The sequence below is a fragment of the Pseudopodoces humilis genome, chromosome 3, assembly GCF_049639895.1.
Source record: "Pseudopodoces humilis isolate 2021_Gansu_Grassland_sample_001 chromosome 3, ASM4963989v1, whole genome shotgun sequence".
Lineage (NCBI taxonomy): Eukaryota > Metazoa > Chordata > Aves > Passeriformes > Paridae > Pseudopodoces > Pseudopodoces humilis.
This window is the reverse complement of record NC_142202.1, coordinates 89,980,767-90,090,367: the sequence shown is the minus strand read 5'-3', so window position 1 is coordinate 90,090,367 and position 109,601 is coordinate 89,980,767. Positions and strand designations below refer to the sequence as shown.

The 109,601-nt window shown below is 36.4% G+C and overlaps 1 protein-coding gene across 2 annotated transcripts; it reads right to left on the bottom strand.

The window, feature by feature from the left end:
• Positions 1-2,900: 2,900 nt before the first annotated feature.
• On the bottom strand, positions 2,901-78,214 carry HMGCLL1 (3-hydroxy-3-methylglutaryl-CoA lyase like 1). Of its 2 annotated transcripts, XM_005518108.3 has the most exons (9): positions 78,102-78,214; positions 56,504-56,581; positions 55,430-55,537; positions 51,904-51,999; positions 50,543-50,691; positions 36,407-36,470; positions 31,692-31,880; positions 8,400-8,525; positions 2,901-4,350 (listed from the first exon to the last, which is right to left on the bottom strand). In XM_005518108.3, the coding sequence occupies exons 1-9, from the start codon at positions 78,204-78,206 to the stop codon at positions 4,237-4,239; spliced, it is 1,029 nt and encodes a 342-aa protein (XP_005518165.1). In that variant the 5' UTR covers positions 78,207-78,214; the 3' UTR covers positions 2,901-4,236. The 2 variants fall into 2 exon arrangements, with proteins under 2 accessions (XP_005518165.1, XP_087908973.1); XM_088052847.1 differs by lacking the exon at positions 51,904-51,999.
• Between the last annotated feature and the right edge of the window lie 31,387 nt (positions 78,215-109,601).

Here is a 109,601-nt window from a genome sequence, read left to right as displayed (position 1 = left end):
TCTTTGGATAAGTATTATGTACTGATCCCAAACATAAGAATTTTACCTCACAGACTTGAAGTCTTCATTTTGTGACTCCTTAATACAATAATAAAAGTTTTATGAACTCAAATGACACTATTAAGAGAGGAAAATTACCCAAAGCCTCTCTGGACTTATTCACAGCACTAGAATATTTAGTTCTTATTTCATAAGCTCTGGTTATACATGAAAATGAACCATTAAAGTCCTGGTCCAGAGCCAAGTTTCCCTAATACATAGAAGTTTAAACTACAAAGCAAGCTGCTGCTGGAAGACATTAGAACTGTATGGGATCTGTGTCATTGCTGTGTTCTGGAAGGCACTGAAGAATGATTATGCCATACTACTGGAACTGATCAAGTTCCCCTCCAACAAAGCACACCAGTCATGCCTTAACAATGGAATATCTTGACTTATAATTTTTATGACACAGGGATAAGAACACCTGCTCATTGACACCTGGATGTAAGTAGCCAGGACGCTACTTGAGGATGAAGTGACAGCGATGTATTCAGTTGGGACAGTGACAGGGACTAAAAGTGAAGACACCACTAGTGATGGGTCATTCTGAATATAAGCATAAAGGTTTAGGAAGTCAGAAGCACTGGAGAGCCTCATCCCATGTCTTGACATGTTTTTGAAGGGGTATAGTCTCAGCTGTTTTACTATATGCTGAATTCAATGCTGCCTATGTGAGTGGTGCATGCTCATGGCATAGCTATTGGATTAGCCTTTGCTATTAAAAGCAATAGATGCATATTTTGTGAAGCCAGAGATTAGGTGTCAAATGTTCTGCATAGTCAAAATTATGCCAGCACAGGAAGGCAGAGCAGCAGCATTTTACACACCTAAAAAAATGTCAGTAGGCTGATCGTAAGATGTTGCAGGATTCTCAGTCACACTACAAGTAAACAAGGATTTTATAGGGACTGCTCACCTGGACCCACAGACCTAAATTCATCCCAGGTGGCAATTTTGGCACATAAACACTGGGTTGGGGCTTGCTTTCTTTTTTATTCTGGCTCTATGTTTCTTTCTCTCCTGTAACAATCCTGACAAACAATCTATTTGTCTGTGACATCCATCCTGGCTTATGATAACTCACGATGTGGTTGAAGCTGAACATGTGGGTAAAGTACGGGCTCCAGATGTGACTGCTGATCTTTTCCAATGCTCACATCATTACAGAATAACAGACCTGCAATTAAGGCTCTCCACAAGTTTCCAAGTAGTTTCTAAAACAGACCCAATAAAGAACTGAGACATTTTAGGTTGTTCATCCACATGATTTAATAGGTACCCTGTTTCACTGCATAGCAAAAATCAAGAGCCTTAGAATTCCAAACCAGACAGTCCAGATGCTGAGAAGCCTAGGACGCACTGTGCACAGAGGCATAAAAATGGACACCACCTGTTCAGTTCCTCACTTGGATAATTGAAGGTCTCACCACCACCTTCAAGGAAAAAGAACCCTGCCATCTGTTGCAGAGGCACTGACATTATTTCTTGGGATTTTTCTGGTCATAGAAATTTTTTATTCCATTCTACCCAGTGGCACAAATTCATCCAGGTTTACTAGAAAGTCTGTTCTTTTTCAGTTCATAATCACAGGATAAGCTAAGTTGAAAGGGACCCATAAGGATCATCAAGTCCAGCTCCTGGCCCTGCACAGCACCATGCCCAAGAGTCACACTGTATGCCCAAGAGCACTGTCAAAACACTTCTTGAGCTCTGTCAGGCTTGGTGCTGTGACCACTTCCCTGAAGAGCCTGTTCCAGCGCCCAACCACCCTCTGGGTGAGGAACACTTCTCTAATATCCAAACTAAACCTCCTGTTACAGCTTCATGCCATTCCCTCAGGTCCTGTCATGAGTATATATTTAATCTTCCCAGGCTGGGTAGCAAGTTCAGTCTCAGTTCATTTGTTTAGTCTCACATTCAGGTTTGCATCACAACGGCTTTTTTTCCAAGGGCTGACTTCACTTTCAGTCTTTGAGAAGCTCAATATTGTTTATGTCATTTAAACATGCTTGCTCATAGGGTCTTGGATGGAAGAAAATTCATCAGGACCTACAGGAAAACTGCATACTTCAGCTCAAAATGAGCCAATTCTGTGCCTACAGAGAAAACTAAACAGGAAAATTTATTATTAAATGGGAAAGTACTACAGTAAGGTTAGTCACCTTCAGGGGTAAATGGTACATAAATTAGGGAGTCTTTAAGATGTCAATTCTGGCACCATGTTTAGGCTTAACTACTAATTATTAGACAGAGTACAGTCTAAGTACTGCTCACCTTTTCACTGGGTGAATTTTTAAGCCTGTGAATGTTTCAAGACCTGGTTTTATTTAAGTTTGTGTTTTGATATATGAGCTATAGTGGCTTCTAAATAGCAAAGCCTCAGCTGAAACACAGGAAAAAGAAGAAAGCTTTTTTGTGGTGATCCAACCATGCATCCAGGGCAGGTCAAGAAAATCAGGGTGTTCACACCTTCAGAAGTTTTTGAAAGTCTTCTTACTAGACTCTGCAGGAGAGATTTAGTATTTTGGAATTATAGGCAAGATATTTCTTGCCTCATCTGAACACATTTCTTTGTTTATCCTTTGACTTTTATCATGAGAAGAGTGAAACAAAGTACCTTATATTAATTTTGACTATCATTTAGGTCATAAACAGGATAGAGATATTATATCAAATTTATAGTTTTGTGTTGCCTGGAATGCTAAGATTGACTTTCTTAAGCTATGCCAATTCTAAACTACACAACTGGCTAAAAGATCTCAGAAAAAATCACTTTGGTATTTCAAAGGCAAACCGTGCCTCAGCTGTAACTTGTCAGACTTGAGTTTCAGACAAAAAAAATTCAGCCTTTTCTTTTTTAATGTGTTATCTTTCACTTTCTTTCATCTTACCTTTTGACCAGATTTCATATTTTTGAGAAAAATTGAGAATACTGATAAAGAGCACAGTCCAGGGTTTTAGATTTTCATGTCACCAGGTTCAGAAAAAGTATAGTTAAGTACACAGAGAAGTACAGACAGATCCTACACAACCAACCAGTAAGAGTACTGAAGTTTCAGGCTGAAAAACATGACCGTATTTTCATGGCACACCTGAGCATTTATAGATGGGATTAGGCTCTTTGAATGTGTCCATTTGTTCATTATTGATCTAGAAATGACAGTGCAGTTCACTGGCATCTTGTGATACTGTCTTTTAAATGCCTTCTTTTAAGGCATTTAAAAGAACAGTATCATTATCAATAAAGCACAAAAAACAAATTGTAAATGGTCTCCTTTATGTAAGCTAGTCCAGTAAAATACTATTATCCTGAAAAACTGTGACTTCTGAATGAGAATATCAATTCATAGCCTACATAATGAAAAATCTAATTGTTTGATGAAACCTTGGATGAAATGTATCTCCTTTGACACCACTATGAACCTGAATGATGTTGAAAACCTTCCCAATTTTTATTTGCTTCATATAATTAGGTTTTAATAAGGTGACCAAAAAAGGCAACTACAACAAATTTAACATATGTAACAAATAAGGAAATTTGCAGGAGTATTTGAAGCATCTGGCAGAGTGCCACTCACCACAATGTCTTGGAACAAGATAAAGTCATCCATAATTTAACAGATGTTAAAGAAAATTTAAAAGAAGTTCTATTGCAAAAAAATTCTTATGGTGAATTCAGATTTAGCTCCATGTTCATAACACAGTGACTTGACAAATGAAAAGCAAGAATTCATATAAATAAAATACATAATAGAATGGCCACACACAGTGTGAGATCTCATAAACTACTGAAAATATTTGTACTGTTCTGAAAGACATCTTGATTAAAATTTAACTATGTACTCATTGCTTCTACCTGGTTTTCCTGAAAAGAACTAAAAATTCAATTTAAAACATGGTAAAATGTCCTAATGTTTATACATTTTTCTCATCTGTAGAAGTACAAAGTACAGGGTACAGGGTTCTATAATGCAGTCATTTTTTTCTTACTTACAAGTCTGACAATTCCTGACAAGACAGTACAGTACAATAACTCTTCCCATTTAAAAAACAAAACAAAAAAAACCAAAAAAAACCAAAACAAAACTATTTTGCTTCTTTGATTCAATGATTTTCTTGTTTCTTTTCCTGATGCAAATGTCCTTGGTCAAGGAAAATGGAAAATGTAATCAAGCTGCAAAAAGAAAAATCCATTTAATTGATAGTTCCAGTACTGAAGGAAGCTTGTGCAACCTTCGAGTTTGTTTTCTTGCTCAAAGCTGTGCAGATGAAATTTCCAGCTTCCATCACAGCACAAAGATTTACTCCCTAAAAAAGAGGTTAAAAATGTTAATAATAATAAATGCACATGTTGAAAATGCTTAGACTCCAAGTTTTTTGCTCCAGGGTCTAATTTTTTCCAAAGGGCCTGATTCATGTTATAGGTCAGTAATGGAGATCAGTAAAGCTACAGTGATTTACGGATAGTTACAGCTTCTAGTTGTTTGAAAGGTTCTACTACTTTGAGAGTGATTCCTTGTCGCATCAGAAGTGGACCAAATACTGGAGTAATATCTTTCAATCCCAAAATAATCTGGAATAAAGAACTGGAATTACAACTGGAAGTTAGAAGAAAAATATAGTGTCTAAATATGTGTTATACGTATTTATCATTCAACACTATAAAACTTCATGCTTGCAAGTGCCCCACTTGCAGCTCAGGAAAATGGAGGAGACACACTTGTATCAGCAACTGAATCCAGGAGAAATGGGATCCTGTATTCTCTTGAATAATTATAATCTCCTTCTTGAAGGAGTCCATTTCAATTCAAAATTACAATTTACCTTGATAACACAGCTGAGCAAAAACTCACAACTGCTTCATCTGCCCATACTAAAAAACATGCCCTTTGAGCAGCTGTTTTTTAACTACATATCAGTACTGCTTGATTGCTAAAATTTAATCAGATCACTGATTAAAGAGGCAAAACCACTTCATTAAAAGTCTCCTTTATTACTCATGTATAGTAGAAGTTTTAAAATTAGATCATATTTGCGATTTAAGTACTTCCTCCAAAGATTGCAATATAGAAGCCAGAGTAAAGTTCCTGTAGAAAGGATGCAAAAGGAGACTTTGAATGACAAATACACCAAGCAGTCATTCAAAACTGGGAGAAGGGTGTCACTCTTCTTTAAGGAGTACAAGGTGTATTGTACCAAAAATTACACTTTCGTCACACTTCCAAATTGATGCACTAATATTCAGACCAAAACCTGACTTAAACACTTAATCCTTTAACTGGATCTAGCGCTTATTTCCATGTTCTGTGGTAAAATTTGCCTTTTTCATTCTTGGAATTGGCCAAAAATGTTAATGAGAATAGAAATGACTTAGAAGAAAAGTAATAAAAAAATATTTTTAACTTGAAAAAAATGCTAGCACCATCTAAACCACATAATTCAAATCTATCTATCTATCTATCTATCTATCTATCTATCTATCTATCTATCTATCTCATTTTAATACAGTTACAACAAGGTTTATTTCAGCTTATTCTGTTTATCTTTTATAGGTCATTACTTAGATTTAGTTTCTAAAATGCTATCACACATAACATAATCTAAGAAATTTTAATCTATCTGCACTTTCTAACAAGGAAGAAATGAGCAATTTACCCCCAAAGACATACTGGTAGTTAGATTATGAAAGTTGTCAAAATAAACTCTCCAAACTACACAATAGTCAAGTTTTCATCACTGCAACACTGCACCATGTGGTATGTGTTGGTAAGAAACATACTTTCACAGTTCACATTCATTAAATGGAATACATGAATCTCTGCTTTTTATACTGTCTTCCTTAATATAATATTGTGAAAGAGGACTACCATGAGAGAAAAAAACCCAGCATTCATTAGTATGACTCAGAGATAGGAATGGGACAGGAGTAAGTGTTTGTAAGGTTGTCAACAAAATAATGTGTCTTCAGGTAGATACCCAGAATGTATTTCCTAAGTATCCTTGGTAATCACTCAATATATCCAGAATTACTCCTGCACTCCAAGGTATTAATTTCCCCCCCAAAAAATCCAAAGAAAAGTGCCTCTAATAAACTTGGATAGGTGCCTTAAATCACAAAAACTTCTGCCAGAAGGCAAAATCCTTTAATTCTCATTGACTTCAAAATCATGTCACATTTACTCTGCCAAAGATTAATTTCACGGGTCACTTATTGTTTATGTGTTCTGAAGAACAGTATAGAAAAAGCAACAATTATTATTTTGATGTATCTTGTCAATCTGAACTCAATAATTCACAGATATCACAGAATACTCTGAATTGAATGGCTCATACGGAGATCAGACCTGTGACCTTGGTGCTATCAGGACCATGCTCTGACTAACCGAGCTAAAATAATGTATGGTTAAATAACGTCCAACATTGTCTGACACTTAAGGTGAGTTCACTCAACTAACTGAAAACTTTAGTGTATAGTTGAGATGACCATGAGAAACTGCTCCTTGCAAATGGACATTAGCAATTACAATTTAAGTTTTTGCCATTACACAAATATTAATATTAATAATGATTTTACAGAATTGGCAATGGTACCAAAACCAGCCAACATTATAAAGAAAAAAGCTTATATATTATGGTAATGACTTTGAGCATCCAGGTCTCTCATCCAGTAAAACATTTAATGAGCCAGAAAGAATTCAAAAAGCAAAGTCTTGTGTTTTGCTATTGCATAATCTAAAATCTAAAATTAAACAAAACCTGAGTAAAATCACCATTAAACCAAACAAAAGAACTAAGCATTTAATGATGAGATTGTCTTCATGGGATTTGGTATCAACCTTTAGGACAAATTGGGTTCTTGCTTTGCCACCAGATTGTTAAAAGATTAATCAATCTTATCAAGAAGCCTGGGACACTGTATATTTCATATAATCAGACTATTTTTGCTTAATTACTTCCTTTTGCTATGAGTCAGTTGGAAAGGTCAATGAGTATTTCGCCCAAGGAAAGACTATACTAAAAGCCCAAGTCTAAGGTGCGCAGCAATGTAAAGTGAAATGCATTATTTCTCCTCCTTATTACAAAGAATTGTGTTGTTTCAAAAGAATAAACATCTTCTTCATGAAGAAAAGCTACCCCAAAGTGTGTATAAACAGTTCAAAACAGAGTCCACTTGTACATTGGACACTTGTGATTGAACATTTTCTAAATAAGTGTCTGACATCTACCCTGAACTTCCTAAAAAGCAAATGAGAGCAGAAAAATGCTTACAGTGAACTCTGTAAGGCACTGAATATGCTTTAACATTGCCCAGGGGATGTGCAACTCAGAAACAAGTTCTGTAATCCTTTCACATCAAGGAACTCCACTGGCATGTACACCACACGGAACTGCAGCCTACAAACATGTGATAAGTTCCAATAAGCTCCTCAGTAATTCAAATCTTCCTATTCCTGATATCAGGCATTTAGATTTCTTTCTGCAGTAGTTTAAATGGAAACCACTCCCTTCGTAGTTTTCGCAGTTCTTTATTTGTTCTCCTTGGAACTTGGCTCTCCAAGTCTATGTGTAAATTAAACATAAAGTTACTGCAATGTCTGAGTTAGCATGGACTCATTATGCCACATATCAAGAAAAATGGGGGCCGACAGGAAGACCAATGAGCACATTTATTGAAGAAGGCAGTAATTGAGTCCTAGGAATACAGAATAATTAACATGCCAACCAAGCCAGGGATACTAAATGTGTGCTCTTAAGGTGTGGATGTTCACTGGTAAGGTTCATTAAAGTGCAGCTCAGTGCATAAAAGCTGCTCTTCCCTCTCCTCCAAGAACAGGGCTGGTAATAAAAATGATTGTGAAGCCTCTTAGCCAGTAACAGTTTCTGTACAATTTTGAAATATATTAAGTGGAGACTTGAGAAATAACGATGTCCTGTGCTTAGGTGCCAAACATCACAAATTTTTTCAACTCTGAAGTCAGAAAAATTGACAACAAATTAATAAACACTATGAGCCAAATCCAAAACTAAGACAAAAGCTGAGCTCTGCTCAGCCTTTCCACTATTGAGATGATCAGCCCTTATAAGCAATGTCTACAGTAATTATTTTTTTTGTGGTTACTGAGGCAGAGCAATGACACAAAGCAGCTGCTACTAAGTTACTCATAGCTCCAGGTAGGAAGAAGTGGACTATTCAAATTATGTTAAATACACAAACCATTTCTAGTCTAAATTGATAATGAAGACAACATAATTCCTGTTATGTGTCAAGCCATATTAATGCATTGAGTTTGCAAAAACTACTATGGGCTCAGAATTTTTTTCCTTAGAGTCTTAAGTAGAAAATAAATATATCTTACAGTGTTGATCCCCAGACCATTCAGCATGTATATCACATCCTCTGTGGCTACATTTCCAGTAGCACCTTTTGCATAGGGACAACCACCAAGTCCTGCAACAGATGAATCCACTACAGCAACTCCCATCTGGAAAATGAAAACACAAAAATGAAGCATCAGCACAGAGTATAATTTATAATTTTTCATAAATGGCAGGTCATATGTATTAGTTACCATGCATAAAATATGCATTTCTCCACAAATGGATGTGTTCCTTGGAGAAAATTCCTAATAATACCTTTAATCCTGACATCTTTATAAGGTAAGACTTTTCAAACACAGGATATGGAACAAAGAACTAATGGTCCATTACATGTGATTTTGGCAAATAAGATGATTGTTGTTTTATAGACAGAGGTTTGAGTCTTTTATCTCTTTATCTTTCAACTTGGTGTTTTTAAATAAACTGCATCTAGTATGAAAGGTTTTCATGCAAAAAAAAAAAACAATCAGTGGAAGTTCTCAAAAGATCTATATAGGTTCTGAGCTTGGAATCTTTAAGAGAATACTTAGTGCACTGTGTTAAGCTTTTTCATTTAAACTGGAATTAAATACTTGAAAAAACACTCAGCTGTGGTAAATTCATAATTGTTTGCTTTTTATTTTCTTCCTGCTGCATTCAAATGTCTTCTCTCTTCTGATCCACTCACCATATTTTTATGATAAAAAGTAGTAAACTGGTTACCAACTCCACCCAGGAGATAATACATTTCCTATGAGATAAAGTCTTCCCTAGGAGACTAATAATGGAGGAGACAAAAAATTGAGCCAGTGACTTCTACTGATATGTGTGTAGTGAGCTTTTGCTCTTCTTTCTATGACTTGACTTTAAAATAAAGCCGAAACTGGAAAGCAATATTTTTCTATTACATCATGTTAGGTATGTGATTCGGGACACTGGGTCTCCCTTGTCAGAGAAGGCTCTTCAGTCTTTTCCTTGCCTCTGGAAGCATTGAGGCTCTACAGAAAATCAGAAGCAGGCAAGGGAGTTAGGCAGAAAAATTATTAGGTCTTCAAAGACACTAGCTCCTCTCTGCCTTATGCACACTAGAGGGTTCCCTTCCCCAAAGGAATAATTTAGAGAGACACACACCAAAACTGTAAGACAGGTCAGGCAGACTGAACTTCAGAACAGGATCTCTTGTGCAGAGATAAATTTTCAAAACCCTGACTTTAGGTATGGAGAGATTCAGAGGTTAAACCATGCCTGTTACAAACATATGCACATCAGGGAGTTTGGCTTAGAGGCCTGACTGCACAGATTGCTGATCTCCCTTCTGAGAAACCTACCTGTCCTTGCAGGCTGGCCTGGGAGCCTGAGCTTCTCCTTCGCAGGCATGTACACAAGTAGCTGGCAAGGAAGGGAAACGATACATTGTGCATGTTGCAGTTGCTAAGACCCCTTCCTAAATATACCTACTAGTTGGTTTTTAAGTTCTGAAATAAATTACTCTAACATTTTTGGGTATTTTGCATTTGCTTCTGGTTTTAACAGTGTGTTCCATAGTTTTATCATAGGCCTTACGGGTTCTTTGAACTTTCAGAATCTGGAAAGCAATAATAAAGAATTAAGTGTTGTCCCAGGTCCTATTCTTGGACAGAAAATATTATCTTGATCTAAGTAGCTACTCAAAGCCTGTAATGAAAACCTCAAAGGAATCGAGGTGCATAACTGTGACAGGCAAGAGACTATTTAATATTGCTCACAAAATGAGAGTCTCTAAAAAGAGATACTGCACTTTAAAGTACAGTAATCTGTGACTTATGGAGTGAATCACCAAGTGTATATTTCACATTTCTGTCTCTTGTCACACTCTTTGTTTGTGTAAGCTACCAGTCAGAAAATGTGTTATATGACACATCTGTGTCCAGTACTTGGAGGATATGGATTCATGACCACTGGAAATTCTGTCTTTTTGCACTAGCTGCCATGATTCTTACATTTACTCTAGAAGTCATTGTGCCAAGCTCCACAGTGGCAGCTTTCACCTCACAAGTGTCTCTGCAGAGACACACATAAGGCTTCTTATTGGAATGATTTGGAGTATGGTGAAGATCTGCAGAAAAGAGTATCTAGTATGTGGATGTACAGGTTGATACAACATGATCCCACTACTATGCCTGCTCTCTTAGTCTGATTTTAAGATTTCCATTAGAAATTATTGTTTCAGAGATGAAAAGATAAAATAAAGTGTCTTTCGTGGAGGTTTTCCCAATCTGGAAGGTTATATCGTAACTGCTAGAGCATTCTTCTTCATGTTATCATTTTCAGTAACTTTTACATGGGGATAAACAATAGGCAAATAATGTGGTGAGGTACATCATGGCTGTTAAATTTCCAAGGAATATCAGCAGACTCAGAAACAGCTTCATTAGCATATAAACAGTCACTTTCTAATCCCAGAAAATTATCTCAATAAATTCTTGCCCTTTTTCACAAATGGGAATAAAAAATATCAACTAAATAGTATTTTGTAAAAAACAGCCAAAAATGTCAGTAGCCTGCTCCAGTCCTTCACAGGATACTCACTGTAAGCAAAACCAAGAAAAATATCCTCCAGCATTAAAAGGGCATGTTTTCTAAAGGCATTGAATATATATACACATATTAATTCTTAATATCCTTGTACATACACTAGTGATGCCACCTTAATTCTGAATTTGCAATGCAAATCTCACAGCAGTGGGGTACGTTGTTTATAATTGTTCATTGAAAGCGAATATCACAGCGACTTGAAGGTAACATGAAACATCTATCTTTGTCTAACCACATCCTTGTATTCTTAGGCAGCCTTGTCTGAGTTACTGAAAGTACCTTCACTGGAAGCCAGAGTAAGCTCAGACAATTATCTTACCATAGATGCAAGAGCATATAAAACTGATGCCTTTTGTTGGCTAAGCAATGGGAGCAGTAATTTCCATATGACAGACAGTGATAATTGCTCTGTATTTTAAATCATTGACTATTTTGGCTAAATATAAAAAAAGGAGGAAGTCTAATAGTGCCTTTACATCGGTAGCATCCTTGGGGGGGATGGTTTTAACCCTAGTACAGGACACTTAATCCATTACTTCCAAGAAACAGTGTATAAACATGAAGTCTCTAAAATTGTATATCTATCAGGATGTATTTACTATCTGAAAATTAAGCCAGTGGTAGACAAGATATAAACATGGCATATATAATATAGCAACCCTGACTGACCTCCAAATTTGACAGTTCTTCAAACCAGTGGTCTTAATATGCAGTGAGCAGGTGCCTCTCCTTTAAGATAATGTCTTTTAAAGTTCTCTTCATAAGGCTTTTGATAGGATACCTACTGAAATGTACTTCTATTTCAGCAACAGGGTCAGCTGCATGTCTGCTCTTGCATTTTGTACAGACAGTTATAATATGTTTGTTGACTCAAGCACAGAATCACTCCAGTTCATCTTCAGTGTGGCCCCATTCAAAAAATTCCTTAAATAATCCATACTCTAAGCTCCAATCTAACAGTGCTAAAAACAGATGTTGGAAAACATCCCTCAGCAGTGCTACTAACTAATTTGGAGGTTGATATTACAGCCTAGCCTGTCCAAGCACAGAGTCTGAAATAGCACCTAATAAATAACTCCTCTGCACATTTGAGCAGCTATGAAGCTGTTTTGCTTTTGCAGCCATTAAAAGCACAAGGAGCTCTAAAGTAAAACCTAAAAATTGACAAAATATGTAAAACAAGGTCTTTTCCTTCATCATATCATACATATTTGTCAGACTTTTACAGGAGATAATGAGTTTCAATCCTTTTAGCAATCCACGCTTGCAGAAAATTCAGTCAATCTGACATTTAAAAAGTCCAGTCTCACTGTCACTTCCTGACAGGCACTAAATTGTGCTGACATTCATGAGAAGTTGTACTGCAGCTCTTTCATAGGATATGTCCTAGATGACCACTCACTGAGCTGCTTACATATGGATATGTGTGAGGGTGAACAATGGATTGGCTTCTAGGACAACTATAGTACTTCGATATTTTTTGACACTTTTTGATAATCACAAAATTTCTGACAGTGGTTCCTGAACACCTTCCAAACCTTAGCTTTGGCTAGCTTTAGGTTACTCTCTAGAGAAGGGAGAGGACTTTTTTGCTCCTGTCCCATGCTAACTTCCTAATTCCCCAATGAGAAAGCAAGGAATTAAATTCATCACCTTTGTCAAAGAGCCAGTTTTAACAGGAAACCATTATTTCCAGTGAATAATAAATGCTTCATGTTTCTCAGTTTGCTTTACTAGCTCCCCATAACTTCTTGTTGGGACAGTCAGTCTCCTTCCTTACTGATCTTTAAACCTGGTTTGTTTGGCAGAAGTTTAACTTTGCATCTCTCTTAAAAATGGCAAGGTCAGCATCAGTAACTCCAGGAAAGTATGTGGTATAAATCAGAAGCTATAAATCAGTTGTTTCATAAATTAGGCTTATTCTAAACTTTGAGATTTTGAAAGCATAATATCAAGGAAACAAGGTACACATTAATCAGGAAAATATTTGTGCCACGAAGTCAGGGGGCCACAGCACTGTGAAGTTCAGTACTCAATGTCTTAAAGATAGGTGCATGTAGATATGGCAAAGAATTGCTGAGTTAGTTCAGCATTTGTTCAATGAAGGGAGGAGGCAGGGAGGAAGAAGTAGGATATGTCAGGTTAAAGGCTGCCCACACAAAAGGCAGTAAGAGACTAATTCTATTTAATCCTGCAGCCTGGTCAGTGCCCAGCTAGCACTCTGGTGTGGTTCTGCCGTATTACTGTGTCCCTCTGGCATCAGTCTGCTACCCACTACTACAGGGTATGCCACTAGCAGAAATACCCTCTCCTGTACAGAGACAGAGAGGTAACCTCAGAAACAGAAATAACTATGCCAGCAATGCTTTGAAAGGTTCAGTGGCTACAAATCTCTTCTCTAATTTACATTGTCAAGTTGTCTAAAATCAAAGCTTGTCATTCTTCTGTATTTCAATAAAATAAATGTATGCAAATAAATATTATTTTGTTATTTAAGAAATTAAAACATTTTCTATGTATAAGGCAATAAAATGGGATAACATCTCTCTGTGGAAATCCCTGAAAGTTATCTGCATTTCCTTCCTGCTTCTTTTTTTCTCTGCTTTTGCTAAAAGTTAACACATCACAAAACTGCCTTTCAGAGTTACCACCATCCCTACTGACCACAGGGTGTCACTGTTAGATTAAAATCTCTAATTTCCCAGTTCATGTCGTTTGAAATTAATACATTCATGGGGGAAAAAAATCCTTTTCTTCCAAAACATATTGAGATGCAAGCAATTTGTGGGCAGACGTGCCACATAAAATAGGTTAATACTGCATTCTTTTAACTTATTGTACACATCTTTTCATATTGCTACTGACACATTTCTTATAAGCAAAGCTGGCAATGACATCTAGAGTTAAAGTTCCCTAACACTTTCCATCATAAGGCCCCACTTTCAGTTGTTTATTACTTTGTCAGTCTTTAACTGCTGGAACTTATATTTTCCATGCCTTGTCTCTGCCTCAGACTGGATTGTTTTGAAAGTTTTAGTGAAAAATGGGCTTGGTCACTTCCGGGAACAAGTTTTGGGGTAGAAAAACACTCTGTTATGTTAATATCCAATAAGTTTTACATGAGTTTCTTGGAGATATTTTTGTAGCTTTGCACTCTCAAGTTTGGCACAGATGGGATACTGATCTTAAGAGGTCCCAGTCTGGACTTAGTTACAAGCTTCCACCTTATTTCCACCTTATTGTCAGGAAATGGGTCAGTTCGGGAGTTAAAATGTCCAGGGGTCATGAGAGCAGCAGCTGACCATAATTTTTTCTTAAGCTCAACAAAGAATTGTGAAGCAATTTCTCTCAGACTGAGTTGGAAAATCTGTATCTGACTGACAATGCATCACCTGCACAAAACGCCTGAGCAGTGAGGTCTGTGTTGCAGATCTGGTTCTTCAGAAAACATTCATGGATGTTTAGGGGGAATCAATTCCATTCAACATGAGACTGATTTTGAGATGGAATCCTAATAAAAATCCTATGTCATGGCACGATGAATGAAGCAGCTGTTCACAAATCATTATTCTTATTGCCTATGCAGGCTTATTGTGCTCCTTTTAGGGAATATGTGCACTCTTTTATTTAAAAACACTGCTGGTATGGGTCTGTATTCAAATCGAGCTCTCCCTTGCTAAGGACCACAAAGCTGCAGGGGGAGCAGGAGGCACGCAAAGGTCTTGTTGGAACCCATGAAGATGCAATGATCATCAAAACAGTAAGTGACTTTCCAGTCTCCCTTCCTTCCCTCCCTAGGCAAGCCAGGGCATTGCCAGATGCTACTGCTGACTCTAAGTAAGTAGCTACTGCCCCGGATGCTCTTCAGCAGAATTTGCTGCTCTCAAGCAAACCCGTGATGGGTTAATAATTTATCTGCTTACTATGTCATTAAATAATCTGATCTATAACCAAAAGGTATTTTTTCTATAGATAAAGGTTTGGACACAGTCAGAAGAGCAATGAAATGGGTAAGAGCAATGAGAAGATAATAATCTGGGGATCTGGAGGGAAAGGGGGAACTAGACAGAAAAGGCAAAGAGAAGCTTTGGGGTAGGCAGGGATAGAATTGTCTAATCCAGAGATGCAGCAGCTGTGCCAGGTTGCCTGTGCCCTACATGTCATCAGGTAACGAGGTTTTTCTCATATTCTACATGCCACTGTAAATGAATACACTGGAAAATAAAGAGAGCTTTGAATGGACAGGGGAGATAAACGATTACTTAACTCCATGGTAAAGTAATTGAGGGTAGCTTTGGGAGTGGAAAATTTAGCTGTGACTAAAGAATGTTTGGAGCTGCTGACTGTTAAGGTCCAGTGAAGAAAGAAAAAAAAAATTCCACTTACTTCCAGGGATGGCTCACAGAGGACAAGCTGAGTAGACACTAAAATAGAATGGCTGAATTATCATAATATGGCACATCAGCTGAGAATGAGTTGAATAAAGGACAGAACAGGTAAAATTCAATGTTTGAGATGAAGGCTGCAGACAGGGAATTTCTCTGTGAGCCACAATACTGAAAAGGGCAGAGGACTACTATGAAGAATCAGGGAAAGGCACTGATTTGAAAGGTCTAGTATTTGAAGTACACATGGCAAATGTGGAACATGTGAATCTATCAATGAAAATGACAAATCTGACCCAAGCAGGACAGTATCTGAAAAGCCCCCTTTTTCCTACATTAAGGGAGCACATAATAAATTTAATCTATTTTATGTATCCCTTTTACTGTATCTGCACCTTAGAAAGAAACTACAAATTCTTCCAACCTTGTTTTTTTTTGTCCTTGCTAGCTTCTGCCAACTCCTAACCCTTCTAGTTACTAGAAGACCAATTTGTGTTGAGTCACTCTTCAGCTTAAGCTGGATGACCAAATACCAAATGGTTCCTGGAGGTGTAATTTCCCTCACTTCTTACAACCAGAACACTTGCAGCATTATGCACTAAGTGGCAATGAACACTACCTTGTAGTAATGTGAGCAGATGAAACAGATGGATGGCAGAAAACATCTATTGTTTTAAAATAAATCTGCAGCAATGACAGCATTTATAAAAACACAGGGAAAGTAGAGCAGAACTATTTTCATTCCACAGTAGCATTATTGTATATCAACATCAGGTTATCTAAAGGAAAAAATAACACCATTTAAAATGCCATCTGACTTCAATTCAGCCTGAGCCTTCCTGCATCATTACAATTTTTCAGATTATTTTAGAATGTACTCCAAAAATATGTAGAATTTTGAATCCTAGTTTGGTCTTTACATAACCCATAGTATCTTTTATATTTTATATTAATATACATAATAGATGCTTTGTACTTGGAATACATAATATATTTTATAGCAGTTATTTTCTAAGGTGAGAGATACCTTTTCTCATTTCTGGAGATAAATCTCACAACACAAATGAACAATTGTGCATCCTACTCAAGCTGAATAGATATGTATCTCCATCATTCCCTATCATTATCACTATCACTATATCACACATACCTTATCACCTATATTAGATTTAGAGTCAACCAAAAATAATTTGTACAGCTAATGCTGTTAAATAAAACCTGCACTTTTTATTCAGACTTAACTACTATTTCAAATCTCTCTTAATTCTATTTTCAGAATCCCTTGAGTAAAACAATACCTTATTCTACTTTAGTATGTAGGATATATGGCGGTCCAGAGAATCTGTCCACCAGTATTCATTGACAAACCACACTCAGCATAAAGAAAAGTGTATTTCCAAGATGTATGGTAAACTAACCTTAGAAAAAAACCCTCCTGGCATTCCTTACATCTTCTGGATTGCACAGGTGCACATCCATCTTCTCCCATATATGGAAAATAAGAACTGCATCCTCATTCAAATGCTTTTAACTTATTTACAGCTAGACTGGAGATAATATTTATCATCACAAAGTATAAAGCCAAACATCCTTTTTCTTCAGGAGCACCAAAGATTAACAGATTAGAATGTTTTCCACATGTCCACTTTACTGTCAAGAGAATATTAAAGAAGTTTTCCAGCTTCCGCAGCTCAGCCAGATGTCAATGGATCCCACAGTGAAGCAAAATTGGCAGAATAGCCTTCTCATGACCCCGGCATTGTTTTATCAAGGATCAGTTTAAAAGTATAAAGGGCCATTTCTTGCTGAGATCTGTAATGTTTTTCAGCCCTTTTCCCCTGCAATTACACAAAAGTGCTGACTTTGTTGAACTACTGATATGCAGTAGTATTTCTTATGACTTCTCTCACACTGTGCTGTAATTGCTGTTTATGTTGGCACAAGAAAAGTACCACGTCTTGTTTCCACTGTACATTTCCGGACTCTGGTTTCAGTAACATCAGTGTACGATATTGTACTGGGCATATGTCTTGTTGTGTAAACATTAACTGGTAATTTACCCTGTCAATCTCCACAGTATGGCTTCTAATTACCAGTGGTTGAGGGGCTTCAGATGGACATTTTACAAAATATTTACAGCAGCTATCCTGCTTTTTTTTTTTTTTTTCCTTCACTGGTATTTGTGTTTTGAAAATCATTGCAAGATAAAAAATACAACTCCATCAAATGCCATAAAGCAAAATGCAAAGCCAAATGCATCCATTCTTGAGCACCTCATTCTCTACAGTAATTAAAGACTAATTTCCCAATTAGTTAAGCAAAAATCATGGTAATATTACAGTAAACAAGATAGTATAGTAAAGTACCAGGTATTTCTGATTGCTTGCAATTTGATTATTCCTTTTATTTTCTTTTTTTAACATGAAAAAGAAATTACTTCTATTGGCATTTTTTTTCTTAAAATTCATTCTTGCTAAATAGCCTGTGAACTTGCAAATGGCTGTGCACATCCTTATTTGATTCAAGACTCAGACAAATGCACTTAACAAATGGGGCCACTACGGTCTTGCTGGAAAATCTACTGCAAAGATTTAGAACCAAGGAACAATCTCCCTTTAAGAGCTACGGAATATATGTTTTAGTCATTCTTCTGTATAATTTCAAGGAAGTAGCACTTTATATTTTGTGCAAAAATACAGTGTCTTGAGTGGAATTCCAGGATGGGATTATACAGTAATAAGTACAGTAGCATGGGCAAAGAAGATGCAATCAAATAAGGCATTTTTTGGCCACCATAGGCAGAGAGAATTTTTATTTCAAATAAAATTTTCATCAAGTTTTTCATTATAATGCAAGAAAATCTTTTTTATAAGTGTGATAGTTTCTTACCTTCTACTGTCCCATTATATTTGGATCAACTTTATAATGTTCATCACATTACAGTACCTTAGCATATTATATTGACTCTCCTTCAAATACATTGATTAATTAAGCAGTAGCATTAAGGTGGGTGGGGAGCCACAAAATGTAAAATGTCTTGAAAATATTTTTCTCTTGTTTTGATGGAAGTTCCCTTTTATAAAAAGACATTTGTAATAGTCTATCCAATATATCTGCCAGCAGTAAAGCCAGAACACTTCTTTTGTTTAAAAGACATTCAACTTAGCATCTTATATTTTGCTATAGATGCATGTTACATTGCTCTGCTAAATCTACTTTTATTTTGTTTATTTGGCTTATTCTTTAGAGGAAAAAATACTCCATCAAGTCAAAAATTATTTTCTATTGTTGCAACTCTTAGGGCAAGCAAAATTTAACTGCTATGAACATTGATTACAGAAAAAAAATCTTTCTTTCCAGAAGTGTTTACTTTATGCATTTGAATAGAATCTGTTAAGCAAATCACATCATTTGCCTCTGGCAATCTTACCACATATCATTTGCGCTAGAAACAAAGAAGAAAAAAGTGAACAAGAAAACATGCAAGCTGGCAAAATTATGGCATATATAACACTACCATTCATTTATGTTTAAAAATTGTAAAAAAGTTTTTATTTCTGAATGCCTGGCTGTTTCAATTAATAACGCAGTATTTCAAAAGAAAAAAAAAAGACAAATGATTTAACTCAGGAGACTGTTTCTGTGTTGCTTCTGCACAGCACAGAAAGAAAAAATTATTGTCATACTTTAAGTACTACATCAGCTTTGATTTCTGTCTTAGCTGAAGAGTCATCTTCAACTTATTCCACTTATGCAAATTCTCACTTGCTCTCCCAAGCTACAAAGATACACCCAACACTCATTTGGATGAGGTCAGAACTCCAGCCTTCTGGTCACAATTATCTACAGAATTTTTGCAGTTTCATTTACCTTAGAAAACACCCTAAGATCTTGTTTAAAGCAACCTGATGCCCCTCAGAATAGGAAGTAACTCTCCTTCCTTCATTGTTTGCTAGATGATAATAAAATTCCTTCTGAGGAGCTGTAAATATGCAAGAATGGCCAGAGCTTTAGTTCCACCCCCTCAGCACAGCTGTCTGTAGAGCTGCCCAAAAAGGAAGGAAACATCATCCTGTAAACACTACACTTCCCTACTGGAGACTCTGGGATTTGTCATTTCCCAAGTCTGTTCCAGCCATGGCAAACTCCTCTGATCCTTGCTTAGGTCTGAAATTCAGATTCTATGCAATGTCCTTTTTTTCACGCAAAAGCTAGAATACACACACTCACAAATAATGAAAGGTCATGAAAACAATAATTTCCAAGAGGGAACCACTGCAATGATTCTGTCCTTTTTTTTTATAGTTGCTAATAAACTTTAAGAAAAACTACTTTAGGGTAAAAAGGAAGAAGGAGTCATTCCCATCAAGCAGAAAAATAAACATGTCTAAAAGCCATTTATCTTCTTCTAGCTGATGCATACAAATTAAAGTTCCATATGATTATAGGGAGAACTTCTGAAAACAATTCAAGTAACACTTATAGAAATAATTTATTTTCAAAAAAGAATGTAAATTAAGTGAGGAATTAAACTCTGAAAAAAAAGTTATTTTAAGGGTACTTAAATTTTAATTGTTTCTTAACCAAATTTTTGAAATTTTTCTTTTACAATTATTTCTTTAATTATTTTGAAATACACTATTTTATTTCTTTCACTGCTCTACACACTTTTTTAGTCCAGCATATAAACTCAAATCCCCAGTGGCATCAGCAGCACACTCAAAACTGATCAGAACCTCTGAAATCCCATCTCCAGAGACATCCTTAGATGTTATTATGGAATGCCATTTGTGGAATGCCACAAATGTTACTAGGAATGACAGTAAAAATCTCTCTTTTGTGCAGCTAATGCACAGGAAGTTGTGTTCTTTTGTGGCTATATATATATGACCAAAAACCAAAATGGCATCAGGACTGGAATTCAGTTGTCCACTGTGTGTAACTCTTGCAGAATCCTTGGCACAGCTTCGTCCTGGGGCAGACAGAGCTCCACCAAGCAATTTCAGGCACAGTCTGGGAACTAGCACCCTTTAGGGACCATCCATAGTTGTCAGTCTGGATTTTTGGAGGGTAAGAGTTTGGTTTTCAGGATGCAAGCTTTACGTAGCAATTGGCCTTAGTGCCACAGAGGCAAGGAGTGCTGAGCATGGCAACCCTTTAAAGGAGAGATTGAGCAACTGTAGGAATGCAAACCCTATTAAGACATACAACTTAATCTCTAAAATTATCATGGCAGCTGATGAGCTACCAATTGAGGAAGAAATGCATGTTGTAGCAGGGGTGCTGTGAAGGGAGAATGGGATGGGCCTGCAAGGATGGGTTCTGAGATGAGCCCGTTATGTAGGATTGCATTTGTGGAAATCCCATTTCATTTGTTGTGGAAGTTGGAAGATGTGGGAGACACGAGCAAGACACAATAAAACTAAAAGGGATAAGTAACAACTGTGGAGAACTAGCCTTTCTGTGGATGAGAGAGTGCTTATATAATGCTGAATAAGGAACAAGATACAATCTCCAGACCAATGAAAATTCTTTATTTTTCAGTCATCTAGACAATCAAGACTTTAATTTTTTAGGAACTAAATCAAACACTATTTTAAAGCAACAGTTATCAGTTCAATTTCTGATTGCTACAGGCAGTCATCTCATTAAACCTACAGCCAGTCACTATGGATCATGCAAAAAAACACCTCAAAATACTACCTTTTATGCATGCAATCCAAGGCACAATACAAATATGCATGGGGAATTTGATACCAGTGTGCCCTCACCATACTTTCTATGCATGCTAAAGATCAGTGATTTCATGTTTTTAATGCTGTATTTTCACAGCTTCCAAAAGTACTAAATATTTATTTTAAATGTGACTTAGCATTTTGAAAACTATTTTATACTAATTTGTTCTATAAACACCTGAAACCCCTTTTTTTTAAAAGCCTTCTTACATTTCCAGCATTTGGAAGTAATTTGTTTCTAGTCCAAAAAAATGAATGTCTGTCTCTAACAGAAAGAGCTGGATTGCTGCCCAATCCACTTCAGAACTGGATGATGCTGACTCTTAGCCATTTAAATAGTCAAGTTAAACAAGCCACAGTTGGAATGATAAAAGGAGGTCTGTAAAGAGACTATTGCTCTGGCTATGTGGACTTAAAACTATCGAACAATGACTAGGAAAATAGTGAAAGAGAAAAAAATTAACATAAATACCAAGGAAAACATTTGGGTTAGGTGAATGCAGGAGCACGGTATCTGTTCACATAGTTCTCGCCTCTTGCCAGTGAGCTGCTAGCAGGATATTTACTCTGCTTAAGCACTGATGGAGGCAAAGAATGGCAAAAAGGCATTACAAAGGACAACAAAGTGAAGGGGGATGCCAACACTAACAGGCTGTGTGGAGTGTTATCCTAAAAAGCAGCTATAATCTATTCGTTTTGTATCTAAATTGTATTCTATGCTATTTTGTGTGAGCCTTGTTTGCAAGCGCACTACTTTGCAAGTTTCTTACAATCTGGAAAAAGATGAAAAATACAGAATTGTCTTCTCATATCTGATTAATACTAGTTCCTTTCCCTTTTGCAAGCTGTAGTTCCAGATATGACAACTAAAGATGCAGCAGAACAGAATGTGATGAAGACCAGAGAACCATTTAAAGTAAATTCTCTGAATCTCCTTATTTTTGCATAGGAAGAGGTGCATTTACAACAGCACAAATATGAACGGTAATAAAAACAATATTAGAAATGCATTTTAGGTACTGATCAACTGAATCCATATGGCCTTAATGTTTCTAGATTTAATGACTCAGAAAATGATCATGAAGCTTAAACTGGAATGTACCACTGACACTGCAGAATTTAATGTATAAACAAATGTCACTTACAGGATGGAGATCTCAGAAATTAAAGCATTTAAGATGTGATTAGGCAAGGTACAATAAAACAGCATTCCAAGAAAAAAAAAGTAGAAGCATGCAAGGAGGACATAAGCACAGAAAAAGAATATTTGGGCCAAATTTATTTTTTTAATGAATGCACAGCTTCAATACTATTTGTATAGAAATGATCTTTGCTTTTAAGACAGAAAACTAAAACCACTTCAGATTTTTTGTACAGCTGCTGCAATGATTTTCCATTCATATTCCATTTAGTGATAAGTATGTATGAATTTGCAGAAATATAAAGAGGCATAGATTTGCATGTGAAAATCAAATGTTTAAAAATATTTTAGAAGACAATTGAGGTTTGATTAAGCCATAGGAAAGTCATGTCTACTGTTCCAAGTCAGCTCTAGTGAGGTAATTTGAAGATGAGAATAATCTATACCTGATGAATGCTCTCTTTTTTTAGTATCCTGAAACAGACTTAGACTTGAGGTTTGTTGGTTCAGTAACTAGGTCTGAAAGCTTCCTAAATCAAATCAACATATTACAGGCAGCTAAAACAATGTACATTTCTATTACTCAGTAATCCTTTATAGCATGCTAAATTTCATTTCAAATAAAACAAAAAAAATTTTCATTTTTCATTTTCAAATAAAAAACAAAACCCACAAGACCACACATACAGGTTATACTATTGGTATATGCATATAAACAAATCTTTGCCTCAGGAACTCTCACTGCTATTTCAATACACAATAACAAATATATTCCCCTTCCTATCCAAAAATGTTCAAACAATAAGAACCTTGAAACAAAGTCTACCATTTAGATTTTTTTCCCAATTATGCTGTAACATTTGTAATTATAGCAATGATTAATTTATTTGTTGATTCTCAGGCTACCAAGTTTTTCTTAAGCATAAGGATGGGGATCAACAACCTTAATTTCCTCAGAAATTGCATACTGTGCACATTCTACAAAAGCAGTAGAACAATAAAAATAAAGTAGCTAAATCTTTTGTACTAATCTAAGAAAAGAGCAGGAGTGGTGCTGCCTGGTCATTTGCTTAATTCCTTATTTTGCTGATATTACAGGCAAAAACATAATACCAGTACCAAAAAAAAAAGACAAAAAAAATACAAAAAAAAGAAGACAAAATACTAGAAAACATCAGACGGATTTTGAGCATGAGCACTTATGTTTTCATTTTCTTCCTATATGCAGGTCTGATTTATCCATTTGTGCAGTACGTTTTTTCACTTACAATAGTAACTAGCTGACTGTTCACAGTAGCAATATTATTTGATCAAATGAAAGTTTTTTCTACTTTCTCAGACACCCTTTTTTAAAGTTTTCTTCAGAAGAAAATGAGCACTTTGCAGCCTGGTACCTTTGCATAATTCACCATTTCCCCCCTAACTTATCTGCTTTCAAATAGAGTTTTATTCACCTGTCTCCTTAGCTTTCAATCTCAAACAATTCTACTCATGTGCTTTTCTAATATCACATACTTCTTTGTCTCCAACATCAGCTTTTTTAATTGCTAGATTTAGCTAAGTGCTATGTCATTTCCACAGTGAAGGGGGAATAAAAGGAAACAGAAACCAAAAGGAAAATTGATATTTTCTAAAGAATTTTATTTTACTGCCAACATTTCACCTAGCTTGCTAACAAATAATCCAAAAGTAGTGTTTATACTTTCAATCCCAGAAAATACCTAGGAAGTGCCCAGGATAATTTAATTCTTAAAAAAAATCCAAAAGCAGAAATCTGGGAATAGCCTTATTCAAAAGAAGAGGCATGTTGTAAAAAAGTTTCTTGTTTTACCTAAAATTTTGTGTGTTCCCATTTCTTATGTTTGATCTCAAATACTTCCTTTTGCCTGTTCTAGAATATTACACAGATTTCCACTTACGAATTGTGCTAGCTATCCTGTTTCTCACAGTGGAAATTTAAAATTTGAAAAAAAAGAATTTCTACAAGTTAGAACAATTGCCCCTAACATGAGCATTACAGTCAGTATTGCAAATTATTTATTTAAGCAGGAAAACCTAGGACCCACAAGCCAATACATTCACAACTCAGCTTATGGGTGCTTTCCAACATAAAGAAGTTCCTTTTCATAATTTCATTTGTTTCATGCCATTTAGCTAACTTTCCACTTATTACATGCCTCCACACTTTAATATTAACTTCCAGTGCAGAACACTGTAAATTGTTTTCTAAAAATTCAAAGCATATGATGGCCATTGAACATCCTTTGTCTTCTTTGGCAGTGATTTCCTCAATGAATTCCAGCAAAATACTGAAGCATGACCAGCCCTTCCTGAATTCTGTAAAGCTATTCTCAGTCAAGCTGAATTTTTTTGTAATGTTTCCCTATCTGAACCTTGAAATTAGTTTCTGGAGATCTCTGTTAAGTCTTCTGCAGTTTCCTGGCAAATATTTGTAAACAGCAGATGACAGCAAACTTGTGAGGCCTGCTGAAGCCTTTCCATTTCTGTGCTTTCCTCAAAAGGAGGAATGCAAATATATTAAAATTTTTTCAATAGCCCCATATATGTGCATGCTTCATATGGCAAGTCTCTCCTATGCTCACATTGTGCTTCATAACCTCTTCAGAGTGTCAGGTTGAAATAAAAGAAATGCAGAATAAAAGAAATGCAAGGTTACAGGGTTCAGATAATTTGATTAGGCATATATGTATTTTGACCATTTGCTCAGTCATATACCTTAAGTTTTTTAATCTAAAAAAGCACAAAACTAGAAATCTATTCTATTTTTAAATTTCAATTTCAAAAATTAAGTTTTAAATCTTAATAAAACTATCGGTACTTGTCTGATGATATTCCTTTGTTTTTTTCCTAGCATCCTAGCACTTCACAAAGTAAAACAGAAAAGCCTTATTTCTGTTTTACAAATAAAATAAATTAAAAAAAACAAAAAAAAGCCATGAGTACAGTGACATGTCGAAATTAGGAAACGACAAGCCAAGGTGTATGTTATGGTTCCTGTCCACTGTACCTCCTTAATTCCATACAGTACCTCCCTGTTAGCTTAGAAAAACAATCTGTAAGACAGTTGAAATTTTAAGTGAACTGTCATGATTATTTTTTGCTCTGTTAAAATTTAGTTCAGATATAAATAATTTAATTGCCAGGTAGTAAGTGCCCCAGCATACTGCTGAAAAAAACCCAAAATACTAGTATCATTTAATCCATAATTGAAGCAAGAATTTTGGCAGGTCAATACTTACAAGTTCATTTTATCAGTTACTACAAAACTCCCCAAAACCAGTATTTTTTGATGTGTGTAGCAGCAGACAAATCTGTCTGGACTGGCTTCCTTAGTTAAAAAGTTCATATTCACTGTTACAGGAGAAATTCCTAGCACAATGAGAACATGCAAGGCTTCATACTTTTTCACAGTGACTTATCTATCTTCTCTGCATTAAAACACAAGTGTGAATTCATTGTACTGTACTATAGCTCTGGATGATTGTGCTTTTCAGGGAAATAAAAAGACAGTGTTGCTCACAAATGAAGAATGATAAGGTATTGTTTTGGAGTGGTTTTTTCCTTTCTTTTTCATACATAAAGTACATAAAGCTCGCGAAAACTAAACTAAAGGTATTGTGCTTACAATTTTTTACAACATAGTTTCGTAAAACTGTACTTGAAGAAAATTATCCCATTGCTTCTTTTTAAATCAAGAGATTAACTGGTGACTGTATACATGTTTGTATGCATAATTCAGTAAAAAGGCAATAAATCATCAACAGAAACCCTGAAACAATTTATCTGGAACTCCTATACACATGCATTTGCCTTTTTCCCATTCAATCTTCCACCGGTTCTATCCATATATTCATGCCATTTTACCATCATTTTGTTTTATCATTCCTCTATTCTATTCAGGTACCTTGCTTGGCTTCTAGCTGTAACTACCAGCATTCACTGGGATAAGCTAGGACGAGCCCTCATCCTTGTATATATCTACTAAAATATGCCAGACAAATCCAAGGTGAAAGAACTGACTGCAGGATAAAAATGCTAAGTGGATTTCCTAGTACAGAAGTGTTTCTTACATACGATTTATTTATTTGGAAATTCATCACTACAGGCATTACAGGTATATTCTTTTATATCAGTCACAGAAATGCATATCTGAAAACTTGAGAGGAAAATGCCAGTGAACATTATCTGGCACCTGAGAGAGGCGTTTAAGTGCTGTCAGACTCCAACACCCATTTCTCAGGCTTTTCATTTTTATACCAACAGAGCTGCATGTGGAGAACTGTTAGGACTTTATGTACACTCAGACAGCAGGAAATGCTTTCTGAATTTAACTAAGTAGGAATATCTTGCCTCTGCAAGACAAAGCCTCCAGCTGAGCTCCAAGATCAAAGCACATGAGACCTGCCAACTCTCAGCACACATTACACTACCTACCATTAAAAGCAAAGCTCAAGTTATTGGTTGCCAGTCCCTTCGTTAAAGACTTGCAGTGGTGGCAACATCACCAGAAAACAAAGCCAAGAAGTTGAGTCAGAGATTCAACATTGGAATCAGGTCTGGACACAATAACCAGGATCAGACAAGATCAGCCAGGTCTGAGGGTAAGCCAGTAAGTCAAGCTGGCAGGTGAGGATGAGAATGAGAATCAGGGAGGTACGAGATGACACAAGTGCAATGGCAATGCTGCTGCAGAGTAGCTCAGGCAAGGGCCAAGCACTAGAGCTTCAGGTTTAAAGCCACTGCCAGATGAGGGAGAGGAAGACTGCACTGAAGATACTCAGTGCAGCTCCTGGACAAGAGATCTCAGCAGCACCTGAAAGGGGCCACAACAGCTTGTGACTTCAAGCAAGCTCAACAGCTATTAAAAACCAAATCCTGTATTTGAAAATTAAAAAAAAGGACAAGATGAACAGCTACATCTAGGAGATAGTTTTGTGTAAAAATTCATCTCATCTAATGTTTTGCATGGAAATTCATGTAAATCACAGAAGAAGGAATTTTAAACACAAGGTTTTTTTAGTCACTTAACTTAGGCTCTACCATTTCATGCTGCTGGCTGTTGTGAACTCTATTCCTGTAAAAAATGATCCTTGTAAATTAATAAACCATGAACTTGAGCACCTACATTCAGATTCCTTTCCTGCTTCTGGCAGTTAAAACAGCCAGGCCAATACTGAGTGGTTTTGAGTGAACTTATATTTTACTATATAAATAAACTGGATGCACAAAAATATTCAGTTTAGTTAGGATCTCCAGCATGCACCAAGAGACTAGAATAAATTTAATTAAGTGATGCAGGGAAAAGGTCAGCAGTCAGCCATTCTTACTTGGATTTACTTTTCTCTTAAGTTTATTTAATCTTTAAAATTCTACAATCTTGAAGAAATTCATAAAACATTAAATATTTTAAGCTCTCTAAAAGAGGATATATTATAATGTTTGTAATAAAAATCTGTACTCTCAAATCTGGATTTTGCAGTCTGAACCTTGAAAGTTTAATTAAAGGCTTGCTAAATTTTGTTTCTGGTACTAAAGTGGGGATTCTTTTTTTCAAAATTCCTGTTCTAGAAAAAGAAAGAACTAATAAAATGAAGTTACATTTTGTAATCAATTGCATTCATCTCATTGTGTCCAATAAGGTGAACATGATTAAACAAGGTGATAAAAATCCTTGGTCTTTCTAAGTCATTACAGTTTTATACTTGTTTTCCTTAAGTTAGAATTTCATCCTCATAGTGCAGGGATCAGTTCATTTTAATGAATTAGCATAGCAATTTGAGTGTGATAATATTCTATTGGACTATCATGTGATTGTTTCCTTTATTCAGGTATCACAGCCAGACAAATATCCTCTTTCCCTCATACTCTTTCTCATGTTTGAATATATGTTATAAAGACAGACAAATCTATTTCTAACAACTACACAAGTTTTACAGGAAAAGAGTTCTTTAACACTTCCATTAAACACTTTTCCTTCCATACCTATTCTGTACACACAATGGGAGTCAATTGTCAATGAAACTCAAATCTCCTTAGATCAATGACCTACCTTACCAGGGCCTCTCCAGAAAGAAGTTCCCCAACCCATGTTTTTACCCTTCCTTGGAGGTCTGTAACAATCTCCCATAAATGTTTTACTATTTCTGTTAGCTACACTATGTGTTTGTCACATTTGCTAACCCACACATGTAATTTTACTTAAAATACCATAACCTCTAACTACATCTCCACATCATTTCCCATCTTCTGAATTGTCTCTTTGGTAAATTCTATACTCTGGTAGTTTTATATTAAGCCATGTAACCAAGAGCCAGGCATGTATCTACTTTAAATGTTTACTGGTTTGTTTTGAAGCATCACTTCATGTTCCTCACATTTTCATATAGATTCTTTTCATAAATAAAGTAAATTTCCTTTCTATCTGTATTATTCGCTTCAGCAGTTAAAAAAATTACTTATGCTTTAAAAGTTGGCTAATCACTCTCCCATCTTTCACTACCTATCCCTTTGCTAAAACAACACATATAAAACTGAATACTAAAATTGCAACTACTGCCCTGCTAATTTCTTATACAGATACGGCCTGTCAGTTCTAGATGACTTTGGATCAGCCCCAAATGAAAGAAAATATTCTGGGTAGCATAATCCTGCATGAAACAATGTGATCTGTATAAAAAATCACTTACTGAATCACCAGCAACTCTTTCCACTCCTAGGAGATCTCCCATTGAAGCAATGCCTGAATTAGTGCAGAGTGATTTGTGGCTTTCCAGCTGTCATTCATTAATTCTTAGGAAATACAATATACAATGCAACAGCACTCAGCCTGGGGTTGTTCAGTGATGTCTTAGGAAGAGTGTAATTTGTCTGCTGAATGTTCTTTAAACTTGTTTTCAAGCAATAACTGTAGCCTATTATTTCTACGACCCCCCAAACACATTTCACTCTTGCTGAAATATTGTGTCGGTCACGCAGACCCATAAAGGGGGAAGGAAAAGAGATTGTGTCTAGGAGTTTGGTTTAGGAAACAGCAGCTGAGTTGAAGACAAGGGTTTTTATTCCAGTGCTCTGCCATTCCTGTATCTCTGGCAGAAAGGAGAGCACAGGCAAACCTGACAGCAAGGACTAGAAGTGACCTGGGCACTTTGATCCACTGGCTTTAGCACTTCACCACACAGCCAACCTGCAACTAAGAAGGAGTCCCTGTTTTAGAAGGAATATTGCTTTAGAAGGAGTTATAATCCACTGCTAGCTGCCTTGGTTTTTTGACCAGAGACAAGAGAGGATGCTGGGAGGTGCAGGATCTGTTTGAAGATCCAAAAGCCTGGGGACCTTCTTTTAAGTGAGCCAAGGAGATGCTTGCACAAAGCCAGTCACAGAGACTGTGTAATGCCTGCTTCATCAAGGACTTTTGGCAAACTCTATGACAAGTTCAGCTCAGCCAAAACCACTGCACCTTTAGACGTGTACTGTAAGAGACCTTAACAACAGAGGGAAGTTTTCTGGTGGGTCTCAGGCACCCCTGCCTTCCCAGAAATCTGAGAAAGTTGCATAGGAATTTCTTTTTAAATCTTTTTCTCTCTTGAATTTGCAAGTTAATTATCCTAAGCTGCACATTGGGTACCTAAGAGGCTTTTTTTTCTTCCTTCAGCTCTTACACAGCTGGTTTAAGAACTAAATAAAAACATAGGAACAAGAGGTAAACATGAGACAAGAATCACTTACAACAAATACTGGAGTTAACAAAGCATAGCCATTGTTCAGTGTTTAGCAGGCACCATGACAGCAATTATTTTAAGGAAGGATTTAAAAAACAATGCTTCAAGTATTTTTATGGCCAACTCCTCCCATGCTCAGGGGTTTCATGCTTTTAGCTATTGCATCTGCAACTGAAGCTAACTGTGAAATTAGCAATTTATTTATCCCATGGTACATACACACACATTTGCAAGAGTATAAGTGAGTAAGGGTGAAAACTGAATGCTGTGAGTAAAAGTTAGAACCTTTCTTACCAGATTTTGTCATTCCCTGTTTAATAGAATACCTGTGGATTCCCATATTGAAATTTTCCTTGTTCTGTCTTGTGGTGTAATATCACTAATACTGTTAACACAATTGTATCTAAATAACATAGTATGAGCTCTGCCCAAATAACAAGTCAGACAAAGGAAACTTTGACCTTCAAAAGCACTGACTGAATTGCAAGGAAACAGAAGATGCCATTAAGTATAAAATAGAACAATAAAGGCCTACAACTTGTAAATAACTTCTGATTCTGTAATGCTTAGTAAAAGTAAGTTTCCTTAGGAAGGCATATGCATATTAATATATTTCCCAGGATTATATCTTCACAAAAACTACCTTAGAACTTGCAGTCTGTTTTCTGCATTGTGTCCAATTCTGAAAAATACATTAACATAAGGGAAAAAACCTCTTACGGAAATTAACTCTGATTATTTAGGCACAGATTTGAAAACTGATTAAATAGGATATAAAGTTGTTGTTAATCTTACTTGGAAGGCATAACTGATAAACAAAAAAAGAATAATGAAGGCATATGAATAGTGATAAAATTATCTAGACTATTCTGTGTACATAACTACCATTATTTTATATTTATCCTTCTGAAATCAATATGTAATTATATATTATTCCATTTTATTTTCAGATACATCTATAAAGCAGAAATTTTAGTTTAGTGGAAAACAAACATACACAGCTGTTCATAAGAAAACTGGAACGTGAGATACTAGAAAAAAATTATTTAATGTCCCTCCTTCATCTAATGTCAATTAAATATAATAATCATCACTGTTTCTTATTGATTTTGTATGGAATTGACAGTAATTAATTATGGATGCTAACTGTGAAACAGGGAGCAAGGTGCTTGTAGAAATTGCAGGCCACATGGCTTTCTCAGTCTTGCCTGAGAAAGTGGCCTGGGAAATCATGGGGAGGAATTAAAATAATCCTCAGAGACAGAAAACAGCCTTGCAGGTGCTGTTTGTCTGTTCCTTGTTTTCTTGCAAGAGAAGGTCGAGGGGTAGTGTACCCCACTGACCAATGACGGTAATGTGTTAGTTTACTAGCCAATAAGAGTTTCTTTTCTGTACTTTCACGTATTGGTCTATAAAAAAGACCTGAGGTAATAAACCGAGAGAAGTTCTCCTGATCGACTCCCAAGAGAGTCTGTGTCGTTCTTCTCGCCGTTCCTAACAGAGCGACAATTAATAGATAAGGTTTAACATTTACTGGTAAAAGCAACAGCAATAATACCAGTAGACAATCTGATGTGTGAGTAATACTTTGCTGAAGTTTAGTGAGTGCCTTTTTACTCTTATACTGATTTCTTTAATGGCAGAATTTTTTTAAATTGCACATTGCATTAAAATAAACATACTATTATTGTATATATAAAATAAGAAACCAAGTCACCTGTATGGCTGTGAGGATATTGGCTAACGCCTGGCCATACGTGTCATGACAGTGAACAGCAAGAGCACTCAAAGGAATTTCCTTCATAACAGCTTCCAGCATTTTTTTCATACTTCCAGGTGTCCCCACACCAATTGTATCTCCCAGAGAGATTTCATAACAGCCCATACTGTACAGCCGCTTAGATACCTGATTAGAAACAGAAAAACACCAAGAGGTCAAGATAAAAGAGTATAAAATGAGGTCAAGAACATACATTATAGAGGACATACTTCTGTACAGGTTTTAGGTTTTGACCTAGTGAGGTGGATCAATCTATCAGACACTCTATATTAATTCTTGAAAACTGCCATCAAAGAAGAACATTCCACAGATCCTCTTATTTTAAAATTACAGTTCTGCTACATTCTGTACATGGAATTGCTGACCAAGTAAAATCCATCAAAAGCTTGCTTTCTGACTTTCCCACAGAATCCAGATTTTAACATTATGAATTAAGTTTCTGTCAAGCTCTTTCCTAACATTTTCTTCTCTCTGGGGACTTCCTAGCTGTTTGGTTTTCTCCATGTACTTTTCAGCTTACAAGCTGTGCAGGATAAAGACTTGTCCTTTTGTTTGCATATTACATGAAGCCAGCAAAAATAATAAATAAATAACAAAAATCCTGATTTTTCTCTTAGCACTTAAAAAATCCAATGGAAACTGAAATTTTAACATGCTGCAGTCAACATTAATTTTTCAATATTAATTTTTCTTGTTTTTCATGAAATCAAACATTGAAATACTAACAAAGTAAAACTGCAACTTAATTAACATTCTAGTCCTTAAGTTTTAAAAAAATTCTTAATATCAAACAAAACTATTACAAGTAGGTCTTATTTATGTAAGCAGAGCCCTAAATATTTCTGGAATTATATATTTGAGGAGTTCTTTGCATGAGTAAAAACTGAGGTCTGGCTCCATAATTTTTGCATGGAGAGAAACACATTCAGAAGCACAAAATCATGTTTTCACTGAAAATATTGCTTCAGGAGTTGAATGCAGGATCATTCCATCTTATTTTTGTTGGATTTATTTGGAATGACTCCACCTTATTTTCAGCTGCTCAGTACATTTGTCCCCTTCAGAATTCCCCACTGCGTATGAAAGATCCCAAAAGACCACTCCACTGGAACGGAATCCCAGTTTAGAAACTAACTGTTTAGAAACGAAAAAGTACAACCCTGTTCCAGAAAGACATCTTATGTCACACTGGAGTCTGCTGTTAAAACAATTCCAGGACTTCATCGGTGGGATTGCTGCAAGTATGTCTGAGGAAGTGGACAAAGTGCTGCACCAGCAGTCTCGGAAGTGCTGGATTAATATTGCTGTTCACTTAATTCAAACAGCTGAAAAAGAACTTCAAATGGTCTGAATCATCCTGCTTAAGGCTTGGAAGTGTTATGACTATTGCAAATGTGGTAAAACTGTGCTTTAAACTCAGATTACCTGATTCATACACACATAAATTCAACATACATTTTAAGAAAGGGACATTCACTGGAATGCAAAGGATTCAGCTCACAGAAATTTTGATGCCATATATTTTGATGATATTTTTATATCATCAAAATATAGCAGGCATTTAAACTAGACTACTTTTGTAAAGAAAAAAAAAAGGATCATCTGCAGTTAGTGGTGAATTACATTCAGTTTAACTCCAAACCTTAGTGTTTCTTTAAGATCAGGGCAAAGAAATGTACTGCATTTTTTCCCCTGTTCTTTTTAATGCATGATTCAAAGTTTTTCTAGATGAGCATCTTAGTCATAACTTAAAGTCATAAGCTATATAAACTGCAAGAAATCATACTGCATTTACTTTTTTCATGCTCAGTCCTTAGGCCTTTCAGCTTCCTGAATGCAGAGTTCTGAAAGATGGAAGAAGAGAGTGTGAAGCTGTTAACAAGATGAGCATCATCACTGATGTGTCATGATCTAAACTTAACATGATCCTTGAAAAGAGATATATATTTAATTTAAAGAAGAATAAGTATGCTTGGAAGCTGAATGGGAGTTTTTTGTACTGAATTTTCTATTCTACCATAGTAAAAGGCAGCTTCTTAGTTATAGTTTTATAAGTTTTCAATGTGGATTTTTGGGAGGAGAGTGTGGGAGAACACACTGTTTTTTCTATGTAATCAGGATGTGATTATGAGCTTGCAGCTTTGTTGATTAAACAAGGTTGTGCTCTGCAGCATTGAGCAGTTTTGCTATGCATGAGTCTTGTGCTACTCCCCTTGGGAACCTTGTCCCCTCGACACCAAGTATTGATCAAAATGGGAACTGGGGAAGCAGCACTGCAACATCTTAAGCACGTGAACAGTCCTACTCCTGGAAACAATATCTAAAACTATACTCTTATATTCAATATGAAAGCTGATAATCCAGTTATAGATTTATTTGTGTAGATCTATTTATACAGATTATTATTAATCTATATATATAGATTTATTTATATAAATCTATTTAATGCAACAAACAATCTAAAAAACCTGCAGTTCTTGTGCTGTAAGGGAAACTTTATTGATGCAACAATATTCAAACAAGAGTAGATACATTTTCTATAATTTGATCAGAATGTGTCCTGGATAATATTTAATCTACTTAATTCACTGCTTTAGGTTAAAAGGAAGCCAAGGTAAGAAATAAGCAGGCAGAAAGATAAAAACAGCCAAGGATATGATGGAATTATATGATAATGGATTATACAACTGGCTTCAAGGATGTTATACAGTGTTTCCAACAACTTTCAAGCTTTATATGCCTAAAGTTGAACTGCAAAATGATAAATGGTTAAGCAGTGACTCAAACCACAAAATGACAAATGGTTAAACAGTGACTTCCATTCAAGAATCAGTAGAGTAATAAGACTAGGCAATTTATTTTAGGATATGAAAACGGTTTGCTTGTTTGTTTATTTTAAAGAACCATACAAATATACCTGTTAAATTCTACAAGTCTGAAGGCATCTGAATTTTGCACTCACTAGATTACTATGTGTAGTTATGTATCTAGTATGCTAGAAATTAATGTAGTCTGTGACAATCTGTAATAATACATGTAGTTTAAAATAATCCACCTCTTCTAACTGCTTTTGCTTCAGTTAAAAAAATCTTTTGTTTAAAAAAATATAAAAATGGCCACTGTTACTGGCTGCAGTAGAAACTGCCTAAATCTTTCAATCATAGCTGCTGATTGCACAGAGAGTCAAAATGCTCACATCCCAATAAGATGATGACCAGAGCAGCAGCACTCTGAAGTTCAGCAACTCAGCCAGAAATTCTGATAATGCTGATTCTGTGCATGTATTTACATAAAATACACTAGATGCTTCTATATACACAGCAGAATTTGCTGAATCAGGGATGGAATTAATAAATTTAATGCAGTAGCTTTTATTCATGAACATATACACAGTGGTATACAGGTATGCAAGAATACATTAGGATGAATATAGAGAATAAAATAGCTGTGTGAGTAAAATTTTGCAGGTCTGGAACATTAAACAGCAATCCCAGCGGTATACTGAGAAGGATCTCTTCTGTGCAAGGAGAGTCAGTAAAAAACAAGCAACACATGGAAAGAAGCCTGTTGGGGAACATGGTAAGCAGTATGTCATCACTGCTCTAACTAAAGCTGTGTCATTTCTATCCCTCACTTCATATTAAAGCAATAAATTTAGAAATACTGGGCACCTTCCAAATTAGCTTTTCTGTTTTCTTTTTTTTTTTTTTTTTTCTGAAAGACTCTGAGTATGTGTGGATGGTGTGGGAGAAGTATTATCACAAATTTCATCTGGAGTGTATACTAGAAGAAGATGCAGGAGAACAGGATCTGGAGAACAGGACTTGAAAACCACCCACACAGATAAATATCAGATAAATGTTGACTAGCTGCTAGTGCTACAAATTAAAAAATAATGGTTTGGATATTCTGCTAGATCAACAAAAATAGGTGATTAAGTGTAACAGAGAAGACAAGTTTGTCTCTAGGTGGAAGGCCAACATGTCCTGCCTTAAGCCTCTTGGAATTTTTACTCCACTTTCTTTTTTACCTCTCCATTTAAGCTTTGATGCCCTCTTTGCCCTCCTGAAAAATTTTATACTTGTGTTTCACTCATTTCTCTTCTGGAAAAAAGGCTGGACTAAGAGAACTTCCTTATCCTTTATTCTAAATGGGAAAAAAAGGGACAGGGAAGAAAGATGCAACTTATTCCATCATGGCACTAGAGCAATTTAAGAAATTATATTGGGGATGAGTTTTGGTTCATGTGTCGATCACATGACCCTCACCTGAAGCACTGTGTGTTTATTCCAGCATGAAATGGATTTAAAAGCAAGAAACTGTGCTGGAAACCCTCTTGTACAACTGTCCACTGAATATGTGCTTGAGTCTATTTCCTTAAGTAATTTCTTACTTTCTTTCTAGATGAAATAGTGCATGCTTTTTCTCATGACTGATAGCAATCAAAATATACTATTTTTCTCACATTTAACTGTATATGGTTAAGTGAAGTTATGCACCAAGTTTTAGCATTAGCTAGGATTTTTGCTTGTTTTCCTTGAAATTTATCCATTAAAGACCTTTTTTATGATTAGGTAGAGAAAATTAATTATAGACATTTTAATATGTATTTTTGGTTCATTAAAAAAAACAAGCCAGAAATTCACTCTTACTTCTGCCACTTTATCTGGTACAACATTTCCTTCATATGGGCATCCCAAGGCACAGGACACATACCTGTAACAAAAAGAACACAAAATGTTCTGGTTTATATACATCTGTATTCAGCTATGTTACATCAAAAAAATATGTTAAATATAATTTTGAACATATAAACCAGTCAATGTAGAATAAAGATTTGAATGAAAGTTAAAGTTACATCATATGTAAACAGAAGGTTTATCAATTCTCCTTTCAGATCATGGAATAGCGATGCATAGCTTTAATTATGCTCAGTATGTCACGAATTGTAAAAGACTGGCAATTCGGTCAAGTTTACAATGTTGTAGGAGATTCGGTTTTTATCGGTATTTCCTTCTGAAGTTGCAAGAGCCAGCTCAAACTTCGCCTTGCCTTGCTTTCCCAAAGTATTCAGAAGAAGATGTCACTTTCTTCCTTGTACTACCTACCCAGATCATAGTGAGCAACCATGGACACAGACTACTTCCAACAACCCCATCATCTCATCAGAACTGTGGTGAATGAGGAAGCTTTCACTCTGTCTCTCTGTTCTGGCATTTCTGTCCCAGTGCCCCATAAGAAGTATAGCTCCATTGCAAGCTGTAATTTAGGTATGCCTTGGGACAAGAAGAAACTGAGAAGCCAAACTGTGTCCCTCAGCAGCTATGGGATCCACAAAGAATAAAAACTGAAAGCCACAACCAAACTTCCGTTGTTCAGCCCAAATGTTCTATTAGCATAGAATTCAGTTTAAATTTCCTCTTTTTAATGATAATTAAGAGCCATGAAATTCTAATTAAACTTCTAACTGTGTATCTTAAATTGATCAGGAATATGGTTAAACTAACCAGAAACATCCAGTCAAAATCGAAAGTGTGACTGTAAAAGGATTTACAACAGATTCAGAGGCCTGCAGAGCCCCAGTCCCAGTGGGAGGTTGCTCAACTGCTTAAAAAGAGAACAAGAGCCTTCATCGATCTCCCATCATTCCCTTTCACTCAACACTGAAGAATATAATGTAAAATTATACACTGTATAATGCAAAAGGGATTGAACAGATGCCAGTTTGTACGTAGTCAAGGTCCGTGGGGTAAAGGATGTATTGTTTCTTTGCAGTTGAAGGAGAAACTGATTGATAGAATGTGAAATTAGGATCAGTAACATGCAAAAACAAATTGTGAAAAAAAATTCCACATTTTAATGCATAGTGTATATTTCATCCCTTATATGAAAGCATGGTGCTGGCTCACTAGAATTAATGGTAAGAATGAAGCAAACCTTAAATCTAAAAAGAGCTTGATGAGCTCTGACAAAGAAATGGAAATGAATTTGGTTTCCACAAAAGTGGTTGGGTCCATTACATCCTGCTCATAATTCTAATCCAGATGCCTACTAGGCATGATTTCAATGTCATTATGAAAACCAGGTTTTTGAAACTTGGCCACAGAATTCATTAACTATCAGCCCCAATTTAGATGTCACTGTTTAAATTCTAAAGTTCTGTATTTTCATATCTACATTAAAGATAAAAATGTAGCTACTGTTAACAGTTGAACACTGTCCCGATTTTCAGTGACACATAACTCAAAAGCAATGAAGGATAATTTCCTTAATTTTTATTATGCATACAGTTTTTCAAATGAAACTAAGCATGAAGGATTTCAGACCCAAAGGATTCCTTTTTACATAATACTACAGCGCCTTGAGCTAGTGACTGCATACACCTACTGAAATTATTTTCAATATCAGACACAGTACGTTTTGCAAAGTGATTAAGAACAGTACAAAGTAAATGCAAAACATATAATAAGTGTGTGAACATGTTCCCTTTACTTACATATCTTAACAGGTTCCTAAAAGCTACATAGATCAAGAAGACAAGTATTTGGTAGTGATAATGTGGCATGAATGACATCTGGAATGGAGTAGGACAAACAAAAGTAAAAGCCGGCCAAAAGGTATCTAGAGAACAACAGAATACTCCCAGTGGTTCACACCAGAGAGCAGTAACTTGCCTGAGCTCACATAATTCAGCTGGGCCTGCTGGGGTATGAAAGTATGTGGTGACCTGAGGAATCTGCCTACTACAATACACAAATCTGTTTGAGATTATGAACTCTCTGCATACTTACACCATTGTGACTTAACTGACATTTTAAACAAGGAAAGTATGGTAGACGTAATCTATCTGGGCATCTGATATTCAATATTAAACTGGAGAAAATAGGGATTACTGAAAGAATTTGACAGGAAAAGAACTTTCTTCCAGAGAGACAACGAAGTCCTGTAGAGAATGAAAAAAACAAATTTTCAGTAGAGTTCATCAAGAATGAGCTTGGCAGAATTTTTTCTAATATTTTCATTTAATGAGTTGGAATAAAAAGTAGAGATGTGGTGATAACATTCAATTTGAAAGCAAAATACTTAAAATGTAGCTATAAAAGAGTAAAGTGCACTCCAGACATGTATCAGGATAAGCATTTTTAATAGAGGACATAAAATAGCAGACAGAATCACAAAATAAGCTGAGCTGGAAGAGACTCACAAAGATCACCAAGTCCAGCTCCTGGACCCTGCACAGCACCATCCCCAAGAGTCACCTCATGTGCCTGAGAACATTGTCCAAATGCTTCTCAAACTCTGTCAGGCTTGGTGCTGTGATCACCTCCCTGGGGAGCCTGTTCCAGTGCCCAACCACCCTCTGGGTGAGGAACCTTCTCCTGATATCCAACCTAAACCTCCCCTGACTCAACTCCATGTCATTTCCTTGAGTCCTGTCACTGTCACCACAGAGAAGAGATCAGTGCCTGCCCCTCCTCCTCCCCTCACAAGAAGCTGTAACTGCAGTGAGGTCTCCCTTCAGTGTCCTCCAGGCTGAACAGACCAAGTGCCCTCAGCTGCTCCTCATACAGCTTCCCCTCCAGGCCCTTCACCATCTTTGTTTCCCTTCTTTGAATGCTCACAAATATCTTTTTTATATTGTGGCACCCAGACCTGCCTTCAGCACTCGAGGTGAGGCTGCCCCAGTGCAGAGCAGAGCAGGACAATCCCCTCCCTTGTCCAGCTGGCCATGCTGGGCCTGATGTCCCCAGAACAGGGCTAGCCCTGCTTGGGCTGCCATGGCACTGCTGGCTCATATTCAACTTGCCATCAACCAGGACCTCCAGGTCTCTTTCTGGGGCACTGCTTTCCAGCATCTCACTCCCCAGGCTGTCCATACATCCAGGGTTGCCCCATCCCAGGTGCAGAACCTGGCACAATCCCTTCATATGGCTGGTGATCGCCCAGCCCTCTAACTTGTCAATGTCTCTCTGCAGGGCTTCCCTGCTTTCAAGGGAGCTGACAGTTCCTCACAGTTTTGTATCATTTGCAAACTTGCTTAGTATACCTTCCAGTCCTATGTCCAAGTCATTTATGAAGATGTTGCAGAACACAGGGCCTAAGATGAAGCCCTGTAGAATTCTTGTTGAAAAGGTCTTGCTGTATTCTTATAGGAAGTTGCAGAAAACTACATGCAAGCTGGAACATATGCAGGCAAGCACTGAGTACTGCTAGTGGGGGAACACAGAGCACGTGAAAGGAGGAAACATGCATGTCTGTGTGAAAGAGCAAAGATAATCATGTGCCTGGTCTGAGTACTTGCCAGTATATCTAGAATTAAGGCAGTGCTGAATGGAAGGCTTTGTAATTGCACTTGTGTGTTTATAAACCATTAAGTGAATGTGTGAGGAAATAGGTTTCAACACAAAGCTATTTATTTGTTATCTATAAATTTGGCTGTTATAGTTTTCTTTAATATTTGGGAACAAAAGAACCCATAGGGCATTAAAATGCAATCAAATCAGAGCCCCAGGACCTCCACCCACATTAGTCCAACATGGGAAACAACTTTGAAGGGCATTCTGCAGAACTACTTGGAAAGAAGAAAATTACCAAGACAGAGCCACAGAGAGCAATAGAAGACACAAGTTAAAGGAATAGTCTGGTCAACTGCAGACAAATCAAGAAGAATGAGGATAGACTACTGTTTCCGAGATCTTGTCATCAGGGAGTTTGGTGAGAGCTGTTGCAGTTGCAAGCAAGGAACAGAAGCCAAAGTGTAGGAGTTATAGGAGGGAATCACAGAAGAGGGTCTCCAGACAGTAATTATAAACAGCGCCTTCAATGAGCTTAGGAATGAAGAAGAGATAGGCGATGAGATATGATATGAAGAACCAAGTAGGGTCAAAGGTGCAATTTTTAAGAGGCAAATGCTTGCTTATATTGCAAGTGGAAAAGAGCCAGAGGACAGCGAGAGGTTAAGAAAGAGAGTAAGGGAGGGAAGAAGTAAGAGGAAGAACAGAACATGAGGTCGCTGGGGCAAGTGGAGGGGGTACAGATGGAAAGTAGACAAGAAACTTCTGCTGCTCTGACAGTGGAGGAGAAAGGACAGAAGGAAGAGAATATGGTATCTATTTTTCTTAGGAGTAAAAGCAAGATCCTATGTGAAGAAAAGCAGCAGAGGAAAAAGAAGAGTTTGAGCAATAAATTACAGAGGCAATTGGGATTTAATTTGTGAATTCAATTAAGTTGGAGAATACAGCTGTTTTCTAAAAAGATAGCAGGACTGAAAGAAAAAAATATACCATAATGAAAAAACTGTCCCAGTCTCAGAATATTCACCAGAGACACTCCACAGTATGAGAGCAGAAGCAAATATCTGAGAGTGCACAAAGTGAAATCTGGAATGAAGTGTTTAATTCCAAGTATGTGCTTAAATCTTTGCTGAATAAAGGCCAGACATAGCTTAACTACATCTTCAGCACACAAAAAAAGAAAACAGCCTATGAAGCTGTGGAAAGACTTGCAAGTGAACACATTGATACAGCTGCTTTAGCAACTCACAGGTATACACTGTTTTGCTCACTCAATCAGAATCTTTCCCTTTAAAAAAAGTGATAAAAAGTTTTCTACTTTTTTCACCTTGCAAAGTTTACCCAGTCTCTTGTCTGTCTGCAGGTTTCACTGCAGATGAGTATCAGTCTTCTACTGAATTGTTCCCTATGCACATAAAACAAAAACAACAACAACAACAACAACAACAAAAAAACCTCACATCAACTTTACTGTGTAATATTTTGCACAAAAATGCTGAACAGTCTCTGGGGATGGGGAGGGAGAAGGAAGAGGAAGAGAGTTTTCAATTTCTTCCAGTATGCCAAAACCAAATTTCAGTGTTCCACAAATGGAATAGACAGTACAAGGTCCCCATGATCAAGGTCACTAGGAATGGTGATAATTACATCAGTCCAGCGCCTGTGAAGTGAAGGATATAAAACCACAAACAGGGTAAATGAGCAAACATTTCTTAACTTAAACACACTTAATTTAAGTGTGTTAAAAGGAAAATGAATCCAAGCAGAAACTGAACTCCATGTTGTAATCAGCCCTTTGTCAACTTATTTCAGCAGGAGCCCCAGAGCCAGATCCACAGCTGCTACCACAGCTGGAAGCATGAAGCCTCCTGAGAAGCCAGTTGCAGACTCAGATGCTGCTGTTTCCTGTTTATTATTATAGTGTAAGTTTGCATATAATTTACCATGTTCACTGCAGATGTATTTATTTTTATTGGATGTTTGTGCTAAAATGTACATGCCTATCATTCATAATATTAAGGCTGATCTATTCTGTCTCTTTGCAAAGAAAACCATTTGTTAAAAGCAGAATCATTACTGTAGGGAGAGAGAAAACACAAAGAATAGAGGAGAGAGAGAGAAAGGAGAATCTTCCAGAAATAGATTCTCTAAGCCAAGTCCAAAATGTGTAAATAGGGCCGGGATCTTTTAGTGCCCAGTTACAAGTAATACATATCCTTTTCTCAGTGAATACTACAGAAAAAAATATTTGTTAATATCTTTTAATGCCAAAAAAACGCTGTTAAATTGTGAACTGTTCCAGAAAATAGTTACTTGTCTAAAAATATAAACAAACTTTTACAATAATGAAGGTCCACTTAACCATTTAACTTTCAATAACTCTCTCAGGTTTACCTATGGAGCTATCAGTAACATACTAGCAAACACATCACATTGTTACCTTATCATTTCATACTAACATTTCACATCTGATTTACACCACCCTGTAAGAAGACATGGGGATTATTTTCACGTCCCACAGGGATTACTCTTTTTTTTTTTTCTTTTTAAAGCAGCTCTTCTGGCCTGCCAATACTATTTTCTCTCTGCCGGTACAAAAACAATGGGTAAAAGTTGGAATAACTTTATTCCTCAGGAAAACCTTCACATACTGTAATCATCCAGTACAACAGAGTCACTACAATGACTCCAAGATCCTTTTCTTTAACTGTTCCCAGTACAAAGAAATTCACTAAGTCCCCACATCCCAGCAATCTCTGGATTCTTAAACTTCTCCAGTGCACTGATTGCAGCTGGCTTAACACTGCATAACACTGTAGATTTCTTTATCATTCACATACAAAAACATGTTTCTCCCAAGTCTATTAAATGCTCATCTACATTTTATTCTTTCCATAACCCCAAATATAGGCTCACTTATAGTGACATGAAGGTGTTAGACTGGTTTTACTATCTCGAAAAGTAGTAACAGTATAAATCACAATATTCTCAAAATAATTCTGAGTATGCTAAACTACAGTATGCTAAAATGGGCAATCTAAAGCAATGTGAAAAAATGTGTATTTGAGCCCTAAGTATTCCAGAATATCAGAAAATATGAGTTCTGAGTTTCTGTCTGTATTTGTAAGACACACACAGCTTCAAACTGTACGTATTTGTGCAAAACTGAATTGTTGAGTTTATCTTATGGTATTTCTAATTATATATAAAAGATTCACTACTGTAAGGCCAACCAAATATCCCAACTTAAAGTAATTTAGGATGGACTGTAATAAAAGAAGAAAAAAAGAACATCATTGAACTGAATTATAAAGATCTGATTATCTTGATAATCAGGAGTTTTAGATAATCTGGATGTGTCTTTATAAACAAAACAGGCATCGCTATTAGTTTCTGAAACCAAATAAAAGGTGATAGTAATAATAATAATAATAATAATAATAATAATAATAACAAGAACACAACATAGTTTGTTATCTATTTGTTATGGAAAAAATATTGCTATCTTTCAAGTATATCAACCAGTATTTGAATTCTGTACAAAGACAGACGCAAGCCAAATAGTGATACATTTCAAAATGCTTTTATGTACTATGAACTGCACCATAAAACCCATTCTTAAGAGGCACAGGACATAAACAAAGAAATTACATATAGCAGCTCAGAATTAATGTGTGATTACATGTGCTTCAATTTATGAAGCAGCAGCTTTGTAAGGAAATGTCCCTAGAGGTATTCTACAGCAATCACTTGTGGCTGTTTTTTTAACACTGAGCCTCTAAACATTTGCATATACATTCACATTTGAACAAATGGCCCTAAAAGAGATATTCATATGAAAATTTTTCAGGTCTGGGACATAAATACAGTTTTTAATTGTTGGCCATGGAGAAGTGGTTCTTTTAGTAGAGGAAGAAAATTACAACCTTTCAGGCTTATATCCCTGGTTCATTTTTTATTAGGAATAAGGCGGTCCTATATAGTATTGAATGTTTCAGAGGGATATAGTCTGATTGTATGTCATGGTCAGAGGACCCAGAGCACCATTTTTGGAAAAGAAAAAAAAAATACCAGTCCTTACTTCCTTTACTGTTCTATTGTACTAAATGCAATTAATTCCTGTGTCTTTTTAAATTTTGGAATACATTAACTTAGAAGAATCTAGATTAATGGAACACATTAACTTGGAAGAAACCAGCTTATTCAGAATTTACTCAACATTTTCTTCATATATACATTCATGATACACAAGTTAAAGGACAATCCAAGTGACTACTTCCAATTACCATTTCTCACAATTTTTATCAATCCTGGCTGTTAAGACTTAGTTTTTAATCACTGAATAAGCTGTGATATTTTCAATAGTACCTGAATTATGCATTGGAAGTTGCAAATATAAAACTAGCACTATTTTGTGTCACTTTACATGTAAAACACACACAGTAGTAATTAGCTGACCACACAGTTCATAACTGATTTGGCTCAGTGTCTTCACAGAGTGTGTCCCAGATGTTATTGTAAAGTTTTTATGCATGTAATAAAAAAACTCCCAAAAAAACCCAAAGCCCCAAAGAAAAACCAACATAACCCTACCCCTTTATGATGCTAATAAATGGTCTAACTTCTAAGACCATATGCAACATTTCAATTCTTCATAAACATTTGAACTGATTTAGTAAACATTTAGAAAACTGTGGACTGCACTACAGATTTTAAATGTGACAGCTGACAACATAAATTTTCTGGATGATGATGGAGTCAATGTTAGTGCAGCTGTAGTAACAGTAAGACGTGAAAACTTAAAGTTTAGTTTCAACTATTTGAGTGCATTTTTCATAAGATTCAAGGACTGCCAATGATTTATGTTCACTACATCAATTGTAAATTGCCAGAAAAATTAGGAAATACAATTTGAACCCCTTAAAATTATTTTCGGAAGTATTTTTCAACTGCTCAAATATGGAGTTAGGGCAAGGTATAAAATTATCCATTTCCTGCAAATAAATAACGCTTTAAACAATAATAATGCTTTATAAAGGAAACAATCTCTGTATTGAAATGAACACAAATCCAGTTTATGCATATTATTATTTTTATTACTTTAGTAATTCTAGCAAAATATTTAGCCTACAAAATTTATATTATAATTTAAAATGTGTGGTCCTGGGAGCTTGCTTGAGGAAGGGCTGCAGGTTTTGGCTATGGTTCTTTAAATCAGCCAATGTCTAAAAGGGTGATTAAAAACTAAATCCACAGAGTAAAAATCTTTCTCTGTACAGTCAACAGCTTCATATTGTGACACCTTGCAGCACAAAGCCTATTAATACATTTCTTCTATTTCTTGTAATTTACACAAGTTACAAGGTCCTAATCCTTTGCCTATGCAGAGGTAGGACAGGATTAATTTGTTCTTTCTCCTGATATCAGAGATAGTCATCCACAGCCTAGGCTTAGACAGGCCACCTATAGAATGACCAACACTGGACGGACCAAACTCCTTTGCAGCCAAAAGGATGGATCATCCAGAGAGTGTTTCATCTTTTCCTATGGCAGGTACTTTTAAAAAGCACATACAATAAACCACAGCAAGAAGGTTGCCTAATTCTCTCTAGTAACTACTAGAAAATTTAGGATGACAAGCTCAGGCTTGTGTGGTCATGATCATGTTACAACAATAGTGAAAAAAACAATATATAATTATTTTCAGTAAATAACAGCCACACAACAAAAAAACTGAAACAGTTGAGTAACAATCAGTCAGACCATGAGCACCTATTCAGATACTGAATATCAAAAAAAAACTTACCACAAACCCTTGACTGCATCAGCTTCTAAAAAATATTGCATGGAATCAGGATACCAGAATGCCATTTAGTGTATCTGTCACTAAAAGCAGCTTCTGCAGCAGCAGCTAAATAGGGGATCATATATCACAGACTTTAATAGCGAATTCTTTTTTGATTGTTTTATTTCCAGGAAAAAGTCACCCAGATTGCACTGAGTACTTCTATGAAATCTCAGTTTAAGTTTTATTTTCTGATTATCTTTTCATTTTTTCTCTTTGAGGAAGAGAAACACTTCTCTGAGTGTTTGATCTCATTAAATACAATGAAAAACTCCAGAAGTCTTTCAAATGAACTGCAATATTTGGGAGCTAATAAAGTATTTTCTCTCAAGTACTAATGAATTCCCTATAGTAGTGCAGACTTTTCTACCAGAGAAAATCATAGTTTAGTTTTCCAGGATCAAGTCTGAAATGTCAGACTGCTTCTATAACCTCCCCGCCACAAGCATCTGAAATGTTGTAAACAGATTTACTTCCTGGATTTGGCATTCAAAACTGATGCTTCTTCTTTACTGTTATTTTTTCATTTCTTAACTAATTAGAAGTTTTAAGTCCACCTTCTAGACCTTTATTCTACTGCTGGGAGATCAACTATTAAAAAAGAATAATGTGAATTTTGAATCCTCTCCATATTCAGGCTTCTGCTATTTTTTTTCTGGTCTTCAGAATTCTACTCAAGAAAATACACCAGAGATTTAAAGAAAGTAGTGAAGTATATGGACACTAAACAATCCCTTTTGGTTATTATTTCTGAGCAATCATTCTGTCTCAATGCTTCCCACAGACTCCTGTAACTCTGCAACTCATGAGGACTGCACCTGAATGAGTATGAACAGGGAGGGACATCAGTCAAAATATCACAATACTTTGTAATTATTCTCTTTAAAATGTATTTGTCTAGAGTCTGATCCACGTACTATTTTATTTCTCATTAATTACTATTTTGACTCCTCAAAATCTTCCTGGTCTGGATTTTTTAAAAGTGTACTTAAAATCCAAATTTATGGGGTTAACCAGTTCTCTTTTATCTCCTAACTTATTATAGTGTTCAAACCCTTCTTTCCAATATTTTCATATACTGAAATTGAGGTTCAGTGGATACCAAGAATTATTGCCTCAGAAAGGGTTTTTTCTTATTAAATAAGGCTCCAAATTCTGCAATTTAGATTCTCAGCAGGTTTTTAGCAGATTGGCTACTTTATTATTGAGTTGTATTAGATCACCCTTGGAAAAATACCAGCAGCTCTCTCTTAAACATTTCAATTTGTTAAAGTGTAACATTCCTTCATCATCTTACCTCTTGTGCCTCAATCTCTATTTTTTAGGGGATAAATTAATTCTCAAACGAATATAATGTGATGAAGATACTCGTAACATTCACATAAATGTAGCTTCAATATACATATCCTCTCTATTTGGATCCTTTACTTCATTAGAATCCCACAAATTGAATTATTATGTTAATGGCTATTTAATTCTGAATGATTCACTTTTCCTAGCCCTGTAAGCCTAAGGAAGAAAGCTATAGCTGGAGTGCACTTACATAATTTCCATTCACAGATCTGAATCTGCTCACTTTGTAGCTTATCTGATATTAAGCAGTTCTCTGTTGAAGTGTTCTGTAACATACAGTGCTTGGCATGACAGACTCAATAAAGTTTTCCAGTATGTACTGTATGAAGTTTATCTTATGTTTGCATATTGCACTGAAATTAGAGATATCTGTACTGGATACACAAAATAAGTGCTTTCAAAATATTATCTCATTGTATATTCCCTGAGTTCAATTATCTCTTTTCTCTTCATCTCTGTAGCGTTTTGTTTGCATCACCACCTGGTTCTTGATATTCTTCCCTTTTATCTCTTTGTTCTGTTTTCATTCTTTATATTTTTTTTTCTGTACTGTTCTACAGTTTTTTGTTGTTTGTTTGTTTGTTTGTTTTTCTCTTCTTCTCTGTGAAGAAAAATAAAAGCCACACGGTTTGTCAGATAGTAGAAAATAAATGTTTGGGAATGTTGTAGAATCCTGTCATGGAAACAGTTACTTCCATCACATCAGCATATCAGTGCCACAATAATTGCTTCTGGTATGTTACAAATGCAGTACACGTAATCTGTCGGGGGGAAAAGCACCAAGCTGCCACTTTTTTAAACATGTGAAATATAGTGCACGGAAGACAAGTTAATATTTTAAGCAGAAAGCCAATCTACAGTAACCCACAGGGGCTTCTTCATCACCTACAATTTACATCTTATGGACAAGCTGAAAAGTCCCTTTTTTGACATCCTCTATAATAATCAAAAAACTTTGACAATACATAGGCTTTGAGGATTTCCTGGATGGTTGGTTGCCTACATTGTACCATTTAGTTGAATTTTATTAGTTAAATGCAAGAATATGAAATAGAAAGTATCTCCTGACATGCCTAGACATCTGATAAAAACAGAAAACAGAAGTTTAGTGTAAAAATGTTTGCAAGTGGATAAGGTTTGTTGCTATACACTTGCTGTTTGGCCTGAATTGACTGCCTACTCCTTTAGTCACACCTGTCTGAGACCTAAAGTTCAGACATCCCTGAGCTTAATCCTCCTGGAGAACTCAAATTGCTAGTTATGTTCTCAGATCAGAATTTAGTTTCAGAAAAAATGTGATAAACAGTGGTGGTAGAGAGATTTTAAGTAACAGGCCTCTTACACGAGAAGTTGCTCAGAGAGGCAAATCATGACTTTACTGGCAGATTAGCAACTGGAAAAAGTATTTAAACTCTCTTCACTGTAACTGTTACTATTTCTTAATACAGCAAATGTCCTTACTTCTCTATTTGGTGATTTTCCTCCTGAAATACACCCAGGCTAAAGAAAAACAACCCAAGCATTTATGAACAATCCTTGGTTAGCTCTTGTGTGTGTGTGAAAATCATGGAAGCACAGTATGGTTTGGGTTGAAAGGGACCTTAAAGATCATCTAGTTTCAACACCTCTGAAATGGGCAGGAACACCTCCATCCAATAGATCAGGTTGCTCAGAGCTACATCCAACTGGCCCTGAACAACACCTCCAGGGATGGAGCATCCACAACATCTCTGGGAAAACCTGTGCCAGTGCCTCATCACCCTCACAGTAAAGAATGTCTTCCTAGTGTTTAATTGAAACCTACTCTTTCATCTTGAAGCTTTTCCCTCTTGTCCTATCATTACAGTTCCTGGTGAAGAGTCCCCCTCTAGCTTCCCTGCAGACCTCTTCAGATACTGGAAAGTTGCTATGAGGTCTCCACAAAACCTCTTCTCCAGGCTGAACAGAGTCAGCTTTCTCAGCCTGACCTTGAACCATGCTTCAGTACCTCTGCTGGACTTGCTCCAACAGTTCTATCTTGTCCTTCTTGTGCCAGGGGAACAGGATGCTATGCAGCACTCTAGGTGGCATCTCATCAGAGCAGAGTGGAGGGGCAGAATCTCCTCCCTCACCCTGCTGGCCATGCTGCTTTTGATACAGCCCAGGACACAATTGGTTTTCAGGGCTGTGAGCACAAACTGCTAGGCTCAGGTTTTTTGCCAATCATCATCCACAAATCCTCGGGTTGGACAAGATGGTCTCCAGAGTCTTCTCTCAATCTAAACCATACTGCTGTTCTGTGATCCTCTGGGGCAGAGGTATAACCAGAAATCAGATTTCCTGTTCTTAAGGCAAATGCCCAAACAACGACACACTGCTGTGGAAAAAAAAGCGTGCAGTAGCATTACCTCATCACTATTTCTGGAAAAAAGGGAGAAACCAGTATTTATTTGCAGACTGATTTTAAAGTACTTAGTCTCTGAGGTATCTACCTCTACCTATTTTTAAGCCCAGGTATTTTCTGAGCATGATGTAATTTAAACTACTAGCAATCCTAGTAGATTAGGATTAAGCAGATTCTAATCCTAGTAGATTAGATTAGATTCTCTGCTGAATTTCCCCTTGAATCTATATGAGCCCTTCTACATCACAAGGACCTTCACAAATAACCATAAGGACCTTCCCAATTACTCTTAGGTAAGTAGTTCTTACCTGTGATGCAAAAGAAAATGGAAATGAAAATCTATACTGTTCAAAGGTGAGTACCATTCAGGATAATTTTAAATTAAAAAATAAATGCTGGACAATTCTTGAACTTTCATGAACTAGAGACTCAAAAAATTCAATGTCTGGGTTTTCAAAATAATTTATACATAGAAAAAGTCTTTTCTTTGGAGTAAATTTGTTTTCTCACTTTTATACCTTGATGCTGCAATGTATGTAGTGATATATTATGAATTCTACAATAAAATAAAAATTTGTAGGGCATTTTATTAAGGTACCAGAGTTACGAATTCTCAACAGCACAAAAGAAATTTTATTGTCATCTGTGATAGTAAAAATTAATTAGAATAATGAACTTTCATAAACACAGCCTTCATTTTTCAACTTCCACAGCAAAAGAGTCACCATCAGTAGCTAAAAATGCAAAAATAACTAAGCATATTCAATCTTAAAAATAAAAATCACAGAAAAGATGATTATTACAATTCATCTAAATTGTAAAAATTTGGTGATAAACTTTTCTACTGGTACCAAATAGCCCCTGTAACAATGACTCCAGTCACTCTGTATTACTTCAGAATCTGTATATTTACCCACGCACTGGAATATTCATATTCCTTGCAGATTTAGTGACTTCTTCAAACCTTTCCATGCTTTCTTCAATTGAACAATTAATATTCATTTTGTTAAAAGATTCAGACGCTGCACCAAATACTGAGACTTCTGTAGCTCCTGCTGCAATCTAAAAAATACATTTAAAGAAAACAGAATCATAACGCTGTATTAAAGTATTAGATTAGGCATTTAATTCTGTATAGCATTCTAAAATTTTAAAGTACATTAAGCATATCATCCATATCTAAAATCTAACTTTAATTCCAATTTTTTTTTAAGCTAGAGCATACAGATAGATCGAATAAAATTTTGTGATCACTCACTATGGAATATTTTCTGCCTCTTCTTAGCAATTAGTTAAACGTGTTTAAATTATGAATGACAAAGGTAATAATATGTAAGAAATCACATGAATCACCTATACAAATAACAATGATTGATATCTACATTCATCTTTTCAGAAAAGGAAAAGATCATACAACAACTCTCACACTGTCTGTTCCTCCTGAATACCAGGAAGTCATTCTTGGGAAAGCTCTCTGTGTGCATGTGCCTAGAGCAGCAACAATAACCAACAGGGATTTTCTTGTTAGAGCCAACTCTAGGATCAAGGGCTCCATTGGTCTTGGTGTCACAGTCAATAAGGATAATATGGAAAATGTGTACATGAGAGTCTGCTGAGAGAAGTCTCAGAGCAAACACCAGTCTAGAAAATGTGTAAATGTGGTGACTTCACTGAACAGGCAATTAGCCTGAGCTTGTATTCAGTACCTCAGTAAATCAACTAACATGAGGCAAACTAGAAGGCTGAAAGCCAGCTGATAGAAGAAAACATTTAAGCTTAGGAGAATAGTCAACTAACTCCCACTCTCCAGTCAGAATAACACTCTTCAATGAAAACATATGAAGTTTTTGCATTTACTCTCTGCAGGGTAATGTCTAAAATTCAGCAACAGAGACAATTCAGAGACAAATATTCTTTCAAACAGAGGGAAAAAAACATCAGCAAGGAAGAATGCAGGAATAATCTACAACTATTGTTTCATTGTTTTCCCTTCATTATATCACTAAATACAGGACAGAGATAAAGCACAATTAATTAAACTCATACAGGCTACCATAGAGGCAAAGTTGTAGCACTATAATCTGTCTGTCAATACTTAAGTCAGCTATGCACAGGTTTCTGTTTTAACAGATATCTCATTACAGGAACTGAATTTTTCAGTGAAAAAAACCTACAGCTTACTTCTAACATTAAAAAGCTAGTTTCTGGTACTGAACAGAAAGTATCTGCAACATAAAAGAGGTAAATATGGACAACTCTTATGAAGGCACTTACAGCAGAATGAAAACCTTGAAGATTAGGTGTAAGAACGGGATACTGTACTCCAGGATGCCGCTCAATACCACTCATTACTTCTTTGTGATCTGCCATCTAAAATAATTTGTATTGATCAACAGTTATTTTCTGATTTTACATAGCTAAATAGAAATTTACTCAGACTGTGGTTGTGCCTTCATTACTTGTATAGTTCATACAAAAGGTCTAACAATATAGGGGTTAAACTGACTTTATACAAATACTCTTTTTTAATTTCTTAATTTCTGACTATTTGTTTTGTGATCTTTTTAGATCTATATGATTATAGAACTGCTATACTAGGGCTAAGACTTCTACAGTGTTCCTTTGTTTGTATTTGTAAAAATATAATGTGCATCATAAATGGACAGACATGATCATGCTGTTCATAAAGTGTTACAGCAACCTGTATTTTGCTTCACTGGACTTAATAGGTGAAATTAACAGAATAGCTGAGATTTAAAAATCATAGAAATCTTGAAAACTTCAGCACTGATAAATGCAACTTTACAATGTTAAGCATAACTGAACTTGAATTACTCAATACTGTAATCAGAACATTTGAAGACTAAACATGTCTATTCTTAAGAATAAAGCAAAATCCAGTTGTCCACATAGTGCAATGTTTTAATATATTCAGAAGTTTCTTTCTAAAGAATAAAATACTTCTTTATTATAGCAAAAATCAGAGTACTTGTTTTCCTTAGTCTCCCCTCACAAAATAAAATCTGCCTTTTTAAGATACTCTTACATTTTTCTCATACATTCAAGATTAAATATACTCCCTGTACTGTATGAAGAAGATGAATTAAACACTTACTCATTTAATAAAAGGCAGATTCTTTAGATAAGCACATTTTCTTTAAAGAAGTGGGTTAAAACCGAATTTTTTCTATGGTGTGCATACCTGAAAACAATACAATTAATAAAACATATCCCTCTTATTTAATGTCTTAAAGATTCTGAGTTTTAAAAAAAGAATAGTGCATTTTAAATGCTTTTTAAATGAGTTCTCATAGAAGCAATCTCTCAAGCAAACACTATTATGTTGGATTTCTGTTTCTTTCCACACTGGTGAAAAGTATTTTGAGAAGTACCATGTGAAAATATACATGAACTACAGAGTTTTTATTACTCCTTACTTTCAGCAGATACGTTATTGATAGCTATGTAGTACCACAATTCTAAATACATGATATTAAATTATAAAACATTATTAGCTAAGAATACTAATTATAACCTGGAATCTTCCTGTCACTGGCTTCCTTCTATGAAAATGAATGGATTAAAAATATCAGAAAAATCCATGTATTCATCTTCAAATATAAACCCAACATGTATCTATAAGGAAGTGGATACATGGTGCAAGAAGTGTTTTAAAGCAAGACACAACTTGTTTCTTATCAGGAAACAAGTGATAGCACAAAACTTTTTGTATTTGCTACTATGTGAATTAAATTGGTCTGATAACATCACAAAAATCTCTGTTAGTATTTTAGGAACAATTTTTCATTCCTCAATTTAATATAAGTAATAGCTACATTTCTCAGGGCAAAAAAGAATGTCTGAAACCAAATGATAAATTAAATGGTGAATGCTGGAATTAAATTCACTCTCCACAATTATAGCCTGTCTTAAAATATACTGGAAAACCAAAATGATACTTTTTCAACCAGTATAAACCTGCCAAATCCAAATAATACTATATGTATTGAATCTGTCCCATTGTTATTTTTCCTGTAAGTAAAATCCCAACTTTGCACATATTGCATGTTATAAGATTTTAAATTGTAATAATATATTTCTTTTCCCAATTTCTTAAAAAATAAGCTTCCTAATAGTAGATATTTATACTTTTTAGCTGTTTATGTTATAGGCGTGGGATCCTGTTTTATATGGCACCTTGCTACTGCTAAACTTTTTCTTTTAGATTTTTCAGTAAAAAAAAAATCTTTGCCAAAAACAACAGTGGATGGGAAACCATAAAATACCATTTTAAATACGAAAATGGTATAAAATACTAAAACCAGAAATAAGTGAATGAGTGATCTAAACCCTCATAGTAAATTCTATTCCCATGACCTATGAAAAAAAGAAAGAGCAAAGAAAAAGTCAAGAGTGCACTCTCTGTCAAAGCAACACAATCTTATCTTTTAAATAAAAATAAAAAAAAAACCTCTAATAAATAAATAAATAATAAAAAACACTAATTAAGCTATTAAAACAAAGTATTCAGACATGGATTTAAGACAAGAAGGGATTGCTCATTTTCTTCTAATCTGACAAACCTGTGATAATTTTGGTCCTTGTAAAGGCTCACAGGAGAAGGAAATAATTAAGAAAGGAAGAAATACACCTTTGCTTCAGACTTGTTATTCTAACATTTAAAAAACTATATTATTCTCTGTTGCAGTAACTCGCAAAGTGTGATGGCACTTAGAAAAACTTAACCTTTTCCAGTTTAGCAGACAAGATATCATTGCCCCTGTACTGACGCCAAAGAAATTCTGCATTGTCACTCTTCTGTTGGCCTTTACTATTATCTTTCTTCTAGACTCTTCCCTGGTGACCCTGAGAGCACTTAAATAAAGCAAAGGAGTCCCTCAGAGTGTTGTACAATTTGCTTTGCTAACTCATGAAGAAGCATGGCTGTACTATGCTTTTCTCGGAGAAAAGCCTAGAATACAGTCCAGGTCCAGAATCTATTCTCAGTTTAAAATGTAAAAAAAACTTTATCTGCATTTTGTCAGATGTGCAACATGCAACAGACATTGTCAAAATGGAAGTATTTTCTCAAATCAATTAACTTCTTGTTTTAATTTTTAAGTAACTTCTATGCTCCTTGTCCAATATAAAGTATTCAAATGCTCCTGTACAAACAAGTGTGCAGTTTCTTGAAGAATAGTTTAAATTACATATACAAGAATTTCCTTATTTGCAGAAAATAATTAATTTGCAATTAATTATTCTAACACAAACAGGTGCTAAATATCAAACTTCAGAACTAAGCCTGAATTTGCAGTGTTAAATCTCAAATGGAAACATGGCAATCTAATGCCAATGCAGTTCTGCTGCCAATTCAAGAAAGGCTAGGTTTCTGCTGCATTCTAGCAAATGTAAAAATTAATTCTAGAAAAATAATAAGCAAATTATTACAATCTTACAAAAAATTAAGTGTAGTTGCTGCTAGAGTGGTAGAACTCCAAAATAAGTAATGTGCCTTACTACTACATATACAGAAGTCCCAAATTTAGATCTTCCAATCACATTTCCAAATGTGGAAAACTGTATTTCATTTAGAGTAAAAGAAAATAACGTATAGTAATTGTTTTTTTTTACATGAATGACTACTAGTTTTAGAAGAGTAGCAAAGAAGTAGGAACAACATTAAATTATATTAATGTTGTCCCACCATTCCAAATCTCTATTTTCAAATTAATGTTACATAAATAAATGGAATGTCACTTAAACTGAAATAGTTCTGAATGAAGCTGATTTTGCATACCTGAGGCACCCATTTGGATGAAACAAAACTGGTCACTTCTATTGCAGGCAGGCCTGTTTTGGAAAGCTGGTTGATGAACTCAATTTTTGTATCAGTTGGGACTATCATCTACAGAGATGAAGATACACTTTAGCAAAGTATTTCATGCATAAGAAACTTTTGTAAAACAAATGTTTCCAGTACATAATCAACACTTTTTTAAAAATAATTAACTAGACTTACACATTTTACCATAATTACCATTTCCTTAAAGAAGGAAGTATAAGGAAGGTACTAGGCAGTATACAATGATCTTACTCCATTTTCTGTCCATCACAAAAGGAAGCACTTCTGTGTAATTTGTTATAGACCTGTCCTCGTTATTTCTTATTAACTAAACACCAAACTAGCAAGAACTGACAAAGGAAATACTAACAGTGTGACCAGCAAAAAATGGGAAAAAAGTTGCACAGCTGAGGCAGAGTAACTCTTATTCTGCTAATACCACTAGTATCTCTGATATCAGTAACGATATATGTGATCTTATCCTCCCATTTGTGGAAATAGATGACAGTTTCTACACATGTACCCATAATCTCTTTCAGTCTTCTTCCATGCTTCCCTACCAAGCAATTTCCCTTCCCCTCCCTTCAGGCAAATAATGCTATCAAAAGAGCAATATTTTTTTTCCCCTGTCTCTCCAGCAAGAAGCATGACAAAACCTATTTCACTATTCCTTCTACATAACACTTGAAGCAGAAACACAAGTTACAAAGACAGCCAGTGTTTCATAGTTACCAATTATGGCACTGACAGAATGTTACTGACTGACAAGACAAATTCCAGTAAAAAGAAATGTTGAGTAACAGAAAGGCTAGATAGCCAAGTATAGAAAGAAATTATATGATCTGAAAGCTGGGTAAATAGGAATACACTTTCATTCTAATATAAAGGAAAGTTATCAATATGAAAATAGATATATTTACCATTATAAAATTAAAGAAACATAATTAGCAGGATGGACATGTTCTACACAATGAAAATAATGCTAACATCCAAGTCAAAGCACACACAAAATAGAAAGAGAAAAGTTACCTTTTCATTTTGTAAACCATCCCTCGGCCCAACTTCTACAATCTTTATGTACTCAGGCAGACCAGATGCTTGAGGTTCCTGAAATAAAAATCAATACTGAAATAAAAACCCATTAAGGTCACCAAGATCAAAAGGTACAGCTTGTACTTGTCCTTTTATATGTTTCAGGGTATAAAGTTACATTATCAACATTAAGTTTGCTCAGCGCATTTAAAAATCTGTGAGAGTATGTTCCACACCTTGACCTAAGGAATAAAAGTTAAAAACAGGAGTTAGTGAATGTTCCATTGCTCCTTTTTGGTCACAAAATTTTATTAAAAATGTATATAGAACCTTAAATGAACATTGAGTTTTACAGAGAGAAATATTTCCATTTCAAAAATCTTTCCAATGAACAATCCAGTCCTCCAAACTTATAACTGAATGTTCTCAATTTAACTAAACAGGTACTTCTCTGTAAACGTTTGCAAGACTTGGCTATAAATCTGAAAAGAACATAGCAGTCAAGAAATGTTAAAGAGATTATTAATGAAAAATTAAAGTTATTTCTCTGACTGAAAATGAAGGTTTTAAAAAAGGATTTAAAGGAGAACAAGGAAAGCCTCTAGTACAAAAGAAGAATTTTTCAGGTGTAGAGCAGCTATGGAAAGGCAAGAGGCCGACAGAGACAAGAGGGAAGGAAGGCAGCAGTAAGGTCAAAGGGCTAAGGAGAGTATGGGGAACTGGAGGGGGAGGAAGGAGAAATTAGAACAGGAAAGCAGGTGAAGGGAAATGAAACTTCCTTTTTTATTATTTAGCTGCTCTGTGATTGAATCAAGTTGACAGGTGCGGCAGTTAATGTAAACTGGACCTATAAATCCTGAAACAGTTCAGAGCAGTTGGCTGGATTAAACCCCAAAAGCTGTGTACCCTTAAAAACACACCCCATGGCTAATTTGGGGCATGCTGCCCATGCTCAGGAGTGGACAGGAGAGACACAGGCAGCCTTGCCAGAAGCTCTGGAAATTTGCTGTTTTCTGTATTGCACTGAGGACAGAAGCCAAACCAGTTCTCCATTCCAGTGTTGAAAGCCTGAGCTGGGATTAGCATGAGCTACCTGCAGGACAGCTGCTCCACTGAACCCACCACCTCTCCTGGGATTTTAACACCACTGGAAGGGTGACACTGTCAGCTCAGGGAGACAGCTCCTGGCCGTGGGAGTAACAGCTCCTCCAGACCGGAGACGCTCCGTAAATACAGCCACTAATCTCACAACATCCACAGCCAAAGGAAAACCCCATATTTTACTCCTCCCTGACTAGTATCATCAGGGTTGTTCTAACCACACAGCAGCTAATTTCTCCTCACTAATGGAAAATGAGCATGCCTATGAGCACCCTTGGTTTCTCCCTGCATTCTTGGTGCCTGTGGGCAGTTCTCTGCAGGACTTGCCAAAATACAATAAATGTATTTCAGACCATTTAATGTGTATTTATCTGAGCCCGGTAAAAAGAATGGGAAACAGCTGTATAGCATCTATTTGATCACATGGAACATCTGGTAAGTTGAAACTCTGTCAGGCCCTGCTAAGCCCACACTCACTGACAGTATAAACCTACTTAAATGTGAAGGTAAAACCTTCACATCTGCTGCATATTGTTCCTCTTAAGTTATTTTCACAAATATGGCACTGCTTCAGCACTAAGGGCATAAATCTGGGTTATTTCATGATTATCAGATCCTTCTTGTTGCAAGACAAATGCCACAGCTGCACTATGAGTGAAGCTGTGACTGGAAAATAAAAAGAGAGCTAAGATAGATTATGTGAACCAAAGCATAATTTAGAGCATGGAAAATGTCCATAAACTTTGAGAAAAAAAGTGTTCATTTTCTAGACCAAATCTTGTAAATCCTGTTTAGTGCCTACTGTGGCAAAATTTTGTGGATGTGAAGAGCTGTACTTGTCTTTTCAGAACAGTTCACACAGACACATCAGGTGATGTCTGCAGCCCTTGGAGTTCATAGGGGTCAAAAGTTTGGAGGGCATATTGCAGAAAGGCATTCAAGTATTGGTTTTATTTTCTGTCTGTGATACTAGATAAACAATCTCTCTGGAACCATAGTCCAGGCCTCTCAGCCCCTGATTTTCTCTATAGCCTTCCTGTTCACCAGTCAGTCTCAACTTCAGTTCACTGTTCACCAAGTGAGAACAACACTGAGAACCACATAGGGAATGATTCCCACATACTGGAAACTCAAGGCAATACTATAGACAAATTTGTATACCCTTCAAGCTGATGAACTTACAACAGCTTAGAGTAAACTTGGCTCTGAGTCCAGAAGAGTCTTGTTTTGCATTGAATTTAATCTAATTTTATTTATGGTACCTTGATTGCTCCTATCTTCAATGTTACTCAGTTTCTCCTGTGTGGCATCCAATGTTGTACTGAAAATGTCTCCTGTCCTTCTGTTATCAGCAGATATTACCACCTTGATACTTTCTTGTGAAAACTTTTGGACTAACATCATTACCTTATTTTAGTACAAACATATATTATCTCAAAAAAAATAGATTAGAAGAAAGATGTTTTAAAAAATCATGGAGAAACTCCACCAGCAATGTCTTTCCAGTCTAATAAATCTGCTTTCAATATTATCTCCTATTTCCTCCTCAGCCAGTTTCTTATTCATCTCACAAATTCTGTTCTGATCATCCTTCTCACCAGCATAACTAATAATTTCTCTTGTGCTTCATTCCTAAAGCTCAGATAAGAAGCAAGTCAAAGACAGGCAGAACACTTAGGTTCAAATCCCGGTGTACTACTTATACATTTTACAGTCCATTGCTGCTGGATAGAACTCAGAAAAAAATTGGAGACTTATTATAAAAGTATGTGTACCATCTTCTGCTAAAGTGACTAGCAGTTTTCTATGATGTGGCCCAAGTTGAATCCAAGGAGTAAAGGAATCTCACCTGTCCTGTGAATAATCTGTAACTCTTGGGACATTCTTCCAAGAGAGAAAGAAATAAGTACTTGACAAAGCTGTTGGGAAGAAAGAGGAGACTCCACTTTCTAGGAAGTTTTCTGATCATAGTTGCACACTTGCAGAATATCTGGACATTACTTAAATAACATCTGAAGAAATCACCTGAGTCACGAGTCACATTCTGTGCCAGGCTCAATGCCATCTGCACTCACTAGTCAAGCTCCAAATGTACAGAACACACTGAAGTCTGTAAGAACTTAGGCAGAGTTTAAACACTTATCTGTTTACTACCTGGATGGCATCAGTCCATTGAATTGAAGGACTCATTTCCCCAAACTCTAACTGGAGCATTTCAAATGTACAGCACACCCTTGGGTAAAAGGGATGATTTTCTGAACCAGCGAGACCAACTTAGAGAATTTCAACTCCTTTAAGTATGGTATTAAATGCCCCACAGATAATAATTAGAAAATAGAAACAGAAAAATGAAAACAAATTTCTATATTTTCAATGAATGAGAAATTGTGAACTTTGCAGAAATACACAAGTACCAATTTTAGTACAACTAAACATTCCAGGTATACAATTTTGTTTCAGAAAAAATATTTACTAACTTGAACTATATGAACTGTTTTTATGTAACAATATATGAAAAGTAGTAATGGCAAATACTTAGGGGTGACTGCTCTCTGTTAAAAAAGTACCATGTTTAAAATATCAAAAAGGAAATAGTTGACATAAAAGACTAAGAGCCTGGAAAATTTTTTTTTCCATGTATCAAGTCTTGCCAAGGGAGCACAAAAAGCATATAAAACCACAAAAAAAAAACCTGCCTCCCTCAAAACAGAATGCAGCCAAAGAGTATTTTTAAAAGAAATAGAAAAAGGAAAACCAAACCATTTAGCTTGAGACATTGAATGCCAAATTTCTCCATGGAAACATTTTCTCCCAACTATAAATAGCTGCAATTCAGGTTCATTATAGAAAACCCTAGTAACTTTTAATTAAAGCAGTAAAATCTCCCTAATGTAACAATAAATGTAAACAAATTAAATAAACACACCTTTTAAGCTCTGTCACTATTTCATTACTTCTACTAAAGGTGCTGAGATTCCTTCAGCTTTCTGATTTTTATTCCATGAAGGTCATTCATAAGGACAGACACAGCAATAGCAAATATTCCCTAGAGCTTCTCAAAAGTAACTGAAAAACATAAAAAAGAAGGATCTGGAGGTTCAAGTCTTTTCAATCCTTCTAACCAAGCAAGATAAAGTTCTGCTTTCCTTTTCCACAAGGTGGTGTTCTGGCACAGAGGACAACTGAACAAAGGTAGGTCCATCTTGTACAAAGAACAACTCAGGAAAACAGTTTTCAACAAGAATCAGCAGAGAGGTGGCATCAAACTCCATAATGCATATCTGCAGTGACATGGAAAAATACCCAAAAAACCAGGAGAAGGCTCTATGATAAATAATATGATTGCTGGAAGGAGAACAAAGAAAACTGGTCAATCTTCTGAACACATAGATGTCTCTAAACTTTACAAGACCTAGAGGAAATAAACGGGAAGAAATTAAAATCCTTGTTGACATAGTTCACACTACTAGAAGGCAGATATAAAACATATTCATTCCCATCTTAACTAGATAAAAAATGGAGAAGATTCAAAAAACAGTGGGATGCACCTGAGGAATATCCCTCAGTAAAGATAAACTGAGCATTCTTTAACTGCTGCTGTATGCTGCTGACGTGACCACTCAGTGAAGAATAGCCATGAATGGACCATGACTAGCAAAAACACTCAACCTCAGATAATCTTTCTTCAAATGAAGTTTTCTTATGATATCACTTTATATGCATGACCTGAATATTAACACAGACATACCCCAAAAATTCCATTGACATACCAGATGTGTTTCAATAACAGCAATACATAAGATAACACTTAGGACCCTCCATATTGTTTCTGATGCTAAGTAAAAAAATGAAATGGCAAAATTGATCCTGGGCTATAAACTAGATGTCATAGATAAAACAGTAGCCTGGCATTTAATGAGTAGAAATATTGGGACTTCTTACTCCAAAAAATAATTCAGTCAACAGAGACATGTCCAAAATATAAAAAGCAAGTAAATCATCACAGAATATAATTAGTTAAGAGCAGAGATAACTTATCTGAAATAAACCAAATAATTGTTGAGGTCAGAAGGCCTGTTTGAGCTCATGAAAGAGTAGTGATTTACATATATCAAGAGATTGTCTGAATTGACAGAGAATTCACTGTAGGGATTGCTATGGTAAAGTATTGGTCCTAAGATTCTTGATGTCATTTACGTTAATTATTAAAATCCAATATAATCTGATAGTACACTACTTATTGTTGCAGAGTTGTTTGCATTCTTACAAATGTAAGAAATATGATTTTAAACAGAAAGAAATTTAACTGAGCTACAAGAATTATGCTTATGCTGCTGGAGTGGCCAGTTGTTTGCTCTAATCCTGCTGACAAAGAGGACTTTAATGGTAAAGGCAAAGGTGATAAATTACAAATAATATTAACTAATAAACAAATAAAGAAAAAAAACTATTACTTCTATTAAGAAAATAGAAATTAAGACTTGGAAAAAAAATCTGACAAGTATTCTGATGAGCTGGCAAATCAAAAGGTAGCAAATTACATTAATAATGAATGCCCAAAAGACTGAAGAAAAATGTTGCCATATTAAGAATACTATTCTTATACAAAACTACAACATTCAAGTCACACTCAACTGCACTACTCATGAACACAACTACAAGTTTTAAAAAGCAATAGAATAGGTCTTCTAAAGCTACAGCAGACAAGGTATTCAGATCAAGATTAAGAAACCGCACCTCACTGCTGTTGTCTACATAGACCTACCTGGAGTCATTCTGGATGACTTCAAGAGTTCTGGCCTCTAAGTACTGCTCAGAAAGGGAAGGGTCCCACTTTGTCCATTTAATGCAGGTCTCATTTCAAATCTGTCAAGATGCCTTTAAACTGGCAGGCACTTGAAATGGCACTAGAACATGTTTGACAACTAACTGAGCATCTAAATGGTCCCCCCATGCACGTTTATGAAGGCAGAACAGATGTCTAAATTGCCATTTCCACTGAAGAAGCTCCAATATGGCTGATGGAGATAAAAAATAAGTCAGGTCATCCTAAGGTTCACACCTAGTGGCTGATGATCTCAATTGCCAGGTATGTTTAACTGCTAGGAGACTGAATGACACTCCAGAAGGGCACAAGTGTCTTGTGCATTTTTCAATCCATAGAATATCACTACACCAGAAAGACGTCTCATGTATTGTTTCAAATGGCATTAGGCACCTAAGCTTCGGCAATTGAGTCCTGTCCCATGACTGCAATGGCTATCACAGGAACTTCAGATAGAACTGTACATAGCTACTTATGTCTTAATTCAGGTGCTGTAATCTCAAGGAAACATTTCCTTCATATGAACTAGGTATCATCTATAGATGATTTCAAGAGAAATCAGAGGAACTTCTTTGAGTTCCTCATTCCTTCAGTAGGGAATATATTCTTTCCATCATTCTAAATCAAGTTTTCAGTCTTCCTTGCTGACATAATTCCCAATCCATCCTGCTGCTGATTTCACCTTTGCCATTAAATTCTCCCTCACTGAAAAACTCAAAGGCATATAAATATGTAGAAGAAAGGATGAAACTTCACTGTTCGCAGCAGACAATCCAAAATATACTCTATGTAACTGTCACCTTAAACATCAACAATTTTCCAGGTACATGAAAGGCATCATATAGCACGTGGATACTTAGGTAGCATCAGGCCAATAAAGATACTAAGTCATTTCAGACCATCTCTTTGGAGCAATTGGTATGATCTCCATTCTTCTGCCCAAACAACACCTTAGAAGCAAATCAGACCAATTTAATTCTTGCCTTCTTGTTTTCCCGTGACTCCTCTGTAAACAGAGAATTCACAGTGATCCAAACCTAGACCCATGGACCAAGTTTGCAGTTTGACCCTGGATCTCTCTCATCACTATGGACCTGCCTGAGGGGTACAGGGTTGCATGGCCAACTCTGCTTACCTCCACTGGACAGAAGCCAGACCATGACCCAATGACCTGCACTCCCAGCTGTAACCTTGGACTTCCTTTAGCATCACAAACTCGCCCAAATGACCTGGACTTGTGCTTGAACCCTCTCTAGGCCCACCCTCTAGGATACAACCTCTAGGCCTACCCTTCACATCCTACTTAGCTCCCATGGAATGCCTGGAGACCTGCCTGTTACCACCCTCAGGTCCCTCCCTTAGGGAGCTGCTGGCCCTCACCTCTCCCTGACAGAGGAATTTCTTATTCTAGAGTTCCTTGTAATATCTGAACCTTGTTCCTTAACATCCAGTTCAGATATATACTCCTTGAGTATTTCTGTACCCCAAGTCAAACAGGCTGGGATTAGAATGCAGCCTATTTCTCCCTTTCTTTGCCCCTTTCTATCAGTTGCATCTGAAACAAAAGTGTAGTAGTTGTTAATACCTAGCACCCTAAGGATAAGCTTTGTTGATGGAGGCCAGAAATACCACACTTTTCAATTTAGAGTAGCAGCACTCATAAAATACATCTGAACATTAGTGTTTTGTGTATTAGCTCTTTCTGATTTATCTCCTTATCCACTGGAGGATACAGCTATCAGATGTTATGACAGTAAACCCAAATAATAATGTTTTATTCAAGCAATGAACAAGGGTTTGACATGAAAAAATACAATGAAATCCAATAGTAAAAGAGCTCTGTCTGATACACAAACAGAACCATGTTTATAAAAGAGAAAACTTTGGTATAATATGCAATTGTGGTAAATCACCTATAACACAGACAATTACCACACAGGTACTAAGTTTGCAAACCAATTTCATAGCACTTCCCTGACATTCTAAGCAGAATGCAGTGAGATGTAGCAAAACAAGTAAGGAACTTGTTTTTTCTATAGGAAAAGAACACTTCTTTCAGACAAACACAAAATAGCACATTTTCTAAAGAGCTACAGAGTTAATAAATCAATATAATCTCTGTCTGCAGGAGTCTGAGAGAGAGGAATGGAGGAATTCCTCACTTTCTAGACTATTTCCTTTATATTTGATCAGAAGAAATCAACTGTCACATATTTTGGTGAAACACCTGCAGATTACTTTCTATGATTTGTAGTTTACTATTTTGCTTACAGTGGATGTACTTAACGGATGGGAAACCAGAACCTGCAGCTGCCCCCAGTACACAATTTACCTCATATGACCAACTGAAGTAAACTCAGCTTGAAATATGAACACATAAACTGAAAGCCTGGAACTGTTTGGTTAATTTAAAGGGCAGTCATACATCTGAATACTGTTTGGAGGTGTCTACTTTCATTTTTTAAAAAGCATAAGAATAAAATATAACAATAATACATTTTAAAATGTATAAGAGGGTGAAAGCTGTTTTCTGTCATACTTTTCATATCACATAAAAGACTAAACTCATGCTCCTTCTTAGGCTATTACTCATTTTTGCCTTCCATGAGGAAGTGCATAGTTCAGAAGTAGTAGTAAACAAGCTTAAAGAATCTTCACTGCTTTTTTACCATGTCGCGTGTTTGGAATGCATTCTGAAACTACTACTCTTAGTCAAACTAATTACATGGGTTACCATAGTGATCTTGTAACAATATTATTCTGTATTTCTTTATGACCTTCTCAGTTTCTTAATAACCTAGATATTCTTCTGGATCTCTAGATTACTTGAAGACAACACAAAATATAAGAGTGTTTCTTCCAAAACTGACAAGTTACACTGAACTACTACACCAGGCAAGTGTTTTTCTGAGTAGCAGGATATAAAGCCATGATTTGTTAGACCATATTCTTTAGCTTTACTCCTGATTAAATCCTTCCTTTCTAACTTTTCATGTATCGCTTTCAAACTCCAAAACCCAACAAAGCATAGATATGGTGAAATGATAGCACACAACTTAACTGGTAGTGTTATCTCAGGGATACAGTAAAGGCTATGATGAATAGAAAATCAATAAAACAGTATTTCCCACTTTATATAATAGTCATGAGCAAAATCTATTAATATACACATTTATGAAGAAATACGTAAGTTTTACATAAAATACAATTATTGGTAGTATTTGAAATAATATAAGTAAATATGGGGAAATATAAGCATATAATTATTAACATTTAAGATTTATTATGAATTTAGACATTTCACTGTTATTTTCACAACTCAATAGAAACAAAGCCAGTGAAAATATACTGGAAAATATCTATGAAGCAATTTTGATGTGAAGATAGTTACAGACCCCCAGAAGTTTTTCCCTTTATTAAGCAAAGGGAAGAAATATGAATTATATACATTGAATTTTATACACTGAATTATATATATTACATATTTAAAATTGTGATCATCAAAATCATGACAGTCCATGCTACATTCTAACAACGTGGCCAAGGGCAACTCGTCAGTATAGAGTCACACAGACATCTCGTGTAGTCATGGCTTAAAATTTACCAAACACAAGCTCCAGTGGGTCAGAAAATCCCACAAGCCTATGGCAGGTTAACAAAACTGCTGTTTTGAAAGCTCTTCAAAGAAAGAAATCTCAGGAACTGGAGACTGAGTGTCTAACAGAAGCAGCCACTAGTTCTAAGAGTAACTGGAAACTATGTCCAATGCTCTGCTATGGTGTTGGATGCTCTTAAAAAAAATGAAGTAGCATAACAGGATGAACAGAAAGATAAAAACAAGCCCAAAGATTGTACACTACCTCTGAAAACAAAGAAATACCTTCTTTAATATTAAAGTCTATATTTTACAAAAATTCATTCATAACCTGACAACAAAAACGACAGGCTACATTTGTCAAATAACAGTCTTCTGGATGAGATTGAACTTTCTGAATTATCACTGACAACTCGATACCTTCTAAAAACCATTTGTTGCTGTTTTCAACAAATGTAGAGTGCGTTTGTATACCCATTCTGAAGATCTGAATACCCAAATTACAGCAAACAGTTCTGCAACCTAAGAAAGCACATAGCTGTTCTGAAGTCACAGACAATTTTTGGCAACTTGAAAAATAATGATCAAGGAATCAATTAGTAGCATCAGGTGGTAGCAGAGGCATACACAATCACAGTAAGACTTGTGTTACAAGGAAACCAATAATAAATGGTACTAGATACCTCTATTATTAACAGGAGGCCAACACAGCCACTCACTTCAGCAAAAATTAAAAATGTATTTTCAGGACATGGTGTATACATTACTTTTTTCTATTTCCCTAAATGCTTCCCTTGGCTAACAAGCAGCATTTCTCCATTAACCAAGCTGATTTACAGCCAACTCACTTTCATCCATATCCCTATCTTGGTCAAAGCCTGGAAAAGCAATTATACTCTGCCATCTGGGCTGGATTAAAATGATACAGAGAACAGAGATCAACAGCACACTGATGACACTGGAGCCAAAACCTCCCACACTTTCCTCTACTATTATTTATGGTAATAGTATTATGGTGTGTACAGTGTTTTACAGGCAAGACTAAAGACAGAATTCTAGAACGCAGAAAGAGTGGTGTTTTTCCACACACACTGAAAAAGCAGAGGCATGATCATCATTACAAATCCAACATGTGCAAGTAATTGGCTCTTTAAAATACTTTGGGATATCAGTGAGGGGAAAAATGAATATACTGACAATTCAGCCCATCCACCCTGTCAGGTAAGTGTCTCTAAATAACTCATTGTCAATAAAAGTGAGTTATGCATAGTTCTTTAAGAATTAAAATTAAAAGCCAAAAGTAAATCAACTATTCTTCATTACTATTGCAATCAAAATCATCTTCTGTGTCCAAATACTGGGCCTAAAAGATCAAGTAAATCATGAGTTCAACTACAGGTGGCCCACCACTATGTTCTCCATAGCTCTTTTTCCAAAAGACACTGATTAAAATGACAGTATTTTAATGGCTATTTATTTCATCACTATTGGCAACTCATCCTGCAGGAGAATTTGAAATTTATAAAGCTCTTTAGAAAAATAACATCTGTAAAGTGTTACCATAATAATTTCCCAATAATGGTAAGGAAATTATAACTTGAACACTACACCATTCTTGATGTTATAAAAATCTTCATATAAAAATCTGTTATAAAAAACTTTCACAATGAAATTAGTCAAATGTGAGCATATTTAAAGAATATAATTTTCTTCCTATTTAGCTGAAAATAGTTAAAGACATTAAAATTGTCCTTATATGAAATATTAAAAATGTATAGATATAAGGTGCTAGTTTTAAAATAAACATTTAAAATAAATTATCACATTCTATAAGCTTACTAAAATATACTCATGTAATAAGGATATGTCACAGCATCTTCTGAACTGGTTAAATTTCTAATTTATTACAGTAAATAGTAATGTAATAGTAATTTTAGCACATTCTAATCCATGCAAACCTGAGAACAGTGAAATGGAACAAGTGGAAGAAAATATAATGGTACTGGAGGAACTATGACAAACTCAAATTGGTAACATCACTTCAGACAGTTTGAGAAGATTAAGGGTTGTCACAACAAAATGAATCATGGTATTTCCTGATTTTTTATTGCTTTCCCTTCTAGACTTTCAGGAAGTTTGGGGTTTTTTAAGCATCCATATTCTGAATAATAAAGTGATGAGAAAGAAATGTATGTTATTGTTAAATGGGTAATAAGACCAGTGTTAATGAAGGACAAAAAAAAAAGATATCTAATAGTACTACCAATTGCTGTATTTTCATTTTACTGTGACACATAATCTTAACTGAAGGATTTTTCCGAACACTGACAAAAGATAATGCTACATGGACTAAATGGCAATGCAGCCATACCACTTTTTAAGTTCAAAACATCCTGAAATGTTCTTAATGATAGGACTCAACTGGACTTTAAAACACCTGAACTTAAGTATCTACAAGTTATGTCTACAGGTGTCCTAGGTATTCCTGTACAGCCAACATAAATATTAGCATAAACTGTCTTAAGGTTCCCTAAACACAGCATGCAGGACATAGGACCTGTGGCTTTTTGGAAGCTGGAAATAAAGGAGGATATTATGGGGCATCTTAAATGGTGTCATCAATGAAGAATGGCCAACTGAATTAAGCCTCTTCTCAGCACAGTCAGAAATGGCCAAAGGTATATTCAACCACTCAGCTAACAGTAGGGGCACAAGTCAGATGGCTAATTACAGGCACCTTTGTGCATTTGGGATGCATCTGACTTGACCTCTAGCCATTGTGCCAGAGAGCACAGGTCTCCTGTAAATCCTGTTCGATACCTGCCAACCCTATAAGCTATCTCAGCTACCTTAGGGCATCTCACATCTAGTGCTTAGGAAACTGAATCAAGTCATGAATATCAAAAAATGGCAAGGAGACAAGAGAAAATTCTCAATCACCAGTTAATTCCTCTCTGCATAGCCAACAGCAAACTGACTCAGTAGCTTGATTTTCCATCATCTTCATTCATCCCATTCTGGCAAAAGTGATGTGCCAAGGCCAATGAACTGGCCTATACTCTGCCTTCTTACTCCCCAGTCGAGTATTCATGTATGCTGCTTTACTTTCTATGAAGCTAGTATGTAGTTCAATTCAAATTATGTTTCCAGGGTTTTAAAAATTCAGCTGTGATCAGCTGCAGATTCTGTTAAATCTCTTCCCTAATCCCAGTGTTCCACATGATACACCTTCATCACTTACCTTGTTCCTCCATTTCTCACATACTAACACCTATATTTAATCTCATCTTAACTACTTGCATTAAAAGTAAGCCCTAAAGCCACATACAGTTCCTTTCCAGATGCTGCTGTTGAATTATTTCCCTATGGGTTTCACCTAACATTCCGGCAATGTCCTCTGGCGCTTCAGTCCACACATCTCATCCATTCAAAGCCTTTAAATGTGTTTTTCCAAGAAACTCATAAACTAACACCTTTATTCCCATACAAAACAGCTAACATCTGTGGACAAAAAAACCCCACTCAAAGAAAGAAGAAATGTCTACACAGCACAGTTTTTTCACCAGTGCACCTTTTAGCAGTTTTTGCATGTAATAAATCTGTGTTTTTGTCACAAGAGCTGCTGAGAATGACTTTCATAAGAATATTTAATCCAAATAAATTCATGTGTAATGCCACAATTGGAGTAATTTTCATTCATTTACACTAAACAGTAAAACAAATCTCCATTTAACAAGGGAATTATCTAAAAATAGTATCAGCTACAACAACACTGCAACAGTAAGCACAGTTTCCTTCTGATCACCTGCAGCAACTTTTGCAACATTAGAATTTTGTCCCAAACATTAATCAAAATCTTCACCATTGATATGATGCCTAAACCAGTAAAACGTAGAAAAGCAAAGCTGTAATAATCTGTAATAAACTCAAGTTTGAAAGGCAACCCTTAGAACTGTCCCTGGAAGTATTTTTTTGAAATGTAGACCATGCATTTAGCAGTTTTCTGGCATCTCTGAAGTGATTGGTTAAAAGAACAGATAATAAAATATGCATCTGATTAATAATCTCTTTATGTAATAATTTTTTTATTATTCATTGCATGTTATGACCCTATCAACATATTACAAAACAGAAAAAATCCTTCATTTCTATTGAACTGCTTAATTTTAAAACACATGCACCGTTTTGGCACTTCTACCGTTAAAAGGGTTATAGAAACATATGTTAACACAGCAGTAATAAAATATTTCCCTTTTGCTGAAAACCAAAGATGCTGAATTTTTTTACAGGTATTTAACACAGTATGAAATTCTGATTTTAATCATGCTCTTATCTCAAAAATTTCAGATCAACCAATAGAGCAACATCTCTCAGAATTTCAATATCCTGATGAGTTTCCCTAAGAGACAGAAGATAGATGGATTAGATAGAACCTTTTCCTACAAATTTCTGCCTGATTTTTATTCCCATTCTTAAAATTATTATTTTGTGCTGTTTTAGCATTTTCTGAGGTTCTATTAATTGATGAGCCTTACTGAGTGCATAGTACATGACATGTATGTCAAGGTCCACATTTGCATTATCATGAGCACCGGCAAACTTTTAAGGCAGCACATTTTTCCCAGCAAGTTCACAATACCACACAACATCATCTCTTTCATACTTCATTTATCTTTTTAAATATACATTTGGGAAAAGAAGGATGATACAGAAAAATATTATACCTTTGTTAAATGAGAGATTATGCCTTTGTTAAATGAACAAAAGAGCTAAACAATACAAGCGAATACAATAGCCTGAAGTACTAACTACTTTTCTGAAGCCCTCCACAGTTTCCTTAAAGATACCTTCTTTCATACTTGACACATGAAAGATTCTCAATAGCCTTCAGTTCCTAAAATTTCTGAGAATCATCACTTTGTTTAAACACCTCAAAAGTTTATGTAGGGAAAGCAGTACAGGTGACAAGAACTCAGTTTTATCTCTGGACTGTACCTACAGTGCACCAGTTTCTTACTGCATGACATTCACATACAAACTGAAGTTCAAACATACTTCCATAAACATGTGAGTCTTTCAATCCAGGTGCTGCAAGAGTTGAAGCTACCTTTTTCCTGAGAAATACCAAAAAAATAGTCCTATCATTAAATGTAGAGAAAATAGGTATAACTTCATCCTACGTACCCAGAATTCCACCCTTAAGCATTCTAGGTATTCAGCATTCCTTCTAAATGAAAAAAACCCTAAGGTGACATACAAGCCACTCCACTGACAACAGTTACTACTATTTATTAGTAACCACATCAGGCAGTTCAAAACCTGAAAATTTGATTAATCAGGAATAGTAAATATTTTGCTTTATGATAACTTCTATGTCTAACCAGCTGGTACAGTATTCTTCTAAGGTGAGATTTCCTTACCAAAACTTAAATACAGAAGATCCACAAATTGTAAATAAGATCCTTATTAAAAGATACTTTCATTTATTTTAGTAGGAATTAAATTTGGATGTGACTGATCTTTGGCAATTCACTTATCTTCACTCTCAGGTAAAGCAATGAGAACAGAATTATCTCAAGATGCATGAATTTTAAAATGATGATTTGACATGGGGGGTGTCTTAAATCAATCCTCCTCCTTGAGCTGGCATGCGAGGAAATGGACATCATTGTGCCCATATTTAGGCTTTGAAGGAGATGGAGGTGAGTAAAGTCAAAAATGGGATCTCACCAAAAAACAGATATGGGGTCTGAGTAAAAACTTCCTGTGCACTTTTTAGTTCCTAAATTTGCAAAGCAAATACTTTACAGTATTTCCACCTTTATTATTAAATTTTAAACTCCCTTAATAATCCCAGTATAGCAGAGCTATTTATCAACTAAAAAGCTCCTGTTATTTGTCCAGTATTTACAGGCCAATGACTGAATGTCAATGACTGCTGTAGGTTTGACCTACACCTTATTATCAGCTTCTTAACTTCTAACATGCTGTTTAGCACCCCCAACAAACCAGCTGCTCAGCTTTTTCCAACTGTCTCTCTTCAGTGTTCTGGAGATGTTATTCAGCATATAAAATACCTGACTGAAAATGTTGGCATGAGTCTAGTGACTGCATCTTGACTTCAAAGAACATTTTACAAAGACCTCAGCATTGCACTCTCCCTACTCCAGTTAAATTCAGTGTGAGGGCATTTTATTTACCTTCAGTGTCAGTATGTATTATATGTCATTCATAATTTCAAAATTCAACAAGGAAAAGCAGCATGTTGATACAAACTTAATATATATTGATATATCTCTTCTACTTTATTCTTCTATTTATTTTATTTTTATAATAACTTCGTATGCTTTACATCTTATGAACACTAAGAAAATAAATGTTCCTTGGAATATGCAGCAAAGCAAAAAACAAAAGTCCCATTCTTAGGACATTCTTGTATTCACTGAGGAAAAAAATCCATTTACTGGGTTCTGTATTGACAGGGCCTCTGCATGTAGAATAATACGGAAGGGCTGGAAGAATGTAGGACTGGAAAGCTGGAATTTTGTAGTATCTTAGCAATCAATTATTTGGTCTTAGGTTATATGAAAGACAACATAAGATCAGGATGAAAACACAGAATGAGGTAATAACAGTGGGCAAAGGAAAGAGGGAAAAATATCTTTGTCCAATGAAATTAACATATTTTTTCTATAAAGATTTAATTAATTATCTTTGAATAATGCCATCCTTTGAAAGAGTTAAGAAACAAAAACTGCAACATAGTCCAGGAAATCTACCTTGTTTTTTCTCTACTTATATGCAAATTTCATCAGATAACAACAACAACAGAAAAAAAAAACCAAAAAAACCAAAACGAAAACAATAAAAACCAACAACAAGGGTGCAAAAAATAATGTATTGTAATTGTCATATTATATTAATAAATTTTCAATATTGTTATCATCAATTCTTGTAGTACTTCTTAACTAGATAAATTAAATTAAAAAATGAAAATAGCCTAAATAGTTCTTTGATGAGAGCCTGCAAGTGTTAATTTATTCCTGGAATACATAATTAAATGGAGATAAAAAGAACATGAAATACAGTATGTCTCAAATCAGCTCCTCTGAGGTGTACCTAAAAGACTCAAATAAAAGAGATTTGCTGTCTCCTCCCAGGCTGCATAATACCATATGCCTCATTTTTCATGCTGTAATTTGAATCAAGAATCAAACGTAAGTGAGTAAGACATATATAATTGTCACATGGACTGTGGGTTTTGTTATTCTTGAGTTAGTTTAAAAATAAATGAGAGGTTTCTAGCACATGCTTAAAACATGACAATCTGTTACAAAATCTAAACTAGCAAATTAAAACTCCAAAAGTAAGACACTTGTGTGCATCTCTTGATCCAAGAGTGTCATGCAGTGAGGAGATGAGGGAGTCTTAGTCTGTGCATTTTCAGTCTGGATATTTAGGCATATAACATATAAATCATTGCAGTCAAGGCTCTGAAACAGAAGTTACCTGTCTAAATTAGAGGACCCAAGTTTTTGCTCATTATTTTACATATTTAGCACCTAGCATTTCTGCTACCTGCTAAATAACCTCTCCAGTTATAGAACTTTCCAATGGTAATATCCTGAACAATTCTGGATAATGATTCTGGATATTTTATTCCATATGACAGCCTTTCTGTGACAGAAATCATACAACATAACATAGCACACATTAGAATCGCTTAGATTACACTTCCAAGAGGCACAGCTACATCCAGCAGAATAAGAGACTAGAGTCTTATTTTTGACTTATTTTTATTTGTTGTTGGTGTAGGTAGCCCTCATCAATCCATATGACTCCTAATACATTCTTATTTTACTATACCCATTAGTACACCTAGGTAGTAGTACATAAATGCAAGGGTTTAAGAAAAAGATGCTTATAATTTAGCTATGTTTAACCACTACCCTCTTGCAGAGTAGGATTCTCCAGGTTAAAGTGGTAGATGAATACTCACGCTAAAGTTGACAATCTGACCTTAACAAAGTATTGTAAGCCATGCAATATAATTTAAAAAAACTGGACATGGAATTGTCTCTATTTTAAAACATTTAAATATCTAGTCCTCTATTCTTTATTATATAATCTTTAAAAGATCTTAAAAACCAAATCATTTTCACTACTGTGGAAACCACATCATATAATCCTTTTAGGAAACCTAAATCATATCCTCATTACTGTGATTACAAAGCTCCTAAAGAATTCCACCAATGGATAATTGCCTTTTAAATTTCTACTTTATATTTATTATATGGACTGAGTATAAGTTTGTGTTTGTGGGTTGCAACGTTATCCTTTATTTTAAGCAGCTCTTCCCACCCTGCACATCCTCCAGGTCTTAACACTTGATACCAAAAAAGCCCAAGTCATTTTACATTTCACCACCCTTTTCCCAATCATTCCAGTGGTGCAAAACCTAACTTATCCCTTAGCTAGAATTCAATTTCTTGAACATGACTAGCCAAAATTGAACAGATAACTGTTCCTTTGCAATGTCATCAACATCTCCCTGTTTGACTGGAAATACTTGATCTACTCTATTTGAGGACCTAACTTGATTTTTTTTTTAACAGCTATATTGGCAGCTCATAGTCATCCTTTGATTTGTGAGGCTTCCAAAGCTCTTCTTCAATCTCTTCTGACAATAAAATCAAAGTTTCTAGTTTGGCTCATACGTCTCAAAGCACCTAATTATTCTGTATCCTTGAATTTCATCCCAGTCTTTTACACTTCTTTAGCCATCCAGCTCTTCCATGCTGTGTCCTCAGCATATTCCTATTGCAAGAAAATTCCATTCTAGCCTACATGAAAATAGAACATTAAGTCTGTAGGATGAGAGTAATGTCAGTTACTCTCAGACCATCTCTTCTCCAGCAAGAAGGTACCTGCTAAACCAGAGGACACCAGCTGCAGAAAAACACCTTCCCTGCTGCTCAGCCTGAGCATTTCACAAAACAGACCATAAAGTACATTACATTACACACTCTGGTCAAATCCTGTGAGTCACCATCAGTAATGACCTTGATTGCTGCAGAAATATCCCCAATATTGCAATATCTACAGCCACCTCTTTTCTCCATAGATGCAAACACATTTTACAGTTCTGATATAAATCCATGTCTTTAACAAATTCTCGTATGACTGTAGCTCTTATTTAGTAAAAATAAATCAGACCTTTAATATTCAGTTAATCAGGCCTGTTAATAAAAACCATATACACTGGGGCAATGCTAAGCAAATGAAGCTGTATTCCTTGTGTGAATCACTACAGAAGCGTTCTGAAGCAAACGGTTAAGAAATTAAGAAAATGGAGAAAGATGAACACACTGCAACAGGAATGTGGTGTCTCATTGACTAGTCAGGTGTTCAGTAATTTTTTTACGCAATACAGACTGGTCTAAATAAGACTGAAATAGGTATTAGTAACTTCTACAAATAGGTAGTAGAAAATTCTCTTTACTGTCTATTTAGTCATCTAGCCAAATTACCTATTACTTTTCATCTCTCCTTTTTAATAACTTTACTACTCAAGCAAGTTTCTCTTTCAAAGACAAATATTGTTCTAAAAATACCACAAAAATGGCTGGCTAAATGAAACAGAAAAAAAAAAGGGAAAACAAAAACTAAGACATCCCACTACCCACTTTAGAACCCATTATTTCACCTTCAGTACAGCTTCAAGTGGTTAAACCTGGACAGGACTACAAATTAGTAAGCACAGTACATAACTAAATTTTTATATATTTGGGGTTTTTAGACAAAATAGAATGATTTTTTTTTTACAAGAGCCCTGGCAGCAACATTTACATTTTACTTGGTAGTTAAAGAAAAATCCTGAGGAACTCCTGAAAATATTTCCAGCAAGTAAATAAACTCTTTATTTTTATCAGCCATGAAAGCATTATTTCTGGGAAACTGCTCTTGCACCTAAACTCCCTTTCCTATTTTATTTCTTAGTGTACCCTCATAAATGTCATTATAGTGCTGCTGCCATAACTATCTTGCATACACTGGTCATAAAAAAAAAGGACCAACAAACATTTTTACAACCATTATTTGAGCCAGTATAGTTTCTAGATCAAGTAACAAGAAACACTTTTTTTCTTGAAAAGGATTGGTATGGAATGCACTCCTACATAAGGAAAACCTTTGTGGGTTGTTTAAGAATCCACGTGAGAAAAATGGAAATTTGAACAGATTCATGTAAAATCACAGCAAGGTAATGCAGAAGCAAATGTTAAAACAAACAGTGACCAACTCTGGATTTAATTAGTGCACTGTGCAGCTCACACCCACATCTATGTGCACAGAGAGGATGTTTGCTGTTACTTCTCATGTTTGCTGTTTACAGATGAAGATATCTTTCTGTATCCTCAGAGGAAGAAAAATGGTGATGAAAATGAAAGAAGAGCACTGCAAAAATTAAGTTAAATGATCCATTACAATAAAGAAAACCTTTTTTCTTTTAATTTATTTTCTAAGAAGATGTTAATGATAGTTTTTGACTGCTAATCCACTCTATTGCAAAAGCCTTTTCAAATGCTTCATCTGATAGGGGGGGAGAGAGAGAGACTGACACAATCAAGTGGTATTTTGAAGGAAACTTTTTAAAAATGTTCAGATCTTTTGAGAGGAAATGATGCAGCAAAATGTAGCAAGGGCACATGAACGGGATTATAGTGCTTTGCTTCAGCCCTAATATATAAAGGTCCATTAATTCTATTTTACTTCTTTACCATAAAAAAATATTTTCCACTTTAAAAAAAAAAAAAAGTTTATTTTTTCCCCAAAATTTAATGCTACTGGATAGACACTATTCCCAGGGAAATATGATAGCTGGAAGCTGTATGGGCCTTACCTATACAAAGCCCTATGCTCACGACATTGCTTTGGGTATTCAATATATGCATTTTTTGAGATATGAGGCTCAGACCAGAAGCAAAATTAAAATGCTGCCACTCAGAACATTTTTCATCATCTCTACCTCTGAAGATACATTGTTACCTAGTAATTAAATTTCACTTTCTAAGAGTGGAGAAAAATGGAAGATGATCCCACTGCCTATCTGAAAACAGAAGATGCAACAAACAAGAGGTATTCAAAAAAAAAATATAAATTTATTTAAATGTAGTTTAAACGATTTTGTTCTAGGCTTTGCTTATGTTTTTAAATGTTTGAAGCACTGACTGCTGAAGCTGGACTCAATGACTATTCGAAGAGGGTATGCGGGTAAACTTTCCTTCACTTCTTCCTCTACAAAGAATGTTTAGGACAGTCATGGCCTACGGTGTTGACCTGGCAACCTGCCTGGGCGCCTCATGTGTCCCTGCAGCCGCTGTCCTCACCTGCTCACAGCCCGAGGGCGAGCAGCCCTCCGTGACAGTGCTCCGGCTCTGCCCCCGCACCCCTGCGGCTGCAGGGACTCCTCCCTGGACAGCAAACGCGCCCGCCGCACTCGCCCGAGCAATACCAGCTGTGTGAGTAAGGGCGGCGCCGTGGCCCCGCCCAAACGCGTGTCACCCTGCCATTTTATGTTTTCCACACAGTGTACGATCACGCGTGGCGAGGACCACTGCTGGGTGGTTTGCCACTGCCTCTCCACTGTCTGTGTGTGAACACCCACCTGCGTTCGCACTGCCTGGAACACGGTGTAACACCGGCCGCGTGCTGAAGCACTGCCCAGGCACAGCCCAGCGGGGCGGGGCGAGCGATAAGGGACTCCCCTCTTTCTCCTCCCCTCCCCCGCTGCTCCAGCCAGGACGGGGGAGGGGACAGAGAGAGAGAGACAGGAGAGAGCCGGGCGCTGCCAGGGGGCAAGGGCAGCAGCGGAACGGGGGACGAGCCGGGGCGGCGAGGGGGCGGCGAGGGGGCGGCGAGGGGGCGGCGAGGGGGCGGCGAGGGGGCGGCGAGGGGGCGGCGGGGGGGCGGCGAGGGGGCGGCGGGGGGCCGGCGGCCCCCCGTCCTCCCCCTGGTGGCGGCCGTGCTCCGTGGGGCCGGCCCCGTCCCATCCCTTGACCCGCGCCGGGCGGTACCTGCGCGGGGTGCGCGGCCGCGGGCGGCTCCGCGATCCACAGCTGCTCCTTGAGGAGGTGCTGGTAGCTGAGGCAGTGCTTCAGCGCGGACGGCACCGTGCCCATGGCTCGCCCGGCAGCCGCCGCCGCAGGGTGGGCGCAGCCTCCCGGCCCGCGCGCGAGCAGCCCCGCGATTGGCGGAGCGCGAGCGCCGCCGCGTCCCCTCCCGCGCGGCTGCGGCGGGCGCCGCCTCACACCCGCCGGCCCCGGGGCTCGCCTCTTAGCTCTCCTCGCCTGCTCCTCTCGCCTCCTGCCCCCTTCTCGCCTCCTGCCCCCTTGGCCTTCTGCCTGTCCTCGCCTCCTGCCCCTGTCGTCGTCCCGGCTGAGGAGCCGCGGCCGTGGGTGGCCGCGCTCGCTGCGGGCTCGGCGGGCGCCGCAGCAGCCTGCAGTCGCGGGGTGTGCGTGCGGGAGAAGCCGCTGAGGAGAGCCGGGAGGGCAGAGCGTGGGGACCGCCAGCCGTCGTGCTCCACGTCCCCCCTGGCGCCCGACACGCCCCCGGGACACCGGGCCCAGCCTGACCTGGCAAGGCTTTGGGCAGCAGGGGGGAAAAAGAGGAGCAGGGAGAAGGGTCAGGGCTGCTTCCAGACCAAGCCTACGTGTCCTGTTCGGCGTCCCGGAGCTGGGCAAACGATGCAAGATAAGCATTGTCGTGCTCGCTCGGGCGTCCAGGTGACACGAGGCTTCGTGCTCACACTGGCATTTCTGCTTTCCGTTTAGGTAGCAAAAACTTAGAGCATAGCAAATAGAGTACTGTTCACGTTTCAACAGCTTTCTCCACAGCAGCAAGTTACATTTTGTCTGTTCCCTTTCATTGTGTCTGCCAACTTTCCAAACTCCTCTCAAGCACAAATTGTTTCTGGATCATTCCTTTTCTGGGGTATCAGGGATATTTGGTTAAATTTATTAACCTTTCCATCGATCATTTGCTGCAAAAGATTATCACGTTTACCAAGTCTCTGTTTCAGTTTTTCACAAATAGACATGATGCTCTCAAAGCTCCATATTTCTTTTGCAGGTTTGCATTTCATCTTTGTTGTGCTGTACATCTAAAAGTTTTTTTTCCACAGCCATTGTAAATCAAAACTGGATGCTGATTGATTGGCTGGGAAGCTTTTGTTTTTCAAGGATAATAATGGCTTTTCAGAAATAAGATATTTAAAATACAATGTAAAAAATTAAAAATATTACTGGTGTTCATCTTTGCAATTTCAAATCTGGCCACTGAAAAGTGCCAGGAGGTTTTTTTACTGACTACTGTCTGATGCAGTTAGTATCTTTTCTGCCTTTTTTCCAGTAAAATATTTGTGAATTCAACATTATTTTATTTTCACAGTTCAAAATTCCACTAAGCTTCCATTAAATGCTTGCTCTAGGTACTTGCTTTGGTCTTGTAACCTCTATAGTTAGGGATAAAATATAGAGATGCTGGCAAAAAAATCATGCCTTTGTTTTTTGTGTCTCAGTGAGAGAAAGTTTATCAATGATGTGGCATATGTGAAGGGAAAGACTTTGTTAAGATAAAGTTAATTTCTTTATTATAATAAAATTAAATAGTTAATTAAAATTAATAATTTCATTTTCACTTTTCTGTACATTTCATAGACAACTGAAAAAAGGATAAAAACTGCAATCACAAGCAAGAGTATGTGAATAAAGTGTACCTCTCCTACCTCCCCTGTTCTCTAGTTACTCCAGTTCCAAAGTCAAATTTCATATGACCTTTAATCATCTGTCTTACAAATACCTCTGAAATTAGCTGCATTGTAATGCTTTTCAGGTAGCTTATATGTCAAACTGCTATTTTCTCCACATTAAATCCCTTCTAATTAATGGTATTGTTTTTTGTCTGTTACTGTTTTGTTTTTGTAGGGTCTAAAACCTTGGTGTGCTCTTCCAGCCTACATCCAGTGTAAATGTTTACTGTCACAAACATGCTTCAAGACTCAGAGTGCTACCACGTATGCTGAAAAAGAATATCTTTATCTGAAATCCCGGTGTTGTTGGGCAGAGAAGGAAAATACAACATAGACATTGAAAGTAATTCTAAACTGAGTTCTCATGCAACAGTTTCTCATTGTTTCTTTTCTGTTCCACCTCTCATTCTCCCTGCAATCAGAATTTGTTTTTCACCCTTGCCGATTTTGCACTGAATTTTTCAACTGGTCCTTCTAAATGCAAGGAGTTGTTTCAAAAACAAGAGACATATAAATAAAACACATTCATCTGAAACATACATGTTTCTTGGGAGAAGGGTGTGATAACTTTTTCTATTGAAAAGGGCCCTGTGTGTTAAAACCCTCAGAGCTAAAATGGATTGTTGTTGCTGAACATGAGTCATATTGGACAGCACAGAGAGAAAGAAGCTCCAAGAGGATTGTGTCTTAGGCACACAGAATCATCTTGATACTCTGCTTGCACAGGCTACAAAACTTACTCCACCCCACTTTATGAGTTAGCATGAAGGCAGACACCCTCGTCCTGCGATAGTACCAGTATATTTCTTTAAAAATTGAAGGGTTTGCAGGGTCATGTAAAGAGCAATGGATAAGGGGCTGGCCGATCTTTCTGTAACAGCAAGTGGGCCTCTCGTGGTCTGGACTTTTATGTGCCCTGTGCTGCTCCTTATTTTATTTCTGCGTATCTTTTGTTCAACAACAGCATTTTGCAGCCACTTCAGTTTACTAGAACACATGGAAGGGCTCAGATGTGTTTAGTGCTGTATAAGGATAGTGAGTAGAAATTGTGCACAACTGGCTTTTGGCTTTCCATCTGTCTCTTAAAACTGTTTATCATTGTGATACTCCTCCGAATTTATCATTGTCATTGGCTCGCACTGTGTTCTGGTCAAAGGTTTTAAAACGTTTGTTAAAAGGAATGCTTTTCACTAAAATAAATAATATCTCATAGAAGTCATGCCACCATGCCAACCAGATGGTGAGAACAGGCATATTTGTGTAATATGCAGAGTAACTCCAAACACTATCACAAGAGATGTTTCTGTACTCCTTATTGTTCCCATGCAGTTACACAGGTAGTTGGCAGTCAGATCATTAGTGGAAACATAAAGCTGTTGGATTTCCTGCAGTGTGACACAGAACCTTGGCCAAGAAAGGCATGGTAAAAATAGGTTGATCGTTTATAAGCATCTAAAAGAAAATAAGAAAGTTGTTTAAAGAGTGATTTGATGACAGCAAGAAGGACAGAATCAGAAGCAAGGGAGCTATTCATACTGATGATAATCATAAGTGCCAAACTGGCAAGCAGCCAAAGTGCCTACTAGGCAGGGATCAAAGACACATATGGTGAGTCTCAAACAACAAGTAAGCCATAGAATTCTGGCAAGCATTGCAGAAATAATATGCTCCAGCCCTGACAAAGATGAGGGCTAAAAAAAAAAAAACAATGGGGCTACCAATACTGGATCATACCTCAGGGAAAGCAAAGCTTTCATCGTTTCAGTTTTATTGGAGAAAAATGTAGATAACTTCTCACATATGGTAGGTCTGGTTGATCTAAATTGATGGGAAGTGTAACACAATGTTAAAAAAAATCCTTTACAGTTGTGGCATTAAATCAGTATTCCATTAGCTGCAGCATCATTCGGAGACAGCATTCTTCAGAGAGTTAGTAATAGATTTACTTTGCCAAAATAAAACTATATCCCAGGTGATAGACACCTGGCATTTGAAACACACACAATCAAGAAGAAAGTCCAAGTTCATGTCTTGTCAGATGTTGGAGCCTGTTCTTTTCTATTCTTTCACTAATTTGGTCAGATGGCAGGGTTTATGACAATTAGAGCACAATGTAAAACAAGCAGACACAAAAAGGGGCACATTTTAACTTTATTCTCACGCTACTATGCAGCATCAAATAGGAAAAGAAGGAAATTCTGTGAGTTTAGACCTGCTTTCATAGTTGTACACCCATACACAGAGTCATTATAAAGGGGATGTGTCATAGGCTGTGTTATTTTTCATTTTTAAAGTGTGCTGGCTTTTACACTGGCAAGAATGGTACTCGGCAGCCCTTTGGGTCTTTGGGTGGTCTCCAAAGAACCAGCACTACATAGCTACATAAAATTGTGATGAGGCATATCAAGGACGGCAGAGAATTGTAGCAGAAAGTGCTTATTTATGGCTAACCTTTTCCATTTGAGATATTTCCATAACTGACAGAAATGCTGCTGAACCGAATGTGTTCCTTGTCTGACTCCATCATTTAGACTGGAATTTCTTTGTCTCAGTGACCCGACCTACCACTCGACAGTATCAGGAGAAGCTATGAGCCAGTTCCTGAATGGATTTTCAAGGTGCTATTATAATATTTAAGAAAATATTTCCTTTTCAGAGCAAGTGTTTTTCCTACTGTTATATAGACTTTGTTTACATCTCTTTTTTTCACATCAATGTACTTAGTATCTGCATCTCCACCAAGCCTCCTCTGCCAATAAATACTGCCATGATTTCTTATAGGGATTATAAGGTGCAATATGCAGTAACCTCTGGTTTCCTTCCTCTCTTTATGTTATTAAGAGACGACAAAATAGTACTGATTGTTACTGAAGCCAGTTTTCTTGTTTTTCAAAAAAGTAACTCTTTTACATCATGTAGGATAAAGAGAAACTATAAATTACTCATAGGAGTAATGTTTATTGGATAAAGAAATGCTGTGACAGCTTTTATGCTATATCCATTGCTTCTCAAATAGAGAGCAATTATCAGAGTTTAGTCAAAACAGAACAAAATAACCACCTGAAAATTGTACCTCTACTGCATTCTGGGAGTAGTGCTTTCCAAACAGGAAAAAAGAGTTAAAGACCTGAACCTTTTCTGTTCTCTTAGGGAAAAATTATTCTGATTTATTTTAAATATATATTTTAGTATCAAATGAGCCATCTTCTACAAACCATATGCAATTTCTCCAATTCAAACTTGTCCAGCAAGTGTAAATGAATTAGGCATTATCTAATAAAGCACAAGTGTATGTATGTGCTATGAACCCAAAAGCTAAATTTACATGTTCTTTTTTAATTTTATTCTTCTAATTACTAAGTTAGCACACAAAACATATTTTGTATACATACCAGAAATAAGTGTTTGAGGGTTTTCTGAGACATTTGCCATATATCTGTACTTTTAAAATTACCTGCAGTGTGTCCATATTGCTATACATCTGTGATTAAATTTTTCCAGAGCAATAGCAACAGTTTAAAGTCTGACACTAGAATTTTTCTGTTTCTTCTGTCACCAACATTATTCAACTTAGGACAAAAAAGCCCAACAATGGAGAAATTTTCTGGTGCAGTATAAACTTGATTATAAAGCAGAGTTATTACTTAAGAGACAAAGCAAAGTTTGTGTTTGCACATAAAGGATGTGTTTGCACATAAAGGATGTGCTTGCCAAGGTAGTTTCCTCATGTTTAATATGGCAGTTTCATGTTTTTCAATTTACTTCATATAATTTTGTTGAAACAATGTGCAATTAAAATGTATATCCACAGTAACTGAAAGCAGTTTTTAAATTATCAACACAACAAAAACTTTTGAACAAAATACCAGTAAATAATGAAAAATAAATTAGAGTAGCATATAATGTAGGATAAAAACAAATATCACATGTGCCATAATGCAAAGTAATCTGAGATCATCAAGTAGATGTGTGCATCATTTTTTTCTCCATTTCTGTTTGTATTTAACTTCAGAGTCAGATTGAAGTTTTTAGCTGAGTGCTATGGTCTAAAATCCTCTTTAGTAGTATGCATAAGTAGGACATAGAATTGCGTTTTTTGGCTTCAACAGTAAAGACTGAACCAGGCAAATGAATACTGTAACTCTAGAAGAAAGACTGACATCGGAATTACTGGAATGGTATTGACATTCAGAGATTTCCTTTTTAGCAGAATGGTAGCATCAGCACTATAAAGTAAAAAAAAAAAAAAGTGAAAAAATTTGGAAAAAGACAGGTTTTTTACATCTTGTTTTGCTATCTTCATCAATAATACAAGATTTAGTCACATAAAAATTGATGTGCACTCCTTCCTGTTGCATTTGCAACAAAAAGCACATGCTTGAATCCACAGCATTTCTAACAAAAACTTATCTGTAAACTTCATCTGGACAGAAAAAACCTACAATACCTTTAAATTAAAATGCTAATGTCATATTGTGAAGCAGAATAGTCTTACTTTTGTTATGTATAGGACTCACAGTGTTGCTTAAGCAATATTCTGTGAAACAGAACAGTGTTCTTTTTCATAATAAGAATGCTATTTGCAGTAAGAACCATTCCATGCTAGCCTTAATTATTTCTTTCCCCAATTAAAAACACAATTCACCTCCAAAGCAGATGTTTGTATATAAGGATGAGATTTGTTTCACATACGACATCTGGGATTTTTAAGCTTTATGTGTCAGCTCATAGAATTATCTGAGAATCATAAAATTGCTTAGGTTTGGAAAGACTTTTAGAATCATTGAGTTCAGCCATTAACCCAGGACTGCCAAGTCTATCACTAAAACATATCCCTAAGCATCATAATTACTTGACAACACAAGAACTATAACTTTTTTAGGAAAATGCATCATTTTCTTATGTTTTTGATTGCAAATAATGACTTTTAGAACTGTTAGTGTGGTCATAGTACAACAGGGTGCTAGTTTTGGCTGGGATGGAATTAATTATTTTCATCACAGCACAGTATGGTGCTGTGTTTTGGATTTGTGATGTAAGCAGTGTTGATAAGACACCCATGTTTTATTATTTTATTCCTGATCATTATCAAAGCCTTCTCTGTTTCTCCCAGTTGTAGACTGGGGGAGGGCAAGAAGTTGGGACACAGCTGGGACAGCCAGCCCCGAAGTGATCAACATATTAATAAAAGATGAGGAAGGAGGAAACAGGGTTATGGCATTTATCTTCCTAAGTTGTATGTGATGCTTTGCTTTGCTGAAAATGGCACAACACCTGCCTGCCAGTGGGAAGTGCTGAGTCAATTCCTTATTTTGCCTTGCTTGAATGCACAGCTTGGCTTTCCCTATTAAACTGTCTTTATCTCAACTCACAAGTTTTCTCACCCTTGTGCTTTTGTTTCTTTGCCCCATCTCACTATGGGGAAATCAATGAGTGTAGGGCAGAACTGCATACCAGGGTTAACTCACAATAAACCGATCCAATCTGCATGAGACTTCCCGCAGAGGAAAAAAATAGACATGGACAGCATTTGTCAAACCTGCTATTTAAGGCACTTAAATTAGTCGGTGCAGCATTTATAAGCCTCTAGAGAGATTTAAGCTGCCTAAGCTGAATTTTTTCCAGAGTAAGTGGAGGGATCTAGGTGTCCACATCACCCTCAGGAAGTGTTTGCTCTAGTTTGGCTACAGACTTGCTTTTCCAGTGTGATGAAGGAAACTTCCGCGTTTTCTAAGCAGAGCAACATCTGCATATGTTGAATGGGTAGGCTCTGAATTTTGGCCAGTAGGAAACATCAGCACAGAGGAATAGCTAGAAAGTTCCTGGTTGAGTTTGAGAAGCCTTCAGAGTATTGGACCTACACTTCACATTTACTAGGAGAGATTCCTAAATGCCAAACCAAATATTGACAGTGCATCACTGTATAGCCAGGAATTTGAGTGGTAAGGAATCAAAAACAATGTATAGAATGTTTCATTAAGTTCTGTAGTAATACATTAGTGTTACTGTTCTGACTTTTCTTTAACCTTTACATTTCATGGGTCCTAGTGCAGAAAGATTCTTTAAGATCTATAGTTTTCCATGAGGTCAACAGGTAAACAGACTTTTGGACTTAAAACTACTGTGTTTGGGGTTTATTTTTGGTTTCGGCTTTGTTTTGTGATTTTTTTGGTTTGGTTGTTTGGGGTTTTTATTGGTAAAATTTTTTGTTCCCTTTCTGTTCATGCAGAGCTTCAATTAAAATTTTTGAAGTGTTCTGTGTCATGTTAAGGAACATCATTTGACACAATGCCTCAATTATAAATTATATATCAGATTTGTTATTCTGAGCTCAGGGAGAGTGCTAACAGAGATTGGAGGTAGTATGAGTTTCTATAATTCTCTTTCAGCGGGTCTGTTGAGATGTATGAGCAAAGGAGAACAGGTCACCATGGGTGCCAGAAGACCCAGTGCAGACAGGAGAGACAGCATTGCAGCCGCAGAGGCAGTAGGACTGCTCCTGTGCTTGACAGCCAGGAAGGGGAGCTTTAACTTTCTTTCACAATTGGTCCCAGAGAGACTTTGGCTCTTCAGGCTCATTAGCATCCATTTCCTCATCCTTCCCATAGTCTTGTCACCACATATTTTCATGAGACAATGACCCTGTATTCCCATTGTAAACACAGTGGTGTTTACCCATGTTACATCTGGACCTGATGTAGTGACCACTCTATTTAAGTTGCCAAAACTTTTCTGTTACAAAAGTATGTACAACTGTTTCTAAAAGGACAGAGATCTCCATGTCTTGTAGCAAGCATTTGATGTTTAGCAGTGGAATAGCCTGGAGTCAGGAACATGTCTTCTGTTGTCTCAGTGAAAATCACTTTAATTTCTAAGATGTTAAGAAATGTCATTTTCTAGCTATGATTTACTCTTTTATGTTTACCAAAGACTAACAGCTAAGCAGTTTAATATTCCAGTTGCTCTGAGCAGATTTTGCTCTTGCATGTTACTCCAGCATGGGAAACAATACTGAACCTACATCTGGAGCCCACATAACACAATTCCTGCTACTGCTCCACAACAAACACTCTCAAAGAGTAAAACTTAGTGAGACACTAAAGAGGAGTTCTGGAATGAAGATAAAGTTTCATGCTTTTGGGCTTCAGACAATCTCTTAAGTATCAGGGTTTAGGATGAGACCTCCTTAATAGAGAAATAATCCAACATCTGCCTACTGTAGGGGGGTTTTGCACCTTTATGTAAGACATCTGGTGCTGGCTACCATCACGGACAGGATGCTGTGCTTCAGAGATTACACATTTGATACATATGTTTTTTATAGTATGGATAGAAAGTTTATAGAATGCTAATTCAGAAAATGCAAGTTCTAAAAGAATTTGGTTGTACCTGTAGACTATTTTATTTCTACTAAAACAATGATTTCCAGCCAGAGATCATTCAGGTAATGTGTATAAGATGCTAATGATGAACATATGAAAATGTAGCCATACTTGTGTGCTGGCCTTGAGATTGACTGTATCCAGACATAAAACATGTTTCCTATGCCAGTTTATCAAAAGAGAATAGAAATATGGTTAGAGAAAGGTAGTCAGAAAAAATACCAACTTTTAAAATCCTGTTATTGACAAAATAATATAAAATATAGCCAGCCCTGTTCCTTTTAGACAGAAGCATCTAGGAAAATATGATAGACAGAGTAAAGGATTTCTTGCTGTTCTCTGTTTATCTGTGAGTAGATTTTAGGAGTTAACGTGTTAATTATGAAGAAGTTGCATTGTATGCAATTGTTACAAACATTTTAACAAAACCAAGAAAGATTTTTATTTGTCATAGTTAGATATCTGAATAAATCATTGCTATGGCATTTGAATAGTGATATGGTGCAAAGGGAGTTTGTTCAGCCATTCTTAGAGGGAAGAGAAATCAAAGCCAGCTCTAGCAGCAGCAGAGTAGGGGGGGATATCTGAAGCTGGAGGTAAAATACTAACCAAGGCATAAATTTCTACTTCAAGAGATAAATTTGATGAAGGTTACACCCAGAAAACAATTGTATAGAAAAAGCAAAAATAGTTGAAATGTCTTTTTTTCTGGAAAATATGCAGCAATCATCTAAATTAATGAGTACTGCCTGATGAATAATTCACCACCATTATTCTAATTAATCCTCTAGTCTGTCCAAACAGATTTGGGATCATTCTGTAAAAACATAAATGGCCTGTTACATTATATTCAAAGTGTGCTTTATCTGAAATATACAGACATGAATTATTGTCCAGCTGGTACTATATACACACATGGAATAAAATAATTCATTAAGGAATTAAAGAAATACAATTTTTTATTGGATGTTAAAGGTCTTTATGAACAACACCAGTGATTTGGGCTTTCCAAAGTATGAATCAAAGTGAGAGTGAATGAAGCCCACAATCTATTAGATGCACATTCAGGATTAGCTGAGCATAAAATAAGTGGCCTATTATTCTACATATTCCAACAAAAAATGGAGACTTGGACAAAAACATATTTGAAAGAAATCTTTATAAAAACAATAATATGCCTTGCTTAAATAGGTTGTGTCACTAGTCTGAGAGAAAAAATTGAGGGGAGATATAACTGACAACATATTTCTTAGGAATAATATCTGAAAACAGTGATTCGGTTTTTAAAAACAAACTGCAAATTATATCTCCATACCATTAAGAAAACAAGTGATTCTTTTGATTCCTAATACATCATCATGACAAATCAGGAAATTACGACTTTTTAACCAAGGTTAAAATTGAATGTGTCAGATTTTCCCTTAAAACTTCAAAACAAGGATGTATCGCATGCCAGGCAGAACACTTTAAACTCATTACAATGTTCTTATTACAGTACAAATTTAGACAATTCTTAACTTGTAGGGATTGTTTTCTTTGTCTAAGATATCTTGGAAGCTAAGAGCTCATCAGAATTCTAAGAAGGACTACTGCCTATATGCAAGAAAAGATAGCTACAAAAGAAAGTTTAAAAATATAATAATTATTTATCCAGTGGACGTTAGCTGGAATTAGAGACTTCTACTTAGAAACATATTTAAATTACTGTCTGATTTCTTATAGTAACCAATGGATTCCAGATCCTGAGGCAGTTTATTTCTTAGTGAGACCTTACAGCTGTTGTTAACTGTACCTTAAAGAAAAGGTATCTTAATTCATACATCTGATGTAAACAAAACACATCATATGCACCAATATACAATGTTACATTTTTAATATGGATACTAATCTGGTCCTAATTTTAAAGACTTGATTGCTCCCTTTTATGTGACCATGAGGAAGCCCTTCCATCTGTAGCACTACAAAACATAAGACTATATACAATAGCTGAATAGACAATAACCATGATAACATGAGCAACACATGCTCAGTTGTGACTTCACCTAGCAACACAGTGAGGGATGATGTCAGAAGTCCATAAAGTTGATGGATCTGTGGCTGTGATAAAATCAACTCTCTCCTGAAAATGCTGCCTAGCAGTAAAGGATATCCAGGCAGCAGGGGATACCTGAGTTCATACAAGATATGAATCAAGACTTTGATAGTGAGTCATCTTCTGGGGGGTGGCTAATTAAATGGAGCATTCTATTTTTGGTCACTCAGTATTCTGCAGAAGGAAAAAAGCTCACTAGCAGCTGGTCATTGGGCTGGTAATTCTTAGCCATTACTGGTACACTGGTCTGTACAGATACATACCCTCAAAGTCTCTTATACTGCCCTGTGCTGCCAAAATACAAGTGCAATGCAGAAGGAGTAATCTTGGCCTCAGAAGAAGGATTTGCCCCTAGGCAAAGAGAAAAAGGAGAAAAAAGGAGAAAACACACTTTTTTTTCCCCTTGAAAAATAAGAAATCCTGAAATCCTGCATAGTGATGAGATAGTTGGCCTTTGTACAGGAGTTACATCTAGGGTCTGGAGGAAGACAAGTGGCCACAGGTTCACTTTTGCTCTAGTCTTGCACTACCCCAATGAATATTCACAGATTCACAGAATCAATTAGGTTGGAAATGACCTTTGAGATCATCAAGTCCAACCTATGACCAAAACACCACCTTGTCGACTAGACTGTGACACTGAGTGCAACATCCAGTGTTTCCTTCAACACCTCCAGGGGTGGTGACTCCACACCTCTCTGGGCAGCCCATTGCAATGCCCAATTATGCTTTCTGTGAAAAACTTCCTAATGTCCAGCCTAAACCTCCCCCGGTGCAGCTTAAGACTGTGTCCTCTTGTACTGTCACTGGTTGTCTGGGAGAAGAGACCAAACCTCAGCTGGCTATAGCCTCCTTTCAGGCAGTTGTAGAGAGTAATGAGGTCTTCCCTGAGCCTCTTTTTATGAACAACCCCAGCTCCCTCAGGTGCTTCTCATAGGACTTGTGTTCCAGACCTTTCATCATCTAGTTGCACTTCTCTGGACATGCTTCAGCAGCTTAACATCCTTCCTAAATTGAGGAGCCCAGAAGTGGACACAAGTATTCGAGGTGTACCCTTATCAGTGCCAAGCAGAGAGAAAGGACCACTTTCCTAGACCTGATGGCCATGTTATTCCTGATACAGGCCAGTATGTCACTGGCCTTCCGGCACACACAGTCTCATTTTCAGTCTGCTATCGATCAATACCTCCATGTCCCTTTCTATCTATTGTCCAGCCAGTCTGTCCCTAGGCTGTAGCGCTGCAGGGAGTTGTTATGGCCAAAGTGTAGGACTCAGAACTTGTTCTTGTTAAACCTCATATTGATGGATTTGGCCCATCTATCCATGCTGTCCAGATCCCTCCCAGAGCCCTCTTACCCTCCAGCAGACTGACATTCCCCCCAGCTTGGTGTCATCTGCATATTTGCTAGTACTATTCATAACAGATGCAAAGCACACCTTTTTATGAAGCCCACTATACTGTCACCCCTATTTCCTTACTTATCCCTTCTTAAGAGCACTCATATAATTTAACACAGAAATTTTGTACATGAAAGTTCTTCTGCCACACGAGTCTCAAATATATCTTAGGATAACATCTGTGAAACTCTATGTGCCTGGGATTTTACACTGCTGTCTCTTCCTGCAGTGTTTGATTACTTCATATATAGAATCAGTAACAGCAATTACTTTGGGGGGGGGGGGGGGAAACTCCCTTTGGACTAGTTTGTTCTTGAGAGGCAAGATTATAGTTGCTAATTTTTGTTTATATGTATATATTCTCAAATACTAACACTAGAAGCAGTGTTGTGACTGTGATGGATATGCACAAGAAGTTTTTGGTCAAATGCAATATCTTTAGTAGTATTCATCAATATTTTTAGAAAAAAACAGATGATCTCTTGGGCACATTAAGCCATCCCAGTCCATCAATTTCTAGCTACAGGGTTAAGGAAGTTGACTAGTTGACAGATTCAGTGTTTTTATGAGCAAATGACAAGTCAGGGTTACAAATATTGTTTTGCAGCACCAAGTTTCTTCACAGAAGGATTTTGTTAATGGAATAAAAAGTTTCATGTTATAAAAAAAAAATCTGTTTTGTCTAGTCTTACCAGATTAACTGGTAAAACAAACACAAAACTTAGTTCCTCTGGAACATGATCCTGTAAATTTCTGTGTGTTGCTGTTAATTTAATGCTTTGTATGTACTTTTACAGCTGGATTCATGAGCTAAAGCTGTTAAATTTAATTTCTACCAAGCTAAATAGCTTATGGTCTAGTTTTATTATTATTCATATTTCTGAACCTTAAGCAATAAGACATTGCCTGCAGGGATGTTTTAAACCAACACATGACCAATCTGCCCCACAACAGCATGAGCAAAGGAGTGGCAATATATCCACAGCAGATCCCCTGTGACTTTTTCTCATTATTCCTGCAGTCAAAATAGTATAATTTTAAAATTAGTATAATAATAGAGAATAAAGATTGGTGACTAACCTGATGAACTGTTTAAAAAAATTAGTAAAGTAAAACAAGACTGAAAGATAAAGTGGACTGGAAAAGGTCTTCTTGGTATCATTCTTCACCTTTGACACACTCACCTGCTGTGAAAGTAAAGGACATTTCCCACTGAGATGTTTTAGACCCTGATCTGCAAGTCACAGAGTAAGGAAACCATTCTGAGGTGGGCCTTACTCTTCAACTGGAATTTATTTCAAATCATTCTGGAATTCTGTGGACCTACACTGGTTTTTATACCAATATTAATCTTAGTGATAAAGCATATTTTTTCAAATGAAGCACCAGTCTTTATTAAAACAATCATTCTCTTTTATATTTAAAGTCTACTTAAGTGTTTTTCAGCAAAATACAAGTTATGCATATTTTTTTCATGAAAAAATGAGTCAGACTGCAGTTGTGTTATTTGATGTATAAGTTATGCTCTAAATTACAACTTTCAATTTGACCCATTTTGTTTAGGGGAAAGCCTCTGTATGAATGAAACCTACCTCATGTCAGATGAATGTGTCAGACACTTGCCTCCCAAATTTGATAGCTCAGCAAAATTGACAGGCTTATGTCTGTGATAATCCTGGTGTGGCCAATCAGAAGCAAAGTGGAACAGGAAAACAGTACTAGGGATGGTTGCTTAGCATTTCTGCAATATATTTGTTTTTACCAAAGTGCAGCTGGTGGTGCAACATTGTAAACTGGCCTCTTACTGTAAAGCAAAAGCAACAAACCTGAAAACAAGAAGCCACCAAAACATGTGAACAGTACAAAATTGATACCTAGTCTGAAAAGTGTATGTTTAATGTTAACATAATGAAATACAACTTTATGACTGTGTTGCTTAAGAACTCTCTTTTGTGAGGTGCTGAGCACTCTTAACTTAAGACATATAATATCTTATAATGAGGAGCTGTGCAAGGCAAAAAGAAAGACATTTCAATATGTCATCAGGTCTAATAACCCAAAATGACAGTGGTTGAGTGCATATATTCTATATACCAACTTTATATGAAAGCTATTAAAACTTAAAAGCATCAAGTCCATAACACCTCCAGTGTCTGAGCAGATTCATTATAATTATTTTGTTCTATATAATAAGGCTGTTACACTAGGAAAGCATTAGCTACTGTGTTTAATGTAAAATTTAGAAATCCAAATAAATATAGCAATTTTTACATAGGAAAGATACCTATTGATCCCAATTTGATTTTATAAGCATGTGAGTTAGACCATGGTACATAATGCATATCAATAATGTATGTTAAGTTTAAAGAAATAGTTCCTTCTCGATATGTGCGAAAATGTACTAGATTAGGATTTCCAATAATGTATTTCCTAGGGAGAAAATTTGCACATGTAAATGCATGCACATACACACCACACAAACACGAGGGAGATGTTATTGAGACATGAGCTTGCACATCATTCACTTAGATTTCTGCCAATATTCACATATTGATGTATCTACATCTAAATTATACACAGTACTTGTTTACCCACAAAAGCACCACCAGATATAACCAGTGAACCATCCATCATAAACTCTTGCAAAGACCAGTTTCCCTTATGGCTTCTTCACAATTAGTTCAGCAGTGGCTCAGGTTCATAAACATGGATGCCTGATACCTTTAAGCACTGTAGTTAACATGTAATTTTTGTGAGGACAACAGACAAAATTAGAGGATACTTTGAATGGGGTTGACAGACATATGGGACTGTGACTGCTGCCTTTCTAGAAGGGCTGTGCATCTGCCGCAGTTGCCTAACAAGTGGTTTAAGACTAAGAGTAGCAGTTTTGGGTCCTCTGAATTTTAAGCTCATACTCTGTCACAAAAGCTTCTGGTTTTATTTTCTAATGAACAAAACAGAAAGGAAAGAAAGGGCATCCATATATATCACTCCATCTTACTTATTCAGCTGAATATTTTGCATAATTCAGCAAAGTCAAACAGCTTTTCTGTTTCATCAGTCCTTTTGATTTCATGTCTCCCATGTGGCCATGGGGAGTGTCAAAATCTGTAATATAATCCCAGAAAGATTTGTTCTTCTCATTCTGGAAATCATCCCCAGTGTTTTTGTTCAGCCAGAATTAATGATTTTTTTCATTTGCAATTATATGTTTTGGGCTTGAAAAAATTGCATATTGCCACAGTGAGAACTGATTTTGTTGGGTGCCAGCAGTGTCAAAAAGCCCCAAAAACTTAATTTTCCAAATTAAAAAAGATAAACCATAAAAAATATTAAACCTGTATTTTGATATTTTCCCTCTTTTTATATTTTGAAGGGGTATTTTACTTTTATTATTTTCACAAAAATCTAAAACACTGAATTTATCCATAACTCCAAAAGCCCAGATTTGAATTACAGCATATCAGCAGGCAGTTCAGAAAACTGGCCTCTTTAAACATTTCAGAATAGCTGGAAATATCATCTGCCAAAAGCACATAGAACACCTCTTAAACAGATGCAGATCAGTGTGCTACAGAGGACTCTGAATTCAAGTGCTCTTTAAAACAGTTATCCACCCTTAACTACAAGCTGAAATGAAAACCAAAAGACATTCATGAGACTGAAACAGCTTGGACTTCCTCAAGCTGTGTGCTGAAGAAAACGCTGGACTGTAAAAAGTCATGAGCTGAGCTTCCATTGACCTTTGCTCTGCCCTCTTAACCGTGAAGAGTGCAGTGCTTCAGGACTGTAGATAACTGTAGTCATGCTTCAAGAAGAGATATTCCAGATTCAGGATACCTGCTAATGTGCACATAAGTACCAGAGAGGGTAAAAAATCAAATCCTCAAAGGTAACATATTTCTACTGGGTAATTAAGCAAAATAAAGTGGTTTAAGAATATCACTTCTATTTGATAACAAAATTTTAAATTAATTTTTTTTCTAACTCTATGCTAGTTCCCTTTTTTATTCCGGATGTTCTCCTGTGTTGGTTTAATGGACATATTACAGAAGCTGAAAGATGGAAAACCACCCTCATTTTTGTAGTCCAGATTATTTTCTATAGGTTGAAAGCACAATCTTGAAAGCAGTCCTGTTTTGCCAGATCTCATAATGGAAGGAAAAGGAATAGCATGGTCCATTTCTAACTCCTTTTCCTTCCTTCTTTGCCCTTTTCTAGTCACCAGTTGCAAGAAATTTTTGTATGGCCTCCCCAGGCTTATACCCTGTGGAATTCTTTTACTTCCTACTGAGTTTCACCAGCTACAGCAGAAGCAAATTTGTTACCATAATCTCAAGGGAACTACCTAAGTTATGTCTTGGACTTACAACATAACTAAAGATTTACGGAAAATCCAGAAAAAAGTATCAAATACTACTCCCTCCTAACTCTATTATTGATCTTACCTGGTGCAAGATGGAGTCTCATTGATATATATAAATTTATGTTGTGTATGTGAAAGACTTAAAACTTAAAGTTTATTCGTTCCTGTGATCACTGCAAATAAAAAGCCAATTATCTGGTGGCGTTTTGATTCAAAAGCATCATTTACTTTTTTTTTTTTTAAACAACTGTTTTTCACAGCTCAAGTTGTTAAGAACTGCACCAAATTCTTCCTATAACTGTTGATTTCCAGCTGTTGAGATTTGCACTCTGCCCACACCTGTGAATCTCTGCAAAGCGCCTGTAAGCAAGGTGTGGGACCAGGAGGCCTTCAACTCTTCCTATTGAAGAAAGAGAGCAGAAAGGATAGCTGGTAAAATAATTAAGTCAAAAGAGAAAAACTTTCAACAGGTAAGAAATACAAGTCAGAGAACAAGAGAGAAAAATGCTCCTCAGGAGCGTCACAGAAGGGTTCACTTATTCCCACTGACATGAAATGAAGGTAAGAGAGAATGACAGAGTGGGAAATAGGTGATTAGCATTTCAGAGCACCTAGGAAACAAGAATCCCACTGGAAGGGACATGAGCCACAAATATGATCCTTACATTTATTTTTCAAGGGTAAAGAAGAACTGTTATGGAGTACTCCAGGGAATACACTAAAGAGAAAATACAAGTAGCAAGTTGTAACTGGGAGAGAGAGATGTTTTCTCTACATGGGACAAGCACCTACATAGAGCTTAGTCCTGTGAATTCACATTCCTTTTGAGTAGCTCTGTTGAAATCAGTGGACTCATTCCAGATCAAGGAAAGATGTAGACTCCAGTGGGCTTTCAGTTTTCACTTAGGTGTGAATATAGAGGGTAAGGGGGTGTTGTCAGGGCTGGGGACAGTTCTTTGTTTTGGAATCAGGAAGGTCCTGAAAATTTAATGTTTTGAATTGTGGAATGATAAGAGTGTCTTTCTCAAAAAGAAACCATTCATGATATGTATCTCATGTCAGAACATCAGTGAAACTGGGTTTAATCTCCTACTAAGTTAGCAGTGGGAGATATTTTTTTTTTTTTTAGTAGAAGGCAGAGCTTTTAAAACCTACATGGAATCTAGAGGTTTGCCTATGTTTTCCGTAAAAATACTTTGAAGAGAAGATGGAGGTATCTCTTTTCCACCCTTCCCCAGTGCTACACCTTCCATAAATTATGTCACTATATTTGTGAAAGGCTTTCTTCAAGGTTAGAGTGGGAAGAGGTGAAGCAACTATAGGTGAAAGAAAAGTCAGCACTCAAAGGGAGTGATAACGGTGTCTGCTTTTAACATTCCTCAGCATCCTCTCTTTCCTTGAACTCAGGCCCCTCAGTACTTATTATAGAAAAGTTGCTCTCTTCCTGTAAGCTGTGTGTAAGAGTTTGATTGCTTCACCATATTGAAGGCAAAATACATACTTTGAAGAAAGCACAGTTCATATTTTAAGGTATTTCATCACTCAAGACCACAGCTGGCCAATACCAAAAGAACGATCAAGAAACTAAGGACTGTCAACAAAGAATAGTCCTCTACATCAGAGAATCAGACACATTTGCACTCAATTAACACTTTGCTTAAAAATAGACAAAGATAAGCCCTAAAGAGTGTGGTGCCCACCAACCCCATCTTTATATATACAATAGCAATGCATAGCAGCAGTGATCATCATGCCTTACCACTCCATTTGCTATAACAACAAAAACATCCACTATCAATTCTTTATCATGTTGGATATATTTGGAGATATTATCATAAAGCTGTGTCTGAGATATGGTCAAAGGGATGATAATCTAGTTTGTTTTAAAAGTGAAAATTGTATAATCTTATTCTTTTCTACTTAAATTCCTTACTAAGTGCTGATTAAGAACAAGCCCCTGTCATGTATGGGTGGGAAAGATGGTTTTATGTCACTTTCACTGTTTTTGAGGTTCAGCAGAAACTATTTTGACTGTTGTTGAAATTAGCTCTGCTTCAAAATGACACAAAACTGTGCATAGAGCCAAAGATACAGGACTCAGTGGAGTGCAGAAATGCTGTGGACTATCACCTCTTCAGGGAGATCCCACTTCTTTTTTTTATGGCTAGAAGTCAGTTGGTACATAGTTTTTCATTCCTTCTCCATCCCCATGACATGGGGATTTAGGCACACAAGAAAATTCAAATCTGCATAGATCAGCTAATCCAGCAGCTGTTTTGCAGTACCTGAGAAGTGCAAACCAGAGAGAATTAGGTTAAGAAGAAAATTTATATTATAGCAGGTCACAATTCAGTAAGGCATTCATCCTCACCTCAGATATTTCCATCTGCAAAGCAGTATCTGTAGAAGGCATACAACATTTGCAGAGCACTCAACAAAAGAGTAAACTCTTTGTCATTTTCCATTGCAGCTTTCTAATGAAGGAAAGCACTTGTAGAACAGCAGTAATAACTTTCCTTTTACAGAAGTACAGTTCACTTGAGATGGTTCCCACATGGAGAAGAAATGCCTCAGGTTTTTTTTTAGCATTTACTTGGCAGTTGGGACCTATTTATTACTTCATATACTTGGATGTAATGGCAGTTAACACACAGTTATGATGGGGAAGTGATGTAGGATTCTAAAAGATGCAAATTGCAGTACATATTAAACTTTAGTTTGCTGCCAATCTCAAGTTCTCCAGCTTTTTTAGGACTGGAGTGCCCTTCCAGAAGTGTGGTGGACATGAGCTATATTAGCTGTTGGTCAAACCCAGTGCTGCTAGATAGCTCACAGGGGGAATAATGTCAATGTGTTCTATTCTCTTTGCACTTTCCTGATGCTGTGGAGAAGACATGCATAAATAATTGCAGTTTTTATGAAAGTTCACACATACAATACCTGGCTTCCATGGCCAACTTAGGGTTAGGTGATTTTCAACATTTGCTTTTGCAGCAATATGTTCTCTAAATCCTAATAATTTTACTGATCACAGTGAAAGTAGTGGAAAATGTGACAACTAATTATAAGATTCAGTGCATGATTAAGACACCTGAATTTATATGCAAAATAATATATGAAAAATATATATCTACATGCAAATGTTTCTCCTTGTGCTAGGCACACGAGCTCCAGTGGCAGCCAAGGAAATCTTAGCCAGTGCAGTCCTTAGAGATGGAAAAGCCATTCCCAGCTCCAGGCACAAAGAGTTAAATCACTCTCTAGACTGTGCTGATTAGATAACTGCTATCACACCAGCTTAAATGCCCTTATTGGGATTCAGTTGCCTAAATTCAACATCCTGCTTAAAAAATTTGAGATGTCATAGTCCCCTGAATACCCATCTAGAGGAATAGTCTCCTGCAGGCCATGTGACATCTGTCAAACACGCCACAGATGTCTTGGACATCCCTGAGCACCTCAAATTCAAATGCTGTAAATAGGAGATCAGCTTCATGCCTTAAAAGTTTGGGATACTTAATTACAGATTAAAGAGATACCTCTCTCTCTTGATGTTTCAGTTTGAAAACTGAGAGCAGATTTTTTCTTCAAAGGAAACCAGAACAATCAAATACCTGCTATTTAGTCCATAGTCCAGTGGTAGCAATCCACATCCTGCCTGGGCAGAGTTGAGCACTTGTGTTTGACTGCAGAAGTTCCCTAGCCATCACCATAATTTTTCCAGGGTTAATATGAATCAGCAGGCTGTGGAGTTACTGACTTAATCACAGCCACTGACTAGAAAACATTTAATCAGGCAGTGGAAAACATTAATTAAGCAGGAGAAACTGACAGCTTGTATTCCCTGAAACCTCTGAAGCCTGGCAGTTTAGAAACACTGTTGGATTCAGACCCTTTCAGCCAAAGGATGGAACTGAAACCGTGTTTCTCAACAGTGGTAGGTGCATTGCGCACTATGGAATTCAAAATTAAATCTCTGTTCTCTCTTCACCTTAAGACTGAATTGTCTGTGTGTGTGCTGAGAAATAAAATTTGTGTTACTAGAATGACTCTGAAATCACACGTTTAAATCCATAGGAATTTTATATGCTGCATAGTTGAGTAAGGAGTCAGAAAATCTGTGCTTTAGAGTTAAGCTGGTAAAGAGACATTTAGGTATATAAACTCTTCTTTAATGTCCATTAGCCCAGTTCTTAAGTAACTGGATGATTTGTCAAGAAGGTAATTGTCTGTTCATTAAAAAAAGTTGATTTAAAATGTTCAAAATTTTAAAAATCTTTTAACCTCAAGTTAGAAGTGAGTTATCACATGTTTTGTATATAAATCTGTTGTGAATTAACATTTAATTTTTCTGTCTTGTTTTCTACCTTAAATCATTATACTGCCTAAGGAAAAAGAAACAACAAACACAAAAACAAAAGGAAGCATATCATTATTTTATTATTTAGTACTGAAGCATAAAAATGTAAGAAAATGTCACTGAGAGCTTGCTGCGCTGAAGTCAGCTAATCACTGCAGAAATAAACAGATTGGAAATATAAAGGAATCTGAAAAATAATTATGGCTATTTTTAGATAATGGCCTCCTTCCACTCCTTGAATGATGATACAATAACCTTCAGGATGGGAACTTATAAGGAACTTGGACTGAGTTCCACATGGCATGTATAATCTCAAGAAAGGACAGTTCACAGAAAAATGCATCTGAAATTTTTCTTTTGCCTTTTAGTATTATCTGCTGGGAAATGGTATAATGATTTCTTTCTCTTTTTAATTACATTTTTCTTGCTTGTCCCTTTAGAATATTAGTAGTTTTTCAGAATGAGGACAGCAATCAGGAATGCACTGGCAGTCTAATAGTGATAAAGCACATGAAGTCTAAGAGTTGCCTAAGAGTTTACATTTATGCTACTGAAGGGTTTCTCGGTTTTCAAACAATACTAGTGAGCCTGGTGAGTTAAGTTTTACATATTTAAACAAGAAACATTCTGTGCTCAAGGGAAAAAACAAGAATACAGTCTGAACTGTACTATACTTAGGTTCAAATGATGAGCATCTTTCAGAAAGAGAAAAAAAGGTCTGTTAGCAGTCTTAGGCAAGAATGGATTAATTTTTATCTTAATCTGGTTTATAGAAAAGCATTTCCTCCTCTTTGATGTGGTACATGCTAAGTGAAAACATCATGCTCTACCCATCAGAATCATGCAAGTGGTCACTCTTTCTTTTGCACTGATGTTACAAAAGGAGATAGCCTGCATGGCTGGAAGGTATCCATGATATTAAACAGTTCATGGGGCTGTGAAGTGCTGAGAGCAATCATGCAGAGCAACAGGCCACAGGAATGCAAATCATCCACAAAGCCAAAAGTGGAGCTAGCAGGTGGCCCTTCCTATTCATCTGATGTCAACACACTGTTCAGATCAAGCCCTTTTAACATCTGGGTAGGCCCACTATTGCTTTTAATTAAATATAATACAGCCATTCAATGTTCTCGCATCCATGAAAACCACGCAGTAAAAAGTGTATCTTCTGCACACTGAGGGTCACTCTAGTTATATAAATAAATAGTACCATTTAAGTTAGATTGTGAGGTAGTTTAAATTTCATATACTTTCCATATACTGCTCAGTTAGAGCCTCTTTGACATTTCAGTGACTGACCATATTTCCATGGAAAATGTTCCTGCTCCTTCAGTGGATTTAGAAGGGGGGAAAAAAAGCCTTGTAATTAACTTTTTCTACCTTTGAAACATTTCCACTGTAAAAGATTTTGAACAGAAACATTTGTTCTCAAAATTAGTTTACAGAGAGAATTTAACTATGTTAACATATAAGCCATGGAAACTGTCATAATATCTAATTAAATTATTACTGACATTCCAATCAGTAGCAAAAAAACATCTGTAACTGTAATTCTACTACAGAGAAAGTATAATTAAATCTATTCAGTAATGGGTAGCAAGCTATTGCAGAAGTATACTGCAATGCTTTAGAAAACTGGAATGCTTCAAATATCTTTTACAAGTATAATAAACCTTTTTTTTAAGTGGGAACATGAATATTCTTCTGAAGACCCTTTATTAGGATTTAATTTCAATGCATTTATGATTACATTAGTTCTTCTGTTTGAAAAAGACTGGAAAAAATGCCATCATTCAGAGCCCAGGATAGAGAAGCCTGTAAGTGTGTTTTCGTTCTATCTCTATGGAGAGCAAACGGTAACAGCATGCTTCATTTTGATTTCAGGAGATAAGCAAAATAAAGCACACAGTGGAGTGTTTTCTTGAACAGAAACATTTTCCAGAACTGGAGCCAGAAATGTGTGACAAAGCTGAAGAGCATTATTGTAAAAAATTAGGAAAATAGATGACTTGGGAGGAAAGTAATGGGATGTGAAGCATTTAATGTAAGGTCGCAAGGTCAACTGTTGGTAATGGACTGAGAGGTTTTATGTGAATGATGGCTGCAGGGTAACTCTGTGTACAAAGAGAGATGGATGTCCAGCCCCTAATAGGCAGATGTGGTCACCCCAGAACTCCATCACAGTTACCTTTTTCTCTTTCTCCAATCAGAAAAGGCTGTATCCAACTGGAGTCTCAGTCTATGATGCCCTTTCCCAACTGCACTGAGGTAGGCTGACATTTGAAAAGAAGCTTTGCCTAAATTGATCTACTTTCTAATTATGCACATAACATGGATATTTCTCTCCCTCCTCTAAAGCTGAAGTTCTTACTGAACAACAGTTTCTCAGGAAGAGACAATAAAACCAGCACCACATCAAAATTCTGTTTCAGCCACTCTTTATGTCAGAGGTTGAATTATATGCCGTAATGTTTTTCTAGTTCCTTGGACATACTATCCATCCATAAATTCCATTTCATTAATTCAGACACTCAATAGCATAGATTACAAATCAACAATGTCTACTTTTCATTCATTATTCTGATGTAACAGCCCATATGTCTACTAACAACCATAATATATACAAGAAAATGGCACCTCAGTAGCATTTTCACAGTGAACATCAGGTTTCAGCTGCATAATCTCTGTTGTTTTGCAGAAGATTATATACCAAAAAGCCCATTAAATGCTTTCAGAATTTATGACTATATAACTTTTCCCAATGTTAAGTTAGTCTAACTGTAAGCAAAAATATGTGGTACAAATATGCCGCTGTCACTGTCCAAATAAGAAGTTTATTGGCCTGTTGGAGTAAAGGAGGTTTACAGAGTGCTGCTCTTACTGAGGTCATTGGCAAAACTTCCACTGACTCCATCCACCTGTCACAGAGTTAGGTGTGAGGGAATGAGATTTTCTTTCTCTTTGATGGACTATGGAGTTGAGTTGGGTTGGGCAGGGTTGGGTTGCATTGTGTTGGGTTGTGTTAAGAGTGGCTGCCTGCACTGAAGAGAGGGGAGGAGAAGAGCAACTGCTGCCCAGGGCCTTGACATTTCTGAAATGCTTCAGGGCAGGAGGCACCATACTGAGTAGAGATCTACCTGTTCAGCTGATTGCTCTTGAAGAAGAAATATGTAATAACAATGCCAGTTACTCCATTCTGATCACCTGGAAGCTGATATTAGGCAACAAGAACTGACAGATTTACTGACTACATAGTTAAGGAGCAGCTATATGTGGTTGTGCAGTTCAGACACCTAGCATTGCAGCATTTTAATGTATAAACAGAAAAAGGACACTACTTAATTTTGATAATTGCATAGAATTTCTAATTTTTTCCATTCTGAAAACATATGTTTCATATATTATTATTTCTTCGTATAAATAAATATATATATATATAAATATATATATATTAATATATATTAAGGGAATTTAAATATATACTTAATGAAAGACCTTATCAGATGACTGTCTTTTTAACAATTCTTTTTTTTTTACCCAGATATGCTTTCTGTAGTTTGCAATCTCTTCAGCAAAGACAGAAACACCATCTGAAGTAATCAAAAGGAAATAAGTGTCTCTCTCTAAGTATAGCTCAGCAAAATTTTGAAATCTCAGAAAGACAACAGAAAAAAAAAAAGATTTTTTTTTGCCTAAGTTTATCAACCAGTTTGGCAACTATACTTATTCAGAATGTTATGTCTTGTAGTGAACTGTAGTGGTTTTGAAAACAAATCATTAGAATAATTTTCACAAGCCTTAGAGTTAATTTTAAAGCCCAACTAAAATACTTCTCCTACCAATCTATATCTTAAAAGTCCTAAAGTCACATTAAAAAACTGGTATTTTGGAAGCCCTCTTTAGAGTGCTGATATTCTGCCCTGCTCCCCCCCCTTTCCCCCCACCCCGCCCTTAAGAAGGTTCAGGACTTTTCTTGGAAAGATTGGTCTTTCTTCGGTACTTCAATAAAATATGTAGGCTTTCAGATTCATTATATTGAAGCCTCTTTTTTAAATTAATTTTAATTTGGAAGTAATTATGTTTTGGAGGTGTTATCTCTGTTAAATACTTTCTGAACTGTTGTACATCTGTCAAATCTATTTTGCAAATATGATACTCTTCAGAGGAATTCTGAGGCATTCATACAGAATTCAGCTAGATTAAGTGCTGTAATGAAAATCCTGCCCAAGTGTATTTTATACTACAGTAAGTACTTCAGAATTCAGTTATACCTACAGGAAGATATTCTATGTCTGACTGCCTGGGAATGCCAAAGATACACAGTGTTTTGGCAGAATGACTACAACTCTGCTAACTAAGTTAATGACTTTGAAGAGGAAATTGGTTGAAAATATTACATACAGACTGAATTTCTTCCTCTGGTTTACCAAACAATGCATTTACTTGATAGAAGTGTGAACAAGAAGGTTTGTATCTTTGCTATCTCTATACAAGCTTGTCCACTACAGCTATATGATTGGAAATGTAGCTGAAGAAAAATAAGAAAAAGAATATGACAGTCAGAGCAAGTACTTGGTAAGAGCTAGGCTAAGATCCTCCTGCAGTACAAGCAAAAAAGAAGGGAAAAGGGAAAGAAATTGCTGGACAGAAGAATGGGTTGCCTCAGTATTTCATTCTGAGTATGTTTTCAGAAGTAGCAATCTTAAAGTTTTGCTGTGTTTGATTAGCACTGAATAAGAAAAATAAGTAACATTTCTGTTTGCATTTCTTGTCATTTACATCATTCACTCCTAAGCAGAATTCATTGATAGTCTCACCCCCTTTTAGCTGTAGTGAGTTCTTTTGATGATATCTTGATGTACATTCAAGAGCATTTCAGTTTTACTGGTTCATTGACTACTTGAAGACTTCATATTCAAACAAATTCAATTTTACCATCAGTTTAAACTAAATTTTGTTGTTTTATTTAGATGTCAGATTTATGAGCCATTTAGGACTGTTCTGGTTTTAATTACTTTTTTATTATCTTTATTCTTGTATTATAATTTTGCAAATCAGTTTTTTTAATCAAAATAATGTTACTGTTAGTATTAAATGTATTGCTGCTGTGCATATAAAGAACAAAATATACAAAATCTGACTGAGAATGTAATTCCTGTTAAATAGTATTATCATTTAATTTATAATTTTGCACCTCTTAATCTTTATCAGCTATACTATTCATAACTTACTGACCCACCCATCCTTTTGTCTTTATTAAGAGCAAACTAACACATTCCTTTCTTATCTTTCTGGCATCTTGATACAGTGAAACATTTTAAACTTTTAAAAGTTTTACAATGTGTTATATGATAGTTCCCACCTAGAATTGCCCATGTCTTATCTTTAAAAGAGTTTAGAAAACTCTGTGTGTTTAGCAGATATCCAAAATGAATTTACAGACAATCTCAGAATAGCACACCTACAGATTCCTTAATCTGTGGTTTTCAATAATACAGGGCAAGGATTTTAGGGGGAGTAGGTATTTAAAAGATCAGTGGTGTTAGAAGTAAAAGATACACTTAGAAACACAGAACCTGGCTGTTCTGAAATGCAGGCAGCAAACTTCAAATTAATTACAGACTGATTTTAACACTTCTGAATTAATTATATTGTCCAGATTATTTGAATAAAGGAGGATGTCAACAACAGGAAAACTTACAAAGTTTGTGTTCCTTAAAGAGCTAAGAGACATGTTTGGGAACTCTGTTCTCTGAAGGATTGTATTCAGATGAATGTAGCTGAAATAGAATATTGAACATTCTATTCTATATATTACAGTGAACAACTTCTGTTCTAAGATACCCCCAACATTCCTTGCTAAAAGCAAGCCAATGGCAATGTCAGGCAGATAATTGAAGAAACCTTTCTAGTATATTCAGGATACCAAAATATCAGATATAAGGGGGAAAAAGAAATTTGGAAAGAAGTACAAGTGAATATACAGAGATGAGTTTCTCCCCAGTTGATCCTCTGCATGCAACAACCTATTTGCGATTTGAACTGCAGTACATTGTAATGTGCACTTGGTTTGACTGATATTCTCTTGCTTGGGCACATTCTGAGAAGAGTATGTCACTGTGGCTTAACTATATCTGATTTGCAGGTGACAGTTTTAGGAAATGGAATTCATAACACTGAGTCAAGACTCTGAATTCCCTATAGAATAAATTGAGAAAGACAGCCTCCTTGGGAAGGTGTGGATAACATTAGCTTACGTGAGTGTGAGGGACACAGCCAAAGGAGAGTGCTCAGACTTCTGACCCTCACACATACTTCACCTGCTCTTTAATATGGATTCAGATGTTGAAACTGCTGTTCTAAAGCATTACATTTGGTTTTTTTATGCAAATTGTTGGCCTGTTCTTCAAATAAGAAGTGACAGTAGAACTACCACCATCCAGAAGTATTCTGATGCCTATGGTATACACCCAAGGTCCCACCTTAACTTCAGGTGATTTGGATCCTCTTCTTCTTCAGAAGATGAAACCATTTAGTGACTGTTTTGCTGAAGGTGCATCACAGGACTACCAAGAACACAAATTGTGGAACTTAAAGGAACTATGTTTCTTAAAATAAGGGTGAAGAGACACTGGAATATATTGCCTAGAGAAGCGGTGGATGTCCCATCCCTGGAAGTGTTCAAGACCAAACTGGATGGGAATTTGAGCAAGCCAGATGTCCCTGCCCATGACAGGGGGTTTAGAACTAGATAATTTTTAAGGTTCTCTCCAACTGAAACAATTCTGTGATTGTACAAGTGCTGTGTACATAAGACCAAGAACATGCTTGCATTTTTCATCTATATGCTGTACATGCATAGAAAAAAATAAAGAACATCATCTTGATAGCAAAGACTAAAACAGATAATTTATTAGATTATACTGATAGATTTGGCTAGAGAAATATTTTTTATATCAGTGTTCTGATGCTAATTATTTATTCAATGAACTTGACAAATATAACCATCATTATTTTCACTTCATGAAGAGCTGTGTTATAACAGAATACAAGAATCACTGAGTACACTCCACTTAATTCTATTGACATGACTAAAATCAGAAAATGTGAGCTCATGTCAGACAAAGTTCTATTAATTTTCAGATTATTAATATCTTTTGGCTTGTCAATGTTAATTTTATGGAAAACAGTTTTGTTTAATTACAGTTCTGTAAAGATTTTCAAATAAAAATGAGTAACTACATCAATTTTCATATTTACATTAAGATAAAAATATCTGTAGTGTTCCGAAATGAATCTGGCAATAAATTGTTATGCTTTGACTGAAGAATTCAGTGTTTGGCTTCAAGATCTTCTTAGCACTTCTCTCATCTAGGCTCCTACGAAGTCTTCAAAATATGCAGAATGATACATGGTGTTCTGTTTAATCACTGAGCATATGAATTGATGGGAGTTTTTTAGATGGGAAAAGGGGCTCTGAAGTGTATTTTTTATGGTCTACACTTCTTTACTCATGTTTAAGCAAACACAGACGAGCCCAACATTGTATGTTCTCTTAGTGAAATAGTATTACAATCAAGCTGATATTCTCATTTATATAAGCATGGGCCCTTTTTTTCCTGTTTGGAATCTTCTTGACTAACATAACCCATCTGTGACAGCTGCTGTTGATAAAAGCTTTTTAAAAGCTGCTCTACTTGAAAACATCATGTGCTGTTTTAGGGGTTCTTTTATTCCTTTCACAACACTAAAAATTATTAGAAATGATTGATTGGCTTTTTAATCTGGTATTTCCAGTATCTAAGTGATTTGGTTCATTATCCATAGAAGACAATTCTAGTAAGAGGGAGCAATCAAACTGAGGAGTTTTTCAGCAATTGATTGGAATTTTATATTAGACAACTAATAGATAGTTAATTGAAAAAAAAAAAACAAAACAGTTAAAGAAAATTTTTCAAAGCAGAGTAATAAAAAATTACACGTTGGGAAACAGAGAAAAATGTGATTAAGACTTGTAAAAAAAATCTGATTGTGTTTTATACCAATGCAAACTATAAAGTATTTTCTATATTTATGTTTTATTAAATAATAAATAAAATCAAATATTTAGAATATGTACTAAGAGGGTGGAAATGCCTTTTGGTCTGGAAATTCCTAAATTATGAGTATCTGAATAAACTGTTAGATTACTATGCTTTTATGTATGAAGAAGGTCTGGGTTTTTCATTTTAAAGGAAATTTAAGGAATAAATAAATAAATAAATAAATAAAGATAAAAGAGAAACCTGATATAACAGCTCTTTGATCTCCCACTAAAGCAGACAAAGTTTCTTCCACTTGAACAAATGAAGTAACTTGATATCACACTTGGATGGGTCTTCTTCTTTGTTGATTATCACTGGAAGGGATAGGTCACATTGCTAGCATTTGCTGATAGTGGCATGATAGTGGGGACAAGTGTTGGGCTCTGGATGGAGAAGAGCTGCCTTTGGTGAGTAAGGACTGCCTGCTGTGATGTACCCCTTCTGGTCCTTCTGAGCCGCTTTGATTTTGTCCTCTTCACCAATCAGTCTGAAAATACGATTACTGAATATCTGAGTTTTGCTATAAATACCCTTATTTTTTTCTTCCACGAAAAATATTTGACCTGAAGGGATTTGCATACCCTATCAGTGTGCCTTTCTGGTCAGGCAAGTAGCTAATTGGGCTACTGAGTGCTGAGAAACATCAAAGGAATGGCTACAATGCACAGGCAGACTTGGAAGAGTAGTGAATTCAGTACATCATAGAGAAACAGCTCAGTGCAGTAATTGTAGCATGTCACAAATAAAAATTTTTAAGTGCATATATATTGCACATATTTGGGGACACTAGATTGGGTGTTACATAGTATGGATGCAACCAAGTTATCAGGTGTCAGAGCTAGAGGGTGGCTCCTGGCCCTTTTTGCTGAATGTTGGTCACAAGCATAATGCAGAGCTATCAAATGGCATAATGCATTGTGAGGCAGGTCCTAAGGACTTGGAGGATTGTTGTCTGCCTCTTGAGTTCTGGCAGCAGTAGAATCTGGAGCCCTGTCAATCAAGAGACACTAGAGTGCAGCTTACAACCAGTTGACGTTCCTTCAGGTGGCTGCAGCAACAGCAAACAAAGCTGCAGTTACAGGGCAAGTTGCAATTTTTGATGTGTTCACTTAAATCTCAGCCACATTATCAGTGAAAGAGTATTCACCTAGATTAGCAGCTGCCAATATGCCAGCAACTGAGTTGGCAGACACTTCTGCTGCTGTGAAGGCATCGGTTCTCACCAGAGAACTGTGTTTTTTAATGTGGCAAAAGTACTGCTTGTAAAGCAAAGTATTGGTGATCTTAACTTTCAGGAAACTGCTGAAGGGGCTTGCCTGATAACTTCAAATAAATATGCACTTGCCCCTTACAAACTTCTGAATCGGAGGTTGGCTGTTGACTTGAAATATGTAGGATCAAATAGTTCAATTTCGGCAACGGGAAATTAGATTTTGTACTGGAAAGTGCCAGGCAACTTTAAATAAACAGAGCTGCCAGCCCTGCTGGTAATAAAAAATTGTGCATACACAAATGCATACACATGGACTTCCTCAGAAACCTCATTTGTGCCCATGTGTCTGCTCCTGGACAGACTCAGCAGAGCTGGCCAGAGGCAGACAGGAAGAGAGTTACAAGAGCAAGAATAAACAATCTGAAGTCAGCCAGAAAATGAAGCTCCCACCTCTGCAGATGTTGCTCGTATGTCGAGGTTGTGCAGCGTGTATGAGTGACAAGCTTGAGAGCTATGAGTTCTTAGAATGTCTTCCAGGTCATATGTGTGCAGAAATGACCAAAGGGGAGGAGCAAAGCTGTTCAGTTCTGCCAATAATGAGGGTGGCACCATTCCCTTCTCATTAGCATTAAATCAACCCCTCTGTAACATTCCCTGACTGAACAAATAGCTGTCAAACAGGATAAAGTACTCACGAAGACAGGAGTAAAGAGACACACAGAGTATTTCGTTGCACCCCTTGACATCATTCCCATTAGGCTAGCTGCCATTTAGAGTGGATAGAAATGTGAACTGTACTTCTTGAATAGTGGGTGGCCTATTTAATGCCTAGACTAGTGTGTGGTTATTAATGTACCCTCTCAAAACA

What these genes read in the sequence shown, in the direction of transcription:
- HMGCLL1 (XM_005518108.3), bottom strand. Translation starts at nt 78,206, where the DNA reads ATGGGCACGGTGCCGTCCGCGCTGAAGCACTGCCTCAGCTACCAGCAC. An exon ending in CATCCAAATGGGTGCCTCAG is followed by an intron (nt 52,000 to 55,429) that starts GTATGCAAAATC and finishes AAATTATTTTAG; the next exon opens with ATGGCAGATCACAAAGAAGT. An exon ending in ATGGTCTGGGGATCAACACT is followed by an intron (nt 4,351 to 8,399) that starts GTAAGATATATT and finishes CCTCTTTTTTAG; the next exon opens with GGAGTAAATCTTTGTGCTGT.